Consider the following 141,257-nt stretch of genomic DNA (forward strand, 5'->3'; position numbering starts at 1 on the left):
AATTCATGCATATATAACACCACTATGTATTGAATGAGAACAATCCTGCACCAGTTGTGCCACTGTGTAAATCCTAAACTGAAAAATAAGATTAACTAAAAGGACAAACAGTGGAGGGTAATATGGATATCTTCAATCAACAATGAATAAGCAAACTTCGATAGTGCGAAGGAACAAAGGAACAGTAGTCTAGTGTGTGTGTGTGTGTGTGTGTGTGTGTGTGTGTGTGTGTGTTAAGTGCTTCTGACTCATGGCGACCCTATGAATCAACGTCCTCCAAAATGTCCTATCTTTGACAGCCTTGCTCAGGTCTTGCAAACTGAAAGATGTGGCTTCCTTTATAGAGTCGATCCATCTCTTGTTGGGTCTTCCTCTTTTCCTGCTGCCCTCAACTTTTCCTAGCATGACTGTCTTTTCTAGTGACTCCTGCCTTCTCATAATGTGACCAAAATACGATAGCCTCAGTTTAGTTATTTTAGCTTCTAGGGTCAATTCAGGCTTGATTTGATCTAGAACCCACTGATTTGTTTTTTTTTTTGGCAGGCCACGGTATCCGTAACACTCTCCTCCAACACCACATTTCAAAGGAGTCTACTTTCTTCCTGTCAGCTTTCTTCATTGTCCAGTAACATACACTAAATTGTCCAATAATAGATGCAAACAGTTGTCCAGTAATTTACTGTCCCGTAATTTAGTAGATTTAGCTTACAATCGTCTTCCCTTCCCCTCCCCACAACAGTCACCCTGTGAGGCAGGTGGGGCTGAGAGAGCTCTAAGAGAGCTGTGACCAGCCATCAGTGTAAATGCATCTAATCACGCAACAAGGTTGCACTTACGCGGGCAGTGAGGGCAGCTCCGCCAGTGCCCGAGTGCCACAGAGCTGCGCCTCGCACCTCCGCCGGCGCGGTCTCTCCATGGCGCAGGCCATGGTGGAGAGTTGTCGCGCTGGCGTGGGGGGCGTTCCCGGGCCGTTCTAGAGGGAGGAGCTGCCAGTCGGCAGCTTCCTATCCCCATTCGCCCCATTACGTCGGTGCCGGGAACAGCGTTGCTGCACCTGCTTTTTAGCAAGCGCAGCCTCGCTGTTTTCAATGGGGCGAAAGGCCCCGTTAAACAGAAAAAAGCCGCGAAACGGCTTTTTTTGCGTGTATCGACGTACGTATTGTATGAAAACAGCGGCCGCTTTCCTTGGGTGACAGGTAGCCAAAGCAACCTAACCCCAGCACATTATCAAACGCAGAATGCTGCAGGGCCGGTTTCCTGCGAACAAGGACGAGATTAACCTCTCGGGGTCATCTGGCTTGGAGTTACTAAATCTGTCTCCCCGGTTTCTCTCAAACTTCATTTATGGAGAAGAAGAAGAAGAGTTGGTTTTTATACCCTGATTTTCTCTACCTTTTAAGGAGTATCAAACCAGCTTACAATCACCTTCCCTTCCTCTCCCCACAACAGACACCTTGTGAGGTAGGTGGGGCTGAGAGAGTTCTTTGTGCCTATAGGGAGCTCCCATTCAGCTGTCCCTGGGGTTGCCAGCTGTGGGTTGGGAAATACCTGGAGATTTTGGGGGTGGAGCCTAGGGAGGACGGGGTTTGGGGAGGGGAGGGACCTCCGCAGGTTTTAACGCCACAGGGTCCACCCTCCAAAGCAACCATTTTCTCTAGGTGAACTGATCTTGATCGGTTGGAGATCAGTTGTAACAGCAGGAGATCTACAGGTGCCACCTGGAAGCTGGCCACCGTAGATGTCCCCTTTACAGAAGGATGCTTGGGATGGAACCTTCCAGCATCTTGTGGAACCTCCAGTTCCACCTCCAGCGTCCCGTCTCCCCACGACAGCCATGTTGAGTGGCACCTACTCTCCATTCACAAAATTTTAAAAGCGCCCACAGGCACAACAAGGTTGGGGACCCTTCAAGCAGAAACTTCCAGGGACTACAGCTGTAGGAAATATTTATGGTCTTTTACATGTGGCTGTTTCACTCGCCATCACACCTCCGACAACTTCAGGTCTTTGCTTGGATGATGCTTGCAATTTCCGACTGTCAGAGGTCGTCTCGCTCTCCCCTTACGTTTCCCCACATTTTGGCTACACTTTCAAATTCGAGATAAAACAGGTATCTGAAAACGTGGGCCAAACGCGGGGAAAGGCAGGGGGAGAGCGAGGCGACCTCTGATGGTCGCAGACGGCAGGCTTAAGAAACACAAAGACCGGAAGTAATTGGAGGGGTGACGGCGAGGGAAACAGCCTATGCATAAAAGACCTAAAAATAACTGTACATTTGTGAATGCTAATGCTTTGTAGAGGCGAAAGGTTCAATCCTGCCCTTACCTGGATGGCCGAGACAAAGCAGATCGCATCAGATCTCCGAAGCTAAGCTGGGTCAGCTCTAGTTAATACTTGGATGGGAAACCACCAAGGAAGCCCAAGGTTGGCAGGTGACGGCAAACCACCGCTGGTCGCCTATTACTTTGAAAACCCTATGGGATTGCCATAAACTGGCTGCGACTTGACAGTGCTTTCCACCACCAAATGTGCAATCCTATGCACTTACCAGGAAGTAAGCAGCATTGACAGGGGTTAGACTTTCTTTTGAGTAGATTGGGGTTCCGCTGCGTAACACATGGAGACTTGGGCTCAAGGGATAGCATTGCCAGGTCCCTCTTCACCACCAGCGGGAGGTTTTTTGGGTGGAGCCTGAGGAGGGAAGGATTTGGGGAGCATATAAAAGGCGTGGCAGAGATTTGCGCTGGTAGCTTCTTGGTTCCTGGCTCGGTCCCTTCTCTCTGGGTTTATATATTTTTTCTTCCATTTTGGCATCTGGTTTTATTCTGGTTCTCGTTGAGGAGTAGCTTCGTTACGCAGGGCAATTAAGCTCTGCTTCCTAATGCTGGCAATATTCATAGAATCAAAAAAGTGGGAAGGGGCCTAAAGACCACCCAGTCCAACCCCTCCACCCTGCACCAGGCAGGATGACCTAAAGCATCCCTGTCCCATCTCTGCTTAAATGCCTCCAAGGAGAACCCACAACATCTCTGGGATACCGATTTCACCAGTGAACGCCCCAACAGATAAACCGTTTTACCTAATATCCTGCCAATCTCTCCTCCCACCCGCCCTGAAATTTAAACCCAATGTCAGGAGCTGTCTTGGAGTTTGGCAGCCCACGGAACTGCTGGCTCTAGGGTTGCCAGGTCCCTCTTCGCCACTGGCGGGAGGTTTTTGGGGTGGAGCCTGAGAAGGGAAGGGTTTGGGGAGGGGAGGGACTTCAATGCCATAGAGTCCTATTGCCAAAGCAGCCATTTTTTCCAGGGGAACTGATCTCTATTGGCTGGAGATCAGTTGTAATAGTAGGAGATCTCCAGCTAGTACCTGGAGGTTTTCTTATATAAGAAATACCTATGTTGAATTAACAAAGTTGCTAGCAAAAAGCAGCGCGAAGGCTCAGTTGAAGTCATTAATACAATAGTTTACTAAATGCCTATAACATCCGTTATAATTCTCTGCATTGCAAAACATAAATTACATAACATGAACACAAATAAGGAACCATCAATTACTCAGAGAAACGAATTCCATGAAAGAATATGTCCTTTCAAGCACTACTGGAGCTGATGCATGTGAAGGTGTTCCAAAGTTGTGTCAAGGAAGTGGTAAGCCATGGCTGTTTCCACTGATTCCAAGACCGCGAATGTGCCCAGCCAGTGAACTCCGCGTCTCCAATGAGAATAAAGTAAGCAGAGTCCAATCAACAAGACGACACCTCTAGATCGGTGTACGTTTCGCAAAATAGCTTCAACAGTTGGTCTCCTAAATATTTATCATCACTGTGAATTGCTATAACATCTCAAACTTATAAGGGTATGCAATACCTCACACAATATGATCAATAGACCTCAAGGGTTCTTCTATCTTCCTGGTACCTGGAGGTTGGCAACCCTATCAATGGAAACACATACACATAGGGCGAAAACGCATGGTCGCTTTAGCCTCCTTTATTCTCTGTTTCAGCCAGGATTCAGCCAGGATCAAACACATGCATTTTCACCGAACGTGTGTTCGATCCTGGCTTAATCCTGGCTGAAACAGGGAATAAAGGAGGCTAAAGCGACCATGCATTTTCGCCCATTATGTGTGTAAAGTGCCATCAATTGGCAGCTGACTTACAGCAACTCCTGGTGGGGTTTTCAAGGCAAGTGATTGAGCAGAGGTGGGTTGCCATTGCCTTCCTCTGCAGAGTCTTCTTTGGAGGTCTCCCGTCCAAGTACCGACCCAGTTTAGCTTCCGAGATCTGACAAGATCGGGCTATACTATACCACCCCACACTCCAGATTCATTAAAGGGTGGAGAAAATCTACAGGGAAAAAGTGGCGTATTTCCTTTATCAGTACCTACTCAAAATGTCACAAAATACTAAGAAAGCTTTCAGTCCCACGGAACTACCATTCGGAAATTTGCTCAGGCCTTTGAGATGTTATGTTTGGCCCTAACAGTTATCCACTATCATTTGTGGATTTATTTCCTCAATGGACTGATGTGGCAACCATCCATTTCTGCCTGCTTAGACATGTCTCAGGGTTGTGAGGAAATCATTAATTATTTCATTCATGTCCTTGAAGCCTAAGGACACAGCCAACCTTCCTAGAAGGCAAACAATTTAATGTCTGCAATGACTTCTTTACAACCAACAGAGGTTTCTACAATCTTCTTGCCAAACCAGGGTACAAATCAATCTTTTAATGCCAGAAACATGATAGATGAATAAAAAGAAGGATTTTTCTGTTTGTTTTCAGACACTTAGCAACTTACGAAGAAGGCTCAGCAGCACACCTCCCAGACTCCTTTTTTGTTGCCTGCTGCCACTCTGCAGGGTGGCAGGGTGGAAAAATTGCCCCCAAAAGCAACATTGTGCTTCAACTGATAATCAGAAGTGACTCTCTAGGATCCGGGCAGCTCTGTCTGAATCCTAGAGGGTCACATCAGCACTTCCAGTTGTTCGCCAGAAGCAACATCATGCCATCGGCATATCATCATTCCCCCATCACCACCCCTTCCTCTCCTGATGTTTTCCAGCCAGTGCCTGGCAACCCTACAAGTCACAAAGGCTTCCACACTTATACTGGAGAAGAAGAGTTGGTTTTTATACCCCCCCCTTTTCTCTACCTTTAGGGAGTGTCAAAGCAGCTTACAATCACCTTCTCTTCCGCTCCCCACAACAGACACCTTGTGAGTTGATGGGGCTGAGAGTTCAGAGAGAACTGTGACGGTCCCAAGGTCACCCAGCCGGCTTCATGTGGAGGAGTGAGGAATCAAACCTGGTTCTCCAGATTAGAGTCCGCTGCTCTTAACCACTACACCACGCAGGCGGTCTGCTTCACAGAATGTGTAAAACAGACCTGTTCTGGAGGATATAAACTGTGTGTGTGTGTGTGTGTGTGCGTGTGTGTAAAGTGCTGCAGACTTTCCAGCTTTCTCCTCCACTGAGACCTGTTTTGTTTGTGGGGTCAGCGGGCCTTCATCATCAGGGACAAAGTGGGGAGTGCAGCGAGGAGGAGGAATCAGCGAGAAATCGTCCATCCTACATAAGATGCATAATATTCTGCATCTTCTATTGAGATCACAGCTATACTCGCCTTTTCTGCTATTGATAGAGACAGTTGCCTGTTTACCCATGACAGTATATATAAAGGTGGCTTTAGGTAGCATGTATAAAATGGCTTTTAAACAAAGTCTCCCGGCGAGACCTGGAGAGTTTCTAGCTCTGTGAAACACACAGGGCCTCTCAGAAGTTCCGCTTTTTCTGCGGCTAGGAACAGACTTCCTTTTTTTAATTATTTTTTTAGTATTATTTTTATTATTTTTCATTAATTGGAGGATATACAGGAAAAGAAATAGGGGAAGGGAAAATAATCTTATTTACATATCATTTTGTTAGAAACTAACAAACTCTACCCCTGTTTATAATACAGTCCTCCACATTCTCTTAACATAATAATAGCTTGATTTAACTAAGTCTTTTGTTTGATATTTTTAATAAATTCATTAAAGGATTTCCATCTCTCAAAACTCTGTTCTCGTAAATTCTCCTTCATATAATCTGTTAATTGCGCCATTGTGATATAATCTAGGGATTTATCTAACCATGTTTGAATTGTTGGAATCTTATTTGTTTTCCATAGTGCTGCCAAACTTACTCTTGCCGCTGTTGTAAGATATTTTAATACGATCTGTTGGTCCTTATTCATGGTATCTGGTACTTTATTCAGAAGAAAACGTTTGGGATCAAATTTTATGCTCTGCCCTACTATGTCTTCGATGTTCTTATGAATTTTTTTTCCAGTATTTCTGCACGACTTCACATGACCACCAACATTGGAAAAAAGTACCTCTGATTTTATGACATTTCCAGCAGAGTCCTGAAGCTTTACTGTTCATATTCTGAATATCACTTGGTGTTATATATCATCTGTGCAGCATCTTAAGGCAATTTTCCTGGATGCTTTGAGATAAAGTAAACTTAGAACTTTTCCTAAAGATCTGTTCCCATTCTTCTATCGTGATAGTTTCATTTAGGTTCTCCATCTATTTAATTTGGCACACTTTGACTTGTTCTTCCTCGGTAAGGAACCATAAGCTCCTGTTGAGCTTATGGTAGCAGACAGAGAGATTCTACAACAGCACAGGAAGGAGGGGGGTGTTAAGAGAAGAAAGTTTAAGATTTTTAGTCTGCTTTAACTAATAGGAATATTTCTCTCTCTCTCTCTCTCACACACACACACACACACATATACATATATACATATACACACACACACACACACACACACACACACATATATATATATATATATATATAGAGAGAGAGAGAGAGAGAGAGAGAGAGAGAGAGAGAGAGAGAGAGAGAGAGAGAGAGAGAGAGAGAGAGAGAGACGGGGGCTGGGAAAGGTTGGGGGATTAACATGGAAGCCATGAGAAAAGTGTCTGTCTCGCTGAAGCTAGAGAACCAACAGTGGAACTGGCAAGGAAGGGGTCAGAGAGAGATGACCTGGGTCCATCACTGGATGGGGGCATTTCATCTCAGGCTACCTGTCTTTATCCACAGGACTCTGGGCTATTGGAGAGACTTTGCAAGATCCCACCGACCTAGTCGAAGTGCATGAAGAGGGGGAGGCATTACAGCCCAACTCAGACATGAAGGAAAGAGGAACTGAATCTTACAGCACACTGAAATGATAAGCTTGGCAATTAAGCAAAAATAAAAATTATACTTAGGAAAATAGAATAGAAATGCAGGCTTGAACTTAATAGTTAATAGCAACAGTATATTAAAGCCACATATATTGAACTATAGGAGAACCAAGTTAACCATCTAAAGACTGAGAAAGCCAGTTGCTAGGTAGAATGGATACTTACGTTTCTTACAGACTCAGCACTGCAGACAGACAGCTAAAAATAGGAAATATAGTCAGACAGACACAGAATGATTTTAACTGAAAGGAGCTTTCCAATAGATAGATTATGCACAATCTATGAATACTATAGGTAAGGAGATCTGCAGATGAGAAAATTAGTACACCTTTAGCCAAGGTTACGGTAAATGGAAAAGCAAGGTAGAACTCTTTCAGGGGCTGGAAAGGTAAAGACATTAGGCAAGCTTGCTAAAGAGAAGCCTAGATTTCTATGGGAGATGTAATCTATAGCTTGCATAGTTTCTTTCTAAAGACAGAATACATCACAGTAAAACTACGGAAAGCAAACAGGCTCCAGCAACATACTGTTTAAGTAAAGAATGTTAATATAAAGACCTTGAGTCTGATAATTTGGAATATTAAGGAAGTAGTTCAACACACAGGTAGATTGCTTCATGACTAAGATAAGGGAACAATGCCAAGTGCCTTCAACTATTGATTTTTGGATTTAGCAATAAAGTATTGGAGGATTTTAGATTCCCATATAGAATTAAAGGAGAGGTTAAAAGTTCAGACAGAACTTAAGATAGATGGTCAGAGATGGGAGGGGGAGTCTAGGGAGTCTGGAAATCTACCCAAGAAAATCTAACAGATGGTCGTGGAAATAGGGGAAGTGAACAGTAGAAGCCAGACAGTCATGAGATCATAAAACATCAGAAATAACTTACACTGTCAGCAAGTATTTTGTAAGATAAGCACACATGACAAATAAACAACTCAAAGGACATGGGAACTGAAACTTCAATGATCAGCAAACTAACCATTTTTAGAGATGGGTGTTTCAATGATGTCAATGTATACCATGTATGGATTTTAGGGCGGTCAGGAAAGACTGTAATTTGGCTTTATCCAATCATGGGAAGCCAAAAGGGCCGGCATTTGGGCATCAGTAGGGGGCTGAGCCTCTGAAGGGCTATAAAAGAGTGAGCACTGGACCATTTGCTTTGAGCAGCGAGGGCACTTGCATGTGCTAAGCTGTCTCCCATTTATTATGGCCAAATAAATGCTTTCAATAGATCTCTCTGTGTCTGGACTTCTCTATCCCTAAATAAGATTGGGTAAAGGGGATAAGAGTATTGATTATTGATTGGCGTTTCTGACACTATAAAGTGCATCTTCAAGTGGCTCTGCACTTGAAAACTGAGCGCCAGTCGGGTGTTTCTCCGTTTCAGCAAGGGGCACGGATTTCATCTAGTCATCGCTGGCGGCGGGCTTAGTCCCAGAAAGTTCTTAATGACTCTTGTTATAGGTAAAGGTCCCCTGTGCAAGCACCGGGTCATTCTGGACCCATGGGGTGATGTCACATCCTGGCGTTTAACAGGCAGACTGTGTTTATGGGGTGGTTTGCCAGTGCCTTCCCCAGTTATCTTCCCTTCACCCCCAACAAGCTGGGTACTCATTTTCCCGACCTCAGAAGGATGGAAGGCTGAGTCAACCTCGAGCCGGCTACCTGAAACCGACTTCCGTCGGGATCGAACTCAGGTTGTGAGCAGAGCTTGGACTGCAGTACTGCACCTTACCACTCTGCGCCACGGGGCTCATATTATTATAGAGTGCTTATTATTAGTTATAGCACGACTAGTCTGGTGATTTATGATAAGATAGTTTTTGGTACATATATGGTCTATATTCTATAAAGGTATTTAGCATATCATTGTGGTCTGCGTTGCTGATATATTTTCCTTTTTGCTAGTACCTGGAAGTTGGCAACCCCAGCGAACGCTAAGCATTATTTGTGCTCCCTGTAATAAAATGTGTCAATCATATTTAAAACCTCTCTTGTTCTCACACAAATGTACTCCCTCTCTGGGAACGGACACCTCTTCACAAACCAAGGCCTTGTGTCTTCAATAGAGTTTTTATGAGATGAGGCTAAAGTTGGTAGCCGATTTGTCCACAGTTCCTTATTCACATTTCCTTGTTCCTGAATCCAACCAAAAACATTGAGGATAATTTAAAAGCTCTGCACCCCAAAATAAGGTTTGGAACATCACATATCATACACCCCCACATTCAGGGGACTCTGCCCTCCAAGGGGACATATGCTGGCTCCTGGTCCAAAGTCCAGTTCTTGTGCTAGTTGCTCCAAAGTGGAGTGCCCCCAGGACAAATGCACACACAGGCACTAGGGCTCAGCTGCACCCCAAAACAATCTTTGGACCACCCCAAATCACACATTTCTACACTCCAGAGACTGTCCCCTGCAAGAAGACATATGGTGGTGCCTGTTTGGTTGCCAACCTCCAGGTACTAACTGGAGATCTCCTGCTATTACAACTGATCTCCAGCCAACAGAGATCGGTTCACCTGGAGAAAATGGCCACTTTGGCCATTGGACTCTATGGCACTGAAGTCCCTCCCCAAACCCCGCCCTCCTCAGGCTCCGCCCCAAAAACCTCCCGCCGGTGGCGAAGAGGGACCTTGCAACCATAGATGAGCAGCACTCCTCAAAAACAGGGGTAGTTGCTGTCTCTGCACAAAGGAATGCAACAGTTTCCAGAGATCTGTTTTATCTCAAATTTGAAAACTGGGGGCAAAATTCAGGGGGAGAACAAGGCGACCCGAGGCGACCTCTGATGGCCGGAAACGGCATGCGTAATCAGCACAAAGTCCCAAAGTCATTGGAGGGGTGACGGTGAGGGAAACAGCCATGCATAAAAGACCATAGTCTTTACAAACACTTGCACCATTGTGGGGGGCGGGGGGCTGTAGCAGGTCTGATTCAGAGTTAAAACTTGGAAAGTGACTTTACAAACGAAGGGGGCCGAGTTGTTTTCTGTTGCCCCAGAAGGTCGGACCAGAAACAACAGGCTGAAATTAAATCAAAAGAGTTTCCATCTAAACATTAGGAAGAATTTTCTAACAGAGCGGTTCCTCAGTGGAACAGGCTTCCTCGGTGTCGTGAGAATTTTTAAACATATTAGCTTATATGAAAGGCGTTTGGGTTAACAAAATAATAACCACATGCATACCTTAATATTATATATAGTCACACAAGACCTGACGTTTAGCAGACATCAGCTCCAATTAGGCTTTTGACCCTAAAGGGCACAGGAGCTAGTCACCCAAAGCACGGTGCGCGCTCCAGATCAAGGCCGTTCAAGCAGGCGGCAAATTGTCTGCCCATTCTAGGAGGAGATTGTTTTGGGAACATTGATGGATGGACAAGACAATCAGATAGCAAAACTGACATTGAAAGAATTATTATGGAACAAGATATTTCTAAACATTTTAGTCATGATTTGCAGAAAACTCATTTCCTAAGAATGTGTCAGGGAGGGGTCATTTGGGACCCCCTCTCCTCCTCTATAAAGGAACAACCCCAAACCCCAGTTCTTTGTCCTTCCACTGAGAGACCACAGACCCTTTGAATGGTTGCCATCTCTGTCTCTCTCTCTGGAAGTGACCCAGGGGCCTCTGTATCTGTGGTCTGTCAATATGTTTATGTTTGCTAAGTACTGACATATATGTTAAATATTGCTTTCTCCTTTGCTTCATATTCTTTTGTAAGTTCAATAAACCTATTTGCTTTACTGCTATGACTGTGTGGTCTGAGACTGTCTTAAGAACATGGTTTGTGGTTTCCTATTACACTCTCTGGCTTTGCTTTGCTAAGTAGCAGGCAGAGGGGTCCAAACATTAAAGAGCTCATGGGAGAGAACTTGCAGGATTCTTTCCACACTCGGGAGGTGGTGAGCGCTCATTCCCTGGAGGTTTTTAAACAGAGGCTAGATGGCCACCTGTCAGCAATGCTGATTCTATAAGCTTAAGCAGATGATGAGAGGGAACATATCTTGGTCATCTTCTGGGCATGTAGTGGGGATCACTGGGTGTGTGGGGGGGGGAGGTAGTTGTAAATTTCCTGCATTGTGGAGGGGGTTGGTCTAGATGACCCTGGTGGTCCCTTCCAACTCTATGATTCTAAAAGGTAAAAGGTAAAGGTTCCCTGTGCAAGCACCGGGTCATTCCTGACCCATGGGGTGACGTCACATCCCGACATTTCCAAGGCAGACTTTTTTGTGGGGTGGTTTGCCAGTGCCTCCCCCAGTCATCTACACTTTACCCCCAGCAAGATGGGTCCTCATTTCACCGACCTCGGAAGGATGGAAGGCTGAGTCAACCTTGAGCCTGGCTACCTGAAACCGACTTCCGTCGAGATCGAACTCAGGTCGTGAGCAGAGCTTTTGACTGTAGCACTGCAGCTTAACACTCTGCGCCACGGGGCTCCTGATTCTATGAAGAGTTTATTCTGCCCACTGTAAGTATTAGAACTGTGGTAAAGACTTATCTGATGACTAAAATCATTCTGATGTACATGAAAACCCTTTCAGTATCCGTTTCAGAAGCACAGAACAAAGATGCAGAGGCACAATCCAACTGGGCTCCAGTTTATTTGTCAATGGATCACTGCTTATCACTGTTGCAGTTAGGGTTGCCAGGTCCCTCTTCGCCACTGGCGGGAGATTTTTGGGGCGGAGCCTGAGGAGGGTGGGGTTTGGGGAGGGGAGGGGCTTCAATGCCATAGAGTTCAATTGCCAAAGCGGCCATTTTTCTCCAGGTGATCTGATCTCTATCGGCTGGAGATCAGTTGTATTAGCAGGAGATCTCCAGCTAGTACCTGGCAGCTGGCAACCCTAGTTGCAGTCCAAAGTCCCTGTAGAAACACTGACCAATTTGACGCATGGAACTTCCCAGTGCATATCATTAAGTATGTTGCAAATCCAATCTCCATCTTTTAATATATTATTATCTTCTATTTCATTCAAATGTGAACGGAAGAAAAATCCTGATAATCTGGTAGTACTACCTTTACCTTTTATAGTCCCCTGTGCAAGCACCCGGTCATTCCTGACCCATGGTGTGACGTCACATCCTGACGTTTACTAGGCAGACTGTGTTTACGGGGTGGTTTGCCAGTGCCTTCCCCAATCATCTTCCCTTTACCCCCAGCAAGCTGGGTACTCATTTCGCCGACCTTGGAAGGATGGAAGGCTGTGAGCCGGCTACCTGAAACCAACTTTCTGTTTACTTGCTCATAAAGTCAAAATAAGCAAAACAAAATGCATCCCCCCCTTCCCCCCAGCCCAACAGCACAGCATGTGAACAACTACACATAAAAACCAATAATGTCTTCTTGTCTCCAGATACAAATTTGCTGGTGTAACTTGTAACACAGGGCAACATTTTGCTTTCTTCCACAGATTTGGAAAGAATGGCCAATGGCATCTCTATGATGGGGGGTGGGAGGAGGAAGAGAAGAACAGACACCTTGTGAGGTAGGTGAGGCTGAGAGAGCTCCAAGAGAACTGTGACTGCCCCAAGGTCACCCAGCTGGCTTCATGTGGAGGAGTGGGGAAACCAACCCGGTTCACCAGATTAGAGGGGAAGGGAAGGCGATTGTAAGCCGGTTTGATTCTTCCTTAAGTGGTAGAGAAAGTCGGCATATAAAAACCAACTCTTCTTCTTTCTGGGGACACCCCACTCTGGAGCAGCTGCCACAAGAACGGGGCTTTGGACCTGGAGCCAGTATGCATCCCCTTGGAGGGCAGAGTCCCCTGAATGTGGAGGTGTATGACGTGAGGTGGTCCAAACCTTATTTTAGGGTGCAGAGCTTTTAATGGCCTCAGGATTCAGGAACTAGGAAACGCAAATAAGGAACCAGGAACCAACTTCAGCCTTTTCCCAGAGATTCCTGTGATCACCCCAGAGGCAGGGGCTCAGCAGCCTTTATGCCCCATCCCGCCAGGCACCGTTGGACTCCCAGGCCTCATTCCTTGCCCTAGAAATAGTTCAGCAACGCTGGAGGCTAAGAAGCGGCAGAATTCACACTCAGAGGTTCTACGTGCATCACTTAACCCCAGCTCTTCTTCCGTCCTGCAATATATGGGGTTTTTTGTTTTTGCAAATGCCTCCCATGCCAACAAACAAAGTGAAAAGGACAGGAAAGAGAGTCCCACGGGAGGAAAGATGATATAAAACCCCATACGCATCTTTCACACAAAGGCCTCGCCAGGCATAAATCCGTCCTCATCAACAAATCCAATCTGCAATCCAAGGCCCCTTAAAAAACATATAGGACTGACTTTAAAAAGTCACAAAGCGTTAAGCAACCTTTGGAGTTCAACAGAACTCTTCTTCAGAACCTCGCCCGGTGTTAACAAAAGGGGATCTCCTACTAGTCCTTGTGGATTTCTGGCCAAGAGCAACCTGAAATTCCCTTAAAAGTTCTACGGTACGCTCGAAACGCACACTTACTGAGATGCAGAAGATCCTCCAGGCTTAATGTCTCCCTTTCTTCCTCCTTCAAGCAGCGCTCGCCATCTTCAGCCCTGTCTCACACACCTGAGCTTAACTCGCACCTGAGCAGCCGGAAGAAGGCCCAACCCAGCTGCGGAAGGTGGGGCTTGCTGATATCCAGATGAATTTTGCCCCCAGGCAACCTTCCTCACAAGGGAGGGTTGCTGCAGTTTTCCAGGCGGGATTTGAAGAAATGAAGGGGAGGCGGGGGAAATCAGCCATCTCCCCCCCCCCAACACACACACACACACACACACACAAGCGGAAATATTCACAGCTCTACTGTGTATGTTGACATCTCTCAGCATCACAAACACACTAATGATCCAGAACAGTTATTTTGTAAATTTTGCTGTCTACAGGGCAAGCCTAGGGTTGCCAATCTTCAGGTGGTGGCTGGAGATCTCCTGTTATTACATCTGATCTCCAGGTGACAGAGATCAGTTCACCTGGAGAAAATGGCCGCTTTGGCCATTGGACTCTATGGCATTGAAGTCCCTCCCCTCTCCAAACCCCACCCTCCTCAGGCTCCACCCCCCAAAACTCCAGGTATTTCCCATCCTGGAGCTGGCAACCCTCTCCCCCCTTCCTTGATTTCTGTTCAAAGCAAACAAGATAATCAGTTCAAGACATAACTCCCAACCAAAGTGAGCAACACAATCGTTTCCCATGCGCCATCTTGTTGCAGTCCTCCCAACAGCCCTGCAAGGTAGGAGTTCTGATCCCTGTATTGCACAGCGGGGAGGTGAGGCTGACAGCAGCTTGCAATAAGGCCGCCTGTCAGGTGTGTGGTTAGGGCTGCATTTCGAATCTGATTCTTATCGGCCTCTCGGAGCTGCTGAGACAGCAGCTCATCAACCACTGCTCGACAGAGAGAACGAAGGAGATTAGCCCATTTCTTGCAAAGGAAGGCTGTCTGAGGCCCCCTCGGAAGAGAATTTGGAGCCCTCTGAACCGTTGGTATTTCGCTGTCTCTCACCTGCATCCTCCGGAACTCACAGAAGCCCTGCTGGGGTGGACCAAAAGGTCATCTAGTCCAGCCCCCTCATCCTGCTGCTGCTGCAGCCAGTAGATGCTTCTGGAAAGCGCTCCAACGAAACAAGAAGGCACCAGTCTCTCCCTGCAGGGACCAGTTACAGTTGCCAACTTTTCCAGTGGTCCCTTTAACATCAGTTTGATCTGCATAAAAAATGGGATATTCTTGGGTTGCCAGTTCCGGGTTGGGAAATACTTGGAAATTTTGGGAGTGGAGCCTGGGGAGGGATAGGTTTGGGGTGGGGAGGGGAGGGACCTCAGTAGGGTTAGGATAAAATGCCATAAATTCCACCTAGGATTGCCAGGTCTCACCCAGGTGGAGTATAGGGGGGTACGGTTGCCAGCTCCAGGCTGAGAAACTCCAGGAAATTTGGAAATGGAGCCTGGGGAGGACAGGGACCTCAACGGGGTACAATGCCACAAACCAGCCATTTTCTCCAGGGGAACGGATCTTGGTCGTCTGGAGATCAATTGTAATAACTGGAGATCCCCAGGGGCCACCTGGAGGTTGGCAAGCCAATACCTCCATGACACAAAAATCTTCCACTGCTATTCCCATGCAGTACGCCACTACTAAAAGGACAGGGCCCTAACCCGGATGTAGGGTTGCCAGCTCCAGGTTGGGAAACACCTGGAGATTTGGCGGGGGGGGGTAGAATCTGAGGAGGGCAGGGTTTAGAGAGGGGAGGGACTTCAATGCCGTAGAATCCAATTGCCAAAGCAGCCGTTTTCTCCAGGGGAACTGATTTATATTGCTGGAGGTGTAATAGCAGGAGATCTCCAGCTAGTACCTGGAAGTTGGCAGCCCTACCCGGATGGCCCAGACTAGCCCGATCTCCTTAGATCACAGAAGCCAAACAGGGTCATCCTAAGTTTGTGTCCGGATTGGAGACCACCAAGGAATTCCAGGGTCACTATGCAGAGGCAGGCAATGGCAAACCCCCTCCGTTCGTAGTTTGCCTTGAAAACCCTACGGGGTCATCATAAGTCGGCTGCGACTAGACAGCACTTTCCACCAAGGGCATCTTTCTCCAGGCCTGATGGCAACCCTAGTAGGCAGAGGGGCTACTAGCCCCTCAGCTGTTGCTGTGCATGTTGGGTAGAGGGTGAACTTACCTGTTTGTAGCCAACGCCCAAGAAACCCTGGAAATTCCAACAGGTTTCCTGATCGCTTCCAGCTGGGAGAAAAACGACTGAACAAAACAGACAACGGTCAAAGGCGATGACTTCTCTATAAAAGTGAGGCCACTCATAGATAGGGTTGCCAGATCCCTCTTAACTACCGGCGGAAGGTTTTTGGGGACGGAGCCTGAGGAGGGTGGGGTTTGGGGTGGGGAAAGATTTCGATGCCCTAGAGTCCAATTGCCATTTTCTCCAGGTGAACTGATCTCTGTCGGCTAGGGATCAGTTGTAACAGCAAGAGATCTCCCGCTAGTACAGGGGTGGGGAACCTTTTTTCTGCCAAGGGCCATTTGGATATTTATAACATCATTCGCGAGCCATACAAAATTATCAACTTAAAATTAGCCTGCTATATTTGGTCAAACATTTAGCCTAAGGCACGACTGGAGATGGCTCTGAGTGTCTGCCATGTAGAGCGACTCGCTTTTGAGCTCTGCTCTCCCCAGCTGGGCCCAAAAGATTCAGGCAGGGCAGCAAACACAAGACGGAGCGAGCAACAAGCCACTTGGGGCTTTTAGGCAAAGGAGCTCTGTCCAGTAACGCCTCCCGAGAGGGGGCAGATCTCCAGTCTTAAATCCTTCTGAGCTAGAGATCTGCCAGGACCCACAAAGGGCCAGACCAAATGATTTTGCGGGCCTTATACGGCCCCCGGGCCTGACATTCCCCACCCCTGCGCTAGTACCTGGAGGTTGGCAGCCCTACAGCTTATGCTGTTCTTCTCTCCTCCGTTTTATCCTCACAACCTCCCTGTGAGGTAGGCTAGGCTGAGAGTGTGTGACTGGCCCAAGGTTACCCAACACACTTCCATGGGCATAAGTGGGGATTCGAACCCGGGTCTCCCAGATACCAGTCCAAGACTCCAGCCACTACTCACCATGCTAGTCCTCCATTTCTGCTCCGTGGTCTGCATCAGCGACATGCATATCTGACAACAAAAGAACCTTTCTGTGCCTCACTTTGACAGGAAACATTTAACAACCCAAAACGGGGCCAATGACCACAAAGAAGAAGCAAAAACCAAATTAGGGCTGAAACTGGAGGGAGGAGAAAGTTACTGATTTCAAACTTTTTGTTTACATGCTTCTCCCCTCCTCCATTTGTAACTCAAGACAATCCTGTGAGGTAGGTTAGGCTGAGACTAGGGTTGCCAGCCTCCAGGCAATTAGGAAATTAGTACAGGAGCGAAATCAAATTTAAGGTGCAAAAATATCTTTATATGCTACTGTGTCTAACCTTATACATCAATATTCTAAGTCACCTATAAACTGTGTACAACACACAAATACAACAGTAAAACAAACATACGATCAACCACCTCAAAGGTGAAGGAAGAAAGGGAACAGTTCATATATGACGTGTCTCGGAGAGTACAAACATCATTCTTCTGCGCTCTTCTCAATGCAGGTAGGTAGGAGAATATCAATATTCAATGAGGAAAAAATTCATGGAGGATACGGCCGTTTCAAATTCTTTGAATATGAATTCTTCATCAGTCCTTCCTATGATCATTTAAAAATTTACAGGGAAATGCAGCGTTCAACAAATAGCTTTCTTAGATACTATGGTGTATAAGAGCAGTGAGAATAAACTGGCTGTCACCCTGTATAAGAAAGCTACGGATAGAAATGCTCTTCTGCATTTCAATTCCTTTCATCCCAAGCATCTGAGGCAAAATTTGCCTTTATGGGCAATTTATAAGAATGAAACGGAATACCACCACTCAAAGAGATTATGAGAAAGCAGCCACATCTTTATCATCTGCATTGGAAAATAGAGGTTACCCTCCCAACATTATAAGTAAAGCTAGAAATAGAGCTAATAATCTAGATAGACAAGAACTAATATATAACACCAAATCTAAAAAACCTGTAGATCAATCTTTAACTTTTGCGTTACAATATACACATTTATCTACTCAAATTACTCATGTTATAAAAAAGCATTGGCATCTACTAGCGGACATCCAGGGGTGTAACCTTTCCCCCAGAATCAGAAAAACTGCTTCCATCAAAGATAGGCTTGTACATTCTGACATCTACAGGGACATAGGGACACAGTCCACCATAGGACATTTTAAATGTCATAGGCGTCTAGCGTGTAATTTCTCCTTAGAAGTTGAAGAATTTAAAAGGACCGACTGTAACTTCACCTTTCAATTGCGGTCCTTTACCAAACTGTAATACTAAATTCTGTGTTTATTGCTTATTGTGCCCGTGTGGAAAAATTTATATTGAATCCAGTATTAGAGCGATTAAAACTCGCATATTAGAACACAGATCAAGAATCAGATCATGCGTGACTTCGGCCCCCGTGGTCGAGCACTTCTTTCCACTTCGGCATAATGAAAATGACCTACATTTCTTTGTGATTTGGCGGCTAAATCCCAAAAGGTTTAACAGGGACGATAATGAAAGACTGTTGAGGCAAAAAGAAACATATTTTATCCATATGCTGAATACTGTAACACCATACGGATTGAATTTGGAAAATGACCTTTCCTGCTTCCTGTAAAAAATATGTGGTATCCCTTTAAGAATAGCCAATCTTGCAGCCGGGCTGGCACAGATGCATACAGTTAACTTTTGAGTCACTCACAGTGGCTAGTTATTTAGCAAAGATTACTTTCCATTGCATACATGGCTACATTTTTGAATCTTACTCCTTGTGGGAAGCAACATGTATCCAGCACTTTGAAATATTACTAAGATGTGCAATATAAGAGGAACTTTATTGTAAGTATGTATTTTATTATATAAATTAACTTTATAGGAGATTATGTGTGGAAAATGGTAAATTTATTTTAAAAATTTTAAATGATCATAGGAAGGACTGATGAAGAATTCATATTCAAAGAATTTGAAACGGCCATATCCTCCATGAATTTTTTCCTCATTGAATATTGCTATTCTCCTACCTACCTGCATTGAGAAGAGCGCAGAAGAATGATGTTTGTACTCTCCGAGACACGTCATATATGAACTGTTCCCTTTCTTCCTTCACCTGTGAGGTGGTTGATTGTATGTTTGTTTTACTGTTGTATTTGTGTGTTGTATACATTTTATAGGTGACTTAGAATATTGATGTATAAGGTTAGACACAGTAGCATATAAAGATATTTTTGCACCTTAAATTTGATTTCGCTCCTGTACTGATTTCCTAATTTCCCCAATACCAGTACAGTGGTGTCTATTTCTCCCCCAACCTCCAGGTAATAGCTTGAGATCTCCTGCTATTACAACTGATCTCCAGCCTGGAGAAAATGGCCTCTTTGGCGATTGGACTCTGGCATTGAAGTCCCTCCCCTCCCTAAACCCTGCCCTCCTCAGGCTCCACCCCCAAAATCTCCAGGTATCTCCAGGGACCTGGCAACCCCAGCTGAAACTGATGCTCTCACTGTGACCACACAGTAAACTGGATGGCTGAGTAGGGAGTAGGATTGCCAGCTCCGGGTTGGGAAATACCTGGACATATCTGGGGCGGAGCATGAGAAGGGTGGGTTTTGGAGAGGGAGGGACTTCAATGCCATAGAGTCCAATTGCCAAAGCAGCTATTTTCTCCAGGTGAACTGATCTCTATTGGTAGGGTTGCCAACCTCCAGGTACTAGCTGGAAATCTCCCGCTATTTACAACTGATTCTCCAACCGATACAGACCAGTTCCCCTGGAGAAAATGGCCGCTTTGGCAATTGGAAATTCATACTAGGTTGATACTTTGGTGTTCATACCATGCAGGTGTATTGTAGATATTTCTGTGTCTGTTTTGATTTTTGCACTCTTGTAATATAGCACTCATAGTTTACAATTTTTGGGGTACTGTTTTCCTTCTTTATAGTTGTTACCTGGAGGTTGGCAACCCTAACTACTGGTGAAAGTTAAAATCAGAAAGTGCCAAAGCAGAACTACAGCTCAACATCAAGAAAGACAAAAGTAATGGCCATTGGGAATATTCCCTGGTTATTATATCATCACACGGTGTCAAAACTGAGAGATTGTAACTCGAAAAGAAATTTAAATAGTAAGTTCCATACAAATTGTATGAATGTTTCTGTTTTATGCTTGTGTTTGTTTGTTTTGTGTATTGAAATAAAACTCTTTTTAAAAAAAATAAAATAAACCACACGCAGACCATCCAAGGCCTGGATGGATCCCGCACCATAATTGCAGCTCTCTAACTTTATGGCTTTGCAGGTTAAGTATGAATTTGGAAAACAACGAGATGACGAACGCTGCTCATATCAAGGTTTGTCTAACCTTTCAGAGTCTTCAAGGTGGAGGATGCCAGAGCAGATGACGCATCCTCGTTCAGCAAAATAGCTTACCCTTGAGCTGCGGTTTGACTTTCCAATAAAGTAAAGCATTGTGCCGGCCGAGGCTCTTTGCTGACGCCGGGAGACCCCGCCCCCAAAAGCATTTAGCTTGGAAACCAAGCAGTGTCTGGATGAAACCATTGTTGACAGTCCATCCAGGCAATGACCAGGAAGTTCTGGATGGAATCTTGCCCCAGGCTTGGTGGCTGTGGAAATTGACGTCAAGTTGCTGCTGACTTATGGTGACCCCCTTATGGAGTTTTCAAGGTAAGAGATGTTCATACGTGGCTGGGTATTGCCTGCCTCTGTGTAGCAACCCGGCCTGGACTTCCTTGACGGTCTCCCATCCAAGTACTAACCAGGGGTGACCCTGCTTAGTTTCCAAGATCTGACGAGATCGGGCTAGCCTGGGCCATCCAACTCTGGTCTGCCTTGCGGCATGCTTAAAATACCCCCCACCAAAGTCACCTGTTTCAAGCTGGGCGGGGGTTGCCAACTCCCCTCTAGGGTTGCCAACCTCCAGGAACTAGCTGGAGATCTGCTGTTTCAACTGATCTCCAGCCAATAGAGATCAGTTCACCTGGAGAAAATGGCTGATTTGGCAATGGGACTCTATGGCATTGAAGTCTCTCCCCTCCCCAAACCCCGCCCTCCTCAGGCTCCGTCCCAAAAACCTCCCGCCGGTGGCAAAGAGGGACCGGGTAACCCTATCTGAAACAATCAAATCTCTCTTGTGTACATATATTTAGCGTGAAGTGCCTACTATTTGTTTATGGCCAACCGACGGAAGTTGGTTTCAGGTAGCCGGCTCAAGGTCGACTCAGCCTTCCAAGGTCGGGAAAATGAGTACCCAGCTTGTTGGGGGTAAAGGGAAGGTGACTGGGGAAGGCACTGGCAAACCACCCCATAAACAAAGTCTGCCTAGTAAACGTCGGGATGTGATGTCACCCCATGAGTCCGGAATAACCCGGTGCTTGCACAAGGGACCTGAATTTGCTCGCTCTCTCATGCAAGATTAGAACCCGAGGGCCGCTACTGAAATTGATGAGCAGAAGAGTCGCGTTAGACCAAAAGGCAGTCCCTGTACGCAATGCCTAACTAACTTGCGGAACTCCCTACCACTGGCTGTAGTGGGATTTGAAAGGAATCAGGCAGATTCACGGAGGAGGAGGAAAGCAGTCAGGAGCTATTAGCTCTCATGGATAAATGGAACATATGCCACATTGGTTTGCCGCAATAGAAAACAGTCTTTGCAACTATGCGGAAAGCCATCTTTGGTGGCTGAGATTGGGAATTAACATTCAGAACCGCCTGGAGTTATTCCCAGGTATTTCCCTGCCTGGTCAATGTCACAGATGCCGAAGAGACGGTTCACCAGCTTCAACAGTCCTACCTTTTGAACAAGTTTAATGACAGTTCAATCCTTTGCTTTTCTGCTTCTTTGCTTTTCATGACGACATTTTGGGGGGAGGGCTGAACAATACTGCTGTACTCTTGACAGTTTTTGTGGGTGCTTAGTATCATGTTTTACAAAGATTGTGGGTTTTAGTTAAGTTAAAAAATGCTAAAATTACAAATATATAAATTTTAATAAGGTGCACATATAGATTAAAAGCATAAAACTCCTAATAAAGACAAAAACTAACACATTCAATATATACAAACATGAACAACTGTGATGTACAATCTTTCATTGACCAATATGAGATCCAAAAAGGACCAGATGCGTTTCGGCCTGGAAAGGCCTTCCTCAGTGGACAGTATAAAATTATAACTTATCACACATCCTAATAATAAAATATCATAATGGGCAGTAAGAAATAGCTAAAAGCCCTTCTAGTACAGTGAAGCTCCCTGTAAATTTCTTAACTTCCTATATGTCAAAACCTGGCTTCACTGTCTCCTTCTATTGTATGCTGGGCTCTTAAGGATGTGGATACATCAAGCAGTATATAAGGTCAAATCCTTAAGTGGCTCTCCCCTCTAAACAAACTGTCCCTCCTAGGGTTGCCAGGTGCCTCCTTTCCTCCGGTGAAAGGCTTTTCTTTGTAATTGTGTGCGCGTGCGCCGACGCATGCGCGGCACTTCCAGTTTAGAACCGGAAGTGCTGCCTCGCGAGGGGCCTTTACCTCTTAGTTTGAGTGGTAAAGGAAGTGCCGCATGCCTTATGCACGTGCATGTTTGCCCGCCGACCCTCAGGTGGTCAGAGGGCAGAGGGGTAAATGGGCAGGGAATTGCCCGCCACCAGCAGGCACCTGGCAACCCTAGTCCCTCCCCATGACAAGAGGCTCTTGGACATCAAAGCAATTGTGCATTTTAAAAAACCAATTGAAAAATTATTTGTTTGACAGGGAAAACTAAAACTGTCGATCAATTACAGTCTCTCTGGGGTATGATTGCATTTCTGGGTTGTTTCCTTCTGCTTACGTATGAAGAAGGAGAAGAGTTGGTTTTTATATGCTGACTTTCTCTACCACTTAAGGCAGAATCAAACTGGTTTACAATCTCCTTCCCCACAACAGAAACCCTGTGAGGTAGGTGGGGCTGAGAGAGCTGTAAGACAGTGGTGACTAACCCAAGGTCACCCAGCTGGCTTCATGTGGAGAACTGGGGGAATCAAACTCGGTTCTCCAGATCAGAGTCCGCCGATCCAAACCACCGCTCTTAACCACTACACCATGTGGCAGCTATCCAGAGTGTGGTGACACCAGAAAGTAAACGGATTTTACTTTCACGGTGTTGGTTGCACAATGCCATACCCTCTGCCACTTAGATGATAATGATTTCATTAGGGGTGTGATCTGGCCTGGTTTTGCCCAGATTCTGGGGCATGGCGCTGGTTGCTATTAATGGGCCTTTCCTAGCTTTCATTCAACAAGGAAAAGCGTCTAGCCTATTACGACTTCAGATATACAAAATAAAACACACTGGTCATGTTCAGTCAAAATGTTACATGAGAAGCAAGCCTGCTCTTCTATCGTTCTAGCCAAAAAAGGGACGTTATCGCGCCGACCAAAACACTCGCTACAAGTTTTGCATGAGTAAATCCACTTCTTCACATCCTCCCCCAACTTTGTGTGATTGTTGGCAGGAGCTGGGCAATGCAATAATAAATAAGAACAAACACCCCACTATTTGCATTGTTTGCAAATGAAGCCATCTGGGTTTGGGGAACTAGAAAATAGTAAGCTCGGACTTCCTGCATCTGATGATGGTTCCCCGGCCACTTCCGCCAAAATAAAATGGTTAATCTTCAGGGCAGCATGATGTAGAAGAAGAATTGTTGTTTATATGCTGACTTTCTCTACTTTTTTTTTTTAAGGAGAATCAAACCGGCTTACGATCTTCTTCCCTTCCTCTCCCCACAACAGGCACCTTGTGAGGCAGGTGGGGCTGAGAGAGTTGGGATAGAACTGTGACTGGCCCAAGGTCACCCAGCTGGCTTCATGCGGAGGAGTGGGGAAACCAACCCGGTTCTCTAGATTAGTGTCCACCACTCTTAACCACTACACCACACTGTCTCACAGTGTAGTGGTTAAGAGCGGCAGGCTCTACTCTGGAGAAGCAGGCTTGATTCCCCACTCCTCCGCATGAAGCCTGCTGGATGACCTTGGGCTAGTCACAGCTCTCTCTGCACTCTCTACCTCACAAAGTGTCTCTTGTGGGGAGGGGAAGGGAAAGCGATTGTGAGCCTCTTGGAGACTCCTTAAAGGTAGAGAAAATCAGGTTATAAAGACCAACTCTTCTTCTTCCTCCTCTTCCTCTTTTTTATAACATTTTATTATATTTTAACATAACACAACATACACTACATGTATTCCCATTCATATACAGCTTAGGCTTCTTTCAGGGTTAATATTTAACATTTCTTAAGGTCACAGTCATCTCAATAATTATATTCTGGTTAAACTGTATTGTTGTTTAATATTTCTACTATCCACTATGATTTCTTCAGTACTATTTAATTTCTTAACAAAGTTTCAGCTTTCCAGGATGACTGCGTCTACTCTCTATTCTCTATTCTAATACATACTAATATCTTATTTTATTTTATATCTTCAACTTTGCATATTCAAAATAACACATCCAGTTCTCTTGAAATTATTCATCGTTCTTCCTCTCAGCATGCTGGTTAGTTTGGCCATCACCGCATATTCTGACATTTTTTGTTGCCTCCTCTTCCTCTTCTTGAAGATGCCACAGGCTTTCTTCTCTGCTTTCACCTAACAGAAGAGATATTAATACTCGACCAAGTTGGGTACTTATGGATAGGGCTGGTGTTAAGAGCCGCAATCTTTTGCACACTTAACTGGGAGGAAGGTTTCTGGGGTACATCCAACCCGCTGCAGACTTTCCAGAGTGGGACTTTCCTGCTTTCTCCTCCACTGAGCCCAGTTTTGTTTGTGGGGGCCAGCGGGCCTTCATCGTCAGGGACAAATTGGGGAGCGCAGCGAGGAGGAGGAATCTGCGGGAAATCATCCAGCCTTCTTATGAAGTCTTAGGTGCCATTAAGTCTTTGGGACCATACGTTTGGATACATGGTGCTACCCTGTCCCAATGTTTACCACAGCCCTGTAATGTAGGACAGTATTGGTGGCGGAAAGTGCCGTCAAGTCGCAGCCGACTTATGCGACTGTGCTGGCTAGCTGCCACTGCTCAGGTCCCCACTTGCAGTGTCTCTGAGATACTGCTCCAGGTGGTTGGCAACACCAGGGAAAGGGTAAAGCAGAGTCCAAAGAACCAGTCCGTTTGTCAAAGCCAGAAATCAGAGTCCAGTACTTGCCAAATCAGAGTTACAGTTCGTAGTCCAGGTAGCCGGTTCAAGGTCGAGGGTCCCAGAGAGTCAAAGGTCCAAATAGCCAGTCCAAGGTCTAAAGGCACAGAGTTGTTCAGGCGTAGAAGGCAGCAGGTTACTCGGCCCTGGGATGTTCAGCTGCGACTTTTCTGGCATCTGGTTCCTCTGTCAGTCCTCCTGCTGCGAGGACTCACTGTTCTGCTGCTGTTCCAGCACACGCCGGTAGGCTTCCAGCCGGGCACTATGTCTTTTATCCATCAGTTCCTTTCTCTGCTGCTGCCTCCACCTGTCAGCCTTTGCTGCCTTAGTAGCTTGAGGGCTCACAGCTGGGCCATTGGGTTCAGGCTCTGAGCAGGATGGGGTTGGTTCTGCCATGACTTCTGACTGCAAGTCTTGTGCCTGTTCTGGAGAGTCACCAGCTTAAGGGCTGTCAGCCTCCTCGCCAGGCTGTACTGAACCAGGCCCCACTTCAGGCTGCAAGGTCAGAGGCAGCTCCATTGGGGCTGAATTCTCCTGGTAGAGTTCCTCCTCTGAGGAGGACCCATTCTCCAGGGACTGCCCCATGGCAACGATCCCCATAGGGTTTTCAAGATAAGATACAGACAGAGATGGCATGCCATGGCCTGCCTCTGTGTAGCGACCCTGGACTTCCTAGTTGGTCTCTCATCCAAGTGCTAACCAGGGCCGACCCTGCTTGGCTTCTGAGATCCGACAATGATCAGGCTAGCCTGAGCCCATCCAGGACAGTATTACATACCACTTTTGGCAGATGAGGCTGAGAGAAAACCACTGGCTTGAGGCCTCCTATTGGGGCAAGGTTTGTTTCAGGGATCTGCCTAAATAGGTGTGCTCCTCTGATCCTGGAGAGAACAGGCATGCATCATGACTAGTATTCATTTTGACTAGTAGCCATGGATAGCCCTCTCCTCCATGAATATATCCACTCCCCTCTTAAAGCCTTCCAAGTTGGCAGCTGTCACCACATCCTGGGGCAGAGAGTTCCACACTTTAACCCTTTAAGCACGTATCCGCACCACTAGCAAGTTAGTAGGAGAGCAGGATTCGCACTGTCTGCTTGGCTGTCTAATTTCCTAAGAAGAAAGTCATCGTTAGCTTTAAAGAAAACATGATGTCGAGAAGCCATCTGCATAAGCCGAGGCTGTTGCATGCTTTGCTATAGGCTTTTAAAAAATTTGGCACCCCCCACCACAATGGACAATGAAGAAAGCTGATAGGAAGAAAGTAGATTCCTTTGAAATGTGGTGTTGGAGGAGAGTGTTACGGATACCCCGGACTGCCAAAAAAAAAAAAAAATCAGTGGATTCTAGATCAAATCAGGCCTGAACTGACCCTAGGAGCTAAAATGACTAAACTGAGGCTGTTGTACTTTGGTCCCATTATGAGAAGACAAGAGTCATTGGAAAAAACAATAATGCTAAGAAAAATGGAAGGCAGCAGGAAAAGAGGAAGACCCAACAGGAGATGGATTGGCTCTAGAAAGGAAGCCACGGCCCTCAATTTGCAAGACCTGAGCAAGGTTGTTAAGAATCATAGAATCACAGAGTTGGAAGGGACCACCAGGGTCATCTAGTCCAACCCCTGCACAATGCAGGAAACTCACAACTACCTCCCCCCCCAACACCCCCAGTGACCAGAAGATGGCCAAGATGCCCTCCCTCTCATCATCTGCCAAAGATCACAGAATCAGCATTGCTGACAGATGGCCATGTAACCTTAAAAACCTCCATGGATAGGGCATTTTGGAGGACATGGATTCATAGGGTCCCCATGAGTCGGAAGCAACTTGACGGCACTCAACACACACACACACACACACCACAAAAGAAGAATACTCTGCGGAGTAACATTTTATTAGAAAACAAGTGTTTTTATTAAAAGAGCAATGGTCCCCCCCCCCTTGAGCACTTCAGCTAGCAGCTGGGGAAATGAGGCCGTCCCCTCTGTGGTTCTGGAAGGCAGCTCTGTGATGAGTTTGAGGGGGGGGGAAGGGGGGAGATGGAAACAAGCCATTTCGACAGGAGCATGGAAACAAAATGGGAGGAAGATTAAAAACCAGGGGACGTTCTCCCGAAGTGCGATTCAGAGCCTGCCCTCCCCTCCCTTTGCCTTGTGTGGGTTACCCAGCATTCAAAGTACCCGCCCCCCTCTTGTTTGGAGGGGGCGCGCCAGAGACTGCAGACGGCCACACTTGCTCTTGTTCCAGTGTTTAAAATCCAGGCAACATAATAATAATAATAATAATAATAATTTAAAACACAATATATTCTTTCTTCCCCGTCTTCCAGCATACATCTTTTAAAAGCGGCTACGGGCAGACAGGATGCTCAGGAGCCGGCGAGGTAAATTCCTGGAGAGAGAGGAAGGGAAAGGACAAAACAGAGAGACGGAATAACATCAGAGCGCTGACAGGATACTTGCTTTCGTTTTCTGCCTTCTGCGGCCATTGACGGTGTGGCTGGCAGGACAGAGGTATTTTAAATCAATAAAACAGAGATGGCCTTAGGGGACATGCAACTGTAGGCATTAAATGCTGATAAGCAAAAGAGAATAGATATATTGTAGTCTAGACAAGCATGCCAGTTATAAATGTCTAGAAGTCTGTATTTTGAGGCCGTCCAGACAAAAAGTTTATATTGCTAGTTTTAAAAATAATGTATATGCAGCATTACCTTTTAATTAATTATGCTAAGTGAGAGGATTAGTAGAAAGCACTAGTACTACGTAATAATAAACATTAAACGTAATTTAAATAGTGGGTGAAGGTGCCAGTATTGCTTCTGTATTGGACTTATTTTCTCTTAAAAGCTAAGGATGAGTTTCTAGAATGATGTAAGATGATATAAAATGATTACCCACTCTGATGGAGGAGGAGGAGGAGGAGAAGGAGAAGAAGAGTTGGTTTTTATATACTAACTTTCTCTACCACTTAAGGAAGAATCAAACCGGCTTACAATCACCTTCCCTTCCCTGCAACAGACACCCTGTGAGGTAGGACGGGTTGAGATAGCTCTAAAAGAGCTGTGACTAGCCCAAGATCCACCCAGCCGGCTTCATGTGTAGGAGTGAGGAAACCAACCCAGTTCACCAGATTAGCCTCCGCCGCTCATGTGGAGGAGTGGGGAATCAAAGCCAGTTCTCCAGATCAGAGTCCACCGCTCCAAACCACTGCTTTTAACCACGACACCTCACTGGCTCCCAAACTGTAACTGATGGAGATCTTGTTGAAAGTATTGTGTGTTGTATGTGTTGTTGTATGTTTTATAACGTTTTGGGGGGGATCTTTTTAATTAAAGGAATCTTAATATCATTTCTGTAAAACAAAACAAAACAAAACAAAACAGAGATGGGATTTTTGACTGCCTGGAATGAAAATTTGAGGCTGTGTGTGTCTGTTTAGAACAAAAGTGCTAAGTCCTGGAGAAGTCCTCAGAGCATGCAAGCCCTGTAAATTAAATTTAAAGTCAGCTCCGCCAGACCTCTCGGCACTGCAGACTCTACCCAGAGCCTCCAGCAGAATAAAAGGCCTCCCTCAATGCCTGCTTCCAGGAACCCCTCACCAGAGACTGAACCAGGGACTTTTTGCAAGCAAAGCAGGTGGTCGAACACAAAAAAGTTATTGTCTCTAATTCTGCTTCATACAGATCTTCCAGTCCCGGTTACTCAGCCTTAAAAGGCCTTCGACAGATCTTCCTTGGGCCTGATCCAACAATGCAATCTGAAAGCTTGTAAGAGGAGAGTGGCTGTTTTCATTTGGAGGGGGAGTAGATGGAGAATAAAAAACAGGCAGCTCCAGTTAAAGGATCTGGCAGAAGGTGAGGGGAAAGAACTCTACCTGAGACCCTGGAGAGCCACTGCCGGTCAGAGTAGACAAGACTGACCTAGATGGACTGATGGTCTGATTCAGCATAAGGCAGCTTCATGGGGAGGGGCTGTGGCTCAGTTTGTAGAGCATCTGCTTGGCATGCAGAAGGTCCCAGGTTCAATTGCTGGCATCTCCAATTAAAGGGACTAGGGAGGTAGGTGATGTGAAAGACCCCTGCCTGAGACTCTTGGAGAGCCACTGCCGGTCTGAGTAGACAATACTGACTTTGATGGACCAGGGGTCTGATTCAGTATAAGGCAGCTTCATGTGTTCATGTGGTTCTAAGAACATAAGAAAAACCATGCTGGATCAGACCAAGGCCCATCAAGTCCAGCAGTCTGTTCACACAGTGGCCAACCAGGTGCCTCTAGGAAGCCCACAAATAAGACGGCTGCAGCAGCACCATCCTGCCTGTGTTCCACTGCACCTAATTTAATAGGCATGCTATTGTGATCCTGGAGAGAACAGGTATGCATCGTGACTAGTATTCATTTTGACTAGTAGCCATGAATACCCCTCTCCTCCATGAATATGTCCACTCCCCTCTTAAAGCCTTCCAAGTTGGAAGCCATCACCACATCCTAGGGCAGGGAGTTCCACCATTTCACTATGCGTTGTGTGAAGAAATACTACTTCCTTTTATCTGTTTTGAATCTCTCACCCTCCAGCTTCAGCAGATGACCCCGCATTCTGGTATTATGAGAGAGGGAGAAAAGCTTCTCCCTGTCCACTGTCTCCATACCATGAATCATTTTATAGACCTCCATCACATCTCCCCTTAACCACCTTCTTTCTAAGCTAAACAGCCCTAAGCGTTTTAACCTCTCAGGGCAGTTGCTTCAGCCCACTGATCATTTTGGTTGCCCTTTTCTGCACCTTCTGTGCCGTGCCATGCTGGGTTTTGGAGGGCATGGCACAACGCCGCCTCGTCTGGTTGGAGAAGTAAGTTCGAATGCTGCAGGGCTGAACTGGGATGTCTGAGTTGGGATTCCTGAGATTTTTGCCCTTACCTGTGGCAAACCTCTTCTTGACGAGTGACATCCGGTAGCCGCTGCCGACCAGCTCCACGTCCGCGCCTGACACCGTGCTGCCCTCGCTGGTAAACTGAGCTGCCACCGGCCTCGGCTTGGTGGGGCCGTTCAAAGGCTCCCAGCTGGCTAAAAGGCGGCCGCAACCTGGATGGGACGTGGCAGCAAAACAGCATTTCACAAAGTGTCCAGATCAGGCCCAGGCCCCCGCCCAAACCAGCAAACAGGTACCTTCCCCCTCAACGCTCAGGAAGGGGAAGACAGAGAAGACCACCCAACCACACCGTCCTCCCCTCCCCCTGGAAGTGCAGCTAAAAAACACCGCACGGCTGGGATCTCACCTCCAAGGCCCTGGGCACGAGGAACATCCAGCAGCCGCCAAAGCAAGCGCTTCTCTTCCAGGTTCCTGCAGGGGGAGACAAAGTTCAGCTTGACAAACAAAAACACGGAGCCTGATCCTGTACCATAAAGAGGGGGCAGGAAATATAAAAGCGGCAGGTGCCTTAAGCCCATTAGAATTTTCCTGCTGTAGCAGACCAAGATGAGTCCATCTAGTCCTGTTTGCCACGATGGCTGGCCTAGCCCGTAATCTGGCATTCAGAGATAGGTTACTCCTGAACATGGCAGTTCCATTTAGCCATGATGGCTAATGGTTCTCAACAGACTGGTCTACAATTAATTTATATAACTCAGGAGGAAGAAGGAGGAGGAGGAGGAGGTTTTTTTTGCCAATTTTCTCTACCTTTTAAGAAGAATCATACCAGCTTACAATTACCTTTCCTTCCTCTCCCCTCAACAGACACCTTGTGAGTTAGGGGAGGCTGAGAGAGTCCAGAGAGAACAGTGACTGGCCCAAGGTCACCCAGCAGGCTTCCTGTGGAGGAGTGGGGAAACCAACCCGGTTCTCCAGATTAGAGTCCACTACCCTCAACCACTACACCATGCTGTTGGATCAGACCATCCTCATCTTGTTTTCCACAACGGTCAACAAACAGCTCGCCCAGGGGAAGAGGCATTCCCTCTTCTTTCCCACCTAGGAGAGAATGCCTCTTCCACGACTATCCATGACCAGAGACATGCATGAATCTTCTATTACATTTTTTATCCCATCCATCCTCCACGGAGCCCAAGGTGGCATACATTGTTCTCCTGACCCATTCTACCCTCACAACAACCCTACAAGGTAGGTTAGGCTGAGATAGCATGACTGGCCCATGGTTCCCCAAGTTAGCTTCATGGCAGGCTGGGGATCTGAATCTGGGCCTCCTAGATAGCCAGTCCCTCTAACCTCTTCACCACGCTGGCTGTAAACACAAGCCATTCTACTACAGGATTACCATTTAATTCACAATGTAAAGCCATGCCATGAACTAAGGCCTTTTATGCATGGCTGTTTCCCTCGCCATCACTCCTCCAATGACTTCAGGTCTCTGTGCCCATTATGCGTGCCGTTTCCGACTGTCACAGGTCGCCTCTCTCTCCCCCTGTGTCCCCTGCGTTTTGCCCGCGTTTTCAGAGACCTGTTTTATCTCAAATTTGAAAACGCGGGCAAAACGCAGGGGGAGAGCGAGGCAACCTCTGACTGTTAGAAATGGCATGCATAATCAACACAAAGACCTGAAGTTGTCAGAGGGGTGACGGTGAGGGAAACAGCCTAGGATAAAAGGCCTACGACTCGTACGATTAGTCATTCCCTGCCCCTGAGCTACAGCCCCTGAATTATGGCAAACATAATTTGGAGGATGGAGGGAGGAAGAAATCTACACAGGGGCAGGATAAACCTCTTTCTTCACCCACCCACCCCACCGCTGAAATCTTACCAACAGGCCATCGGCTGCAGCCGGACATTGGCGACCGGCTCTTCGATGGGCAGCAGGACTTGAACGTTGGTGAGCGCCACTGCCGAGGCGAGGGCGGAGGCGTTGTAGTTGTAGTCCACGCACACCCTGGTGGCATCCGAGGCACACTCCCAGTTCACGGTCAGCTGCAGGGGGGCCCACGCCAAGCCCTGCTTGGAATACTGAGGAGGGGGGCGGAGAACAGAAGGTGATGTTGCCAGCCAGAAAAGGTCACCTGTGCATGATTCCACGTTGCTTGCCCCTCAAAGAACTAGCATTCCCCAGGTAGACTTCCTCTGAACAAGGAGGTTTCATTTGGGCTATCCATGCTGACAGCTCTACCCTCCACTGGAAGCATGGAGGGATCTCGGCCCTCTCCCTTCCAGCTAGTTACTTAAATCTCGCACGCCTGGCCGTCGGTTTCTTTGCCTCTGGCCAGAAGCCTTCACCCTTTCTTTGCCTGATTCTCCACCCCCCCACCCTCCATTAGGTTTCCTACCTGGTATCTGAGCAGGGGCACGTTGAAGTAGGGGGCAGCTGCCCCTTGCTCCGCCTGCTTCTGGAGGTGGGCAGTGAGGGCCCCCATGTTGAGCCAGAAGTCCTTGCTGCTGGGGTCGCTTTGGGATGGGTCACTTAGGGGTCGGGGGGGGAGAAAGAGAGGCAGGAATGAGGTCAGTCAAGCAACGCCCACCATACAGGTGACTCGTTATGGTTTCCAAAAACTCCACTGCTGTGCCTCGTCCCCCCCGCCCAAGGTATTGTCAGTTTTACAGCCAAAAAGACGCAGAAGAGAAAAGGTATTTTAAAAACATCTGTCGTTGCATCCGCTGATCTCACTGAAAAGAAGAGCGATTGTGCTTCCTCCTTCAGTCCTGAGATTCTCCAGTTTCAGCATGCAGAGTACTAACCACTATACAATCATGGCCACGTTCTGAAGACGGTAGCACAATTTTTAAAGACTGCTATAGAACACCGCAAATCAGTTAAACAGATGGGTGTATTAACTCACAACACTATCTTATGCAAGTGTCTTTTCACCATTTTCATAGAATCATAGAATTGGAAGGGACCACCAGGGTCATCTAGTCCAACCCCCAGCACAATGCAGGACATTTCGAACTACCTCCCCTCCCACACACACCCAGTGACCCCCTACTCCATGCCCAGAAGATGGCCAAGGTGCCCTCCCTCTCATGATCTGCCTAAGGTCATAGAATCAGCATTGCTGACAGTTGTCCATCTAACTTCTTCTTAAAAACCTCCAGGGAAGGAGAGCTCACCGCCTCCCAAGGAAGCCTGTTCCACTGAGTAGCCGCTCTGTTAGAAAATTCTTCCTAATGTCTAGATGGAAACTCTTTTGATTTAATTTCAACCCACTGGTTCTGGTCCGACCTTCTGGGGCAACAGAAAACAACTCGGCACCATCCTCATGTATTTGAAGATGGTTATCATATCCCCTCTTTTGTAAGGTTGCATCTCAAATATTTATTTTTTACAGGCTACCGTATGTATAGTGGTTTTGTGCCAATAAAGGACGATGTTTCAGCAAACAACCCCTGCCCTAAACACTGGGCTGTGTCCTACCACTCCTTTCGGTGGTGCCACTTTGCAAAGCAAGAGCCAGACAGAGAGAAAGGGTAGTGCCATTATTTTCACCCACGAGAACAGATTAAGTTTTCTGGGCTGCAGTAAAGTCTGATGATTCATCCGTATGTTCGCTTATAAATCTGTCTCTCAGCACTTTCCGTCATGGGCAGTGGAGTATACCCATGCCTCGGCTCTCTTCTGTTGGCTCATAAATGTGTTCCTCCCATGGAGACATTCCTATATTACCCAATAAAAAAAAGAGCACGGCCGAGTTCAAAAATGTAATCTGGCGAAAGATGTACTCAGAGACAGAATGGGGTGACGGCAAGCGGGTGTGTTTTTCCCCCTTCTAATTTTGTTCCTCTCTTGTGGACCTACAGATTCATTCATACATTCCCCTTAAAATGCATTCTTAACACGATGTGAGCATTGACAAGTCAGCGTTAAACATTTGAGGCAGAACAAGTATCCAAACGTGTTACCGTACAAACTAATCTACAGAGCCAACAGAGGAAAGCAGAGAGGAGGAAGAGAAGGAGAAGAGTTGGCTTTTATATGCTGACTTTCTCTACCACTTAAGAGAGACTCAAACTGGCCTACAATCACCTTCCCCTCCCCTCCCCACAACAGACACCCTGTGAGGTAGGTGGGGTTGAGAGAGCTGTAACTAGCCCAAGGTCACCCAGCTGGCTTTGTGTGTAGGAGTGGGGAAACAAGTCCAGTTCACCAGATTAGCCCCCGCCGTTCATGTGGAGGAGTTGGGAATCAAACCCGGTTCTCCAGATCAGAGTCCACCGCTCCAAACCACTGCTCTTGACCACTACACCATGCTGACAAAACAGGACTGATCACCCCAATTTCTAATCTTTGCAAGTCTTTTGAATTTTTGCCAGAGGGTACCGGGCACTGCTATCAACAGCTGTGCTCAGCTCAGCAAAGCCTTCTGAAGATGCCACCCTGCAAATCGCTACGATTGGCACTGCCCATTCTCACATGTTCTCTGTTGTGGAACAGCCTCTCTGAGGACGTCAGGAAGGCCGCCAGACGGCTATCATTTTGCAGAATGTGCAAAACAGAACTGTTCCAGTGGGTGTTTTTATAAAGGGATTCAAACTGTAGTATAATGGAACAGCCCAGGTCGCTTTTATAAAGGAATAGGATTGTAGTCTATTGCAACGTTTATTGTACGTATCACTTGGATTTTACTGCATTGCCCTCTACCTTTGTTACCCGCTTTCTTCGTTGTGGTAAGAAGAAGAAGAGTTGGTTTTTATATGCCGACTTTCTCTACTACTTAAGGAAGAATCAAGACGGCTTACAATCACTTCCCTTCCCACAACAGACACCCTGTGAGGTAGGTGGGGCTCAGAGAGCTCTAAGAGAGGTGTGACTAGCCCAAGGTCACCCAGATGGCTTCGTGTGCAGGAGTGGGGAAACCAACCCGGTTCCCCAGATTACCCCCCGCTGCTCATGTGGAGGAGTGGGGAATCAAACCCGGTTCTCCAGATCAGAGTCCACCGCTCCAAACCAACGCTCTTAACCACCACACCACGCTGTATGGTATGTCATCCCTTAGAAAGGTTTTTTTTTTTTGCTTGCATTGTTTTCTAATACTGTGATCCTAGTCCTATCACACCATTGAATGGATGTAATATAATAAATTTTATTTGCAGCCAGTATGCCAGACAAAACAGGTAAAACAGAAACTGACCATACAGAGTAGACGTTTACAACCAAGGCCAACAAAATTAGGAATCACCCAATTTAACATTTTCACAGATTAAGGAAGTACATTAAGGCGACGTAGCTTCATTGCTACCGCACAATATTTTGTGACCTGGGTGGCGATTGGTGAGCTATCTTGCAGCAGAAACCTTTTGGTCTGTTCACCCTCATCACCTGAGCCCATTTCCCTAATTAAAGGGTCAATAATATTGAAGCGGGCTGACTTGTAGAGGGGGCATCTAAAAAATACATGCTCAATAGTTTCCTGCTCCCCTGTGTTATGCGGGCAAGTTGAATGGATGTCTTAATGCCATCTGATTGAATTGTATTCTCTGTTTTGTAATCCGCTTTGAGTCTCAGAGAGAAAGGCAGCCTTACCTACCGAGTCTAACAGACGCAGGGCAAAGTTACACGGCATACACGCAGACGGGCTTCTTCACATTGCGCATCACTCCGCTTACCTAAAGAGGAGATCGGCGTTGGGCAGGAACTGTTCAATGGAGGCAGTGTGGAGGATACGGAAACTCAGGACGGGGGGCGCTGAGGCACCGGTAAAGACCCGGACGATCCCCGCCGGAAAGGACATTGTGAGTTCACCGGTGACCTTGACAAGACAGCTAGGAGGATCACAGAGGAGGAGGAGGAAGATCACAGAGGAGGAAGAGGAGGAGGAAGAGAAAAAAAGGAGGAAAAAGAAGAGGAGGATCACAAAGGAGGAAGAGGAGGAGGAAGAGAAAAAGGAGGAAGAGGAGGAAGAGGAGGAGGAAGAAGAAGAAGAAGGAGGAGGAGGAGGAGGAGGAGTTGGCTTTTATATGCCAACTTTTTCTCCCACTTAAGGAACAATCAAACCAGCTTACAATCACCTTACCTTCCCCTCCCCACAACAGACACCCTGTGAGGTTGGTGGGGCTGAGAGAGCTGTGAATAGCCAGCTGGCGTCATGTGTAGGAGTGGGGAAACAAATCCAGTTCACCAGATTAGTGTCCGCCACGCATGTGGAGTAGTTAATACGACAAGAGCCCTGCCAGATCAAGCTGAAGATCCATCTAATCCAGCATTCCATTTTCCCAGAGCGGCCAGTGAGAGGCCCCAAGAGGTCCCCTGGCAGCGCCACCAAGGCAAATGGGTAGCCCTCTCCCATGTAACTTGAACATAGCAGGTACTCTGCCTCGAAGCATGGAGGTTCCATTTTAGCCTCACAGAAATAGCAACGTCTCTGTGACTCCGTCCCAGCCCCTGGGGTTTATCATCATGTCTCGTGGACCAAATCTCACAATTGGAGTTGTTAAATGAACAGGCTCAGGAATAAGGTTTAACCCCCCTCGGAAGCAACTTTTGTCCGGGTCAATGACACACAGTCTCCCCTCAGCTGCTTCTGTTCTCTCAGGAAGCTCCATCATCGTGGCCAGCCCTGGCATTGAAACTTAGTAAATATGGGGGGTGGGGGGGGATCTTCATTTGTGCCTTGAAAGCAAAGGTGTTGATTAGTCACAATGTAAGAGCGGTAATAGACCTATTAGAATATACGGAACAAAATACAACCCCGATGGCTATGATATTTTTAGATGCTGAGAAAGCGTTTGACAATGTGAATTGGCAGTTTATGATTAAAACATTAGAATTTATGGATTTTGGGGAGAATTTTAAGACTGCCATAAAAAATATATATACCCAACAAACAGCTAATTTATTGATTAATGGAAAGTTATCCTCACAGATTGATATCCAAAAGGGAACGAGGCAAGGTTGTCCTCTTTCCCCTTTGCTGTTTATTTTAGTTTTAGAATTGTTGTTGAAAAAGATTAGACAAACTGATGAAGTAAGTGGTATCCGAATTGGGAGAAATCAATATAAAGTTAAAGCGTATGCAGATGATTTGGTATGTTTTTTGACAGATCCTATTGAACATATTGATAAGTGGAATAAAATTTTGGAGGTTTATGGAAAGCTTTCAGGTTTTAAAATTAATAAAAACAAAACTAAGATATTGGCTAAAAATATGACTCTCTCACAGCAACAAATATTGAACAAAAAGACAGGATTTATGATTGAAAGCAAAATAAAATATTTAGGTAAATGGATATCGTCTAATAATCTTAATCTATTTCAAAATAATTATGCAAAACAATGGCAACAGATAATAAAAGATTTTAAAAGATGGGACAAAATACCATTATCATTATGGGGACGTATTGCAGTAATTAAAATGATGATATTACCTAAGATGCTTTTTTTGTTTCAAAACCTTCCAATACTGAAAGGAGTGCAGATATTTAAAAGATGGAAGAAAGATATATTAAATTTTTTATGGGGTAAAGAAAGACATAGGATAGCATACAATAATCTAGTGGAATTGAAAGAAACAGGAGGGATGGGATTACCAGATTTAAGAATGTATTATCAGGCTGCTTGTTTCACCTGGATAAAAAATTGGGTTCTATTAGAGAATCCGAAATTACTGGAATTCGAGGGATTTAATTTACGTTTCGGGTGGCACGCATATCTTTGGTATGAAAAGGAGAAAGTAAATAAAGAATTTAATTCCCATATTATTAGGGCTGCTTTATTACAAACATGGAAAAAGTACAAAAGATTTTTGGAAAATAAGACCCCTGGATGGATTAATCCAATAGAAGCTTTTATGAAGAGAGGGGTACATTTAAATTTGGATGGTAATATATATAGAGATATTATGGAATGTAAAGATGGGATTTGGATGTTGAAAAGTAGAGAAGAACTGAAAATTAAAGATTGGTTTATGGAATATAAATTGAGGGATTTAATAAGGATAAAATGTTGTGGTTTAACCAACGGAAATCAAAATTTGAAATTATATTAAATCAGGGGAATAAAGGGATGATAGGAAGGGTTTATAAACTATTGATAGAAATGAATTTAGAGCAGGAAAGAATTAAACCAGTGATGGTGAAATGGATGAGAGAGTTAGGGTATAATATAGATTTGGATATATGGGAAAATTTATGGAAGAAGGAATATAAATTTACCATCACTAATGAAATAAGAGAAAACCAATATAAAATGTTTAATGGTATATTACTCCAGTATTGTTGAGTAAAATGAAAAAAGATGGTAAGGATTTATGTTGGAAGTGCGGAATTGAAAAAGGTACATTTATGCATGCTTGGTGGTATTGTAAGAAAATTAGGAAATTCTGGAGATTAATTTTAAAGGAAACTAATCAGTTGATTAATATAAAAATTAAAAAAGATCCTGCTTTTTGTTTATTAGGTATTCCAAAAATGAAGTTAGATAAAGGTGACAGAGTCATATGCCAGTACAGTTTTGCGGCAGCCAGAATTGTAATTGCTAAAAACTGGAAGTAAATAAACCTTCAATCAAAGAATGGAGAGAAAAACTATGGGTCTATATGCGGATGGCTAAACTTACAGATTCTTTACATGCTAAAGATATGAGTGAATTTAAAAAAACATGGTCAAAGGCTGCGCATATTGGGATAAAGTAGCGAAAATGGATTTTACAAGTATTGTTAATGTATTGTAGATTATTGTGCTTTTTAATAATAGATTTTGAAACACTGTCAAAACACCTCTCCGGAAGTCTAAGTGTGATGGGTGCACAGTTAAGGGTGGGTGGTGGTTATCGGGGCACTATATATTTTATAAATGCTATTGTTTTATTGTAATGATAATGGATATAGAAGTGCCCTTTCTGAGACTTTGTATTTTAATGTTTTGGGTTTTTTCTGTATTATGATTTTAGTTTTTATAATTTTTCTTTTTGCGTGTTTCTTTTTTTAATTTTCTTTCACATATACATTGTTATTGTTTATTTTTTGTTATGTTTAAGAAAAAATCAATAAAAATATTTTTTTAAAAAGCAAAGGTGTTAACAAACAAAATCTCTATGTTGCAAACAACAAAGCTGTATATAGAAAAACAGCACGTAGGCTCACAATTACTAACTGTTCTACAAGCACGTCCACATCAACAAATAACCCCAAACAAGCAGCAAAAATAATATCAAGCTCTATATTCATCTATTAACAAATACAAAAGCAAGGAAATAAACTATATTCCACGTTATCGGAAGAAAAATGAGGAAAAGGCAATCCTAAAAAGCAACATTATTGAATATTACCGGCGATACGCTTATGGTTGGATTGTTGCTTTTTAGAATTTTCCTCGTTTTTCTTCCAATACCATGGAATATAGTTTATTTCCTTGCCTTTGTATTTGTTAATAGATGAATATAGAGCTTGATATTATTTTTGCTGCTTGTTTGGGGTTATTGTTGATGGGGACGTGCTCGTAGAACAGTTAGTAATTGTGAGCCTACGTGCTGTTTTGAAAGTAAAGGTGGGCAACTCTAGGAGAATTAAGGCTACCACCCTGCTCGTGTATGAAATTGTATTTTACTGTTTTTGTTTTTATTTATCGTATTTTGGTTTTCTGAATCACCCTGAGACCCAACCTTTGTGCTGTGGAGGGCAGGGTAAAAGTGTAATAAATAAATAAATAAATTACCTGTCCGGGTTTTGACCTTTGAAGTAAGCATGGATATATTCTGTGAAGGCCGTTGCCACGGGCAATGCATCCTGAGAGCCCAGGACCACGGGAGAGGGGCCCCGGGAGATGCCTGCACATGCAGAAAAGAAAGCGAGAAATTTGGGGTGAAGAAAAAAAGAAATAGGACAAAGTTAAATCTAGGCGGCATTTTATAGCATAAAGATCGAATGGGATATATAAAAAGCAGCTCGACTGAAAAAGTGAAAAGAAACTACCAATCTAGAGGCACCTTTGAGACAAACACGATTTATTGTGTCAAAGGTGTTTTGGGAGCCTGCATTGGCTGCATGAAGCGCTGCACCCAGTTGACAGACAGATACACACCCAAAGCTACAAATTTCAGGAAGGGAGTGGTATTGCAAAGAGAGACCAAAATGCCCACTTTCCCAAGGCACAGGTGTGTTATGTTACTTTGCAGAGCACAGATGAAAACAGGGACTTGGAACAGTGACCTTGCTGCAAGTAGGCATCATTCCTCTTTACAGGAATACGTACCTGTGAAGAAGGCAACAGAAACCAGGAAGCTGTAATTGCCTTCCTTGGCAGTTGATGGACAGCTAAAGAGAGTCCTAAGAGTGGCTAAGTGAAAGTGTCACAGCTACAGAGCTCAGCATGCTCCAGAGCGCCATGCTGCATACCCACCTCATAAGGTCGCTGGGAGGGCAAAACGGAAGAGGGGAGAGCAACCTCCGCTGCCCTGAACTCCTTGAAAGAACACATGAACACATGAAGCTGCCTTATACTGAATCAGACCCTTAGTGCATCAAAGTCAGTATTGTCTACTCTGACCGGCAGCTACTCTCCAGGGTCTCCGGCTGAGGTCTTTCCCATCACCTACTTGCCTAGTCCCTTTAACTGGAGATGCCGGGGATTGAACCTGGGACCTTCTGCATGCCAAGCAGAGGCTCTACCACTGAGCCATAGCTCCTCTTCTCTGCTTGAGGATAATGGACTCACATTCCAGCTGTATCTGAAGAAGTGAGCTGTGGCTCATGAAAGCTCATACCCTGCCAGAAATTTTGTTAGCTTCTCAAGGTGCTACTGGACTCTTGCTCTTTTCTACCTCCCCTTAGGTTTGGGCCGCCCACGAATGGCCTACAGCCATGTATTTTGTACTTTGTACACACTGATTAGAAAACCAAAGCGGGGGATCAAAAGAACCAGAGCATTGCCATTTCTAACTGCGTCGACTATTATTGATTTAGCACCCACCCTAGTTCCAGTACGAAAATACATTCGGAGCATCGGCTACTTGCCCTTTAACTGGAGATGCCAAGTACTGAACCTGGGACCTTCCGCATGCCAAGCAGATGCTCTACCACTGAGCCACGGCCCCTCCCCAAGAAGGGCAGGATAGAAATTTATGACAGTCTAGAACAGGAAGAAAGCTGATTCCTTTGAAATATGGTGTTGGGGGAGAGTATTACAGATACCTTGGACCGCAAAAAAGACAAATAAGTGGGTTTCTTTTACTTTATTTGATTTTTATCCCGCCTGTCCCTGCCGAGGGCTCTAGATCAAGTCAAGCCTGAACTGTCCCTAGTGGCCAATTAAATGCCCCAGGAAGCCCAGAAACACAGCGCACACACAGAATCATAGAGTTGGAAGGGACCACCAGGGTCACCTAGTCCAACCCCCTGCACAATGCAAGAATTTCACAACTACCTCCCCCCCCCCACACCCTCAGTGACCCCAACTCCATGCCCAGAAGATCCAAGATGCCCTCCCTCTCGTGATCTGCCTAAGGTCATAGAATCAGCATTGCTGACACATGGCCATCTAGCCTCTGCTTAAAAACCTCCAGGGAAGGAGACCTCACCACCTCCCAAGGAAGCCTGTTCCACTAAGGAACAGCTGTGTTAGAAAATTTTCCTAATGTCTAGACAGAAGCTTTTTTGATTTAATTTCAACCCGTTGGTTCTGGTCCGACCTTCTGGGGCAACAGTAAACAACTCCGAACCCTCCTCTATATGACACCCCTTCAAGTACTTGAAGATGGTTATCATACCCCCTCTCAGTCTTCTCCTCTTCAGGCTAAACATACCCAGCTCCTTCATCCTTTCCTCATAGGACTTGGTCTCCAGACCCCTCACCATCTTTGTTGCCCTCCTCTGGACACATTCCAGCTTGTCTACACCCTTCTTAAATTGTGGTGCCCAAAACTGAACACGATACTCTAGGTGAGGTCTAACCAGAGCAGAGTAAAGCAATACCATCACTTCGCGTGATCTGGACACTAGACCTCTGTTGATGCAACCCAAGATCGCATTTGCCTTTTTTGCTGCCACATCACACTGCTGACTCATGTCAACGCTCCATGTTGGGTACATACCAAGTCCCGGCTGGGTGGCCATGAAGAAGGCTCGTTCCGTCAGGCTGCCGGAGCTCGGGGGGGCTGACAAGGCCCAGAGGGGGGAGGGGCTCAAGGACCGAGGCTGAGGAAAGAGCAAAAGGGACATGGGAGCTTTGTGGGGGGCTTCAGAACACCCACCTCAAAGCAAAGGGGGGGGACACACACAATGAATCCATATGAACGCACACAAGCAGTGTTTAAATTTTTGGCTAGAATGAATGAAATGTCATTTCAAGCGGCTGCAAAGAATTCTTGGAAAACATGCCAGCCATGCCTAAACTACTAGAAGAAGTGTTGGTTTTTATAACCCACTTTTCTCTACTTTGAAGAGTCTCAAACCAGCTTACAATCGCCTTCCCTTCCCCTCCCCACAACAGACACCTTGTGAGGTAGAAGAAGAGTTGGTTTTTATATGCAGACTTTCTCTACCACTTAAGGGAGACTCAAACTGGCTTACAATCCCGTTCCCCTCCCCACAGCAGACACCCTGTGAGGGAGGTGGGACTGAGTGTGGCTAGCCCAAGGTCACCCAGCTGGCTTCGTGTGTAGGGGCGGGAAACAAATCCAGTTCACCAGATTAGCCGCTGCTCATGTGGAGACGTGGGGAATCAAACCCGGTTCTCCAGATCAGAGTCCACTGCTCTTAACCACTACACCACTCTGGCTCTCTAGATAGGTGGGACTGAGAGAGTTGGAAGAGAACTGTGACTAGCCCAAGGTCACCCAGCTGGCTTCACGTGGAGGAACGGGGAATCAAACTCGGTTCTCCAGATTAGACTCCGCTGGTCTTAACCACTACACCACGCTGGCTCTCTAGTGCAGTACAGTATCAGAACAGGCCTTGGGGGAGCTGGGTTCAAATCTCCACTCTGCCGTGAACCTTGCAGTGTAACTTTGGGCCAGTTACACTCTCTCAGCCTAACAGGGTTGTTGCGAGGATAAAACGGTGGGAGGGAGGCCCATGTATACCACCCCTCGATATCTTAGAGGAAGGGGGGGAATCAAAAAACATACCAGATGGATTAATTTAAAATGGACAGGTCGGGGTAATCAAGAGCTGAAGTAGTCAAAGGGATGAAGAAGAAAAAGAAGAAAAGCTGTTTTTTGTATGCCGACTTTTTCTACCACTTAAGGAAGAATCAAACCGGCTTACAATCACCTTCCCTTCCCCTCTCCACAACAGACACCCTGTGAGGTAGGTGGGGCTGAGAGAGTTCGAAGAGAGCTGTGACTAGCCCGAGGTCACCCACCTGGCTTCGTGTGGAGGAGTGGGGAAACCAACCCGGTTCACCAGATTAGAGCCCATTGCTCAAAACCACTGCTCTTAACCACTACACCACGCTGGTTCCTTGTCCTCTTCCCTGACCTGAATCTTCCCCACACCAAATGCCCCCCCCCCCAATCCCATTTGCTTCGTTTGGCTTTTCTCAGATCAGAAACGTCCACAGCCGCCCCAAAACCGTAACTCACCGTGTCGCTACCGACACACACGGCCGACACCGCCGAAGGCCTTTTTGCTCGGCATCGCCGGGGTGGGGCCACCACTGTGGCCAAACTAGGCACAGCTGATGAAGGAAGAGACACTGCGGGTCAAACAAGGGGCATGGCGTTACAACTGCAGCAACCGAAGCAGCTGAGGCTCGCTCAGAGGATTCAAAAACGGAATGACCAAAACACGAACGACCGATCGACGGTAAGGTAGCGAAGCCCAGTGGAGACCCCATGTCACTATCTTTCAGTTGTGGTTCATGCTGTCTTTCATGTGCACAGGAGGGATTTCTCATATACCGCTTTCATGAACAGAATAGAACTTTCTTAGAGATAGAATCACAGAATCATAGAGTTGGAAAGAACCACCAGGGTCATCTAGTCCAAACCCCTGCACAACGCAGGGAAGTCAAAACTAGCTCCCCCCCCACACACACCCAGTGACCCCTACTCCATGGCCAGAAGATGGCCAAGGTGCCCTCCCTCTCATGATCTGCCTAAGGTCATAGAATCAGCATTGCTGACAGATGGCCATCTAGCCTCTGCTTAAAAACGTCCAGGGAAGGAGCGCTTACCACCTCCCGAGGAAGCCCGTTCCACTGAGGAACCGCTCTGTTAGAAAATTTTCCTAATGTCTAGATAGAAACTCTTTTGATTTAATTTCAACCCGTCAGTTCTGGTCCGACCTTCTGGGGCAACAGAAAACAACTCGGCACCCTTCTCTATATGACAGCCCTTCAAGTACTTGAACATGCTTATCACATCCCCTCTCAGTCTTCTCCTCTTCAGGCTAAACATACCCATCTCCTTCATCCTTTCCTCATAGGACTTGGTCTCCAGACCCCCTCGCCATCTTTGTTGCCCTCCTATCTACCGTTTAGAGCCCCCAAACGCCAAAATCATTTAAAAACAGCCTGACCCGTTGTCCTTACTGGGTTCAGACGACACCTCGGGGATACCCGGTGTCCCGCTCTCCGAGTCTCGACACCGCGGGGCCCACGGGGAGGGGCTGGTGGAGTCGCCGCTGCTGGGGGGCGCCGGGGAGGAGGAGGAAGAGGACGCCGAATTGGACGACAGGCAGCTGTCGCGCTCGCAGACCCGCGGGGGGCAGTCCGAGGCCGGGCTGCGAGGCCTGACCCCCCAGGCCCGCCGGTTGCCGACGGCGCCCTCCAAGGAGAACAGGTCAGGAGAGGACGCTTGCGGGCGGCAGGTGGAATTCGTGTGAGTCGCCGCAGGCCAGGCAGAGACCGAATCCGCCCAGTCGGGCTCCGACGCGAAGCAGGGGAGATCCTGGGATGCGGGCTGGGGCAGCCAGGGGTTGGGCCCGTCCTCCACCAGCAGGCCCCTGCGATTGCCACGAAGACTCAAGGAGCTCTTCAAAGACCGCTTGCCGAGGGGGCTCTGGGGGGTGCAGGGCCGCGGGCTCCACAGGCGGGAATCGGGGGAGGGCCCGGTGGCCGGGTGCGACGGAGAGTCCAACCCGGAGTCTTCCACGTTCTCGGGAGACGAGGAGGAAAAGGGGGATGGGCTGGAAGCCAGGAGGTATGATCGGGTGGCTGCAGGGGGAGACGAAAGGAGAGGCGGAGAGTTCAGGACAGAACTGTGCAGATTCACAAGACTCTTGTATAAGGATATACATCTCGTGTAATAAAGCCACTACACTGTCAACAGTTCTTATCGTTTAAGCATTAACAAGTTCCCAATCTACCTAGCCAGCATGGTGTAGTGGTTAAGAGCGGTGGTTTGGAGTGGTAGACTCTGATCCGGAGAACCGGGTTTGATTCCCTACTCCTCCACATGAAGCCAGCTGGGTGACCTTGGGCTAGTCACAGCTCTCTTAGAGCTCTCTCAGCCCCACCTACCTCACAGGGTGTCTGTGGTGGGGAGGGGAAGGGAAGGTGATTGTAAGCCGGTTTGATTCTGCCTTAAGTGGTACAGAAAGTCGGCATATAAAAACCAACTCTTCTTCTTCTACTACTTAGATATTGATCAGCTTTGCTACAGAGTTTTAAGAAAATGTAACGTTTTAATGTACTCTGGTGTCAGTCTTGTGTGCTGAGGAGTACCACTAAGGCCAGAATTAGAAAGCTCATGTTCAAGAGGCACAAACAGCCCCAGAACACAGCAATATCTCTTTGCCAGTTTTCTAAGTGTTGAAAAATGTTTACTAGTGAAGGAATCCTCATTATTTATTTTTTAAAATATTTAATGGTTTTTATCCTTACTCTTTCCCTGACCTGGATAGCCACAGGCTAACCTGATCTCGTCAGATCTCAGAAGCTAAGCAGGGTCAACCCTGGCAAGTGTTTGGATGGGAGACCTCCAAGGAATAATGGGGCCATGACGCAGAGGCAGGCAATGGCAAACCACCTCTGAACGTTTCTTGCCTTGAAAACCCCACCAGGGCTCGCCATAAATAAGATTATTATTTTATTATTTATTAGATTTATATATCCCACCCTATCCCAGCCATGGCCAGGCTCAGGGGAAGGGGTGTCACGTCAATACATACCATAAAATATTCAACTTGAACAGTATTAATTAAAACCATCAATTTGGTTAAAATCCAATTAAAACAAAATCAAAAATCAGATGGCGCATATGTCTGATGTGCGGGGTCTTGGCTAGGGTTGCCAACCTCCAGGTAGTAGCTGGAGATCTCCTGCTATTACAACTGATCTCCAGCCGATAGAGATCAGTTCCCCTGGAGAAAACGGCCGCTTTGGCAATTGGGCTCTATGGCATTGAAGTCCCTCCCCTCCCCAAACCCCGCCCTCCTCAGGCTCCACCCCAAAAACCTCCCACCGGTGCCAAAGAGGGACTCGGCAACCCTAGTCTTGGCCGACTCAAGAGCAGCCAGGCTCCCAAAATTAAAAAGACGGAAAGCACAGAGAAGGGGGCGGTAGGGAGGCTAGGCCTGGTGGAACATCTCGGTTTTACAGGCCCTGCGGAATTGGAAAAGATCCCGCAGGGCCCTGGTCACATCAGAGAGAGAAAGATGTGACTTGAAGGCAAAAAAACCCACAATCCTTATTCTTGAATAGTTCCTTCCCTAAAAACATTGGGGGGGGGGGGGCGTGCAGGACAGATCCATAGCCAAGAGGGCAGCTAAGGAGGACAACATTCAAGAGGACAGACCAGAAGGGAACCTGAGAGATGAGAGGCATCACAGGCAGAAGGGGAAGCCATCAGGGCCAACACCTGTTGCTAACACCTGGAGCTGTGGCTCAGTGGTGCAGCCCCTGCTTTGCATGCAGAAGGTCCCAGGTTCATTCCCCGGCACCTCCACTTATAGGACCACGGGTGTTGGGAAAAGGCCTCCCTCTGCTAGAGACACAGCAGAACTGCTGCCAGTCCGAGGAGACAGTCCTGGAAGAGAAGAACTAGTGGCCTGAATAGGGTTGGCAGGTCCCTCTTTGCCAGCGGCGGGAGGTTTTTGGGGCACAGCCTGAGGAGGGCGGGTTTTAGGGAAAGGAGGGACTTCAATGCCATAGAGTCCAACTGCCAAAGCAGCCATTTTCTCCAGGTGAACTGACCTCTATCGACTGGAGATCAGTTGTAATAGCAGGAGAGTTCCAGCTAGTACCTGGAAGTTGGCAACCCTAGGTCGGACCCTGCAGCAATACAGCTTCCCGGGACTTCTGTTGGTTTCACTCCTGGCTCTACGACTGGAAAAAGCAGCTAAGATCACCACCCGCCACCCCTGGCTCTGATCTACAGCCCTGAGGGCCAAGAGATCCACCAGCCACTGTAGGCTGTGTATCTATTCCTCTTGCTCTTCTGTAAAGAAACAAAATGGCCACGTCACCCACACTTAGACTGGCTAATTTCCTGCCCACTTTACCTGAGAAATCTTCATTTTCAAAAGCAGATTCCAGCGGAGGTCCAAACAAAGCACTGATGGGCAGGGCGTCGGGCTCAGGAACCTGGTCATCACAACTTGAAAAGAGAAAAGGGGGGAAAAAAACTAAAAGATGCACACCTCGGTCCTTTCCAGGGCAGAATCTCCATCCACACTTAAATGTAAATATTCAGGTTCTAACTTTTGTCTATGCCAGACAAGAAGCATGGACTTCTTTGCGATGGCCCTGGAGATCTGGAACACTCCCCCAAGTTATTTTTCTTTTCCCGTTGTTCAAACAGCGGCTCATGTCAGCTTTGTGCCATTGAGCTTTGGGAAGCTGACCGTTTTTCTCTGCTCTTCTGCATACCTGTTATCATTGTGATAGTATTATGGTTTGGGTGTTCAGGTTTGTTTGTGGGGGGTTTTAAAGGGAAGATTTTGCATTTTAATTGATTTACAAAGTTGTTGCTGAAATGTTGGGAAAGGTTTTGCAAAGGCATACGTTAGGATAAATTTAGATAAGATTCAATTTTTTAAAAAAGCATAATTAATAATTGGGAAACAAATGTGTGTTTGCAGCTTTCACACAGAATACAGCGTCCAGAAAAGAATCCAGCTTTTGGGGGTGTGTGTGGGGGGGAATCTCAGCATTTTTAAAGCAAGTTCTTAGTCCTCATGACTAAAAAAATAGCAATACATGTGAACAGTGGCTGACACAATCTTCGAAAGCCACAGAGGGGTAAGGGGGGAGCTCTCTAGCAACTGGAGGGAGGGGAACCAGGAGATGGCCACCTGTTATTTCCTATCCTCTCCCCCACCAGTTACCCTTGTATGAGGCAGTCACCTCCCACCCTTAAACCACGCTCCCTCCAGTTCCAGCCCCACCTTCCTTTGCGCCTGCAGGCACACAACGTCCTCAAACTATCCTGGCCCTCTGAAGTGGTATACATTAAACCGAACGAGAACATAGATGCAGACAGGCAGCAAAAGCTCCTTGTATGAGCCCCCCAGCCAAGCTTCTTATCTCCATGACAACCGGAGCCGGCAGAGGCAGGGCCTTTACAGTGACTGCCCCACAAATGTGGAGCCATCACCTTCCAGAACTTTGGAGAGCGCAGGACTCCACAGAGCCCGCAGGTTTCAAATACTTTTGACTAGAAAGTGTTACATGCAGGGCTTTGGTTGTCCTTGAAAACAAAACAGAGGATCCGGGCCTCGCCGATTACCTGTTTGCCTGGATGGCAAGGCGGGGGGTCTGTGATTTTCCCAGTTTGTCACCTGCAGGGAAATGAGTTGAAATAAACCTCAGGGTGTAAAAGGTTGGCCAGTCCCCTCCTCCCAAGCCCATCTCCATTTGCCCTTCACAGTATCTGGAAAGAGGTCCAAAGTAGAAGCAGAAGCTTCTTCAAGATGCCAGAGGTTACCCAATATGGTGCCCATGGGTACCATGGTGCCTGTCAGTACATCCCTTGATGCCTGCCGAGCTTTTCAGAAAGTGGGTGGCACCACTAGACTCGTAAGTTGGAAGGGACCACCAAGGTCATTTAGTCCAACCCCCTGCACAATGCAGGAAACCCACAACCACCTTCCCCCTACACCCCCATTGACCCCTACTCCATGCCCAGAAGATGGCCAAGATGCCCTCCCTCTCATCATCTGCTTAAGGTCATAGAACCAGCATTGCTGACAGATGACCATCTAGCCTCTGCTTAAAAACCTCCGGGGAAGGAGAGCTTACCACCTCCTGAGGAAGCCTGTTCCACTGAGGAACCGCTCTAACTGTTAAAAAGTTCTTCCTAATGTCTAGACGGAAACTCTTTTGATTTAATTTCAACCTGTTGGTTCTGGGGCAACAGAAAACAACTCAGCACCATCCTCTATGTGACAGCCCTTCAGGTACTTGAACATGGTTATCATTAATGGCCACCCTCATTCAAATGAAAGATTATTCCACTGAAGGATCAGGAGGACTGGTAAACACCTGGCCTTTCCTCAGTCAGTGCATGGTTCAAGCTTTCCTTCAACCCAGGAGGTGTGAGGAGGGAGGTATTCCACTCAGCTCTGCCTCCTGTGGCAGCCATTTTGCTTTAGCTCCGCCTCCTGTGGCAGCCATTTTGTTTTAGCTCTGCCTTCTGTGGCAGCCATTTTGGGGTGGTACTCGGCACACCTTCTCAAGACTACAGATTTGCCCACAGGATCAAAAACCGGGGTGTCAAACATAAGGCCCATGGGCCAGATCCGGCCCCTTGAGAGCTATTATCCGGCCCGCGAGCCAGCTGAGGCAGCCACCCCCCCATTCTCGATCTGGGCTGGCGAGGCATGTCCCGGCCCACCCAAGTGACATTTATGTCATATCCGGCCCTTGTTACAATCGAGTTCAACACCCCTGCTCAAAAAGGTTGGGGACCCCTGGACGACAGAAACGCAAGCGTTCCTTGGCTGAGAGCTCAAAGCGCAGCCGGATGTAGAGGAAGATTGCTGCCTCTTGGGAAAAACCACTGGGGTTTTGCCCTCTCTTGGCTTCTTTTTGCCCCCTCCCTCCCTCCCTGAGCCCCCAATCCCTGCCCTCCCTCACCTGGAGCTGGGGCAGTGCCAGAATCCGTTTCCGCAGCTGCAGAGGTGAGAGTTTTCAAGTGCCCTAGAAGAGGAACAGACGGGAGACGTGCGTCGGGACCCTCCCAGAGGAGCCCAGAACTGATTCCTCATCTGAGGAGTAGCCGGAAGACCTCGGGAAAAGCTCTTCCTCTGAAGGTGACCAGGAGGGTCAGGAGACCCAGATCCTGAGCCCCAGATAACTACAGAGGATCTTCTAGATCAAGATGCCCCAGAAGGGGAACCCATTCTGATTGTGAGCTCTCACGGGGTTCGGAAGCCATCCCAGGTTGGCATTCCCTCTGCCCCACTGGCCCAGGCTCAACCCTGCCTGCCTCTTAGTCGCCGAGACTCTCGGAGACAACAGGAAATGACCCTGGTGTAGGAGCACCACAAGGAAATGACCCTGGTGTAGGAGCAGCACCAAGATTAGGGGAGGGGCTGTGGCTCAGCGGTAGAGCATGTGCTTGGCATGCAGAAGGTCCCAGGTTCAATCCCCAGCATCTCCAGTTAGAAGAAGAAGAGTTGGATTTTATATGCCGGCTTTCTCTACCACTTAAGGAAGACTCAAACCGGCTCACAATCACCTTCCCTTCCCCTCCCCACAACAGGCACATGTGAGGTAGGTGGGGCAGAGAGAGTTCTAACAGAGCTGTAACTTGCCCACGGTCACCCAGCTGGCTTCGTGTGAAGGAGTGGGGAAACAAATCCAGTTCACCAGATTAGCCTCCGCCGCTCATGTGGAGGAGTGGGGAATCAAACCCGGTTTTCCAGATCAGAGTCCACCACTCCAAACCACCACTCTTAACCACTACACCACGCTGGCTCTCCATGCATGCCTTTCCCAACTCTCAGAGGTCGCCTTGCTCTTCCCACACATTTCCATGCATTTTGCCTGCGTTTTCTGAAAGCTGTTTTAGAGAGGATCCAGAAAACGCGGGCGAAACTCACAGAAATGAGCAAGGAGAGCGAGGCGACCTCTGACGGTCAGGAAAGGCATAATCAAAATGAAGCACCGGAGCAGTTGGCGGGGGTGACCGTGGGGAAACAGCCCCGCATAAACGGCCTAACTCAGACCTGATTTCATCTAGCTCAGTCCTTTTTTATTCTGACTGGCAACAGGCTTCCAGGCTGTCGAGCCAAGAAAGGTCTTCCCCATCACCAGTTACTTGAGATCCTTTAGATGAAGCTGGCGAGAGCCGAACCCGGGATCTTTTGCACATGCAAAGCAGGGGCTCTGCTACTGAGCCAGGGCCTCTCTTGAAAAGAATCACTGGGAAAGATATCACATATGTGGCATCTTTCCCCAAGCAGAGTTCAAAAAATGTGTAACTTGGATAAAAATTCTAGTAAATGTTGGTATTGTGATTCGGCTGGCACAGATTTTCTACATATGTGGTGGAGCTGCAGTAGAGCCCAAACATATTGAATGAAAGTGATTGAAATCATATCAAGCGGCCTTGAAATTATTGTTCCAGTAAGACCGGAAACAATTTTATTAAATTATTTTCCAGCTAAATCACAGGATATTCGAGTTATGTTTTTCCATATTTGCTAGAACAAACTTTACGAGATATTGGAAAAGCAATAAATTCCCTGATTAAAATAATTGGCTTGATAAGGTTAAAGAAACTTATGCTTTAATTAAGTTGACGTGTTATAACAATGACAAAAATACGGAAGAACTGGACGCTCGCTGGAATTGAACAATTTCAAGGATGGAAAAACACTACAATGTGCAAACTGCAGAGAGGGAGTGATGTAATAATCATGTGGATTTTAGATAAAATAAGAGTATTGCTTGGTTCACTGTTATGGGTATTTTAGTTATATTAGCGACACGGTTTTAGTTTCTTTTCAATAATTTCTTTTATTGTTATACTCTCATTTTCTCTTAATAATTTTTTGTAAAGAATAACCATTTTCTATTTTTTTAAAAAGAATCACTGGGAGCGAGGACACGGGAACGGCTCTCCACCTTATTCTTGCTTCTGAAACATTCATCCCAAGAGGAACGCCAAAGCATTCGATGCAGCCCAACATTGCTGCCCCGATCCCATTTCACCCCCTCATCTGTGGGATGCCCATTTCCATCCTTCCCACACATATCTACAGTAATAAAATCTGGGGTGGGATGAGTCACTTACTAGATGAATGCCTTTTCATGGTGCACTGTGGAAGGGAAAAAGGAAAGGGAGTTAGAAAAAAGGGACAATCCCACACATGCATTCACCTGCCCAGAATGATCAAGCTTTTCTCTCCCTGTTCCTCCCTCCATCTCCAGGGCTGTCATAATGCATGGGCACGCCGGGTAGTTTCCTGGGGGCCCCACGAGCATAGGGCTCACATACTAATCTATGTATGTTGTGACTTGCTGTCAATGAATAAATAAATACTATACTAAACTATAAATATTTGCTATTGGAAAATGCATATTTAGCATGTGTTTTACTAAAGATAATGAACAATGTTAATGTTAATTTGGGTTTGTATTAAGAATAAATACTTTTTTATATAAATTTTTATAACACACAACTAAACAATACCATAATAAGAAAAAATTACAATAAAAAGAAAAACAAACTATATTAAAAAAATACACAAGTGTATCTTTATATACTAATTATTTCATATTTAACAAACCATTAAATTAAAAAAAGATACCCCTCCCTCCACCCACCTCAAAAAAGTGACCCTTCACCCGACTTCCGAAGAAGTGTCTAAACAGTTTTTATTGTAAACTTATCAACAATATAATATAAAATTATTAAAACTAATTTTATAACTCGCTAAATAATATTGTAAAATCCATTTTTGCCATTTTATTCCAATATGAGGCGGCCTTAAACCATATTTTTTTAAATTCTTCCATATCATTTCCATGTAGGAATTCTGTTAATTTGGCCATCTTCATATACATCCATAACTTCTCTCTCCAGACAGCAATTGAAGGTTTATGTACCTGCTTCCAAACTTTAGCTATTACAATTCTTGCAGCAGCAAAACTATATTGGCAAACAACCCTATCACTATTAGTCATATTTTTTGTGGAATTCCCAATAAACAAAAAGCCGGCTTCCTTTTAACTCTACCATTAATCAAATTATTAGTTTCCCTGAGTACTTTTTTCCAAAAAATTTTAATTTTTTAGCATACCCACCTTACATGCATATATGTACCTCTTTCCTTTCCACATTTCCAACATAAATCTATGCCTCCTCTATCCATTTTTGATATAGTCACAGGGGTTATATGCCATCTATAAAACATTTTATACAGGTTTTCTCTAATTTCATTGGTTATTGTAAATTTAAATTCTCTCTTCCATAAATTTCCCCATGTTTCCAGTTCAATATTAAACCCTAAATCCTTCATCCAATTTATCATAACTGGTTTAATTCTTTCTTGTTCTAAATTAATTTCAATTAATAATTTATACATTCTTCCTATCAATCCCTTATTTCCTTTTATTAATATTTTTCTAATTCAGACTTATTTTTATTAAATCCAAGCTGATTATCTTTATTAAATATATCTTTTAATCTATAATACAAAAACCAATCCTTTACATCAAGTTCTTCTCTACTTCTTAAAGCCCATTTTCCCTCTTCCCATTCAATAAGGTTTCTATATCTATCCATATTTAAATTTAAATGTATCCCTCTTCTCATATATGCTTCTACTGGAATTAACCCATCCTGGGGGGGGGGGTCTTATTTTCCAAAATCCTTCTGTATTTTTTCCAGATTTGAAATAATCCAGCCCTGACAATATGAATGTTAAATTCTTTATTTACCCTTTCCTTGTCATACCATAAGTATGCATGCCATCCAAAACATAAGTTATAACCCTCTAATTCTAGTATTTTGGCTTTTTCTAACATAATCCAAGTCTTTAACCAAACAAAACAAGATGCCTCATAGTACATTTTTAAATATGGTAACCCTAAACCTCCTGTTTCTCTTAGTTGGATCAAATGATTATATGCTATTCTATGTTTTTCTTTACCCCATAAAAAAATTAAAATATCTTTTTTCTAAATCTTAAATATTTTAGTTCCTTTTATAATTGGCAAGTTTTGAAATTAAAAAAGCATCTTGGGTAAGACCATCATTTTAATTAACGAAATTCTACCCCACAACAATAAAGGATTTCCCCCCCAATTTTTTAAATCTACGGTAATTTGCTGCCATAACTTAGTATAGTTATTTTTAAACAGATTAAGATTATTTGAAGTTATCCAGATACCCAAATATTTTATTTTATGTTCAATAGAGAAACCTATACATTTTGATAACTCTTGCTGCTGCAAAAATGTCATATTCTTAACCAATAATTTTGTTTTATTTTTGTTTATTTTAAAACCTGCAAGTTTCCCATAAACCTCAACCATTTTGTTCCAATGTAAAATTTGACTCATAGGGTTAGTTAAAAAACAAACTAAATCATCCGCATATGCTTTAACCTTAAAATGATTTCTCCAAATCTTACAACCTATAATATCTATATTATTTCTAATCTTTTTCAATAAAACTTCTAACACTATAATAAACAATAAAGGTGACAAAGGATAAAAAACTTACAATCCCAATATGAATTTTTAATAACCTCAGAATTAGAAAAAAAAAGTTTAATAGGCAAAAAAAATTTGAACATGCATTGAAACGCTCACAAGTCATAAAAGTCCATACATGGAACAGAAAGTCTTATCCAGCCGTCCGTACATACTAGGAAGGTACACTCCTTCAACTTCTGAATGAAGCTACAAGCACACGGAAGAATTTAAAGCTTGAAAAAATATCTATGAAATGGGAATTTACCGGAAGCCCATCGCGGGATATTCTTGCTCCGTTGCTTTCTGTTCCATGTATGGACTTTTATGACTTGTGAGCGTTTCAACCCCTTTGTACTTCTTAACGTTTTGCATTCTATATTTATTGTACATTTTGGACCTTTGTTCCCTTGTTCTTATCAACTGCGGTTGTCTCTTTTGAGGTCTTTTCCTCATAATATATTTTCTATCAGCATAATCCAGTTGTGATATTTAATTGCCTTCATATTGGCGTGTTTTTACTTGTGCTTGGTTTTTGAATCCACTCTCCCTGTTTAAGCACTAGTAGCCACTTTTTTGATTAACTACCTGGAGGCTGGCAACCCTACCCCTTTCCCAGTCTCTTACCCCCACGCTAGGCGGCAGGATGAGGTTGCCAACAGAGGCCTTGAGCTGTTCCACCGCGGCCGAGGCTGCCGCGCTGTTGGTTCTCTCGCGCGGCTGCACGGGCTTGATGCGGATGTAGAACTTGTGCGGCTCATCATCATCATAATCCGAATCGCTGGACGAGCAGAAGTGGTTTCCGTGCTCGCGTGATACGGAGAGTCAAGGGCAAACCTCCCCAGCTCCTGGATAGACCTGAGAGAGGACTGCGGGAAGCTGGGAAAAGCTGGCCGCCTTTGCAGACTCAACAGAGAGCTTTTCGTGCTCACCGCACGGCTCTCAAGCCGGACAGTGTGTTTTCAGTGACGTTGCAGCTGGCCTTCTGCTATCAGGGGCAAGATTCTCGTGAGATGGAGCCAGGCAACCCTTTCACTCCTTTACCATTTGGCCCAGGGGTTCCCAAAGTGGGCAGTACTTCCCCCTGGGGGCAGTGGGATTACCTAAGGGGGCACTAAGAGGCAAGGGGGCAGCAGGGGGGCCCTAGAGGTGGGCTCCTTCAACTGTGTTGTCCGCTAATTTACAATAGATCCAGCTATGGCACCATGCCGGGAAATTTGGTGGAAACCATCAGATTTCCCCCCCTAAAAAAAAAACGTTGAAGAGCTGGTGCCACTGGATCAAATTCATCAGTTTTGTTGAATAAATTTCAACTGAAACGTTTTAATTTTATTTTGAATAAATGTGCAATTAATCGTTACTGTTCTGAAATTTTATTGCTATTATCTTCTTCAGTGCATCATGCAAACCCCTATTTTGAACAATGCTTTTTATAGGATAGGGTAGGGGGCGCTGGGGTTGAGTCTGTGGAATCAAGGGTGGGTGGGTGGCCCAAAACGTTTGGGAACCACTGTTTTAGCCCAAGAGGTGTCTCCGTCCCATAGGGAAAGACCTCCAAAGCCCTGATCTTCAACCTTCTTGCTCCAAATTGCCCACATCCCTCCAAGAAACAGGGAAGCAGAGCAAGCGATCGTACTTCCAACCTCCTGTTCGAAACTGCTCAGCCCCCAAACTGCACTCCAGAATAATGGAGGGGGGGGACAAACTCTGAAAAGATTTCCTGTTCCCAGCCTGAATTACTTTGCCTCATTATTCACTTGAAGAAACAAAGGCAACCCCACCTCTCCCCAACGTCCCCGTTCTCAACCCATCTGGCTCCAGGAAAGAGGTCTGACCGTCACCATGAAAGGATATCGTTCTGGTTCATATCAGGACGGACTGTAAACCCTTCTTCGTCCACTTCTGGAGCCTGCTGGAGTTGGACAAGAAAACAGCAGTGAGTGAGAGAGACCCGCAGGTGACTGCCCCCCTTAAAAGACACCCCCACATTTTTTTTAAAGGAGACTTCAATCACTATCCTGTTAATATTACCTAAAAGGGGGCGGGGAGATCTCATGCATTCAAAATGAGAATCAATATGTTTTACCACTGTTGGCCATACAATATAGAAGGTTACTACGTTACAGCATACCTTTTATGTATTTCTGGGTGTATTTTTTGAAATATGTATAAATGTACATATGACCACTGAAGAAGGCCACAAAGGCCAAAACGCGTTTGGGCATTCATAGAATCATAGAGTTGGAAGGGACCACCAGGGACATCTAGTCCAACCCCCTGCACAATGCAGGACATTCACAACTATCTCCCCCACACACCCCCAGTGACCCATACTCCATGCCCAGATAGCCAAGATGCCCTCCCTTTCATGATCTGCCTAAGTTCATAGAATCAGCATTGCTGACAGATGGCCATCTAAGCCTCTTCTTAAAAACCTCCAGGGAAGGAGCACTTACCACCTCCCAAGGAAGCCTGCTCCACTGAGGAACTGCTCTGTTAGAAAAATTTTCCTAATGTCTAGATGGAAACACTTTTGATTTAATTTCAACCCGTTGGTTCTGGTCCGATCTTCTGGGTATTAGTCATTTACATTGATTCCTCATCGTCAACTATGTTGGAAATTTAGCAATTATTTTTATATTTTTTAAAAAGCTGATTAGCCTGTATATTTAAGGCCCAGTGTTTTTAATTAGTGTACACTCCATAATAAATTATATTTGTATTTTGTATAATTTTCAGCTCAACTTTTAGGTTCTATTTCAAAACGAGAACCACTGAATTATAAGCGGTGGGCTATATTCTGCCACCCTGCTCAGCTAACCACCTCTTTCCATTTGGGAAAGGCACTGCCATTTGCTGAGCAGAATGGCAGGACCAGCCCGACAGCCCAAACGAACAGGAAGAGATGAGAGAAGGAAACCAAAGTCGGGGCTAAATCATAGAATCATAGGGTTGGAAGGAGCCACCAGGGTCATCCAGTCCAACCCCCTGCACAATGCAGGAAATTCACTACCTCCCACACACACCCCGAGCGTGTTCCCGAGACAAGTGGGAGGTTGCCCCCTCAAGATAACATACCACAAACATAAAAAGGGGTGGGGGTAGGGAGGCCAGCAAGATGATATCCGCAGCTGCCCTCAACTGTAGGTCTGGTGGAATAACTCTGCCTTGCAGTCCCTGCGGAACTCTTTAAGGTCCTGTAGGGCTCTGATGTCCCTGGACAAGGCATTCCACCAGGCTGGAGCCAGGGGCAAAAAGGCCCTGGCTCTCATAGAATCACAGAGTTGGTACCACCAAAGTCATCTAGTCCAACCTCCTGCACAATGCAGGAAATTCACAACGACCTCCCGCCACACCCCCAGTCACCCACGCCCAGAAGACAGCCAGGATGCCCTCCCTCTCATCCTCTGCTTAAGGTCATAGAATCAGCCTTGCTGACAGATGGCCATCTAACCTCTGCTTAAAAACCTCCAGGGAAGGAGAGCTCACCACCTCCAGAGGAAGCCTGTTCCACTGAGGAACCGCTCTAACGGTTAGAAAATTGGTTCTTGTAGGTTATCCGGGCTGTGTGACTGTGGTCTTGATATTTTCTTTCCTGACGTTTTCGCCAACAGCTGTGGCACGGATAAAGGTGGGGGACTACATTTTACCTCTCATCACCCGGAACACCTCAGGAGGAACTTACCATATAGCCAGTATTTACGATTAATACACAATTCCACAACATCTGATGATTTCATCTCGGCTGCAAAAATTCTTACAGAAAACCTCCGAGCCCGTTCTTATCCTGACTCCATATTATCATCTGCCTATTCTAGAGCAACTGCACAAAATCGTACAGAACTTCTTAACCCCAAGTCCAAAGGGGAACCCCACAGATTGACGGCTTCCTTTACCTACAATCATCTTTCCTATGAGATAAAAAGGATCTTATTACGCCATTGGAACGTCATTGAACATATACCTGCTGCAACGTTCCACCACTCTTGGGCTTAAGGAAAACATCTGCCATAAGAGACAAACTCATAAAAACTGATTTTTTGCCGGACAAACCTTGAATTTCAGCCTTCGGGCATTATAGATGTAGTGGCTGTGCGGTCTGTGCTTTTAGCCTGCCAGTGAAACAGGTTACAGCAATGGACGGCAAATTTGTCTACACCCTCAAACAGTTTTCTAACTGTGCGTCCACATGCGTGGTCTACGCCCTTCTTTGTTCTTGTCCGGTGCCAAAAATGTACATTGGATGTACATTGCGCCAAATCCGACTACGTATTGGCAAGCACAGGACGTGCATTAGAATGAAAGTCATGGACACACCTGTTGTGAGTCACTTCATAAATTCAGGCCATACAGATAAAGACCTCAAATTCTTTGTTATCTGGCAATATCAACCACATGCCTATCAGGTCCAAGATGTGAAAAAGATCTTAAATCGTCAGGAAAGATGCTTCATTTTTCTATTCAAAACTATGGCCCCTAGTGGCCTGAATACGGAATTTGATTTGTCCTGTTTTCTTTAAGTAGAATATCACTTTAAAACTTTTCTCAGCATCAACTCCAGCCCACAGCTGTGGGTATTTCAACACAGAATTGTTTTATGCCATTACTCCAAAGAGACGTAAGCTGACAGCCCGTGGTGGTGCCTTACTTCTCATGAATTTCATTTTTGAATTCCTGTTTATATCACAATATGGGTAAGACCCTCCTTATCTTCCATAACAATTTCTTTAGGAATTTCTTTAGGATTTTCCTTATAACTTTTTGTCATTTTAACTTTCTAATTACTACACTTTAGGGTTGTTTCACCCTACTGAACTCCTGTGGTAACAACTACCCTTTCTTGGAAATACTGGGTAAGCCCATTTTCCTTTATAGACTCAAGACAAAGTTTAATCTGCTCTCATTCCAATATACTGTTTTATAAATAGGTGGTTTGAATTGTGTTCCCATCATTGTTATGGTTCCTTTAAATTTCACAGGGTCGGTAAGCTGAAGAAGACTTCGAAACGCGTCCTTGCGACAGACCCTACTGCGGACCTTTTTTGCTAATTGGTCTCGCTATTCTTTGTGATTGCTTTTCATTTCTTATGATTATGGAATTATGAGCTGTTGGCCTTCCTTGATATTGTAAATTCATTCGTGTATCTTTAGCTCTATGAGAATTTAGATTTTTAAAGCCGGAGTGGCTATATTTAAGTTGTTATAATCAGTGTAAGAATTGGTCTTAAGCCCTGCAAGGCTATTGTGTGAATTAACATTTTTTGGTTTGGTTTTGAACTTTCTTATATATGTATACACAATATATTTTTTGCACTTCGACTTTTGATTTTGATATCATTTATTTTTTAGCCACGTGCTGCCCTCTCATACAGTTACCACCTGGAGGTTGGCAACCCCAGGGAGGCCACACAGAGAAGGCCTGCTGGGTGCCCCCGCTCCCCCCCTCCCAGGCGGGAGGGCAGCCAGCGGTGGGCCCGAGCAAACGAGGTGCCTGGGGGGCGCAGCCCACAGTCGATCGGCAAGGGAGGAAGGGAGGAAGGAAAACAGAGAAAGAAGAAAAGGGAGAGAGAGAGAAAGAGAGAGAAAAGGAGAAAGAAAAGGACGAAGGGAAAGAAAGAAAAGGATGAAGGGAGACAAAGAAAGAGACAGAAAAAGAGGGAGAAAGAGAGGGAGAGAAAAGAGAAAGAGTAACAGAAAAAGAGGAAGAGAGAAAAGCCTTCCCCCCCACACACCCGCTGGCCCCGCGTGACCGGGCCCCAGCCTCCCCACCTCCCCCGCCCCCCCCACGGCGGCGCACGGAGCCCCGCATGACCAGGCCCCAGTCTCCATGCCCTCCCCCCCAGAGTCCACAAAAGCCCCCCCCCCGAAGCCCGATCGGCTCCCGTATGCATGCTCTGCTGCAGGGAGCCGTCAGCCTCTTCCCCCCTCCCTCTCGCTGCTCAACAGCTGGCAGTCGGCAAGAGGAGGTCCAAAGGGCACCGCAGCACTGCTGTAAGCCGTGGCCTCAGGAACCCCCTTGGGGAGGGCCACCCTGCGCCCCGCCTCCGCAGCAGGGCCCCGGAGCTCCCGAGGGCCACAAAAAATGTCCTCGGGGACCGCATATGCCCCCGGGCCTGAGGTTCCCCATCCCTGCTCTATATGATAGCCCTTCAAGTACTTGAAGATGGTTATCATATCCCCTCTCAGTCTTCTCCTCTTCAGGCTAAACATACCCAGCTCCTTCATCCTTTCCTCATAGCACTTGATCTCCAGACCCCTCACCATCTTTGTTGCTCTCCTCTGGACACGTTCCAGCTTGTCTACATCTTTCTTTAATTGCAGTGCCCAAAACTGAACACAATACTCTAGGTGAGGTCTAACCAGAGCAAAGTGATACCATCACTTCGCGTGATCTGGACACTATACTTCTGTTGATGCAGCCCAAGATTGCATTTGCCTTTTTAGCTGCCGCATCACACTGCTGTGTATGTGTGTGGAGAAGAAATGCTGGCAGAGGTCTGTCATTCTTTTAATGCATTTTTTAAAAATCAAACGCTTCCCTCCTTCCCTCCTGCCCCGACCCTCAATTCGTTAGGGAGCGAGGGAATGGATCCAACTCACCACTGATTCCGCATCTGGAGATTCCCTGGTGGGGAGGGGAGAAAGAGAGTGAGTGTTGGACCACACAGCTTTGGAAAGGCAAGGCGGGCACAGCTATCGGGGGGGGGGGACAGCAAAGAGAAGGCGAAAGGCCTTACTCACACAGAATCCCGTTCGCGGTCTTTGCGGCCCAAGCCGGGGATGCGGAAGGCTTTGCTGCGGGTTCGCTTTGGTCCTGGGGAAGGAGGGAGAGTCACCGCTTGATGAAGAACACACTGGGGGAAAAAGGTTTGCAAACTCCCACCCTTGTCAAATGTCATCGGAGATACCCATTCTGACTCAGCTGCATCCGAGTAACAGAGCGGTTTAGAGAGCGATTTGCTGTGACAGGGGAAGTCAAATCTGATCTCAGCTACAAATGCATGAGACAGCCCGAGGCTACACTCTCTCATAGCTCCCCCCCTCATGGGAATATTACCCCTGGCCTACTTTACAAGGCTGTTGTTAAGTACTCCCAAGAAGAGAAAGTGTGTGAAATACTTGATAGACTGAAGGCATCTTACCTGCTTTTAGAAGTCAGCCCAAAACATTCCTTGTTGCCAAGGATTTAACCAAAGGATTCCAATCTATAGCGCTTTCACACATGCCAAAATAATGCACTTTCAATCCACTTTGTAGTTGGATTTTACCATGTGAAACAGCAAAATCCACTTGCCAACAATCGTTAAAGTGCATTGAAAGTGATTGAAAGGGCATTATTCGGCATGTGTGAAAGCACCCATAGTGTCTGTATCGAGCCTGAGAACTGTTTTTATGGATATTCCTTTTTAGGCTGTTGGCTTATACTCTGACTTGTTTGTAAATAGCTACGATTGCTAATTTTTGTACTGTTTGGGGGACTTTGTATTTTAGATTGTGCGTCACCTCCAGCAGGTCTCGAGAGACGCAGCGTATACATTTTGGAAACAATGGTACCAATGCAACATGGTGGCTAGAAAGGAATGCCCTTCAATGGGACTTCTACGCAAACCCAAGTCAGACAGGGCGTCTCCCGCAGGCTCGTTGTGATGAACCTTTTATCCCCCCACCAAGTTATTCGCAAGATTAAATGCAGGCAGTGTAAAATGGGGGTGGCATAAATTCATAGAATCAGAGAGTTGGAAGTGACCACCAGGGTCATCCAGTCCAACCCCCCTGCAAAATGCAGGAAATTCACAACTACCTCCCCCACACACCCCCAGTGACCCCTATGCCATGCCCAGAAGATGCCAAGAAATTAACCTTTTGATTGTGTGGACAACTGCACAGACTGAGAGCAGGTACTTTTTCACTCATTCAGAATGGATGTTTTTTAAAAAAAACTATTAGGCTGCCAAGACTTTTCAGAGCCTTAACAGGAGCATTACATTTGATAGCATTGAGCGTTTTCAATTAGAGTTCAGTTGGCGTTTTTGCTGGCTTTAAAAGCTTGCTTTTAAAAAGAGAGAGAGAATTTTTATTTGCATTTTTAAATTAACATTGAATGTAGAACCGTCACTTTCTCAGCAACACACAGCAAAAAAGGCAAGTGGAAATCACTTTAGAAAAAATGGAAAGGGAGGCACATAAATATTTCAACATACCGAATATATAACTTGTAAGATCTACCAAAATCATGAAAATGCAAAAGAATTCAAAAGCATCGCAAATCAGAAACATAAACACAAGAACACAGACTAATTTTTAAAAATACAGAAAGTGGGTAGAGTCAGATTTGAAAGATGCCTCAGTTTTGCAGACTGCCTTAAGAACCCTGGCAAGGAGGTTGGTCTACAAATATTTTAAATACAAATAATTTCTACGGCTCCTCACATGCCCAGAACCTGAAGAGAAACCATCCTCCGTCGACCTTGCTTCTTACTCTCCATTACCGGTCTCCAGGTGGCGCCAGATCAACACCATCCCGCAAGAGCTATTAGCGGCAATAGTCATGATTGTAAACTCTAATATTAGCCCTGGATACTAAATGTACGACGGAATTAACACTGCAGAAGGCTGTTCCTTCCCACACCAAGCCAGCTAGCAATGACTTGTTTGTTCTCAATGTGTTGAGATCATTCCTTCCCCCCAAAAAAGGTGCCACCATAATGTCTGGAAACAAGGAAATCTAAGTTGGATGAGCTCATCAGTTCACGTGCTGAATGATTCACCTTTCAGAAAGTTATTTAATTCATGGAAACCAAGCTTGAACACTTTAACATTTCTTAATACTAACGGGGGGGGGGGTAGAGTTGCCAATGCCAGGTAGTAGCAGGAGATCTGCTAATTCAACTGATCTCCAGCCGATAGAGATTAGATCACCTGGAGAAAAATGGCCGCTTTGGCAATTGGACTCTATGGCATTGAAGTCCCTCCCCTCCCCAAACCCAGCCCTCCTCAGGCTCCGCCCCAAAAACCTCCCACCAGTGGCGAAGAGGGACCTGGCAACCCTGGGGTGGGGTCCTTTGGAAAAGAAGCATGCTGCAGCCAAATCATCCACCCCTTCCTCTTTTAACTTTTAACCAGCATGGTGTAGTGGTTAAGAGCGGTGGTTTGGAGCGGTGAAGTCTGATCTGGAGAACCGGGTTTGATTCCCCACTCCTCCACATGAGCAGCGGAGACTAATCTGGTGAACCGGGTTGGTTTTCCCACTCCAACACACAAAGCCAGCTGGGTGACCTTGGGCTAGTCACAGCTCTCTTAGAGCTCTCTCAGCCTCACCTACCTCACCGGCTGTGGTCTGTGGTGGGGAGGGGAAGGAAAAGGTGATTGTAAGCCAGTTTGATTCGGCCTTAAGTGGTAGAGAAAGTCGGCATATTTGGGAGGGCATCTTGGCCATCTTCTGGTCACTAGGGGTGTGGAGGGGGAAGGTAGTTGTGAATTTCCTGCATTGTGCAGGGGGTTGGACTTGATGGCCCTGGTGGTCCTTTCCAACTCTATGATTCTATGATTCTTCTATGATTCTGTATAAAAACCAACTCTCTTCTTTTCTTCTTTCGTTTAATTATACTCAACAGGAAACTATTCCACAACATAACAAATGTGCATTATTTCGGACTAGGGTTGCCAGGTCCCTCTTCGCCTCCAGCGGGAGGTTTTGGGCGGGGAGCCTGAGGAGGGCAGGGTTTGGGGAGGGGAGGGACTTCAATGCCATAGTCCAATTGCCAAAGCAGCCATTTTCTCCAGGGGGACTGATCTCTATTGGCTGGAGATCAGTTGTAATAGCAGGAGATCTCCAGCTATTGCCTGGAGGTTGTCAACCCTGATTCGGACCTAAATGCAAGACCTTTACAAAGATTGTTATTTAAAAATGATTATATTTATGTCCATTTGTGTATTAACAAACCCTCAACGTTGGCCTCATTTCAAGATACCGGAGAAAGTATTAAAAAGTTTAGAAGAAGAAAAGTTGGTTTTTATATGCCGATTTTCCCTACCTTTTAAGGAGAATCAAACCAGCTTACAATCACCTTTCCTTCCCTTCCCCACAACAGACATCTTGTGATGTAGGTGGGGCTGAGAGAGTTCGGAGAGAACTGTGACTAGCCCAGGGTCACCCAGCTGGCTTCATGTGGAGGAGTGGGGAAACCAACCTGGTTCACTAGATTGGTGTCCACCACTGATGTGGAGGAATGGGGAATCAAACCCGGTTCTTCAGATTAGAGTCCACCGCTCTTAACCACTACACCACACTGGCTTTATGATAGTCCAAATTTATAACTCTTTTCTATTTTTCAGTGCCTTGATCTGGATGGCCTGGGGTAGCCCATCTCGTCAGATCTCGGTAGCTCAGCAGGGTCAGCCCTGGCTAGGATGGGAGACCATCAAGGACGGCCTGGGTTGTTATGCAGAGGCAGGCAATGGCAAATCACCTCTGAACATCTCTTGCCTTGAAAACCCTACAGGTTTGCCGCAAGTCAGAAGCAACTTGACGGAGCTTTACTCATTTTTCATTCCCATAATAAGCGCAAAAATCTTGTGGATCAAAACTTGCCCTCACCCACTAAAATCAGCTCCCGACTAATCCCTTCTAAAGCTTCAGACCTGGTGCTCAACTGAACACTGCATCTTTGGTACCTTATTGTAAATTCATGAATGCAGCCCAAATTAATAGCCATGCCATCCTCCTGCCTACCCTGAGGCCAGTAACCAGGTGATTCCTCCACCCACCACCATGCCCCGCTTTTCATATCTTGGGTGTCTACTGCCCAAGCGCTGAGACGTACTTGCCTTCCTGTGCTGGGGTCACGCTTAGCTCCTCAAAATCCAGCGGCCCTGGGAAGAAAAAGAAAAAGAGTTGGTTTTTATATGCCGACTTTCTCTAGCACTTAAGGAACAATCAAACCGGCTTACAATCACCTTCACTTCCCCTCCCCACCACAGACACCCTGTGAGGTAGGTGGGGCTGAGAGAGCTCTAAGAGAGCTGTGACTGGCCCAAAGTCATCCAGCTGGCTTCATGTGCAGAAGTGGGGAAACCAACCCAGTTCTCCAGATTAGAGTCCACTACTCATGAGAAGAAGTGGGGTATCAAACCCAGTTCTCCAGATTAGAGTCCACCGCTCCTAACCACTGCTGTTAACCACTACACCAGGAAAAGACAAATAACTGATGTCCGCCACTCCAGGTTTATTTTGCCAACAGGTTCCCCCCAACTCCCTCGCCGTGCACAACGCCCCCTGACCTGGTGGATGACGGCCGGTTCCTTTGCTCTCTGCAAAGTTTCGTAGCAACGTCTCCACCCCGATGTTCTCCATGTTCTGATTGAATTCCTCATGGACCTATGGTGGGGGGAGGCAGAAGGTCATAACCAACTCCAGAGCCAGCCTCCACAGATAAGCAGCTTGGTCACTTGTGCCTAGAAGAAAATCGTCCCTTCCTGTCCGCCCCTGTTTATGTTCCCACCCCTAAGTCTGCAGATGAGATGAGTTCCATTTTTCTCTTGTGGCCATTTAACTTCCCTTCAAAACATGAAGAAGAGTTGGTTTTATACGTTGACTTTCTCTACCTTTTAAGGAGAATCAAACAGTTTACAATCTCCTTCCCTCCCTCTCCCTGCAACACACACACTGTGAGGTAGGTGGGGCTGAGAGAGTTCAAAGAGAACTGTGACTAGCCCAGATTACAGTCTGCCAGTCATGTGGAGGAGTGGGGAATCAAACTCGGTTCTCCAGATTAGAATCTGCTGCTCTTAACCACTACACCATGCTGGCTCATCGCAGTTCCTATAGAGCCTCCATCTTCACTGTCTTCTTTAGGAAGGGCTTGCAGCTAGTGTGCATGCGCAGAGAGGAAAGGATGCAGTGCCTCCAGCTTCTCTCACACGTATGTCAAGAAGAGCAGCAGGACAGCTCCTTCCCTTCCTCTCCCCACAACGGACCCTTTGTGAGATAGGTGGGGCTGAGAGACTTCGGAGAGAACTGTGACTAGCCCAGGGTGACCCAGGAGGCTTCACGTGTAGGAGTGGGGAATCAAACCCGGTTCTCCAGATTAGAGTCCACCGCTCCTGTGGAGGAGTGGGGAATCAAACCCAGATTAGAATCCACCACTCTTCATTGCTACACCATGCTGGCTCGCCACGCTGACGCAAGAAGGTGGGCAGAACATCTGAAACAGCTTTCTACAGATTCAGACCACTTGTCCATCTACCCCACTTTGGCCCTGCTAAACCACTCTGACCGTTGGGCCTACGTGACATTTCCTCCCACCCCTATTTCCTCCTTGGCCTATACTGCATCTTGGCTTCTCACTCGGCCACCCTCCTTTCCCTTACCTGTCCGATCTGGACGTGGGTGTCCTCCACGGAGTGCACGTAGGAGCCGATCAGGGCCTTCATATGGCACAAGTGCGAATCTTCCACTTCTTGGAAGCGCTGCCGGGGAGAGGGGGAGAAGAGCTGTGGGTGAAGGAGGTCAAGGTAACCAAGGTCGGGTTTCCTCCTAGGTCATGTTGGCCAGAGAACCACCCGGGGGTTTATTGAACTGAAACGCATCAACCACACTCTCCGTACAAAAGTTTGAGGCAGGGAAGAACAGTAACAACATCCAATCTTCTAAAAAGTCGAAAGCATCAAGAGATATAACTTTTCAGGGCAGCTGACCAAACAGGAAACAGCTGATCTTACACAGGCCCACCAAGAAACACCCACCCTAGTAAAACACTTAGGCTGGGCAGGACATTCCATAAACAAGGTACCACCACAGAAAAGGCCCTGTCATTGGGGGGGTGTTCTTGGTCACCCCACTATGGGGGCCTGCAATCCAGGGACCAGAGCCCACACAGGCTTACCTGCCCCTCATAACCTTATCTGTTGTGCCTCCGCCCCCTTTATGGAGGAAGCAGGAGGAGAAGGAGGAGGAGGAGTTGGTTTTTATATGCCGACTTTCTCTACCAACTTAAGGCAGAATCCAACCGGCTTACAATCACCTTCCCTCCCCCTCCCCACAACAGACACCCTGTGAGGTAGGTGGGGCTGAGAGAGCTCTAAGAGAGCTGTGATTAGCTCAAGGTCACCCAGCTGGCTTTATGTGTAGGAGCGGGGAAACCAACCTGGTTCACCAGATTAGTATCCGCCGCTCATGTGTAGGAGTGGGGAATCAAACCTGGTTCTCCAGATTAGAGCCCACCGCTCCAAACCACCGTTTTTAACCACTATACCATGCTGGCTCTCTCCAGAGCGAAAGACTCCTGCCACATCCCTTCTCATCTTTCAGGCCCAAGTTACAAGTGATGATGGAGTTCTAGATCTGCATCTCCAGATGCGTAATTTGTCAGGGATCAGATAAAGATCTGGGCCCATGCCACTGGAGAAAGGAAGGGTTAAGTCTCTTACCCATCCAGCCCCCGGCACTATTTCACTGATGGAAAATGCCCCCTGTGCTTCTGTAAGCCCCTATTAGTGAAACAAAACAGGTACAAACAAGATAAGTCTTTTGTTTCCTAGCGTGGCTTAAAGCAAGCAGAGGGGAGGCATTTCCAGTCAGGGGGGAGCATTGGAAACCTTCCCCCCGGACTACAGCCTGATCCAGATTCCTGCCCCCCCCCCCACACACACACACAACACACTGTGGCTGATTTTCAGGGTTCAAGTTACACATCTGGGATTCCAGCATTGCTCTTAGATTAGCCTTGAGACACCAATCAAAGCTGGTATTATTTTTTCCGGTACTTGGGAATCCTGAATTTCTACCTCTCTTTTTGTATATATAAATTTTATATTTCAAAACAACGTAACCAAACAGCATAAAACAAAACACATAACATACACACCTTTTACATAGCTATGACAAGACATCTATTCGTTATTGTTCGGAGCAATTCTATATTACATTAACCCTTTCTATTGTTCTAGCAGATTATTTGTATTTCTGAAATACAAAAGATGTGTGTGTGCGTGTTAAGTGCCGTCAAGTTGCTTCCGACTCATGGCGACCCTATGAATCAATGTCCTCCAAAATGTCCTATCTTTTCAGGTCTTGCAAACTGAGGGCTGTGGCTTCCTTTATTGAGTCCATCCATCTCTTGTTGGGTCTTCCTCTTTTCCTGCTGCCCTCAACTTTTCCTAGCATGACTGTCTTTTCCATTGACTCTTGCCTTCTCATAATGTGACCAAAATATGATAGCCTCAGTTTAGTCATTTTAACTTCTAGGGTCAGTTCAGGCTTGATTTGATCTATGACCAGCCCTTAAAAGGATAAGAGGGAATCTAGACATATTCTCATACCTTCTTGTAAAATACATTCAATTCTTATTGTTATATAATTCCACTTGTGTATACTAAGCCTTCCAGTCAACCCATATAAAAAATAGTTAAAGGTACATATTATAATTTTGAACAATTTAATGATGTATGCTTTAATCTAATATATACTTTAATCTATTCAACTAGTATAAATGTATTTTAATACCATGTAATACCCATAAAGTATAATTCTACACAGTTTAAACTAAAATTTTTGAATCAATTTATAGCTACTATAACATTTCATATTATTGTATACACCTTATGTTACAATGGTATATAATTACAATTTCCAATTCTTTACAAATTCTTCCCTGTACCTCTCTTTCTTGTGACGTTCAGGCAATTTTCCTCCAAGTGTTACTCACATTTACCCTGACGGTACAGCAATACAACAACAAAATCACGCACATCTTAAGGAGAATAATAGCTCCCATTCTCATTAGGGACAGATGCGTCAATTAATATGAAAAAAACCCCAACGTTGCTGGGTTAGCTCGATAAGAGTTTTTTTTAAAAACTGAAGAGTAAAAAAAAAATCTTTTGGTTATCTTTTAAATCTTGCAATGCAGCCCACAGCTGGGTGGGAACACAAGCCGCCACTCCCACCCCCGCCAGCTCCATCCCCATACCATAGCGGAGTCCAGCATCTTCTGCTCAAAATCATCGCGGGCCAGGTTGTACTTCTCCACGGCACGCCGGAGGGCTTCGACCGCTTTACGGGACTTCAATTCGGCCTTCACGTGGAAAAACAAAGCGGGAGGAGGGATCCACGTTAGGAAGATTCCCCCACTCAGACACACCAAACGCCCCACTCCCCTTTCCAGCATCCATGCCTCACCCTCAGCATTGACCGGCTCGAGACTCTACCGCGATCAAACCCCACAATGCCTGTCCTTCTCACAACCTTTTAACCATGTTTGGCCAGTGATATTTTTGTTGGCAGAGTAATTAAAACAGCAAAGGTGGCAGACGAGGAAAGAGACTTCATAGAATCATAGAGTTGGAAGGGGCCATACAGGCCATCTAGTCCAACCCCCTGCTCAATGCAGGATCAGCCTAGAGCATCCCTGACAAGTGCTTGTCCAGCCTCTGCTTAAAGACTGCCAGGGAGGGGGGAGCTCACCACCTCCCTAGGTAGCTGATTCCACTGTCGAACATCTCTTACTGGAAAAAAAATTCCTAATACCCAGCCGGTACCTTTCTGCCCACAATTTAAACCCATTATTGCGAGTCCTATCCTCTGCTGCCAACAGGAACAGCTCCCTGCCCTCCTCTAAGTGACAGCCCTTCAAATACTTAAAGAGAGCAATCCTGTCCCCCTCAACCTCCTCTTCTCCAGACTAAACATTCCCATCTCCCTCAGTCTTTCCTCATAGGACAGTGGTGGCGAACCTATGGCACGTGTGCCAGAGGGGGCATTCAGAGTTCATCTGAGTTCGTTACGGCATACGAGTGGAGCGCGCTGGCTCGACTGCTGCAGCCTGGCATTAGGCTGGCCTCTGGTCAGCAGAAGCGGCGCACCAGGGAGGGAGGGAGGCTCCGGCCCCAACAAAGGCCTTTGTGCGCTCCCCGACAGGTTGGGCCGGGCGGCTTAGCAGCCCCCGGAGGCACCCCAAATGGCAGACCCTGAATGGTGCCTTTGTGCTCCCTCGCATGCAGCCCCCCTGGCCATCACGTGAGGGACTAGGGCCCCCCCCCGGGTGGCGGGGGCCAAGGGGCGGACAATGGGTCCCTCAGGCAAGGGAACAGGGATGGCAGGTGGACAGCTGCGCGGGGTGGCACCGAGAGTTGCCAGCCTCCCGGGAGCTGCGCTGACCTGCAGTTGGATAGGCAGATCCAAGCCCGGGGTCCCCTTCCAGACCTGCAATGCTTTTGGGATCTGAGCACCTGAGAGTAGGGATGCTAGCCTCCAGGTGGGACCTTGTGACCACCACCACCCGGAATTACAGCTCATCTCCAGACTGCAGATGTAGTCAGGTTAAATTGCAGTATTGGCACTTTGCAATAAATAAGTGGGTTTTGGGTTGCAGTTTTGGGCGCTCGGTCTCTAAAATGTTCACAATCACTGTAGTAGGGCTTGGTTTCCAGGCCCCTGATCATCCTCGTCGCTCTCCCTTACACCCACTCGGTTCTGTCCACACCCTTTTTGAAGCGAGGCCTCCAGAACGGCACACAAGACTCCAGGTACAGCCTGACCAATGCAGTGTATAGAGGAACCAGGACATCTTAACAGGAGAGCAGGCACTGACCACACTTCCTCAGGGGTGTTGAACTCAATTGTTATGAGGGCCAGATATAACATAAATGATTGAGAATGGAGGGAGGGGTGGCTGCCTCGGCTGGCTCAAGGGCCAGATAAGAGCTCTCAGGGGGCTGGATCCGGCCCTCAGGCCTTTTGTTTGACACCTCTGCACTATCCTGTCTAACTGCCTGGCAGGGTCATCTTCTCTCTTCTTTCTACACATGACATTGCCTATGCCAATGATTTTCTCCCCTGCCATGACCTCGAGAAGAACCACCCACCGCTGGAACTTCTCCCTTTAACCCCAACCCCTCATCTATGGCCAGAACAATCCAGCCCCCTACAGGTTCTCCCCCCACCCCCATTACCTTGTCGATCTCTTTCTGGCTCGCCCCTTCCCTACGCAGACGTTCCAGATCCTGGCATCGGCTGTGGTAGTTCTCCTTGGCCTTCGGGAGATGCTGAGCAGCTCCCTGTAGGACTTGGACGGCTTCCAGGGTTCCTGCTACTTCATCCTTGGACTAATAGTGTGTGTTTTGGGGGGGGGGGGGAGTAAAAGGACATAAGATCTTAAGAAGAGCTGTATAAGACCCCGAAGCCCATTTAATTTGACATCCACCAAAGTAATGCAATTCTACCCAAATTCCTCCAAAACCCTATCAGGATAACAAGAAAGGAAAATGGCGCAGAGGAACAAGGACTTTTAAACCTTGCCAGGAAGAGCAAGGGAAATCGCACCCAAATTACCTACAGTCTCTCCCTCCAGTTGCCCGTAGCTGGCAAGCCAGTCAGGAAGATGGGAGCATCACGTAAAAGATTAGGGATTGGCAGGTGTCAGGCACAGACAGAGAGAGGCATCTCTTTCTCACTCCGATCCCAGAGACACATGAACACACATGAAGCTGCCTTATACTGAATCAGACCCTTGGTCCATCAAAGTCAGTATTATCTACTCAGACCGGCAGTGGCTCTCCGGGATCTCAGGCAAGGGCCTTTCACATCACCAACTTGCCTAGTTCTTTTAACTGGAGATGCCAGGGATTGAACCTGGAACCTTCTGCATGCAAAGCAGATGCTCTACCACTGAACCACAGCCCCTCCCCAATTAAGAATTGTCCAGTCTCAGGCACAGACGGAGAGAGAGAGATCTTTCCCAGTCCGGTCCCAGAGACCTTATCTATGGAGACTGAACCCACAGTAAGAGGTATTGGACCGGGACAGTATGGCTTCTGCTGTTAAAAGCCAATGAGCTGAGCTGGAGATGGTGAAGCACATGAAGCTGCCTTATACTGAACCAGACCCTTGGGTCCATCGAAGTCAGTATTGTCTCCTCAGACCTGCAGCAGCTCTCCAGGGCCTCAGGCAGAGGTCTATTCACATCCCCCGCTTGCCTAGTCCCTTTAAATGGAGATGCCGGGGATTGAACCTGGGACCTCATGCATGCCAAGCAGGTGCCCTGCCACTGAGCCACAGCCCCTCCCCATCTGCAACAGATCCAGCAGGGCTCTTCTAAGGTTCTTAAAATCAACAACTGGGTTCAAATCACAGCCATTTCTGCTGCCGAAAATTCCCTTCACTACCAAAAGGTCCACAGTTCCATCTCAGAGCCTCTGACGTCGTCAGACATCAACCATGCCAGAACAAAGCACCCCATTAACAGAATGGATCTATAGGTTTCGGTCCCATATGTCCCACCCCCTACCCCACTGCTTATGTGCTATCTTGTTATGGCTGACAGATTTTCTCATGCTCCATTAGTTTGCAAAGGCTGTCCTTGCAATCGCCGTGCTTTTCAGGCTAGCTTCGTCGCAGCTCTTCATATCCATTTTGTAACAAAAGCAATTAAACGGTTCAAATTCAATACATTTATTTAGGTGTCCCACTGGGTTTTTGATTGTGTTTTTCCATTTAGGGGGTCCTCACGTGGCTCTTTTTGGTTTCCATAAATCTATACACCTGCTTACCAGAGGCAAACACATTTCCCACCCGCTGCTGAAATAACCAGCAGATGCCATCAATAGGGAGGGGGGAAAGTCTCTCTTCTAAAGACAACTCGGAGGAGGAAGAAGAAGAGTTGGTTTTTATATGCTGACTTTATCTCTTAAGGAGAATCAAACCGGCTTACAATCTCTTTCCCTTCCTCCCCCCACAACAGACACCTTGTGAGGTAGTTGAGGCTAAGAGAGCTCTAACAGAACTGTGATTAGCCCACCACACAGCTGGCTTCCTGTGGAGGAGTGGGGAAACCAACCCGGTTCACCAGATTAGAGTCCACCACTCATGTGGAGGAGTGGGGAATCAAACCTGGTTCTCCATATTATAGAGTCCACCACTCACGTTTTTATACACTGACTTTCTCTACCACTTAAGGAAGAATCAAGCCAGTTTACAATCTTCCCTTCCCCTTCCCAAAACAGACACCCTGTGAGGTAAGTGGGGCTGAGAGAGCTCTAAGAGAGCTGTGACTAGCCCAAGGTCACCCAGCTGGCTTCATGTGGAGGAGTGGGGAAACAAATCCAGTCCACTAGATTAGCCTCCGCCACTCATGTGGAGGAGTGGGGAATCAAATCTGGTTCTCCAGATTAAAGCCCACTGCTTCTAACCACTGATCTTAACCACTACACCACGCTGGCTCTCCGGATGCTCAGCCTTCCTACTAAAACCTCCTACAGTTGATGCTGCGACAGCCAGTCTCTACAAAAGCCCAGAGTGAAAGAGAGGAGAGGTCAAGGGCGAACACAAATATTCATTTATTGACACCCTGCCATTCTCCCCAATGGGGATCCAAAGCGGCTGACATCATTCTCCTCTTCTCCATTTTATCCTCACAACGACCCAGTGAAGTAGGCTAGCCTAAGAGAGAGTGACTAACCTAAGGTCACCCAGCGAGCTTCCATGGCGGGGGGGGGGGGGATTTGAACCTGGGTCTACACTACACTACATAGTGACAGGCTGGTAAGCCAAGCCAAAATGTACAGACTCCTGGTTGCTTCCTGAACTATCCTTCCAAAGGGTCTCGAGAACTGCCATCACAACCCCTCCCTGAATCCAGCCGAGGAGGCAGAAGACCCCCTTGTTCCCAAGCAGCCAAAGCAGCCCGCTTCCTTCTTTTTTTAATTCAATTTTTTATTTTCAAAACAACATAAGACAAAACATACAGCATACACACCATGTACATAATCAAAGCTCCATATCTGCAACAAGACCTTTATCAACGGCTAACATTTGGAGCGGATCTCAATCATTTTACACCTTCTTGCATTATTCTATTAACTCTTCTGTAGTTCATAAGACCACATAAACCTCTTTTTAAAAAATAAATAAAAAAGAGGAAAGAAAAGAGGGAGATACCTGATCACATTCTCATACCTTTATACTAACTCGATGAATTACAAAGCTTGATTATTATTATATAATACTGATATTGCACTGAAACTATATGCTGAGCCTCACAATCAATATATTTAAGGAAAAGATTTGCACTACCTTATTATTATAAGAGCCCCGTGGCGCAGAGTGGTAAGCTGCAGTACTGCAGTCAAAAGCTCTGCTCACGACCTGAGTTCAATCTCAAGGGAAGCTGGTTTCAGGTCGCCGGCTCAAGGTTGACTCAGCCTTCCATCCTTCTGAGGACGGTAAAATGAGTCCCCAGCTTGCTGGGGGATAAAGGTAAGATGGCTGGGGAAGGCACTGGCAAACCACCCCGTAAACAAAGTCTGCCTAGTAAACGTCAGGATGTGACGTCACCCCATGGGTTAGGAATGACCCGGTGCTTGCACAGGGGACCTTTACCTTTTACCTTATTATTAGCATTAAATCTAATGATATGTACTTTTGCCTATTGAAATGACATCATACATATTGAGCATCGGCCCACCTTCTTGTGTACCCGTATCTGCTCATCTCCGTAGCGCCCGATTTCCTTGATCAAATCCTGCAGCTTCTTCACAAGCTCCGCGTGGCACAGGGCCAGCTTGTCAGAGGAGATGCGGAAGACCTCCCACAGGGGGGCGAAAGTCCTGGAAGGGGGGAAGGCGAAACAGAAAGATCTTCCTTAAGAAGGAAAAATGACCACAAGGTGAGAAATTTCCACAAATATTGCTCCTTTTCAGTTGTTTGAGACAGCTTGATACAAAAGGTGGGCCAAATAGCTCAGGTTTAGCCCCAGCATATCAGAGCTTGGGAGCTAAGAAGGGTCGGCTCCGGTTAGTACTTGGACAGGAGACTGTCAAGGAAGACTGGGGTTGCTATGCAGAGGAAGGCAATGGCAAACCGCCTCTGCTCCTCTCTTGAACACATGAAGCTGCCTTATACTGAATCAGACCCTTGGGCCATCAAAATCAGTACTGTCTACTCAGACCAGCAGTGGCTCTACAGAGTCTCAGGCAGAGGTATTTCACAGCACCTACTTGCCTAGTCCCTTTAACTGGAGATGCCAGGGATTGAACCTGGGACCTTCTGCATGACAAGCAGATGCTCTACCACTCAGCCAAAGCCCCTCTTGCCTGGAACACCCCATGGATAGGGTTGCCATGAGTTGGTTGTGACTCAGCAGCATGTTCTTTTTCTTTGTCTTGATACAGAAAAGCACACACAATATTCTACCTGTATACAGAAGTCTCTCTTTCTTTTACAGAAAGAAACAGCAAATAACACCCCATGTTCCACCATCCCCCCAAAAAATCTTTTCTTCTTTTTTCCTTTCTCCTTTTATGTATGACAGCAATCTGCTTGTTTGCTGCTCAATGCCGATTCTATGACCTTAGGCAAATCATGAGAGGGAGGGCATCTTGGCTATCTTCTGGGCATGGAGTAGGGGTCACTAGGGGTGTGGGGGGGAGGTAGTTGTGAATGTCCTGCATTGTGTAGGGGGTTGGACTAGATGGCCTTGGTGGTCCCTTCCAACTCTATGATTCTAACAGCAAAACCTTTTGCTGGAAGGCTTCCCCCCCCCCATTTCTTCCTCAGAGGATACACATATACATAAAAGAGAAACGGCGAATCAGCACTGGGAGCCTGTGAGGGTCTCTGTCTTTGTGTCTCTGCTTTCCATCACCTGCGGTGTTATCAGTGAACTCGTAAAAGCAGTTCACACCTTCTGGTCTCAGGCGCCAGGCCTGATGGCCCATGTATCTTCCCCCCCGCTGTTCTTCCTGCCAGTACTCCCTCAGGCCGGTGCGGCCTTGGAAGTGTGATAGCCGCACCAGACTTCCTGGGATCCGTCTGATGTTTTGTATTATGCCAAGCTTGTAACTTCCCATAACAATAAGTGTGAACCCCAGTGCCCCAGTGCCCTGGAGTCAATATATTCTGTAAACCCGTATAGCCCCTCACTTGCAACTTTCTACCTGTGCCTGTCTCATCTCCTGAAGGCTTCAATAAATCTATTGTTTCTGTATCAACGTCTGAGCAACTGATTTGGAGAAGCAAACTCAGTGAGGGGGATCTCTCACATTAAGTTGCAAGTCCTTGCCTCTCGGACTGCAGCTGTACCGCTTTGGACAGAATGTCAGCCGACGAGGACACCACCCCTAACCCCGATGCCCCCAAGGAACCGGACGAGCCGGAGAAGCCGGACCCGAAGGAGGAGGGAGCCAAGCCAAAGGAACCGAAGGGTCGCGCACCCGACCAAGATCGGGACGGACGTCCCCGGGGGCTTACTTATTGGCTGGACTCTCCCAAGGGCTGGTCGCTCTCGCGGACTGCGGCGAAGGATCGCCGGTTGGCCTTCCCCAGCACGGGACTCGAAGGGGACCCGGCCCGCAAAGAGGCCCTCATGGAGGAAGAACGAAAGCAGTGGCAGGAAGACCGCCGGGCTATGCAGGAGCAGATGGAGATCATGCAACGCGTAATGGGTGAGATGGCCACGACCCTAGATGCGCTGAAGTTGCAACCTCCAGCCGGTGCTCCCCCAGACGGGGCGCCGGTAGTTCCGCCCGCAACCCCTGCCCCCCCGGCCCGTCGGGACCTGAAAGTCACGTATGACGGGTCGGGAGACCAATTGACCTTTTTTATGGTCCAAGTAGACATTTTTATGCGGGAACAAGGCCGAACCTTCGTTTCTGAGGAGTCCCGGGTGCAGTACGTGGCTTCCTTACTGCAAGGGGAGGCGGCTGCCTGGATGGTGTTGCAGTATGAACTCCGCTCGCCGGTGCTGCGAACCCTGGACGAGTTCATGGTAGCACTCCGAAACCGTTTTGAGGACCCGACTCTGGGTGAGCGGGCTAAAGCCTCCCTGATGCAACTGCGCCAAGGGACTAAGTCGGTGGCGCAGTATGCAAGTGAGTTCCAGTCACTGGCTAGCCGAATTCTGGACTGGAGTGAAGCTACCTTGGTACAATGTTTCAGGGAGGGTCTCAACCCAGACCTCCAACATTGGGCCTTCATGCAAGGGAACCCCCCGGATGTGGAAGGTTGGGTTCGCCATGCTGCTGACATCGAGAATCGCAAACAACTCCTGAACTTGTCCAAGCAACGGCTTGGGCGAGACCCCAGGCCCCGAGGTGACCGTGGCCGGGAACTCCGGCAAGGGGGTGGCGGGGGTCTCTCGGCCGCGGAACGCCGCAAGCGGTTCGAGGCCGGCGTCTGCCTGATCTGCGGGGGAAAGGGTCACTTTGCATCGCAATGCCCCTCTCGCTCAGGCCGTCCGACCCCCCCCCGCCAAACCCAGGCCGAGCCGACGAAACCGGCCGCCGACAGCCAGCCTCGCCGCAGAAGTGGACCACTGAGCCGGCGCTCCGGCGTACCCTCCGCTCTCCACGCGCGCCCCCAGGATGGGGCATCCGACTCTACGGTCCCATCGGGGTCCCGGATTACAAATACCGTCTTTGATTCGGACGGCTCCCCGGAAGCCACCACCCCGTCCCCCTCTTCCAGCGAGGAGGAAGAGTGGGAACAGCCGGCAAAAAACGCCGTCGGTCTGCTGTAGAGGGGGCTCCGCAGCAGACCGTCCCTATCGTTGTGCAAGGAGCTCCACCGATGGTAAGCGCCCAAGAGGACAATGTATTTGTGCGTGTTCATCTGTCCCTACCCAAAGGGGGTCCCCCGTTAGAGGTCCCCGCGTTGGTCGACTCGGGGTGTGCCCGCACCATGATAAATGAGGAAACTGCCAAGAAGTTGGGTGTCCGGCGCAAGCGGCTTCCGGGACCCCTCCGTTTTTCCCAAATGGACGGGAGTGACTTTAAACGGGGCCCGGTGACCCACAGAACTGCAGCCGTGATTATGTCCGTGGGGGAACATTGGGAACGGTTGTATTTCACCATCGCCCCTATTGTAACCCCTGTGGTGTTAGGGATGAACTGGTTAAGGGGACACAATCCCTCCATTGATTGGGTTAAACGGGTGCTTTCCTTCCCCGAAAACCCCTGTGGGTTGCATGACAAGGAACGGGTACTCAGAACTCCAGCCGCCGCACTGGTAGGGTCCCCCGCCCCAGTCTCTCCTCAATTACCCTCTGAGTACTCGCAGTTTACTGATGTTTTCGATATTAGAGAGTGCGACGAACTGCCTCCCCACAGAGAAACGGACTGTGCCATCGAGATTGTAGGGGAAGGCAAACTGTCTAAGGGAAAGGTTTACCCCATGAGCCCTAGTGAAAAGACTGTATTGCGAGACTATCTGGATGTCAATCTGGCGAGGGGTTTCATACGCCCCTCCAAGGCTCCTTATTCAGCCCCAGCTTTCTTTGTAAAGAAAAAGACGGGAGATTTAAGACTGTGTATTGACTTTCGCAGACTGAACGCAGTCACCCAGTCTAATGCTTACCCCCTCCCTCTTATTCCTGACCTTCTAGCACAATTAAAGGAGGGCCGAATCTTCACCAAACTGGACTTGGTAGAAGCCTACCACCGCATTCGCATCAAAGAAGGAGACGAACCCAAAACGGCCTTTTCCAGTTGTTTTGGGATGTTTGAGTACCTGGTCATGCCGTTCGGACTTTCGGGGGCTCCGAGTGTCTTTATGCAATTAATTAATGAAGTTTTGCATGATTTACTGTTTCGGGGGGTGGTGGTATTTCTCGATGACATTCTTATTTACTCTGAGACCATGGAAGAACATGTGCGCCTAGTGCGAGAAGTGCTCCAGCGGCTGCGGGAGCACAAACTGTATGCTAAGGTGTCCAAGTGTGAATTCCACCAACCTTCTATTACATTTCTGGGGTATGTGATTTCCCACCAAGGGTTGGAAATGGACCCCGCCAAGGTCCAGGCGGTGCGGGACTGGGAAACCCCCACTACCCGCCGCCAACTTCAACAGTTTTTGGGGTTTGCCAACTTTTACCGGAATTTCATTCCCAACTTTGCCCAAGTTGCGCTTCCCCTCACTGCCCTGTTGCGTACCAAGGACAGGGGGGCTAGCGCCGCACTCCCCTCAGCCCGTCTGCAATGGTCTCCCCAGTGCCAGCAAGCTTTTGAACGTTTAAAGCTACTTTTTTCATCCGAACCCGTTTTGGCTCACCCGGATTGCACCAAGCCCTTCGTGGTGCAGGTGGATGCCTCGGATGTAGCCATGGGCGGGGCCCTATTGCAGAGGGATGAGGGGGGACGGTTGAGGCCATGCGCCTACTTCTCCAAGAAGTTTTCCCAGTCCGAAATCAACTGGGCCATTTGGGAGAAGGAGGCAGCAGCGGTCAAACATGCCCTTACCATATGGAGACACTTCTTAGAGGGGGCCGAGCTGCCGTTCGAAGTGTGCACAGATCACAAGAATCTTGAGGCTCTCAAGGGAGCTAGAAAACTCAATGCCAAACAAATTCGGTGGGCCCAATTTTTTGCAAAATTCCGGTTCACCCTCAAACATGTCCCTGGCAAAGAAAATGCCCTAGCTGATGCTCTGTCACGACTTCCCCAGTATCGCAACGATTTCGATCGCCCCGTCGACTCCCTGTTCACTCCCGAACAGCGAGGGGAAGTCCCTGGCTTGGCCGTCACCACCCGATCCCAAGCCCGCCAACCGGAGACCCCCCCTACGCTCAAAGGTATCCCGGAAGCATTCCAACAGCGACTCCGGGACGCCTCCTTACAGGAGGAGGAGCACCATCTCCTCCCCACTGGCTTGGAACGAACCAACACTTGGTGGGTGCAAGGGGGGAAACTATATGTCCCATCTTCCCTTCGCAAAGAAGTATTGGGACTTGTCCATGGGGCCAGGCTAGCGGGTCATTTTGGTTTCATAAAAACGCTTCACCTGGTTCGAAGGCAATTCTGGTGGCCCGGTATGAGATCTGATGTAGAGTTGTATGTGCGCAGCTGCCCCACCTGCGCCACAGCCAAGAAACGGATGGGAAAACCCCCGGGGCTTCTCAAACCGCTTGAGAACCCCTCCCGTCCCTGGGAAGTCATCGCCATGGATTTTATCACCGACCTACCTCCAAGTCGGGGGAAAACGGTTCTCTGGGTTATCACAGACCTCTTTTCCAAACAGGTTCATTTCGTTCCATGTGCAGGTCTTCCTTCAGCCCAGGGCTTAGCTAAACTGTTCGTCACGCACGTCCTCAGGCTACACTCGATCCCGAGGAAGGTCCTCTCCGACCGGGGGGTCCAGTTTGTTGCCAAATTCTGGCGGGCTTTCCTAAAGTTAATGGGAGTGGAGGAACAGGGCCTTTCTTCCGCCTATCACCCCCAAACGGATGGTCAAACGGAACGAGTAAATGCGGTAGTAGAATGTTATTTGCGTTGCTATGTAAATTTCCACCAGGACGACTGGGTCGACCTGCTGCCATTTGCCGAATATGCGTACAACAATGCGCCTCATTCCTCTACCGGCTTTAGTCCCTTCCAAGTTATATACGGGACGGATTTTGGCCCTTTCGGTTCTGCCCCCGTCTCGCCAGAGCTCCAGTCTACCCCTGATCTTCAGGAGTGGATTCAGGTGGTTAAATCCACCTGGCCATGGTTGCTCAAAAATCTGGAAAGGGCAAAAAGCAAGTACAAGGAACAAGCAGACAAACACCGGTCTCCGGGATGGGAACTCAAGGTGGGGGAGCAAGTCTATCTGTCCACCAAAAACCTCCGCTCTCTTCGCCCCTGCAAAAAACTGAGCGACCGTTATGTAGGACCTTTCCCCATTACCAGAGTAATCAACGAGGTTACCGTGGAACTGAGTCTCCCTAAGACTCTCAAGGGAGTTCATCCAGTCTTCCATATAAGCCTCCTCAAACCTTATGTAGCAGCTCCCCAGTTCCACCCCCCTCCCGCTCATGAGATTCCTACCGTAGTAGGAGGGGATACCCATTTGGAAATATCCAAGGTTTTAGATTCCAAATGGAAGAAAGGGAAACTGTTTTACTTTGTTCGCTGGAAAAACCTTGGCTCCGCTCATGACGAATGGGTGGCCGCACCCCACATGGCAGCTCCTCGCTTGGTCCGAGAATTCCACCTCGCTTATCCCGATAAGCCTCGTCCTCTCGGAGGGGGGCCTTAAGGGGGGCAGAATGTGAGGGTCTCTGTCTTTGTGTCTCTGCTTTCCATCACCTGCGGTGTTATCAGTGAACTCGTAAAAGCAGTTCACACCTTCTGGTCTCAGGCGCCAGGCCTGATGGCCCATGTATCTTCCCCCCCGCTGTTCTTCCTGCCAGTACTCCCTCAGGCCGGTGCGGCCTTGGAAGTGTGATAGCCGCACCAGACTTCCTGGGATCCGTCTGATGTTTTGTATTATGCCAAGCTTGTAACTTCCCATAACAATAAGTGTGAACCCCAGTGCCCCAGTGCCCTGGAGTCAATATATTCTGTAAACCCGTATAGCCCCTCACTTGCAACTTTCTACCTGTGCCTGTCTCATCTCCTGAAGGCTTCAATAAATCTATTGTTTCTGTATCAACGTCTGAGCAACTGATTTGGAGAAGCAAACTCAGTGAGGGGGATCTCTCACAGAGCCACACGATCCGCTGGCCCAGCAATCTACTAATCCTCAGAAAGCTGGGGACAGACCTAGTTCTTCATTTTTGGCAGTGATGCCTGTCAGCGTCTAGCTAATCTGCTGCAGTCTTTTGACTGCAGGATGAGTCTGGCATTCTCCACAGAAATGCACTCCATTGATGCAATACGACACCCGAACTACACCTCTTGTGCCATTAGAAGTCACTCTTGCCACTTTCGAGAAAACAAGACAGTAGGTACTCAAATGCAAGAGATAAAGATTCCACTCTTTTCTGTGAGACCCCCTTATAGGTAACCTCTGCAAAGGCACCTCTCTGTAGTGTTCTGAGGGGACAGGTGTGATGCAGCCTCCCTGCCTTCCTTATTTTCGCTGCCGCCGAAGGCCTTCGCCTTAGAATTCGTAGTTGGACCCAAATTAAGGATGGCTTAGTTATAGCTGGCAGAATGACAGAATTCATATGCCAATAAAGGTGTTGTTGACAGAATGGTCAGCGCATGGGGTAAAAGGGGATTGTTTATTCTGGCCAGTTTCACAGCGAGTATTTTCAGAGCTGGGATGGAACAGAGCTGGGCTGATCTTTCCCATGGTCCTCTTGGTCAGTTTCACAGGGAGTGTTTCAAGAACTTGGGGGTGCAACAGAGTCCTGGAGGGTACTAGAGGACACCTGTCAAAACAGGGTGGTGCATAGGGAGCGTGCCTCCTTCAGCCCCCAAAGGATCTAACTGCTTACTCACCCCACCTGGGTGCTGTTTCCAGCCATCTTGGACATCTTGACCATGGATTTGGCATAGGCCTCTTCCACAGTCACCCTTGGAGGAGCAAAGAGAAAAATAATCAATAGGGTGCTCTAACCTTTACCCCCCACCCAATATATACTGCTTTGGGGGACACTTTTAGCACAGAGACCTCCATGACAAGCACAGGCATGTATCATTTGTGCAAAAAAATCTGCCCCAAGGTGGAGGAAATTCTCCACCGAGGAACAGAGGTTTCCAGGGTATAGGTCTAAGGTTTTTCAGATTCAATTCCAGACTTTTAAAGTAGTTACTCGTTGGTATCTCACTCCATGTAGGCTCTCTAAGTTTAATCAGCAGTATAGCCCTCTTTGTTGGAAAAAATGTGGACAGCCTGGTACATATTTACATTGTTGGTAGTCATGTGGTGTAATTAGGAATTTTTGGTTGGAGGTATTTGGACATGTAGAAAAAATGATGAATTGTAAGATCCTAAATACCCCTGAGATTGCTTTACTCGGTTATTGGCCTAACTTAAATTGTCTAAGTCGAAATTAGCGATGGTTTTAACACTTCTGTCAGCAGCCCAAACAGTTATTCCAGCTAAATGGAAGGATGTTAAACCACCTTCAATACAGAATTGGTTTGATAAAATATGGCATTTATTTGTAATGGGAAAAATCCAAGATGGTTTGGACTCCTTAAATAAGGATAGCCCTTCCAGTTTTGTAGAAAATTGGTTTCCGATAGTTCAATATTTGACTGACCTTGATAAACTTCCTTCAAATTTAATATATCATAACTGGCTGTATTTTTGATCGGGAAATGTAAGGTTGAGTATAGTTGACCAGTTGTTGTAGTTAATAACGGCAGTATGTATTGAACTGTGTCAATAAAAAAAAAAGGAACACAGAGGTTCAGCAACCTGGATGCGGATGTAAATATAGGGTTGATGCACTTGCTCATTCAACACACTCTGTAAACAAGGGAGTTGAGGGGCTGTGCCTATTTTAATGACCCCCCGAGTCACCTGAAACCCTGACCCAGCTTTGGATTTCACTAAGGCTTGCCCCATTTTTCTCTTTGGGTTTTCTCTGGAACCATAAGGATTACACATTTGATCTCGGATTCTTGACCCCCATAAAATCCCATTTCCATGCACTGTGATATCAAAAGCACAAGAAGAGTTGGTTTTTATGCCCCGCTTTTTCTGTACCTTTAAGGAGCCTCAAAGCAGCTTACCATTGCATTCTCTTTAGACTAGCACCTAAGGTCTTGCAAAGCTCACCTTAATAGCTAATATCGCTTGGGGGGAAATCAATGAACCAACGCTCGGAAACCGCAGGGAATAAATTGGCAAGAGGAAACACAAACAATGAGGACATTAATGCATGAGGTATGATGAGAAGGTGGGGAGGTGACCCCCCCTCAGTGAGTCTGTACCTCTCTCGCACAAAGTCGGCCAGCTCCTTGGCGGAGATCTGTCCATGCTTCATGTTGTGATATAGAATGTCGAAACCATGGTTCTTCTCTCCCTGCAGGAGCAAAACAAGCAAACAACATGAGAAACGCCTAAATATGGTGACCATATCAATCTGCTTTATATAGACTCACCATAAGAAGAAGAAGAGTTGGTTTTTATATGCCGACTTTCTCTACCACTTAAGGGAGAATCAAACCGGCTTACAATCACCTTCCCTTCCCCTCCCCACAACAGACACCCTGTGAGGTAGATGGGGCTCAGAGAGCTCTAAGAGAGCTGTAACTTGCCCAAGCTCACCCAGCTGGCTTCGTGTGGAGGAGCGGGGAAACAAATCCAGTTCTCCAGATCAGAGTCCAAACCACCACTCTTCATCACTACACCACGCTGGCTCTCAGCCCTCACCTGGATGGCCCAGGCTAGCCTGATCTCATCAGATCTTGAAAGCTAAGCAGGGTCATTCCTGGTTAGCACTTTATTTATTTATTTTGCGACTTATAGCCCGCCCTCCCCAGCCAAGGCCAGGCTCAGGGTGGGTAACATCTTTTAAAATACATCAATAATGATACGCAATAAAATTAACAATAACTCTTAAGTTAGAACAATAAAATCCCAAAACGGTCCTCAACTCACAAACTCAAGATGGCGCCTAAATTACACTCATATTCACTTTTGCCTGAGACAAGCGGCAGGTTGCCCCCTCAAGATAACATACCACAAACATAAAAAGGGATAGTGGGGGGTAAGGGGGCCAGCAATATGATGTCCATGGCTGCTCTCACTGTAGGCCTGGCGGAATAACTCTGCCTTGCAGTCCCTGCGGAACTCTTTAAGGTCCTGCAGGGCCCTGATGTCCCCAGACAGAGCATTCCACCAGGCTGGAGCCAGGGCCGAAAAGGCCCTGGCTCTCATAGAATCATAGAGTTGGAAGGGACTACCAAGGTCATCTAGTCCAACCCCCTGTACAATGCAGGAAATTCACAACAACCTCCCCCCCACACACACCCAGTCACCCATGCCCAGAAGACAACCAAGATGACCTCCCTCTCATCATCTGCTTAAGGTCATAGAATCAGCCTTGCTGACAGATGGCCATCTAACCTCTTCTTAAAAACCTCCAGGGAAGGAGAGCTCACCACCTCCCGAGGAAGCCTGTTTTCCACTGAGGAACCGCTCTAACTGTTAGAAAATTCTTCCTAATGTCTACGCAGAAGCTCTTTTGATATAATTTCAACCCATTGGTTTTGGTCCGACCTTCTGGGGCAACATAAAACAACTCGGCACCATCCTCCATATGAAAGCCCTTCAAGTACTTGAAGATGGTTATCATATCCCCTCTCAGTCTTCTCCTCTTCAGGCTAAACATACCCAGCTCCTTCAATCTTTCCTCATAGCACTTAGTCTCCAGACCCCTTTGTTGCCCTGCTCTGGATACTTTCCAGCTTTTCTACATCTTCCTTAAATTGCGAAGCCCAAAACTGAACACAATACTCTAGGTGAGGGCTAACCAGAGCAGAATAAAGCGATACCATCACTTCACATGATCTGGACACTATACTTCTGTTGATGCAGCCCATTTGCCTTTTTAGCTACCACATCACACTGCTGACTCATGTTCAGTGTCTCGTCAAGGACAGCCGCACACTCTTAGGGCCAGGGACCACTAGTAGATTATGATCAGATGACTATAAAGAGCTTCAGGGGGTATACCAGGAGAAACCACAAAGGATGTCCAGGGTTGCCACGCAGGGGCAGGCAATGGCAAACCACCTCTGTTAGTCACTTGCCTTGAAAATCCTACTGGGTTGCCATAAGTCAGCTGAGACTTGACGGCATTTTACACATGCACATAGTCTCCTCTGACTGGCAGCAACCCTCCAGGAGAGAAAGATCTTCCCTAATGCCTGGTCCTTTACCTGGAGATGCTGGGGATTGAACCTATGACCTTTTGCAAAGATCCAAAGCAGAAGCAGGTTCTGAACACTGGAAATTGGCGTTTGTCAGCTTTAAACAACCAGCACATACATGCCATATGAGAGACACAGATAGATGGAAGGATGGGCCAATGTAGCAGCACAGGTCATGCAAAGCTTATTCTAATTGCCCAAACCTCAAGGGGCTGCCAAAACCTAATGACAAAGAGAAGAATCAGATAAGCACAAAATGGGAGGAGATATTGTTCACAAATTCTTTTTTTCTACCCTCTTCTCAAATAGCCCCTAGATCTAGAGACAGAGGGGTTAGATCTATTTAGCACAGTGGTTCTCAACCTTTTCCCCTCCATTCCCCCCCTTTCACCATTGTTCAGAATATAATTCCCCCCTTCATTGAATGCCGCAGATTAAATTAAAAACAAACTACAATTTTACAGATTGTACATAATCTAAAGGACATCACACTTTGCTGAATAGTGGTCCCAATTCCACCCCCCTGGAACCCTAACCCCACCCCCGAGGGGGGAATTCCCCCCTTGTTGAGAACCCATGATTTAGCATGAGAGCAATGCACTCTGCACAAGCTCAGAGGAACTCTCCTGTTGGGCTTAAGGAGGGGAGGGGCCGTGGCTCAGTGGCAGAGCATCTGCTTGGCACGCAGAAGGCCCCAGGTTCAATCCCCAGCATCTCCAGTTAAAGGGACTAGGCAAGTGGGTGATGTGAAAGACCTCTGCCTGAGACCCTGGAGAGCCGCTGCCAGTCTGAGTAGACAATACTGACTGTGATGGACCGAGAGTCTGATTCAGTATAAGGAAGCTTCACGTGTTCCTGTGTTCAATTCCCAGTCAGCTCTCGGATTCTGAAAAGCGCCCAGCAAAACCATTGGGAAACCATTGGCTGCTTTCCAGAATCTGAATGACTCCTATACTTTCAGCCAGTGTGGTACTCAGTGGGGGGGGGGGGGCACTTTGGCATATTCTTGCTGACCTTATTTGTAATGTGGCATTGCTCCAAATCCTATTTCCTGATTACCACTCCAGACTTTATGAATACTTTTTGACTCTGAGATAATTGTATTTATGGCTACAATATTACATCCCCTCATTTAAGAGGGATGCGTACACAAGGATTAGTTTTCCTTGTGGATGGAAGTCTAAAACAGAGGAAGAAGGGTTGCAGTTTTAGATTTCAAATGTCACTTTGCAATAACAACGCACACAAAATTCAAGTCATTTCAGGTTCTAAGTTGAAGAAAGATTCTAAGCCAAAGAGAGATTCAAAATGGATAAAAGGAAGTATTTCTTCACACACCGCATAGTTAAATTGTGGAACTCCCTGCCCCAGGATGTGGTGATGTTTGCCAACTTGGAAGGCTTGAAGAGGGGAGTGGACATGTTCATGGAGGACAGGGCTATTCATGGCTACTAGTCAAAATTAATACTAGTCATGATACATACCCATTCTCTCCAGGATCAGAGGAGCATGCCTATTAAATTAGGTGCTGTGGAACACAGGCAGGATAATGATACTGAGGTCGTCTTGTTTGTGGGCTTCCTGGAGGCACCTGGTTGGCCCCTGTGTGAACAGACTGCTGGACTGGACAGGCCTTGGTCTGATCCAGCATGGCCTCTCTTATGTTGTTATGTTCTGAACACAGGACATTTTGTCTGTGGCTCGAACTGAGAGCAAAATTATTTTGCATTGCAAGCAATCCCCCAAATGTCGCAGCATCCAGGAAAAAAAAGTCCTGAATACGAGCCCAGATCAAGTTGTGCCGGTTTCTGCTGGGTCTTTGCTTCTCCCTGCTTGGTGTAGCTCCACAGCTTCTCTTCACTGTCGCCCCCTCCTTCGCACACAACTGCTTTCTCCTGACCTCCTGACCCAAAAAGCTGGCTCGCTGGGCCGCAGCGGTGCCACCCGGGGCCGGGCACCGAGTAAACAAGCAAGAGTCATCGCAGTGCCACTCCAGGAGACACACACACAGAGAGAGAGAGAGAAGCTGGCAGCCACTCGTCCTATGCCACCCTTGGCAGCTGCTGAACGCAGCTGGGATGCTCCCAAATGGGCTGTGCGGATTGGTCAGTCCACACCTGGAGAACTGTGTGCCGTTCTGGAGGCCTCACTTCAAAAAGGATGTGGACAGAATCGAGCGGGTGCAGAGGAGAGCGACGGGGATGATCAGGGGCCTGGAGACAGAAGGCTGTTGCTCTCTTTAAATATTGGAAGGGCTTTCACCTAGAGAAGGGCAGGGAGCTGCTCCTGTTGGCAGCAGAGAACAGGACTCGCAATAATGGGTTTAAATTGTGGGCAGAAATGTACCGGCTGGATATTAGGAAAAAAATGTTTACAGTAAGAGTTGTTCGACCGTGGAATCGGCTACCTAGGGAGGTGGTGAGCTCCCCCTCCCTGGCAGTCTTTAAGCAGAGGCTGGACAAGCACTGGTCCGGGATGCTCTAGGCTCTAGGCTGAGCCTGCATTGAGCAGGGTCAATTCTTCCTTCCAACTCCCCCTTCCAACTCTGATTCTATGAGGGCATGGCAATGCCAGGGGGGAAAGGGAATGTCGATCCTTCTCAATGGAAACATTTCAAGAGCAAAAAATCAGATCTGGGAATTCTCCGGAATATCAATTCCAGTTTTGCATGCGCAACAGAAAGCAATTTTAGTATCGATGCAAGAATTCACAATGGAGAAAAACTTCAGCCATCACATCTTCAGCAGCCAACTTCCTCTACCACTTAAGGAAGAATCAAACCGGCTTACAACCACCTTCCCTTCCCCTCCCCCACAACAGACACCCTGTGAGGTAGGTGGGGTGAGAGAGCTGTGACTAGCCCAAGGTTACCCAGCTGGCTTAATGTGGAGGAGTGGGGAAACCAACCAATTTCCACCATGATAGCACAAGACCTTATCCTCCATTTTTCTCTACAAGAGAGGAACAGAGCCTGCCGAAAGAAATTCTTAGGTGAAAGCAAACCACCACCCCTAGCCTTCTTGCAACGATCAGCACACTCTTTCCAAAAATTTCTTTTCCTCTCCACAGACTCAACCTGGCTCACCAAGAGAGGACTGCAGGTTCTTTCGTTGTTCTTCATTAACAGAAAGCTACCCTTTCCCTCCAAAAAGTCAAAGGGTTAGGGCACAGATGTTTCAAATACGTAGCTTAACTGTGGTGGGTTGTGCCCTCCCTCCAGCTTTGAAGGAACCAAAACCACCAAGAGGGAGAAATTCCTTCACTGCATAATTCTCAAACTGGCTACCACAAACAGAGGCAATGGCTACCAGCTCAGATGGCTTTTAAAATAGGACTAGACGAGGAATCATAGAATCATAGAGTTGGGACCACCAGGGTCATCCAGTCCAACCCCCTGCACAATGCAGGAAATTCACAATGACCTCCCCACCACACCCCCAGTGACCAGAAGATGCCCAAGATGCCCTCCCTCTCATCATCTGCCCAAGGTCACAGAATCAGCATTGCTGACAGGTGGCCATCTAACCTCTTCTTAAAAACCTCTAGGGAAGGAGAGCTTACCAACTCCCGAGGAGGAGGAGATCCTAGCCATGGTTATTACATATGACAAGGAAACAAAACCTCATTATCCAAAGGCACTCTACCTGCTGCAGGAAGAGCTCAAAGGGAACGACTCTTGCCTTCCTGCCCTGCTTCTGGGTATTCCCATCAGGGCCTTTGGACAGAAGAAGAAGAGCTGGTTTTTATATGCCAACTTTCTGTACCACTTAAGGAAGAATCAAACTTGCTTACAATCACCTTCCCTTCCCCATAACAGGCACACTGCGAGGTAGGTGGGGCTGAGAGTACTGTGACCAGCCCAAGGTTGCCCAGCTGACTTCATGTGTAGGAATGGGGAAACAAATCCAGTCCACCAGGTTAGCCTCCGCCGCTCACGTGGTTACTATGTCTTTTATCATTCAGTCTGGGCTACAATTAAGTTTGTGTAGTAAAAAAGAAAGAAGAAATGAAGATAAGAAGTCAAGAAGAGAAAGAAAAAAGACAGGATAAGAAATGTGGAAAATATTGGATATTATTTTTGTGTGGCTAGTTTGTAATGTATTAGAGAGTTTTCTGTAACATAATCTGGATGCCAAGGAAGAAATGCATGTAATTTTGTATTACCCTCTTCGGTTTTCCCCTTCCCCCTTGTTACTTAAAAAAAAAAACATTACAAAAAGAATGGGCGGTGTTGCTTTAAGAAAAGAGGGGCGGTATGTAATTGATTGGGAAGGGGGGGCGAAGGAGCCAAAAAAAAAGTCATAAGAGCGAGGGGGGGGAACTTTTGTCGCTTGGCAATCAAGGCCATATTTTCAGTTGCCAGGGGCGACAGGTCGCCTAGCAACCGTCCCTGGGCCTTCTTGCAGAGAAAGACGAGCGGCCACAATGAAGGAATCGTGATGGGGGGGGCGGAGGCGGGAGGGGGCTTGTGCATGCCCATGTGCACACCACGGACCCACACTGGACTGAAAAAGAAACCAGGTGTAATCAGGCTCTGAAATATATACGGCAGCCAGGGCTGCCAAGACGGGGGAAGTTGGTTGCTGGGATGAGACGTGGTTTTGGGGTTCTGATCCTACACAGATTAGGTTTTTTATCCTGGTTTTCCTCCCAGAACCTCAGGGGTGAGCATGGGGTATTGGTTAGAGCAGCGGTTCCCATACTGTGCTCCGCGAAACATAGAATCATAGAGTTGGAAGGGACCACCAGGGTCATCTAGTCCAACCCCCTGCACAATGCAGGAAATTCACAACTGCCTCCCCCCTCACACCCCCAGTGACCCCTGCTCCATGCCCAGAAGATGGCCAAGATGCCCTCCCTCTCATCAGCTGCCTAAGGTCATAGAATCAGCATAGCTGACAGATGGCCATCTAGCCTCTGCTTAAAAACCTCCAGGGAAGGAGAGCTCACCACCTCCCGAGGAAGCCTGTTCCACTGAGGAATCGCTCTAACTGTTAGAAAATTCTTCCTAATGTTAGACGGAAACTCATTTGATCAAATTTCAACCCGTTGGTTCTGGTCCGACCTCCTGGGGCAACAGAAAACAACTCGGCACCATCCTCTATATGAGAGCCCTTCAAGTACTTGAAGATGGTTATCTTCAGCTTGCTGGGTGACCTTGGGCCGATCATACGCTTTCAGCCTAACCTACCTCGCAAGGTTGTTGTGAGGATGAAACGGAGGAGTTGTATGGGGCTTTGGTCACCACAAGGGGGATAGGTGGAATATAAATTACGTACATTAATTATTCTCCCCTCCTACCCTTTTATTCTCACAACAACCATGTGAGGTAGGTCAGGCTGAGAGGGCGGGTGTTCCCAGGCCAGCCAGTGAGCTCAGCTAAGTCGGCATTTGAACCTGGGTCCCCAAGCGCCCAGGGTCAGGCGACTGAAGCGCTACCTTCAATCAGTACAAACCAAATTCGCCCTCACACACCCAAATAAAAACTACCTCAAGCAGTGGCCAAACATTTTCCAAGCAAGCAAAAGTTTAAGAATCGCCTTTGGGGAGTATATTTCACAGACAAGATTTTTGGTACTGACATGTGGATCTCACAATCTCCAACAACTCTGATGCAATTTCTCGGCACACCTTACACAAAAGATCTGGTGGTGGGGGAGAGGCGAATAACTGAGCTTTAAACCAACAGAATCTCCCCTCTTTGCTAGACAACTGATTGAAGATGGAAAGTTCCATGCAAGGAGGCATGAGTGGAAAACCTTAGAGAAGATGGCTGGAAATGTACTCCAGGGCTGGGTGCAATATGCCCTAGATATCCTTGATATGTAAATTCCATAACGTTTCTACTTCCAGCTGACAATCTAAGGGAATGATAATGATGGTGAAATTCTCTAGACCAGGGGTGTCGAACATACAGTCCGTGGGCCAGATCTGGCCCCTTGAGAGCTATTATCCGGCCCGTGAGACAGTCGAGGCAGCCACACACACACACACCCCAAACACACACACACTCAATCTGGGCTGGCGAGGCATGGCCCGGCACGACCAAGTGATATTCATGTCATATCCAGCCCTCGAAGCAAATGAGTTCAACACCTCTGCGTGGGGCTGAGAGAGCTCTTAATAGAACTGTGACTTGCCCAAGGTCCCCCAGCTGGCTTCGTGTGTAGGAGTGGGGAAACAAATCCAGTTCACCAGATTAGCCTCCGCCGCTCATGTGGAGGAGTGGGGAATCAAACCCGGTTCTCCAGATCAGAGTCCACCACTCCAAACCACCGCTCTTAACCCCTACACCACGCTGGCTCTCACCATGTAGATGGGCTACATCATGGGTGGGGAACGTCAGGCCCGGGGGCCATTTAAGGCCCGCTAAGTCATTTGGTCTGGCCCTTCATGGGTCCTGGCAGATCTCAGAAGGATCTAAGACTGGGTGATCTGCCCCCTCCCACGGACAGGAATAGCCTCTATTCACGGCAGATATGAGTTTGTTTTGCAGAGAAAAGGAACCCTTTTTCCCCCTTGCAGAAGAGTTTTTAGCTATGGAGTTGCTAGGACTGCCCAAGTAACTGTGTTAACCCTTTCCCACCCAGGTAGGGTTGCCAACTACCAGGTAGTAGCAGGAGATCTCCTGCTAATTCAACTGATCTCCAGCCAATAGAGATCACCTGGAGAAAAATGGCCGCTGTGGCAATTGAACTCTATGGCATTGAAGCCCCTCCCTCTTCAGGCTCCGCCCCCAAAATATCCCACTAGTGGCAAAGAGGAACCTGGCAACCCTACACCCAGGCCATGGAAAAACGTATTCCCTTTGTACTACAAGAGGGCTGGGGGCAGAAGTGGTGACAATGGAGGGGTTAAAGGAGGCAGGGCCAGAATGTGGTGTGGGGGGAGTTCTTAGTCAGTGTGTCCTCCTTTCACCCCTGCAGATGGAGGTAGCAGGAGCTGGCTGTAGAATCTGGCCCAGACCATGCGGAGCAGGAGCAACTCCAGCGTGTGGCTTGATGGCTACGCCCGGCTGGTGCAACAGGCCATCCTGTGCCACCAGGTGGGCGAGTGCGCCACTGGTTGGATGCCTGCCTGCTTGCCCACGTGAGGGGGGTGTCATCTGGCGCAGCTGCCTGCTTGGGGCTTGGTCGGCTAATTTTTAAGTTGATAATTTTGTATGGTCCACGAATGATGTTATAAATATCCAAATGGCCCTTGGAGGAAAAAAGGTTCCCCACCCCTGGGCTACATGGTACAAGAATGGTCACACTGAGCCCGTGATCAGCCATGTACACAGCTACAGGGCAACAGTTAAGGTTCTTGCCTTTCACATGCCAACTGAGTGACACCCTTTGATGGCAGATCCATTTACAAAGGAGGAAGGGCCCCCGCCCAGCTCACTTCTCACACAAACAACTATCCCCTCTCACAAACATGCAACAACAAGGAGCGCACCCAATTCTCCAATTTGTGAGAGGCCGTGGCTAAACGGCAGAGCATCTGCTTGGCCTGCAGAAGGTCCCAGGTTCAACCCCCCGCACCTTCAGTTACGAGGGATAACATAGTAGGTGGTGTAAAAGACCTATAGACCCTGGAGAGCGGCTGCCAGTATGAGTAGACAATACTGACCTTAGAAGTCCAAGGGTCTGATTCAGTATAAGGCAGCTTCATATGTGTACCTCTCTTTAACCAAGCTGATTGCTATACATGAGAATGGGTAAGGTATGATGCTTAGGAGTGATACAACCACACTCTCATATAATGAGAATGCCTCTTACTTTCTTTCCCATCCTTTGGTTAGGAGCTGGCTCCCAGAGAAGTAACAAAATCATTTAAAAAACAACCATGGTACCAATTATAATCACACTTAAAAACCCCAACCTCCCCCAAAAAAGAGAAGCAAAAGTAACTCCGAACATCACGAAAGATTTAAAAAATAGTGAGTCACCCATGACAAGATTCTCTGCTGGCAGAAAACCTTTTACTAGAAAAGCAATTGTTCCGCTCCAGAGGAACAGAAGATGGAAAAGAAACAAGACAGATGCACACACAGAGTCTCACCCAGAAGTGGTCACCAAAATACGACATCTTGACAACGTCGGCTGGGGATCTGCCGCGGCTCACCTCTTGGAAACCTGCAGCACGCAAAAATTCAGAATGGGATTAGCCTGTTTGCCCATGAAGGATCCTCCGTTCAGTTTAAAACGCATATACATCCATACTTTCCATATATACACCAAGCTGCTCTGTGTCTGAGAGATTCCTGTGATGAAAAGGCTATGGGAACAACAGGCAGGGGGACATGTGAAGGAGACCGTTCATAGGCAAGGAGATCATTCCATCCTCTTCTTAAATTTTGTTTAAACTGCTTGTGAAAACTGCAGAGAGCAAGAAGAGGCATTCCGCCCTGTGAGAGAAGAAGGGATGCCTCTTCCATAGACAGTAAGCCCCCGCCCCCGTTTTTCTCACCTGAAAAACGAGAGAAGGAAGAATGCCTCGTCCACAGGCGGCAGGCACCTTCCTGGAAAAGAAAGCCCCTTCTACGAGAGAGAAGGGAGAATGCCTCTTCTGAGACAATCCCCGCTGGGACACATGGGCGGATCGTTTAAAAAGGAAGTCTGCTTTCCTGAAAAAACTGTTTCTGATGTGCAGAATTTGTACAGTTGTAATCATTTCATCAATTCAATTAAACTCAAATACTCAGTAAACTAAAATGTCTTTGACAGGGGTTTCCTTAATGGGTATATGGATGGGGTCCCTGGAGCAGAATCCAGGCATCCTTGGAGTTCACTTGTAAATTGATTAGAGGAACTACTGTATGCTTGTACATATTTGATATTTTTAGTCCCTTCATTCCCCCTAGGGTCTATTGTTTACTTCCTCCAGGGGGACTGATCTCTATAGACTGGAAATGTGCTGTAATTCCAAGAGAACTCCAGGTCCCACCTGGAGGTTGGTAACCCTAGCCAGGACACTCCAAGAGAGCAACCCGCTCTAGGTAGCTCATGCGAGCAAGCCAAGCCAGCCCAACATTCAGGCAAAAGTCCTTCTAACCAGAAGGGGCTCCAGCTCAGAACAGCCAGGGGAGGAGAGATATTAACAGCTGTATGGGGGAAAACTCCTTTGCTAATAATGTGGGGCAGAGCAGAGGTGGTAGATTGTGCCAGGAGACTTGGCCAGAGCCTAGGCCGTGGAACCAGATAGGGCACTGAATAATGAATAACCCACTGGCTGGCGGAGGGCGGGTATGAGGAGGCAGACGAGAACAGAACTGTCCTCCATGTCACTGGGGGGGTATCCTTCTCCCTGCTCTAAACTCACAAAATGTCATGCCCCTGCAAGGGCCAGGAGATCTGGAGCCTCCCCACTGGCAAAGAGGGGCTCTGCTTACCCCCCTACTTCATTAAAAAAAAAAACCTCCTATTTCAGTGATCAGGAAAGGACCACAGTGTCCGTAGCTTTTGTACTATCCCAACCCTGCATATTTCAGAGCTGGGGAACAGAACCCAGGAATCCGTATCTCCTCTCACCACCCCAATCCAGGGATGGTGCAAAGCTAAAAACAAAAAAATCAATCACTCTAAAGGCCAGTTCTTAACTCCAAGGAACCACTCTGTTGCACTAACTGCACAAAAAAGGGCTTTTTCCGTTGCATCCTTTTCCTCTGCAGTGCCTTCCCCGCTAACCCCCTTTCTCTGCCAGCACCCCATAGCACTCGCTTTCTCTCTCTGTCCCATCACTTAATACCCCATATTTCCCCACACACGACTTGCCACCCCCATCTGTGGCCCCACCCCGTCCTCACTCTGCTTTCTTTGCCCCGATTCCTCTTTACTTCTCTTTGCCCGCATCAACAGCAAGACCACCAAAGCAAGGCCCTCTACTCTCCGGGTGGTTTTAGGCCTGATCTGTATAACCTAGGATTTCAGAGCAGTAAAGCCCTGTGGAGGGGGGGGGGGAACATTAGAACTGGAAGGAGAAGGAGAAGACCTTTTCTTTAAAATCTGAAGCAATGCTAACTAATATGTAAGTAGAAGAAGAAGAATAGTTGATTCTTATATGCCAACTTTCTCAACCACTTAAGGAAGAATCAAAACGGCTTACAATCACCGTCTCTTCCCTTCTCCGCAACAGACACCCTGTGAGATAGGTGGGACTGAGAGAGCTGTGACTAGCCCAAGGTCACCCAGACGAGAACAGAACTGTCTTCCTCCATGTCACTGGGGGGGGGGGTATCTTTGCTCCCAACTCTAAACTCACAAAATGTCATGTGTAGGAGTGGGGGGAACCAATCCGGTTCACCAGATCAGCCTCCGCCGCTCAACTGGAGGAGTGGGGAAATCAAACCCGGTTCTCCAGATCAGACTCCACCGCTCCAAACCACCACCTTTAACCACTACACCACGTTGGCTCCCAAGGCAATAAGCAAAATAGAAGAAGATATGCCACCCAGCCTGCTTCTTGCTGTGGCTGGCTTTCTACTTGCAGGGAGATTATACGTGATGGGAAACTTCATCACACACACACACACCAATGGCCTGCAGTGATGCATTCCTCTCCCACCTCAGGGTTCTACCATCTTGATCCAGTCCTCAAAATGCCAGTCAGCGGAGCAGTTTCTTGCTGGCTGTGCAGAACGGGAGGGGAAAATATCAGCACTGGTCCAGCACAGATCTCCAGATACAGAGATCTGAGGAGAGCACGCCACAAAACGGGCCGTGCGCTAGAATTACTCGGGCCACAAACAAGCAAGCGCGAGAGCGCAACCGGGGGCCTAGCTTGCCGCTGTGCCAGAGAGCACCGGACACATACGAATGCCATACAACTTCCCCAGGTGTCCTGAATCCAAGCCTACCTCCCCATCCTGCAAATCCCAGGCGTCCCGCCGCCGATCCCTTCCTTTCCGTACCTCGCATGGCCTCCCTCCTAGATCCGAGAGCAAAGACAGAAGCAACCCTCTCAAACACGAGACATCCTGCGTGCGCTCTGGCAATGCGTGCTTCGCCACCCCTTTCCTCCCCACAAACAAGTACTGGCCAAAAACAGGAAGTGAAAGACTATGAAGAGATGTCGGTGCATGTTTGGTCTTGAAGCATGGGGTATGGTGGGGGGGAGGAGGACGAGGAGGAGAAGAAGGAGAAGGAGAAGGAGGAGAAGGAGGAGGAGAAGGAGAAGGAGAAGGAGGAGAAGACGATGACGAAGAAGACGAAGAAGAAGAGTTGGTTTTTATATGCCGACTTTCTCTACCACTTAAGGAAAAATCAAACCAGCTTACAATCACCTTCCCTTCCCCCTCCCCACAACATACACCCTGGCAGGTAGGTGGGGCTGAGAGAGCTCTAAGAGACCTGTGACTAGCCCAAGGTCACCCAGCTGGCTTCATGTGCAGGAGCGGGTAAACAAATTCAGTTCACCTGATTAGCCTCCACCGCTCATGTGGAGGAGTGGGGGGAATCAAACCCGGTTCTCCAGATCAGAGTCCACCACTCCAAACCACTGCTCTTAACCACTACACCATGCAGACTCGCACAACGCAGACCAGCTGCCGCCTCCACCCACCCCTCTCCCCAGAGACGAAAACAGAACTGAGAACTGCACTACTGAGTTTGACTTTGTTCCCCTTGGAGAGTCGCAAAGAGGACCCAGGCACATCCTGGGCCCAGAGCCTCTGATTCTAACCACTATTTCCCTTCGCGGCCAAACACTAGAAGGCAGGGGAGTCTCTTGGGGGGGGGGGGTCTCACTTACCCAATGGAGACAGGTCCGCAGTCCTCGCCTGCTCATTCTCTCAGCTCGTACACGAAAGGAAGGGCCGGGGCATCACCCTGGGGACGACAGGGAGAAAACACAGCTGAGCAAAGGGCACGCCAGCAGGGCGGGGAGTCCTTGTGGATAAACCCACCAGGTGATCGGAACTCGGCTCCCACAATCAGGTCGTCCCAAAATGCAGATAAGGGAACCTACAAAAACAGCCACGGGTGTGTTATCGTTTGTTTAACCCAAGTGTAAAACCTCAGATGGCCCCACTGGCAACTTACTGCATAACTCCAGCAGCAAATCGCAGGTGTCCTTTCGAAAAAATAGGATTAGTTTAGCAGAAGGCAGGCAAATAGGTAACCTAGTGGTTGCAGGATTGGACCAAGGAGTTCTGCTCTCTGAGAACCAGAAAAAATGAGTTTCTGTCTTGGGCACTCAGGGAAAGGACAACAAATAGGGTTGCCAACCTCAAGGTACTAGCTGGAGATCTCCTGCTATTTCAACTGATCTCCATCCGATCAGTTGAAAATGGCCTCTTTGGCAATTGTATGCCATTGAAGTCCCACCAGTGAGAGGTTTTTTTTGGGGGGTGGGGCTGAGGAGGGCAGGGTTTGGAGAGGGGAGGGACTTCAATGCCATAGAGTCCCATTGCCCAAAGCAGCCATTTTCTCCAGGGGGATTGATCTCTATCGGCTGGAGATCAGTTGTAATAGCAGGAGATCGCCAGCTAGTACCTGGAGGTCGGCAACCCTATGGAAAGGGCAGGACAGGAGATGGTATGATCACTTGGGATGGGGGGGGGGGGCGTGAAGAAACAGAAATCCTTGACAAAATCAGAAACAACCTTACTTTTAAACCTGGATGCACAAGTTCTCTGAACACATATATCAGAATTGCTGTGAAAATATTTGTTGGGGGGGCAGGGGAGTCATCAGTCTGTTGACTGTAGATGCAAACCTAGATATATGGTGGTGGTGGTGGTGGTGGTGGTAGAAGAGTGCAGGCTTTGACCCTGGCATATACCTAGCCAGTAGGGTTGCCAACCTCCAGGTAGTAACTGGAGATCTCCTGACATTACAGCTGATCTCCAGCTGATAGCGATCAGTTCCCCTGGAGAAAATGGCTGCTTTGGCAATTGGACTCTATGGCATTGAGATCCCTCCCCTCCCCAAACCCTGCCCTCCTCAGGCTCCGCCCCAAAAACCTCCCGCCGGTGGTGAAGAGGAACCTGGCAACCCTAGCCAGGGCTGCAACACACACCCCCAACACACACAATTGATCCCAAACAGAGAGAGAGGTGGTTCTTCAAACAAAACTACCTTGCCTCCCGGGAATGCCTGGCATTCTTTCCGATTTACAGCAACTGAGCAACTTGAGATCCAAGAGAGGGGAGACTTATCGGGATCAAGGGTGACAACTGCAAACAACAGTGATGGGGAGAGATTTGGGGGGGGGGACAAGCAGCTGTGACTAACCCGACCCCTTTCCCAACATTTTAAATTATTCTTCATGCAGATGCTTCTGAGAATTGCAGGCAGCAAGAGCAACCTCAGAAGAGGCATGCCGCAGGAGCCTGGGGAAAGCCTCTTCCAGGAATGACCAAATACGTACAGCCATTCAAGAAATGGGGACAGAACCCAGAAGATAATTCTTCCCCCCACAACCTAAAAAAAAAAAAAAAATCAGCCTCGCTTTCTTTTTCAGTCACATGGTAATACAACTCCAGCAAATGCTTTCGATTCAGAGCAATCAGACCGACAGGTACTATCTCAGAAGAGGCAACATTTCCTGTTGTGGGAGACACGGTGGGGATTCTGACAAACAGAATGGCAGCTGAGTTGGTTTATGTTAAACACTGGGGATGTTAAAAGACAGGATCACAGAATCATAATGTTGGAAGGGACCACCAGGGTCATCTAGTCCAATCCCCGGCACAATGCAGGAAATTCGCACACCCCACACCCTCAGTGACCCCTACTCTATGCCCAGAAGATGGCCAAGATGCCCTCCCTCTCATCATCTGCTTAAGGTCATAGAACCAGCATTGCTGACAGATGGCCATCTAACCTCTTCTTAAAAACCTCCAGGGAAGGAGCGCTCACCACCTCCCGAGGAAGCCTGTTCCACTGAGGAACCGCTCTAACTGGTAGAAAATTCTTCCTAATGTCTAGGCGGAAACTCTTTTGATTTAATTAAGGGAATGGGGGGATACTTTACAGAACAGCAGGTTTTAGCCCTTCCAAATACAATTTCCCGTGGCAAAAGCACAACCAACGCCCACCAAATGTATTTGGCGAAAGCTGGAAACCATTGCGATATTCATGAGGAAACACTTGTTGTGCAGTATCACCAATACATTTGTCTCATGTTTGGAAACTGTTCTGTTTGGTTGGTTTCTTGCAACGTAATGCATTTCAGCAGGTTTTGCTTATGAGCGATCATTCCCAAGCAAGCAGGTGTATGGTGGCACCTTGAAGATTAACAAGCCGTGGCTCCGTGGTAGAGCCTCTGCTCGACGTGCAGAAGGTCCCAGGTTCAGCCCCCGGCATCTCCAGTTAAAGGGACTAGGCAAGTAGGTGATGCGAAAGTCCCCTGCCTGAGACCCTGGAGAGCCGCTGCCGGTCTGAGCAGACTTTACTGACTTTGATGGACGAAGGGTCTGATTCAGTAGAAGGCAGCTTCATGTCTATGTGCTACTAGCAAAGCATTAATACACTCCCACACAATCCAGAATACGGTCAATTTCAGAAATAAATCTGCAGTCCAATCAATTCACACACACCCCGCTCCGACCAAACACACCCACAAAAACCCTCTTTGTAAATTATGTTGACCCCTTAGAATCATAGTTGGAAGGGACCACCAGGGTCACCTAGTCCAGCCCCCTGCACAATGCAGGAAATTCACAACGATTTCCCCCCCCCACACCCCCAGTGACCCCTACACTCCATGCCCAGAAGATGGCCAAGTTGCCCTCCCTCTTATCATCTGCTTAAGGTCATAGAAGCAGCATTGCTGACAGATGGCCATCTAGCCTCAGCTTAAAAACCTCCAGGGAAGAAGAGCTTACCACCTCCCGAGGAAGCCTGTTCCACGGAGGAACCACTCTAACCATTAGAAAATTCTTCCTAATGTCTAGACAGAAACTCTTTTGATTTAATTTCAACCCAATGGTTCTGGCTCAAAGCACGAGGAACCATGCCAATAACTCGAGACTGCAGATTGTCCCTACCAATAGTTTTCACAAGGAGGGTGAGAGTGACATCAGGAGGAGGCAGGAATGTCCTCTGGTAGCCCCTCCCGGAAAAGCTCCAGCATCCAGATGTCAACAGTGCCACCTGACAGATCAAAGGTCGCTGGATAGTCAAGGGATCAGGACTCAGAGAACAAGCAATGAACGATGGGGGTGGCGCAGAATGGGGGGGGGTCAGAGCAACCCCTTGGTAATGTCCCCAGGCAAGAGGTCGAGTCCAGCTTAGAATCAACAGAGAATGAGCCTTCCCCACCCCTCTGCGCAGCAGCTAGGGTTGCCAATCTCTAGGTGCTGCCTGGAGATGTCGCAGTAATACAACTGATTCCCAAGACGACACAGGTCAGTTCCCCTGGAGAAAATGGCTGCTTTGGAGGGTGGACTCTGTGGCATCATATACCAATGTGGTCCCTCCCCTCCCTAAACCTGGCCTTCCCCAGGCTTAGGGTTGCCAACTTCCAGGTACTAGCTGGAGATCTCCTGCTATTACAACCGATCTCCAGCCGACAGAGATCAGTTCCCCCGGAGAAAATGGCCACTTTGGCAATTGGACTCTATGGCATTGAAGTCCCTCCCCAAACCCCACCCTCCTCAAGCTCCGCCCCAAAAACCTCCCACCAGTGGCAAAGAGGAACCTGGAAACCCTACCCAGGCTCCACCCCCCAAAAAAATCTCCAGGTATTTCCCAACCCAGAGCTGCCAACCCTAGCAGTATCCATGGCCTCACATGATCACTGGCGTTTATGCCAGTTAGACCTCCAGTTGGAAGGGCAAAAAACTCCACTCCCAGTTCAGAGATGCCAGCCTGCTGCTCCTCCCTACCGCCTGGCACCAAAAGGATTTGCATGCCGAGGAGGAAAAATACCCCCTTCAAAAATGCAGTTGCCCTCAAAAATGCTTTAGCCTCATGGTCTACCGAGGTCTGTCTTCTCTACTCTGACCAGCAGCCATTCGCCAGGGTCTCGGACTTTCACATCTCCTACCAGCAGAGGCGCTGGGGATTGATCCTGGGACCTTCTCCATTCTAAGCAGATGCTCCACCTCTAAGCCACGGCCTCTCTGGTGACAGCATCACTGCTGCCACATGCCCGACATTTTACAGAAGACTGAGAGGTGGTACAATTTATCTGCAAAGCAGGATGCTCCCCTGTTTACATCCAGCCTATTTAGGACTTAGGCAAGCAATTCTAGAACATACGAACATAAGAACATAAGAAAAACCATGTTGGATCAGACCAAGGCCCATCAAGTCCTGCAGTCTGTTCACACAGGGGCCAACCAGGTGCCTCCAGGAAGTCCACAAACAAGGCGACTGCAGTAGCATTACCCTGCCTGTGTTCCACAGCACCTAATATATCAGGCATGCTCCTCTGACCCTGGAGAGAATAGGTATGCATCATGACTAGTATCCATTTTAACTAGTAGCCATGAATATCCCTCTCCTCCATGAACATGTCAACTCCCCTCATAAAGCCTTCCAAAGTTGGCAGCCATCACATCCTGGGGCAGGGAATTCCACAATTGAACTATGCGTTGTGGATGTGAGGGCGATCTGGCTGCGACATCTGTCAACCCATTGATCGCCAGGGTTGATTCGGCTGATCTGGCTGGCTAGCCGGGTCTCCCCTCCCTCCCTCACCGCTCCATGTGCGAAGTTGAAGCTGCGTGCTCCGTGGAAGAGGACGACCATCCCAGATAGAAGGAGTGTACCATTCTTCGGTCAAAGGAATATGATAGCTGCGCTCCACTGCTAGAACCTCCAAACAACTATGCGTAGTGTGAAGAAATACTTCCTTTTGTCTGTTTTGAATCTCTCACCCTCCGGCGTCAGCAGACGACCCCGCGATCTAGTATTTTGAGAGAGGAAGAAAAGCTTCTCCCTTTCCACTCTCTCCATACCATGCATAATTTTATAGACATTTATCATGTCTCCCCTTAACCGCCTTCTTTCCAAGCTAAACAGCCCTAAGCGTTTTAACCGCTCCTCATAGGGCTGTTGCTCTAGAGCCCTGATCATTTTGGTTGCTCTTTTCTGCACCTTCTCAAGCTCTGTAATATTCTTTTTTAGGTGTGGTGACCAGACCTGTATACAATATTCCAAGCATGGTCTCAACACAGATTTGTACAAAGGCAGTATGATAGCAGCAGTTTTATTCTCTTTCTCCACCATGTAACATTGGCCCACCTTGCAGACTGTAACCGGACAACGTGCGTGAAACACTTCTACTTCAAAACACAATTATTATTAAGCCAGCATGGTGTAGTGGTTAAGAGTGGTGGTTTGGAGCGGTGGACTCTGATCTGGAGAACCGGGTTTGATTCCCCACTCCTCTACATGAGTGGCGGAGGCTAAACTGGTGAACTGGATTTGTTTCCCCACTCCTACACACGAAGCCAGCTGGGTGACCTTGGGCTAGTCACAGTTCTCTTAGAGCTCTCTCAGCTCCACCTACTTCACAGGGTGTCTGTTGTGGGGAGGGGAAGGGAAATGTAAGCCGGTTTGATTCTTCCTTAAGTGGTAGAGGAAAAAAAATCTCTTCTTCTTGTTATTATGCTGTATTCAAAATTCTGGCCTGCTTCAGCCCCAAGATGCACAGCAGATAAACAACCAACCAGAAAAAAGAAGAGAAAATGCACAGATGCCTTCTTCTTCTTCTTCTTCTTCTTCTTCAAGGCATCCCTCAAAGCAACTTCGCAGCAACTACCACTGCTCAAAGCAGCACAGACTGAAAATGCTCCTGGAAGATGCTCGCCCATTTCGGCAAATCTCCGCAGGAAAACAGAGTTGCACTTACCTGTAACTGCTGTTCATTGAAGTCTTTGGTGCAGACACATATGTGGGACTGCGCCTGCACGCAGGCCTGCCACCAGAAACTTTTATTAGCCTCAGACCTCTAACTGGGGATGCCCCTCCCCTTGGACGCGGCCGGCTTCCCGCCGGCTCCACTGCGTGCTCCTGGGCGGGACATCCCCTCCCTCCTCAGTTCCTCGCCCGCCGCCAACCTGTAGCATCGGGGCCTTAGCCCTCATAGCACCCTGGCCATTGCCAAACCCTGGCTGTAGCCAGTAAGATACATCATCTCAGACAGTTACTAACTATCTCTATTTTCTCTCCTTTTCCTCTTTTTTTTTTTTAGGTCAACAGCAGGGTCGGAGGGAGGGATGTGTGTCTGCACCGAAGACTTCAATGAACAGCAGTTACAGGTAAGTGCAACTCTGTTTTCATTTTCAGTCTTCGGTGCAGCCCCACATGTGGGATTTTAGCAAGATTACCGTGAAAGGAGGTGGGTGTCAATCTATGAGAACAACGTCTGAAGGACCGGTTGCCCCACTGCAGCGTCACGTCTTGCCTGATACAGCGCGTAGTGTCTGACGAAGGTGTCCTCACTGGCCCATGTCGCCGCTTTGCAGATCTCCTGAATGGGAACCTGTCTATGAAGAGCAGCAGAAGAGCCCTGGGCCCTGGTAGAATGGGCACGGACCTCCAGGGGGCACGTCTTTCTCGCCTCCTTATAGGATAATCTATGGACTGGGGGGAAGCGGACTGACCTTTCTTGGGACCTTGGAAACAAATAAAGAGTGCCTTTGATCTCCTAAAATGTTTGGTCCTACCAATATAGTATAGGAGTGCCCTTTTGATGTCTAAAGTATGAAGGGTTTTCTCAGCCGGCGAAGTTGGCCTAGGGAAAAAAACTGGCAGGACCAGGTCCTGGTTCATATGGAAGCTAGAAACCACTTTAGGTTTAACTTAAGACTGGGGTGTAATACCACCCTTTCATTAAATATCCTGAGAAAGGGGTTATCAACTCTTAGCGCTGCTAATTCCCCAACCCTCCTGGTGGAGGTGACTAAGGCTACCTTAGCTGACAGTAGAGACAAGTGAGTGCTGGCTAGTGGTTCAAATGGAGGCAACATAAGTTTAGCCAGTACCAGCGACAGGGACCGCTGGGGAACCAACCTGGGCGCTGGTGGAAATAGGTTAATGAGTCCTTTTAAGAAACGTTTGGAAAGGGGATGAGAAAAGGCTGTGTACCCTTCTATTTTATCGTGAAAAGCCGAAATTGCGGCTAAGTGTACTCTCACTGAGGCCACAGAGAGCCCTGTCTTAGTCAATTCCAGTAAATAATCAAGTATACGGGGAAGCGGGCACAGAAAAGGTGAGATCCCCTTAGAGTCGGACCACCTGTCAAATCTCTGCCACTTTCTGTCGTATGAGTAGCGTGTGGAGGGTTTCCTTGCTTGGAGGATAACCTCCTTTACAGGGGATGAGAGACCCTCTCCTGCCAGGGGTCTATCTTCCACGCTGCCAAATGCAGCCTGTCCACATCATGGTGATATAGGTGGCCCCACCTGAGCAGTCCCGGGTTCCTTGGGAATGGTCTGCACAACCCTCCCGCCAGTGTCATAAGTTCTGTGAACCATATCTGGCCGGGCCATTGCGGGGCTACCAGAATACACGCAGTGTTGTCCGCTCTGATCTTTCCCAGGACCCTCTGCAGTAGGGGGAAGGCATAAAACAGGGTGCCCAACCAGGTTAGCTGGAAGGCGTCCCCTAGTGACCCCCGTTCGCTCCCTGCCAGAGAACAAAACTGCTCTGCCTTTCTGTTCTCCCTGGTGGCAAATAGGTCGACCTGTGGCACCCCCCACTCCTGGAAGATGGGGCGCAGGAAGACCTCTGGAAGTTCCCATTCGCAGTTTGTAGAGAACCATCTGCTGAGGGAGTCGGCCCAGGTGTTGTGTACTCCTGTTATGTGTATGGCCTTCAGATGGATGTTGTTCTCTAAGGCCACTTGCCAGACTTTCTGTGCTTCCCAACATAAGGGTATGGAGCCGGTGCCCCGCTGTTTGTTCACATAGTACACCGTAGTGGTATTGTCTGACTGATGGAGAGTTCGGGAACCTCGTAGGATATCTGAAAATGAGGTAAGTGCATAACGTACAGCCCTCAATTCCAGCATATTGATATGTAGGGAGGCTTCTTTGTCCTCCCATTGGCCCTGTATGGACATGCCCTTGCAATGGCCACCCCAACCCTCCAAGGAAGCATCCATGGTAAGGGTGAACTCAGGGTTCCAGTAACCAAAGGGCATTCCCTTGAGAAGGTTGGACTCCAAGAGCCACCAACACAATGATCTCAATAGTCTCCTAGGAATGGACAGACTATAGAACTGGGAGTGACGGTACTGATCAAACTTTCTGAGAAACCAATTCTGGAGCTCCCTCATTTGTAACCTAGCAAATGGGGTGACGGCCATAGTGGAGGCCATAAGGCCTAGTAGTCTCTGAATGGAAAGAACTGGTTGGTGTCTACATCTCGTGAAATATTGTACTAGGCGCTTGATCGCTAGCACTCTCTCCTCATGGAGAAAGGCTCTGCCTCTATTGGAATCCAGAACTGCTCCTATGAACGGGGCTTCAGGGGATGGCACGAGCTTGGACTTCTTAAAGTTCACCATGAAACCAAGCTTCCTACAAGTGGTTAGGATCAGGTCCAAATGGGAAGAGAGTCTAGCAGGACTGTCGGCAGCAACCAGCCAGTTGTCTAGGTACGGGTAGATCCAGCAGCCCCGTTTCCTAAGGAAAGACATGATTACTGCCATGCATTTTGTAAAGACTCGCGGAGCCGTGGCGAGTCCAAAGGGAAGAACAGTGTACTGGAAGATTTCCTTCCCATAGCGAAACATAAGGAATTTTCGATAGTCAGGGTGTATAGATACGTGAAAGTACGTGTCTTTAAGGTCCAACACTGTGAACCACGTATCTGGGGTAATTAGTTCCATCACAGAGGGCAAGGAGACCATGCGGAACTTTGAAATACGTAAACATTTATTAAGGAGTCTCAGATCAATAATGGGTCTGGATCCCCCATCCTTCTTCCCCACCATAAAAATGCGGGAGAAAAAACCGGAACAAGGTAATGAAACTCTTTAAACAGCACCCTTTAGTAAGAGCTCCTCTAGCTGGGGGGCAAAATCCAGGTTATCCCGGGCCAAACTTGCCGAAAAACATTTGGGCTGTGCCTTCAACTCCAGGCGGTAGCCCTCTAAAACAACTCTAAGGACCCAAGCATCTGAACAAATGGAACGCCAAGCATCAGTGAAGTGGGTCAGCCTCTCAAGGAATGGAAACTCTCCTTGAGGGGTTTGCCCCAATAGTCAGAATCGCTGTGCCTGCTGACGTTGATCCTTTTGATGTGGACTAGAAGTAGGCCTTTGCTTAAAGCCTTGCTTATGCTGCCCTGGTTGGTTATGTTGCTGGTGAAATTTTCCTTGGGGAGGATACGGCTGAAAGCATTGGTATTGCTGGCCTCTGTAGGAAGATGATCCAAAGCTCTGCTGGCGTGGTTGGAATATCTCTCTTTGGGTTTGAAAGGTAGGAGTGATACCTACAATCTCACTGTCTGTCGGTCCTTTTTAATATTTGCTAGAAATTCCGTTGTGCCCAAAGCAAAGAGGGTATCACCCTCGAAGGGTAAGTCCTCTATCTGTACTCTGGTGTCTAGAGGGAGAGCCGTGGTACGTAGCCAGGAATGGCGCCTTAAGGTAATCGATGTGGCCATTGACCTGGCCGCTATCTCATCGGCGTGCTTACCCACACTAATTTCTTGCTTTGATAGGCGGGTCGCCTCTGCTTGGATTAACTTTAGGGCGGATTTAGACTCCTCGGGTAAGAGTTCCAAATGTGGTGCGGCCTTTTCCCAGAGGAAGAGTTGGTACCCACCCATTATAGTCTGGTAGTTCGCGATACGGAAATTTAGGGCAGCAGAGGTAGATGCCTTCCGGCCAAGGTGATCCATCCTCCTGCTCTCCTTATCCGAGGGGGAGGAGTGCTGCCCTTGTCTTTGTCTGGTCTGCATCTCCCCAGTGACTATAGAGGAGGGGGGTGGGTGGACCATTAGGAACTCTGCAGAGTCCTGTTTGACCCTGTAGAGGTTCTCTATCTTCTTTGTTGACGGGGTGACAGAAGCTGGTTTCTTCCACACCGACTTGGTGACCTCTGAGAGGCCCTCGACGATGGGAAAAGCCGCAATGCCTGATGAGTCGGGGTACAGACGGCTCAATATCTTATCCTTAGGTTTATTATCTGATGTAGTAATGTTAATGTCCAAGGCCTCGACCATGCAGATCATCTGCTCTGTCCTCAATCTCAGATCCTCAGATGGAGAGACGGCTTCTGTGTCACTGACCAATTCGTCTGGGGACGGCTCTGAAACCCCTTCTGAGCTGTCAACTGATGCTCTAGTCTCTGGATCCTCGGGTTCAGACTCAGTCCTGGGGCTCCACTGTGTGAGAGGATAAAAGGTCGAAGGCTGTTGTGAAACATTGGGGGCCAAAGGTTTGCCCTGTAGGTTAATTTGTCTGAATCTGCAGAATTCAATCCACTCTTGCAGCAGTGCTGGGGAGATGGATAGTTGAGCAGTAGGTGTCAGATAAGGTTGAACAACCCTCCTCGGATCTGAGGGATTCGGATCCGGGGGTAGTAGAGGTTCTTCCAATGGATCCATATCCACATCAGAGAAGCAATGGAGTGGCGATCCTGAGTGGAAGGACGGGGTCCTCGGTACCGGGATCGGATCCGGCTGCGGGATCATCGGATCTGAGGCTGTCGGTGCAGGCTTAGCCAGTCGAGAGGGTGGGCGGCTAGAACTGCCGGTCTTCTCTCTGTGCTTAGTCTTATGCTTATGTTTCTTTGCAGTGTGCGTCGGATCCGAGCTGGGTGACGGATCAGAGCGTCTTGGATCCGAGTCGGATCCGGGGCTCTGGGAGGTTGGAGCCGAGTGCATGGAGCGCACATCTCGCGGAGTGCCGGGATCAGCAGAAGGAGAGGGCGCCGTCAGGGTTTTCCTCCATATCTCTGCGTTGAGGCGATTGGCGCGGACATTGCGAGCGCGGATGGAAAATTTTTGGCAGATCTTGCACGTAGAGACATTATGTCCCTCGCCCAGACAGAGTAAGCATAAGTCATGTTGGTCTGTGTGCAGTATTTTAGTTGCGCACCTAGGACATAGTTTAAAAGGCATCTTGGGGGCCATGCCAGCCCTCGGCATGCGGCCAGGGGGATCAAGGCAAAGGTCAGCCTCCAAACGATTTGCAGGGTCGCTGAGGGGTTTGGTCGGAGAACCCAAGCGATATCCCACGAATACACACTCACGAAATCGAAAGTAGCTCCGAAAAGTAATCAACGCTGAGGTCTAGAAAAAGCTCTGTACTCGGCGGCGGCAAAGAAGGAACTGAGGAGGGAGGGGATGCCCCGCCCAGGAGCATGCAGTGGAGCCGGCGGGAAGCCGGCCGCGTCCAAGGGGAGGGGCATCCCCAATTAAAGGTCTGAGGCTAATAAAAGTTTCCGGCGGCAGGCCCGCACACATCTGCAAGCACTCTGGAAGTCTGGATTTGACAGACAGTGTCGGCCTGATAGAGAAATGCCTCGGGCTCCTTTCCCCACCTGATCTGGGATGCTTCTTGCGAGTAAGACGCTTCCATAAGGAAAGGCCACATGGATCAAACAGCTGTACCCTTGAACATACGATGCTGACTTTAAACTGAGATGGAATCTGTGTAATACCTTCCATAGGAAAGACATTTCATGGATTTTGTTCTTGTTTTTGGATTGCACGAGGCCCGATATGGCTATTTATTTTAAAAGACAGACCCTTATTTAGAGCATTTTGGGGAGGGGCTGTGGCTCAGTGATAGCGCATCTGTTTGACATGCAGAAGGTCCCAGGTTTGATCCCCGGCATCTCCAGTTAAAGGGACCAGGCAAGTAAGTGATGGGAAAGACCTCTGCCTGAGACCCCAGAGTGCCGTTGCCCGACTGAGTAGACAATACTTACTTTGATGGGCCAAGGGTCTGATCTGTATAAGGCAGTTTCATGTGTTCATGTGAACCTGGCCTTCTCCAAAACAGGCCCCAACCCTCAGCTAATCAAGGTCACTGTTCTGACCGGCGGCAGTTCTCCAGGGTCTCAGGCAAATAAAAGGGTCTCTGGGCCTTGTCCAGCCTCAGAGATCCTTTTGCTGGAGATTGAACCGGGACCTTCTGTGCACAAAGCAGGTGCCCCAGCCACTGAGCTGCGGTTCTGTGAGCAGAACAGCATAACTATAGTTCACGCTCAAGAACATCTGAAGGCGCTGTATGCCGAGTCACACCACTGAACCATGTAATCTCAATTCTCTTCCTCCAACCAGTAGCAGCTCAGGGGGAGAAAGGTCTTCCCCCCAAGCCAGCTGCCTGAGATCCTTTAACAGGAGATGCCAGGAATTGAACCTGGGACCTTCTGCCTACAAAGAAAGGGTTCTCCCGTTAAGATATCACTCCCCACCAGCTAAAAGCAGAAGAGCTAGATTTGTTCATGAAGACATGAAGCTACCTTATTCAGACCTAGCCCTGATCCTCCTCGCCTCGTCTCATCTCCCCTGACACTAAGGTCGTTTATGCATGGGTACTTTCACTCACGTTCGCCCCCGTTCTGAACTGGTTGTTCCTTATGCATGAGTTTTCCATCCATTAGAGGTGAACTCCCCATGCAGAAGGCAAAGTGCGGGACACACATGCTTGGTTTTGCTCACAGCCAATTACAAAGCAGCATGTCCAAAGGTGGGGATTCAAATACTTCCTGATTACTCGGAGCTCTTTCTGAGCAGAAGAAAATCTTTTTAAAACCATGGCTTGGATTCCTCCCCCCCCTTTCAGATTGCTCCGGGGGGGGGGTTGTTGTTGTTCTTTAAAAGCTTTTTTATGTGGCAATTGAGTTTGGAGGGGGATTTTCTCTCACAGTAAGAACTACAAGTGAGCCAATTGCAAAGCAGCATTTAAAGGGGCAGGGACTTGATTTGAGCTTGGAGACTGCTGGTGCAGAGATTCCCAACAGGGAAGTGTGGGTCCAGCGAGCAACGAACCTCAGGTAAAACTCCCATGCATAAATGACCTCTTCAGAATCTCAGAGAGAGCTGTTTGCTTGTTTGCTAGCCCTCTTACCTTGAGATGGGGGGGGGGTTAAACCTGGAATCTTCTGTGTGCAAAGGAACTACTCTACCACTGAACTAGAACTCCAAATTCAGGAGTCCTGAATCCAAATCCATCCCCAGAAATGTTGCAGTGGCGTCTCTGAGGACACTGGAAGTCCCCTACCGTACCGTAAGTCAACACGAGACAGACAATACTGAAAAAAAAACAAGCAACGTATTTGAAACCGTTCCTTAAAAGGCAGGGGAAGGTGAAGGGCCCAATCTTTTTTAAGTACACGAGATTTCAGATAGCTATGCACTGTTATATCATGCGGTGCTGTGTAGTGTTTTAAAACCGCTGTGCATCCAAAAACAGAAGGAAAGACAGCATCCCACTGACGAGGGGGGTGCAGGCAATACCAGGAGTTTGAAAAACCAATAAAACCAACAGATCATACCAACACAAACCACCCTGCGTTTCTTGCTATCAAAATTTTAACCCCATTCGCACACAAAAAGTATTAAACGACATTTATGCTTAAAATGGAACCAAGTTCAAGCCCAGCAGTGCCTTAAAGGCCGTCTCTGAAATGAGCTTTGAGTCACGGAAACGTATACCCTGGAAAATATTGTTGGCCTTTACCGTACTACTGGACTTGATTTTTGCTCTAATACCACAGACTAACACGGCTAACCACCTCCAATGATCCTTAAAATAGAAGCCTAGAATGTCTCTGAGTGGGAAAGTCCCCATAGCACAAACACCTCTCTGCCTGAGTATGCTGCCCCCATATCCTCAGTAAAGACATCACCCACAGGGGTCGGCTACCCACATGCTGAACATTTCTCTCCCTTCCCCACGGGGAACCAGAAAATGCAACTCCCAAGGCACATCTGCACTACATTCTTATGTTGGTTTCATACTAGCGTAGCTCTCTTGGCTTCCCCAAATAATCCTGGGAGATTTCAATTGGCACTGGAGACTGCCCCCCTGCAGAATTACAGGAAGTCAAGGGCGGGGTCAGAATTGAAAACGGTTAGATATAATTTTGTACTGGAGAAGTTAACAACATAAATTAATGTATAAAAATAAGTTTGCACTGCTGCAAAAATCAGAGGAGCATTTAGTGAGACAAGCTTTATTGTGTAACTGTAAAAGTATTAACAGGAGCCCCGTGGCGCAGAGTGGTAAGCTGCAGTACTGCAGTCCAAGCTCTGCTCATGACCTGAGTTCGATCCCGACGCAAGTTGGTTTCAGGTAGCCGGCTCAAGGTTGACTCAGCCTCCCATCCTTCCGGTAAAATGAGGACCCGGCTTGCCGGGGGTAAAGGGAAGATGACTGGGGAAGGCACTGGCAAACCTCCCCATAAACAAAGTCTGCCTAGTTAACGTCGGGATGTGACGTCACCCTATGGGTCAGGAATGACCTGGTGCTTGCACAGGGGACCTTTACCTTTACAGTATATCTGTTATTAAGAAGTTAGAATAGTGCATAATAAAGGGAAACTGTTGAAATGGTATCAAAATTCTGTATGTTCACCCAGAAATTGCTTATTTTTTCTATTTCTCTTTCATGTTCATATTGTATAACATTGTTTTTTTAATTTGTTATGTATTCTATTTTCTGTTTGTATTCTTTTGGGGGGGAAATTAAAATCTTGTTTTTTTAAAGGAAGTAAAGGGTGGGGTGTGGCTATTAAGTCCAGTTTGAATTTGTGGTATGGATGCGCCTTGTTAATTAGTCAAACCCTTTTCCCTTTGGAGGAGCTGGGGAAAGGACCCAGGAGTCCAAGATTTGGGCAAACTCACTAAGCTGGCTAGGGATGAGACCCACGACCCCAATTGTTCCTGCCTAAATGCCTTTCAGGGGGGCCCGTGGCACAGAATAGAAAGCTGCAGTACTGCAGTCAAAAGCTCTGCTCACTACCTGAGTTTGATCCCGAGGGAAGTTGGCTTCAGGTAGTCGGCTCAAGGTTGACTCAGCCTTCCATCCTTCCGAGGTCGGTAAAAGGAGTACCCAGCTTGCTGGGGGTAAAGTGTAGACGACTAGGGAAGGCAATGGCAAACCACCCCATAAACACAGCCTGCCTAGTAAATGTCAGGATGTGACATCACCCCAGGGGTCAGTAATGACCCGGTGCTTGCACAGGGGACTACCTTTACCTTTTAAAATGCCTTTCTCCATTTCACAGGCCTGGAGAAGAGAATCCAGAATGTGGTGATGTCACTTAGCTACTCTGGCTTTAAAAGGGGACCAGATAGTTTTGTGGAGGAAAGGTACAGCAACAGCTATTAGCCGCAGTGACCAAATGCAAACCTCCAAGTTCAGAAGAACTCTCTCTGAATGCTGATGCTTGGGGTGGGGCAACAGCACAGGGAAGATCTGGCCTCTGTGTCCTCCTTGTAGACTTTCTTGGAGCATCTTGTCAGCCACAGTGGGGGAAAGGATGCTGAAGTAGATAGACCCACCTGGTCTGATCCAACACGGCTACGCTTCTGTTTTTAATGTCCCCACCACATCCCTGTCTATCAAAGAAGAAAACACAACACGCTGGCCAAGTTGATTAAATGCACTATGCTAACATAGAGTCATATACATGCGTAAGAATAACCAAGGTATGAGCAGCAACATACAAATGCAGCTGTTGTATAAATGCAAATCCCACAAAATAACAAGAAGCCAAATGTAATGATGTTAAGGGGACAAATATTAAATAGAAACACTGCAGCACGTAGAAAAAGGTGTGCAATTCCAGCTGTCATATAAGTCCCACAAAATTAACAAGGCACCAAATATAATGGCGCTTAAAGGGACAGATACAAATTAGAACAATACAGAACATTGAAAATAACATGGGCAATTAACCGAGGGCGCAAAAGGATTACAGTCCATTAAAGACTCAAAAAGGGTAAGGCCGGCTTCTAGGTCTCTTTCGAGCCACCAAGCTCCCTTCTTCAGTTGCTGGAGAAATAAGACTGTCATACGTGCCTTGTGCGTGTTCTTATTCATAAGAATGATGTTCATAAATTTTACAATTGTAAAATTACATTTGGCTTCTTGTTATTTTGTGGGATTTGCATTTATACAACAGCTGCATTTGTATGTTGCTGCTCATACCTTTGTTATTCTTACGCATGTGTACGACTCTATATTAGCATAGTACATTTAATCGACTTGGCCACCGTGCGGTGTTTTCTTCTTTGACAGGCTTAATTCAGCACAAAAATATCTTTTCCCCCACCACATCCCTAGCAAAAGGCCCTCGAGCCCAATACCACGAAGATGCAAAACCATCCAACGGCTCTTGCCACATCAGAGGGCACCTGCCCCATATAAGGACAGGGAATCCCTTCAGGTGTCCCAGGTGAACCTCTGCACAGCCCCCTGTCAGGTGAACAAGGACTGTGGGGTTGCAGGAAGCATCCAGCAAGAGTCTCCACCCCCACCCCTGCCTTTGTCTTGTCTTAGGCGGCAACCAGGAAAGAACAGGAGAAGCAAACCAGCCCTCCAAAGAGAACATAAACACCAGTGTTTTTAATTCTCTGCCTTTTTTAATGGCGTGATTTGAATTACATGTGTTTTGTAATAGCTTGCATTTTTTTGATCTGTGCCATTTTCTTCTGTGCTATTTACATAGCCAAAATATTGCACTTTCAATCCACTTTCAATGCACTTTGAAGGTGGATTTTACTGTGTGAACTGGCAAAATCCACTTGCAAACGATCGTTAAGGTGCACTGAAAGTGGACTGAAAGTGCATTATTGGGGCTGTGTGAAATTTGGCCATTTATGCATGGGAGGTTTTGCCTTTGCTTTGCCGCTCTCTAGATGCACATTTTCGACATCCAAATTCTCAAAACTCTGCATGGGGCTTATTGGCCATTTCTGCACAGGAGGTTTTGCCTTCCAGATGCACATTTTCCCCATCCTTCGTCTTGTTAATTGGACTGTTCGACTTTTGTGTCTTTGCAACCCGTTATTGCATGGCTGGCCATGTCAGAGAACAGAAGGAGGGGTACAAATGTTTTAAACAAACATTTTAAATCACCTTTGCAGGTGCCAAGGATCCAGTATCACAACCGATCCCCTTTCCGGTTTCATTCCGTTACGGCAGTTGTTAATCCATTGGTGGCTTCCATGTTGTGCGTTTTTAATTTTGAATGCCTTTTTGTGTGTGTCTTTTAATCTGTGTTTTAATCTGGTCACTGGCCTGTTCATGATTTGTGTCTTTGCTACCCGATCGCTGCCTTGTTAGCCACCTTGAGGAAATAAGGCGGGGCGGAACTGTTTTAAGTAAATACATAAATAAATGGCGGAATTGAGTTTCTTGGTAGCCTGATCCTCCGCTCCACAACACAAGACAGAAAGCACAGAGGATCGAGTGTAAGAATCTTTACAATCAAACCACAACATCCTGTTATTTGAGGAAGAGCCGAATGGGACAGCTCTCTCTTGGCACGCAAAAGGCATCCCATTGAGTCTCCACTTAAAGGATCTCAGGTATTGGGAAAGACCTTTTCTGCTTGAAACCTTGGAGAGCAGCTACTTATCAGAGGAGACTTAGAATCATAGAGTTGGAAGGGACCACCAGGGTCATCTAGTCCAACCCCCTGCACAATGCAGGAAATTCACAATGACCTCCCCACACACACACACACCAGTGACCCCTACTCCAAGCCCAGAAGATGGCGAAGATGCCCTCCCTCTCATCATCTGCTTAAGATCATAGAATCAGCATTGCTGACAGATGGCCATCTAGCCTCTGCTTTAAAACCTCCAGGGAAGGAGAGCTTACCACCTCCCGAGGAAGCCTGTTCCACTCAGGAACCGCTCTGACTGTTAGAAAATTCTTCCTAATGTCTAGATAGAAACTCTTTTGATTTAATTTCAACCCGTTGGTTCTGGCGCACCAGAAAACAGCTCGGCACCCTCCTCTATATGACAGCCCTGCAAGTACTTGAACATGGTTATCATATCCCCTCTCAGTCTTCTCCTCTTCAGGCTAAACATACAATACAGTACTGATAGACCAAAGGCCTGAATCAGTATAAGGTAGCACCGTATGGTGGTTCAGAAAGTGCCACAGAGTGCCCATTGTGAATTCTTAGGTTCAGACTGCGGCATCTCCAGTTAGACTCCCAGCAAGCAGGTGCCTTTCTGTACCCGTCCCTGTCAATCAGAGGGTGATGAAAGACAGTGTGGTATAGTGGTTAGGGTGCCAACCAAAATTGTGGAGACCCAGGTTCAAATCCTTACTTTGTTATGAAGCTCACTGGGAGGCCTAGAGTTAGCCTCTCTACCACCAGCATAACCTCCCTCACAGGGCTGTTGTGTAATTACAAGGGAAGAGAGGAGAAGGGCACACATGCACCCTTGGAAAGAAATACGGGATAAAAATGTGATCAATTAGATCAGAAGGAAACGGTCCGGAGAAGGAAGAAGAGGAGGAGGAAGAGGAGGAGGAAGAAGAGTTGGTTTTTATACGCCAACTTTCTCCACCACTCAAGGAAGACTCAAACCGGCTTACAATCACCTTCCCTTCCCCTCCCCACAACAGACACCTTGTGAGGTAGGTGAGGCTGAGAGAGCTGTGACTAGCCCAAGGTCACCCAGCTGGCTTCATGGGGAGGAGTGGGGAAACAAATCCAGTTCACCAGATTAGCGTCCCCGCTCATGTGGAGGAGCAGGGAATCAAACCCGGTTCTCCAGATCAGACTCCACCGCTCTAAACTACCGCTCTTAATCACTACACCACACTGGCCCAAAGGCAGTATGGGATATTCAGGAGGGGAAATCAACATCTACAGATATCCAGGTTTAACTGCAGGACTCCACAGCTCAGTGGTAAATGTTCTTTAAAAATTGTATCCCACTAATAACTCTGTCCAAAGAAGGATGATCCGATTTCACGAGCAGGCCCATATAGGGAGAGGAAGTCTCAGGTATGGGGGCCCCAAACCACAGAGATCGTTAAAGATTAAAACCAACACCATGACCTGGGCCCGAAATCAACATCAGCGACCGGTTCAGCCACTGTAAAACAGAAGCTGTAAGCAAATACAACTTAGTACAATTCAAGGGCTGGGCTGCCATTTTCGGCATCAGTTTCAGTTCCTTAATTACCTTCTAGGTTAACCCCGCATAAAGTACATTCTACAGATGTCCAACTTGGAAGGCCATTTATGCGTGGGAGGTTTTGCCTTGGGTTTGCCGCTCTCTAGTTTCACATTTTCCCCATCTGAATCCTCAAAACTCAAAAATAAGCCCCCAGATGAGGAAAATGTGCATCTAGAGAGCAGCAACTCCAAGGCAAAACCTCCCATGCATAAATGGCCTTCCAAGTTGGACATCTGTAGCATGTACTATATACGGGGTTAACCTAGAAGGTAACTAAGGAACTTCAACTGATGCAGAAAATTCGGATGGGGGAAATGTGCACCTAGAGAGCAGCAAATCCAAGGCAAAACCTCCCATGCATAAATGGCCAAGGTTTACAGGACCAGGGGTCAGCAAAGGCAGCTCGGTAGAATCCAGAAGAGATAACAAGGTTACGAATGTGATGCCCATGTTCAACCCCCAGCAGCATATCCAATATAAAAGATCTCAGATACTGAGAAATGTTTTCCTCTACCTAAGAAACTCCAAAGCAAATTTGAGTTGGGGGGGGTCGGAGGAAATAAAAAGCTAAGTGCATCAACAGTTGTGCGACAGGAGGTGGTTTCATGCGTACAAAGCATGTGGGGGACACGCAAGCCAAATGAAGGGAAGAAGAAGAGTTGCTTTTTATATGCCGACTTTCTCTACCAATGAGGAAAAATCAAACTGGCTTACAATCACCTTCCCTTCCCCTCCCTACAATAGACACCCTGTGAGGTAGGTGGGGCTGAGAGAACTGTGACTAGCCGAAGGTCACCCAGCTGGCTTCATCTGTAGGAGTGGGGAAACAAATCCAGTTCACCAGATTAGTCTCCACCGCTCATGTGGAAGAGTGGGGAATCGAGCCCGGTTCTCCAGATCAGAGTCCACCGTTCCAAACCACCGCTCTTAACCACTACACCACACTGGTTCCCTAGAGTGGGCACAGATCCCGACAGAGTAGGAGAACAATGCTGGATGCAATCTAGTTCCCAAGAAGAGGTCCAGAGATCTACACTCGGCAAAGGGTCTGGTATAGCCACCATAAATTATAAGGTTTGCGGCTCTACTGTGACCCTTGGAGAGGGGATGTCTGGGACTGGCCCCCCTTGGACCAATATCGACTCGCTTCAAAATAATTTCTTGAATAGCTTGATACAGACATGCTCAAGTGCACCACCAACTCCCGGGATGGCACCCCAAAGAGACTCGGCGCACGGCTGCAGCGACAAGCCAAGATCTGAAGAGGCAAAGAGCTAGATAGGCAAACGCGATCTTGGGCTGCATCAACAGAAGTCTAGTGTCCAGATCAGGCGAAGTGATGGTATCACTCTGCTCTGGTTAGACCTCACCTAGAGTACTGCTTTCAGTTTTGGGCACCGCAATTTAAGAAGGATGAAGACTCGCTGGAACATGTCCAGAGGAGGGCAACAAAGATGGTGAGGGGTCTGGAGACCAAGTCCTATGAGGAAAGGTTGAAGGAGCTGGGTATGTTTAGCCTGAAGAGGAGAAGACTGAGAGGGGATATGATAACCATCTTCAAGTACTTGAGGGGCTGTCATATAGAAGATGGTGCCGAGCTGTTTTCTGGTGCGCCAGAAGGTCGGACCAGAACCAAAGGGTTGGAATTATATCAAAAGAGCTTCTGCCTAGACATTAGGAAGAATTTTCTAACAGTGAGATCGGTTCCTCAGTGGAACAGGCTTCCTCAGGAGGTGGTGAGCTCTCCTTCCCTGGAGGTTTTTAAGCAGAGGCTAGATGGTCAACTGTCAGCAATGCTGATTCTATGACCTTAAGCAAATGCTGAGAAAGAGGGCATCTTGGCCATCATCTGGGCATGGAGTATGTATGTGACCTATGGAGTCACTGGGGGTGTGGGGGGGCGTAGTTTTGACTTCCCTGCATTGTGCATAGGGTTGGACTAGATGACCCTGGTGGTCCCTTCCAACTCTACGATTCTATGAATTCTCTGCAGGTTCCTCCCGTCTACACGGGCCGAGAAATCGATGCGTGTCGTAAAAGCAACCCGGCAAGTCATCACTCGGACCAAGTCGAAAGGAAAAAAAAAACACCTGTATTTACTCTGGCCTGCAATTTTGCAGAAGCGAAACCAGACCTTTGACCCCCCCCTCCCCAGCTGGCAGCAGTCTGGGATGGGCCCAGGCCAAGCCGCCAACCCCCGGGCACTGCCACACGCCAATCCTGGCAACAAACGATCTTCCGCTCAGCTATGACACCCCCTCCTCCCCCCCCCACCTGAAAACTGCAGGTCTGGAAAATTTCTCACAGGTGGCTCCGCTCAGGCGGGGAGGAGAAAAAGGGAGCAGCCGTAAAAAACCCTGGGAGGATTCTGGAAAAATTACCTGCCCGGCAAAGCACAGGGAGGGGGGGGGTCACAATACAGGCACACCTGCTCCCATCTTGTAACCCCCCCTCCCATTTCCAGCAATGGCTACTGGCGCTCAGCTTCTCCTGGGTGACGGCATCTGTCACCATCTACCTTCCTTCCATACGAGGGCCCAATTCTTTGCCAGGTGCATTAACAGCACGACAGATCGGTGGGCACGAATCCACCCCCCTCCCCAAAAAAAAAGATCCCAGCCTGGCAGCAAAAGCCGGCCCTGCAGAACGCATCTCCCCCCCTTAACCCCCCCGCACGCTGTAATATTCCATTAATATTAATAGCATTAATTTATTAATCTCTACAGCGAGAGATGGGACTACAAGGCTGCCACACCAGATCTTATTGCGATTTTCTTCTTCTTCCATCCAAGACCCCCACCCGCACTTAAAACGGTGGCGGGATATGAAATTGGGGGGGGGGGGTTTACAAAGCCATCCAACAAGTTAATTGGGATCACACCGCCATATGACAAAAAATTATAACAGGAGAGGAATGTAATGTCATTGGTGGGGGGGGGGAGATCTGCCTTCCCCCTCCCAAACTGGCCAGGAAAGGCAATCTGGGAGGTGGGGTGGGCTGGATGGGGGGAGCCCCCTCCCTCCCACCTATTGACAGAGCTAACTGGATTCGTCCTCTCTTCCCCCCCCCCCATGAAAATGAGGAGCTGTGGGCGTGCCTCTTTCAGAAAGGGGCCCCAAAATTTAGCACGGCAGTTTTGCACCGAGGAGGAGGACCCCCCCCCCTTGGGGGGGTGCAAAGAGGGGAGACGATCGGGACGGGGGGGCTACGCACTGACCTCTGGGCGCCGCCCGGCATCGCACACCTGCTCCGCTCGCTTCCTTTTGCAAGGAAAAAAGCAGCGCCCGCTCCTCTTCCTCCCCCCCTCCCCCCCCCTCCCCCCCCCCCGCGCAAAGGGCGGGGCTTCTGCAGGGTCTCGGTTACAAAACGGAAAGCAGGCTCGCTCCCCATTGGCTCGCCCCGCCAGAAAATGTGGCTCCCGGCTTCCTTTTTTCTCTCCCCCGCGCCAGAGGGCTCATTTGCATTTTTAAAGCGGAAGCAGCGCCTAGGTCTCCCCCCCCCACCACCACCACCGCACTTTTAGTATTATTTTTTTTTAAAAAAAAAAGGGGTGGGAAGGTCAAAGATTTAGGAGATCAGAACAGCCCACCATCTAGATCAGTGGTTCCCAACCTTTTCTTGACCAGGAGCCACTAGGACTTTTTGGTTCGGTGCAGGGACCCCAAGGTTCAAAATAAAAATGCCGAGAATTTGAAAATAAACTTTAATCATCACTGTTAGTTAAACATTAAACTTAGAATAATATTTGAATATATATATATTTTTATAATAGAGAACTTTAAATTGAAAATATTAATTTATTATGGGTTTATAACTTTGTTTCGCGGACCTTAATTTAGTTCTCGCGGACCCCCGGGGGTCCGCGGACTCCAGGTTGGGAACCAGTGATCTAGATCAAAGCTTCTCGAACTGCGGGTGGCGACCCCATATGGGATCGCAACTGAATGTGGAAACCCTGGACTGCCAAAAAAACAAAACAAAAAACAAAAAAAATCAGTGGGTTGTAGATCAAATCAAGCCTGAACTGACCCTAGAAGCTAAAATGACTAAACTGAGGCTGTCATATTTTGGTCACATCATGAGACGACAAGAGTCACTGGAAAAGACAGTCGTGCTAGGAAAAGTTGAAGGCAGCAGGAAAAGAGGAAGACCCAACAAGAGATGGATTCACTCCATAAAGGAAGTCACGGCCTTCAATTTGCAAGCCCTGAGCAAGGCTGTCAAATTAGGACATTTTGGAGGACATTGATTCATAGGGTCACCATGAGTCGGAAGCGACTTGACAGCATTTAACACACACACAACTGAATGTGGGGGTCGCGAAAAATTTGGCAATAGTCAATGGAAAATTTATATGTATACGAAAGAACTGTTTTAAAATAAATTTATGATTTATTATCGGTACGTTTGATTTGTATACCTATTTTATATTCCTATATACCCAGGGTCACGTAAACATTTCTCTGGTGAAATGGGGTTGTGAGTGGAAAAAGTTTAAGAAGCCCTGATCTAGATCACTGGTTCCCAAAGTGGGCAGTACCACCCCCTGGGGGTCGGTGGGATTACCTAGGGGGGCACTAAGAGGCAAAAGACCAGCAGGGAGGTGCTAGAGGCGGGCCCCTTCAACTGTGTTGTTCACTAATTTACAATAGATCAAGCTGTGGCACCATGCTGGCAAATTGGGTGGAAACTATCAGAATTTTTTCCAGACTTTGAAGAGCTGGTACCGCTAGATCAAGTTCATCAGTTTTGTTGAAGAAATTTCAACTAAAAAGTTTTAATTTGGTTTTGAATAGATGTTCAATTAATTGTTACCATTTTGAAATTTTATTATTATCTTCTTTGGTGTGTCATGCAAACCCCTCTTTTGAATAATGCTTTTTATAGGATAGGGTAGGGGGCACTGGGGTTGAGTTTGTGGAACCAAGGGGGCAGTGGCCCAAAAAGTTTGGGAACCACTGATCTAGATAATACTAGCAGGCTCCAACAAGCATAGACGCCAAGCTGCAAGCCCGATGGAACCTCCACAGTCAGAGGAAATCTATCTCTGAGCAACACTTGCTAGGAGAGAAGAGAGGGAGAATCAGGTGAACACGTGAAGCTGCCTTATACTGAATCAGACCCTTGGTCCATCAAATTCAGTATTGTCTACTCAGACCGGCAGCGGCTCTCCAGGGTCTCAGGCAGAGGTCTTTCACATCACCTACTTGCTTAGTCCCTTTAACTGGAGATGCCGGGGATCAAACCTGGGACCTTCTGCATGCAAAGCAGAGGCTCTTCCACTGAGCCACAGCCCCTCCTTGCTGCTTCTCAGAGGGTCCTTCAACCGTCCAATTATTGGAAACAGGACTCAGAACCAGATGGACTTGCCTTGGTATGATCCTGAAAATGTAATTCTTAGCTTTTTGTTCTCAAGGGGAGACCAAACTCATGAGCAACAGATCTATTGACAGAGCTTGGCTGTGATGGGATAAATGAAGCTTCTGTGGTTGGTCGCAGTGTAAAATGCAGGGAGATATTCAATAAGGGATGTGTTTTTTTTGCCTTCATGACAGCCTGCTTAAGGGTGTCCTGGAGGCATCTAGCAGCCCACTGTTGGAAACAGGGTGCAGGGCCAACCTAGATCTCATCCATCTGGCGTCTTCTGATCTTCAGCTCCTCAGTACACTGTTGGAGCCTGTTGATAGAAGCCCCCCCACCACACACACACACACACACACACAGTTCCCCCAGTGATGGCAAAACGCACAGCATATTTTGACTTAAGCACACAAACCTATTTACATGTCGATCTTACAGGGCTGTCATAACAAGAGCAATGGGGACTATAACCAGAGATAGGGAGGCTTACCTTGAACAGGAAAATAATATCGAAACCACCCACTCAGCACAAAAAGCAAAAAGGTTTAAGCTAAGCTGAAATCTTCGCAGGGTTACTCAAAAACGTCAAACGCCTCTTTGGATGACTTTATGGGCAGGTCAGTGTGTTGAAATGGCTGGAGGGAGACCCAGGTTTTAATCCCATACAGTGTGAACTTGGACCCGTCTCAGAGGGTTGTTGTGGGGATAAAATGAGAAAGGGCAAGATAAAAATATGCTAGTGAGATGACAAATCCTGATCAGTGCTAGGAACAGGTCCAAATTACGAGCAGTGTTTAGGTCTTTAGGGGAAGAGTGGCTCTTTTTCTGCTTCTACCCAGTATCCATAGAACCATCCTGACACCCATTTTGCATCCAGCACCCATCCTATTACATCCATAACCTTACTTGTGTTTCATTTTAAGACTTTAAACTGCAGCGTCTGGGCTTCTTCCTCCATTTAACATCCAGCCTCCATTTAACATCCAGCCTCCATTTAACATCCAGCACTCTAAATCTTGCTTTGTGCCACATTGGCTAATGCCAATACAGGTGAATTACAATCTGTATTGTTTACTGATTTATATCCTGCTTTTCTTCCCAGTGGACCTAAGGCAGCTTACATCATCACTCTCTTCTCCATTTTATCGTCACAACCATCTCCCTGCGAGGTAGGTTTGGTTGAGAAGTGTGGGGCTGGCCCGAGGTCCCCCATGAAGCATCCATGGCAGAGTAGGGTTAACATAAGAAAAGCCAGGCTGGATGAGACCAAGGCCCATCGAGTCCAGCAGTCTGTTCACACAGTAGCCAACCAGGTGCCTCCAGGAAGCCCACAGACAAGACAACTGCAGCAGCAGCATCCTGCCTGTGTTCAAACCTGGGTCTCCCAAACCCTAGTCAGACAGTCAGAAGAAGAAGAAGAAGAGTTGGTTTTTATATGTCGACTTTCTCTACCACTTAAGGGAGACTCAAACCGGCTTACAATCACCTTCCCTTCCCCTCCCCACAACAGACACCCTGTGAGGTGGGTGAGGCTGAGAGAGCTCTTAATAGAGCTGTGACTAGCCCAAGGTCACCCAGCTGGCTTCGTGTGTAGGAGTGGGGAAACAAATCCAGTTCACCAGATTAACCTCCGCCGCTCATGTGGAGGAGTGGGGGAATCAAACTCGGTTCTCCAGATCAGAATCCACTGCTCCAAACCACTGCTCTTAACCACTACACCACGCTGGCCACAGTGGTCAGGTTTAATTGGAATGTTTTATATTTTCTTTATTGGTCTTCACAAAACCTTACAAAGAAATATAATATCCAAATAAGCTGCAAATGCTGGGGAGGAGAAATGTATTCCACAAGTCGTGCTTTTAATATGTAGTGCCAGCATGGAGAAGTGGTTAAGAGCGGCGGACTCTAATCTGGAGAACCGGGTTTGACTCCCCACTCCTCTACATGAGCGGTGGACTGTAATCTGGTGAACCAGGTTTGATTCCTGACTCCTCCACATGAAGCCTGCTAAGTCTGAGATGCTGACCTTGGGCCAGTCATAGTTCTCTCTGAACTCTGTCAGCCCCACCTACCTCACAAGGTTGCTGTTGTGGGGAGGGGGAGGGAATGTGATTACTAGCCACTGTGAGACTCCTTAAAGGTAGAGAAAAGCGGGGTATAAAAACCAACTCTTCTTTTTTTATGCGCCAGCACTGCTACCTATACGTTTTGTTGATTTTGGGAGACTGGGATGTGTCCTAGGTGGGGCGCGGGTAGGAGCTTTCTAGAGTTATGTTTCTTGTATTGTATATTCTCATCCCACTTAGGTTAAACAAGAACAGCAGGTTTCTGTGCTCTCTCAAAACCTGCATAACCTATTAAGGCACCCAAAGATTTGCCCACTGGCTGCTCAGCTCTTCCTCCAGCTGCGAAGGGCATGCAGATCCCTGCAACCTCAGCTCCTCCTTGGCAGCAGGAGACAACGGGTGTTCTGATATTGGCATGCCAAGCCTCCAGTCAGCAACAGCAGACAATGACCAGCGATTGACGAGTCGGTGGCACCTGGTCAGGGCATATGCCCAGCTAGAGCAGAAGTACAAACAGTAGCAAATTGTTCTGCATTCAAACAGAAACACGGAACACAAGCAGGACTCAGAAATCTGAGATTTATGGAAAGTCCCCAAACTCGATTCTGGTTGAGCTGGAATACGAAGTAGGTCATGTTGAAAGAAGAAGAAGAGTTGTTGTTTTTATATGCTGACTTTCTCTACCACTTAAGGGAGAATCCAACCGGCTTACAATCACCTTCCTTTCCCCCTCCCACAACAGACACCCTGTGAGGTGGGTGGGGCTGAGAGAATGTGACTTGCCCAAGGTCACCCAGCTGGTTTCATGTGTAGGAGTAGGGAAACCAATCCAGTTCACTAGATTAGCCTCCTCTGCCGCTCATGCGGAGGAGTGGGGGAATCAAACCTGGTCTTCCAGATCAGAGTCCACCGCTCCAAACCACTGCTCTTCACCACTACAACACACTGGCTCCCCAGTAATTTCCCATAGTTTGGATCCTATCAAAAAGGGGAAAGGGCGATGGACAGGAGAAGATTTTGCTCTCTTTTCTTCCTTATTCAGTTCAGACCAATCAGATCTGGTAATGGGAATGGTGGCGTAAGGGGGGGACGACAAAACCTGAGGCACTTTAATAGCCAAAAAAAGAGAAGTTGGTCGCTGGAGGGAGAAGGGACATGAAGCATCATGAACAGGCAGAGAATCCAACAGGGATAGCTGGGGAGCTGTTCCTATATTTAAAGAGTGAAATTGTTCTGCACTGCTGGTGGACTTTCCCAAAAGTTAGTTTATATTGGGACAAGATCTTGCGAGAGAATTAATCACGCAATACAAAGAACCTCATGATACCTTAATTGTCCTACTGGAAAAATGTGATATTCAACAATTCTCTACCCAAAAAAGGGAACTGATTTCAATACTGTCACTGGCAGCAACTGGGAAGGCACTGGCAAACCACCCCGTAAACAAAGTCTGCCTCGTAAACGTCGGGATGTGAGGTCACCCCATGGGTCAGGAATGACCCTGTGCTTGCACAGGGGACCTTTACCTTTTTACTGGCAGCAACATTTCTGATTGTCTCGTACTGGAAAAAAAGCAGATGCCTTCTGCTGGGCAGTGGTAATGAGAAGGTGGGGAATCTTTTAATTTCAGATAAGGTATCTTCACAACTCAAAGTAATAAATAACTTATCTTACTCGACAAACTTTTTAGATACCGTATATACCCATGTATAAGCCTACCCGTGTATAAGCCGAGGTGCCTAATTTCACCCCAAAAATGGGGAAAAATTAGGCACCCGTGTATAAGCCGAGGGTCGGCTTATAACCCCTCCCCCCAGCAGGCTTACCTGGTGCGCAGGCAGGTGGCGGCGGGGGGCCCCCCCGCGGCCCAGGAGGCCCCGCAGGCCGCTCCTAGGCCGCTCCAGGCTCGGCGGAGGCCCCCCCCCCGGGCGCTCCTGGCCGGGGGGAGCCGCACGCAAAACATTGTGCTCATACATCTGCCAGCTCTGGTATACTGTGTCGTCTATCAAGCTAGAGTGGGAAGGCATTAAATTATCATGCTTAACAAGTAAATAAACATGTTTTTGTTAATTTGACTCACAGGTTCTCACCAATCCATATATAACCCATGGAACACTATATAGGATGCAGGGGGAAATGGGTCCTGATTTATGCGTTCAGGATTAAGAAATCCTGGGTGTAAAACAGGGGTGGGGAATGTCAGGCCCAGGGGCCGTTTAAGACCCGCAAAATAATTTGGTCTGGCCCTTTGTGGGTCCTGGCAGATCTCTAGCTCAAAAGGATCTAAGGCTGGTGATCCGCCCCCTCCCGTAGACAGGAATAGCCTCTATTCAAGGCAGATGTGAGTTTGTTTTGCAAGGAACCTTTTTCCCCCTTGCAGAAGAGTCCTTAGCTATGGAGCTGCTAGGACCGCCCAAGAAACTGTGTTAACCCTTTCCCACCTGGGCCATGGAGAAACGTATTCCCTCTGTACCACAAGAGGGCTGGGGGCAGAAGTGGCGACAATGGAGGGGTTAAAGGGGGCAGAGGCAGAATGCGCTGGGTGGGGGGCGAGTTCTTAGCCAGTATGTCCTCATTTCATCCCTGCAGGCGAAGGTAGCAGGAGCAGGCTGTATAATCCAGCCCCGACCATGCGGAACAGGAGCAACTCTGGTGTGTAGCTGGATGGCTATGCCAGGCTGGTGCAACAGACTATCCTGTGCCACCAGGTGGGCGAGTGCGCCACCGGTTGGATGCCTGCCTGATTGCCCATGTGTGTGTGTGGGGGGGGGGTCAGCTAAGGCAGCTGCCTGCTTGGGGCTTGGTCGGCTAACATTTAAGTTGATAATTTTGTATGGCCCGCGAATGATGTTATAAGTATCCAAATGGCCCTTGGCGGAAAAAAAGGTTCCCCACCCCTGGTGTAAAAGAAGAAACACGAAAAGAAATGCACTTTGGCTTACACACCTGAAGTTGACGGTAGACTTTTAAAGTAAATAAAGAAAAGGAGGGTGCAGGTGCTGAGGTTGTTCACAACTCTCCAGCCTGAGGGACTTATTGTAAAGTGGTGTAAAATAAAATAACAAGAAAAAAGTCTGGATGGGGGGTTGTGACGTACGTCGGCGTGGTGGGATCAGTTTGAGAGAAACATTTTGATAAGAGTGACATAGCTGGAATCAGAGACAGAGCAGATTCAAAACAGCTTTTCAAACAACAAAACAGTAATTCCCAAGGTTAAAAATGTGGGGATCTATGGACAATAAATAGTCTACCGGTGAAAATAAATCATTGTGAATAAGATTGTGGGTCAAGTAGGGAATTACTGAGGGAGGGGAAGTGTGTAAACAGCACGGAAATCAGTTGTGTTAAGCGGAGAGAGATATAAAGGAGGCAGTTAAAGAAAAATAAAATTTTATTTCCTAAGAAAGGAAATCCAGTTGAGGGAAAATAAAGTGGAAATAGCAGGCATAGAGGAAAAGAGCTCTGGAGCAGAGAGAGATCCTAACCTGGCAGTGAACTGGAAATTGCAACTGGAAATGGCTAAACTGGAAAAGGAAAGAGAATATGAACTGACAAACATAGAGAGAATTTGAAAAGGGGGGGAAACTTGAAAAAGAAACGCAACTGGTAATTACCGTACTAGATCATAAATGTAATTATTAAAACATTTATATCCTGCCTTTCCTTGCGGTTCAAGGGGGCTAACAAGAGTTGGTTTTTATATGATGACTTTCTCTACCACTTAAGGAAGAATCAAACCAGCTTACAGTCCCCTTCCCCTCCCCACAACAGACACCCTGTGAGGTAGGTGGGGCTGAGAGAGCTGTGACTAGCCCAAGGTCACTCAGCTGGCTTCATGTGCAGAAGTGGGGTTCACCAGATTAGCCTCCCCCGCTCATGTGGAGGAGAGGGGAAATCGAACCCGGTTCTCCAGATCAGACACCACCGCTGTTAACCACTACACCACGCTGGCTAATTTACTTAATTAAATAAATTAAAGGAGGGTGTGAGTGGTGAGGTGGATGACAACTCTCCAGCCCGAAGGGCTTGTTAATCTAAAGTGGTATAAAATAAGACAGAGACCTGGATCAGTTATATGATGGGGTGTGCCCTCAGTAGAATACACTCCTTTGTAAAATGATATTTTAATGATTGACTGCTCTACCTGATCTAGGCTGGCCCAGTGTAACAGCAGAGCCATGAAAGCTAGCAAAAGCAACTCAAGAAATAATCACTCTGCCAAAGGACTCAGAGAACCGCTGCCAGCCTGAGCGGACAATACCAAGAGAGGAGGGAAGGTCGACTCAGTTCTGCAAAAGACAACTTTATATGTTTTCTCCCCCCACTTCTCCCCACAGGGTGTAAATGCAGAAACACGCGCATACGAAATCACGACCGATGCATTTTAAACCCTTTGCTTGAGAAGCGTAATTCCTCCCCTCCCCCTTAAAATTTCCCTTTTGGGGATGACAAAAGAAAGGGGAAGGTGATTAAAATGTGGAAATCACTGCTAGAGGATGAAGTGACGGCCACATTTATTATTTATTTTGCTGTCAAGTCACAACTGACATGTAAGGCAAGAGATGTCCAGAGGGAGTTTGCAATTGCTGGCCTCCGCGACACAACCCTATTATTCCTTAGAGCATGTGTGGGGAACGTCAGGCCCGGGGGCAGTTTAAGGCCCGCAGAATCATTTGATCTGGCCCTTCGTGGGTCCTGGCATATCTCTAGCTCAGAAGGATCTAAGACTGGCAATCCACCCCCTCCCGCGGACAGGTATAGCCTCTATTCAAGGCAGAAGTGAGTTTGTTTTGCCGAGAAAAGGAACCTTTTCCCCCTTGCAGAAGAGTTGTTAGCTATGGAGCTGCTAGGACCGCCCAAGAAACTGTGTTAACCCTTTCCCACCCGGGCCATGGAGAAATGTATTCCCTCTGTACCACAAGTGGGCTGGGGGCGGAAGTAGAGACAATGGAGGGGTTAAAAGGGGCAGGGCCAGAATGCGCTGGGTGGGGGGCGAGTTCTTAGCCAGTGTGTCCTCATTTCATCCCAGCAGGCGGAGGTAGCAGAAGCCAGCTTTAGAATCCGGCCCTGACCATGCAGAGCAGGAGCAACTCCGGCTTGCGGCTGGACGGCTATGCCCAGCTGGTGCAACAGACCATCCTGTGCCACCAGGTAGGCGAGTGAGCCACTAGTTGGATGCCTGCCTGCTTGCCGCACTGGGGGGGTGTCATCTGGGGCAGCTGCCTGCTTGGGGCTTGGTCGGCTAACTTTTAAGTTGATAATTTTGTATGGCCAGCGAATGATGTTATAAATATCCAAATGGCCCTTGCCAGAAAAAAGGTTCCCCACCCCTGCCTTAGAGGTTTCCCATCCAAATACTAGCCAGGGCTGACCCTGCTTAGTAAGTAAGTAAAGTCCCCTGTGCAAGCACCGGGTCATTCCTGACCCATGGGGTGGCATCACATCCCAACGTTTACTAGGCAGACTTTGTTTATGGGGTAGTTTGCCAGTGCCTTCCCCAGTCGCCTACCCTTTACCTGAATCAAGCTGGGTACTCATTTCACCAACCTCGGAAGGAAGCAAGGCTGAGTCAACCTTGAGCCAGCTACCTGAAACCGACTTCCATCAGGATTGAACTCAGGTCGTGAGCAGAGCTTTTGACTGCAGTACTGCAGCTTACCACTCTGCGCCACAGGGCTCCTCACCCTCCGCGTCACAACTCTATTATTACTTCGAGGTCTGCCATCCAAATACTAGCCAGGGCTGACTGCTTAGCTTCTGAGATCTGGAGATCAGGCTAGCCTGGGGCTATCCAGTTATGCAGGCCAGGCTTAGGGCAAAAACGCAGGGTCTCTTTGTGTGTGTGTGTGTGTGTGTGTGTGTGTGTGTGTAAAGTGCCGTCAAGTCGCACCCAACTCATGGCGACCCCTTTTGGGGTTTTCATGGCAAGAGACTATCAGAGGTGGTTTGCCAGTGCCTTCCTCTGCACAGCAACCCTGGTATTCCTTGATGGTTTCCCATCCAAATACTAACCAGGGCCGACCCTGCTTAGCTTCTGAGATCTGATGAGATCAGGCTAGCCTGGGCCATCCAGGTCAGGGTCTCTTTAGACTCCTTTATTCTGTTTCAGCCAGGATCGAACACATGTGTTTTTGCCTAACGTGCATTCGATCCTGGCTGAATCCTGGTTGAAACAGGGAATAAAGGAGGATAAAGAGCCCCGTGGGGCAGAGAGTTAAGATGCAGTACTGCAGTCCAATCTCTGCTCACGACCTGAGTTCGATCCCGACGGAAGTTGGTTTCAGGTAGCCGGCTCAAGGTTGACTCAGCCTTCCATCCTTCTGAGGTTGGTCAAATGAGTACCCAGCTTGCTGGGGGTAAAGGGAAGATGACTGGGGAAGGCAGTGGCAAACCACCCTGTAAAACAAAGTCTGCCTTGGAAACATTGGGATGTGACATCACCCCATGGGTCAGGAATGACTCGGTGCTTGCACAGGAGTCCTTTACCTACCTTTAAAGCGACCGAGCATTTTCGCCCTATAGACAGTTTTAAAGGGGGATTAGACTGATAAATGCTAGAACAGGTCTATCAGTGACTACTAGCCACGGGGACTAAAGGGAACCTCCACGTTCAGAGGCAGTACACCTCTGAAAACCAGTGCCAGGAGGCAACATTAGGGAAACACCGCTATGCCATTTAAGAGCCCCGTGGCGCAGAGTGGTGAGCTGCAGTACTGCAGTCCAAGCTCTGCTCACGACCTGAGTTCGATCCTAACGGAAGTTGGTTCCAGGTAGCTGGCTCAAGGTTGACTCAGCCTTCCATCCTTCCGAGGTTGGTAAAATGAGTACCCAGCTTGCTGGGGGTAAAGGGAAGATGACTGGGGAAGGCACTGGCAAGCCACTCCATAAGCAAAGTCTGCCTAGTAAACGTCGGGATGTGACGTCACCCCATGGGTCAGGAATGACCCGGTGCTTGCACAGGGGACCTTTACCTTTTTTTTTTTATTATTCTATGTCATTATTGGACCTCTGGAGGAACTGGTCGGCCACCGTGTGAGACAGGATGCTGGACAAATGGACCACTGGTCTGATCCAGCAGGGCTCTCTTTTTTTTTGCTCTTATATCTGCCGAATCCTCCTTTGGCTGGTCAGACAAGAGGAGATTTAGGCACACCGATGGTGAAATAGCTTGCAGGGGGAGCCAATAGCAGAAAGAAGTCATTCACCACGCACAGAGTACCATGCAAACGTGAGCTGGCGTTGGTAACTTTTATGGACTGCCCACATTTAAGGACCTTGGGATACCTAAAACATTTACCAGGGCAGACCTTACCTGTAGTGTTAGCAAAAGCCAAATCATGTCCCTGAGCATGTCTGTGAACAGAAGCACCGGCTTCAGCTTAAAAGCAGCTGGCAAAAAAAAAAAAAAAACCAACCCGCAGGCTCCTGGAGACACCACCGAGAATCAGCAGGAGAACGTTTTAGAAACCAAAAAGGGGAACTCAAGTCAGGGCTGCTGTTTACAGAAAAATATGTTTCTTTCTCCATTCCTGCTCTCAACCGTTGCCTGGGGAGGGCCATCTCTAGCTTGAGCAATTTTGTTTCCCAATTCTGTATCTGACAATTAAATATAAAGACAGATTCAATGTCCCTATATAGAGATAAATCAGTGGGGGGCAGCACATTCCAAGAAGAGTTGTTTTTTATACCCCAATTTTCTCTACCTAAAAGGAGTCTCAAACTGCCTTACAATCACCTTCCCTTCCTCTCCCCACAACAGAAACATTGTGAGGTAGGTGGGGCTGAGAGAGCTCTAAGAGCTGTGACTAGCCCAAGGTCACCCAGCTGGCTTCATATGTAGGAGTGGCAAGACCAACCCAGTTCACCCGAATAGCATCTGCCGCTCATGTGGAGGAGTGGGAAAACCAACCTGGTTCTCCAGATTCAAGTCCACTGCTCTTAAACACAACACCACACTGGCTCTCATGTGTATGCTGGTTGCACATGTGTGAACTGCAAGGAGAAGGAGAAGAGTTGGTTTTTCTATGCCGACTTTCTCTACCACTTAAGGAAGAATCAAACCGGCTTACAATCACCTTCCCCTCCCCTCCCCTCCCCACAACAGACACCCTGTGAGGTAGGTGGGGCTGAGAGAGCTCTAAGAGAGCTGTGACTAGCCCAAGGTCACCCACTCCTTCGTGTGTAGGAGTGGGGAAACCAACCTAATTCATCAGATTAGCGTCCGCTGCTCATGTGGAGTGGGGAATCAAACCCGGTTCTCCAGATCAGAGTCCACTGCTCCATACCACCGCTCTTAATCACTACACCATGCTGGCTCTAGGGCAGAACAGTTGGTAAGGCAGCCCTAGAAAAAAAGTGTTTGCCTGTGGAGAGTCCCAGGATTAAAGGCCCTGCTCTTCCACAGATCTTGAAAAGATACTGCCAGACAGAGGAGACACTCCCGAGCTAGACGGACCACTGGTCTGACTCAGCAGCTTTGGGTGTTCTCGAGCAAAAACCTAATTACCTTCTCCTGCTTTTAGAATCACACCGATGGAGCGCATGCTTTTGAGTGCCGAAAGTCTCCAAGTCAGTCTCCGGTTAAAAGGATCTCAGGTAGCAGCTATTAAGGAAACAGCTTTCTCGGACGGGGAGCCGCGACAGCCGCCGCCAGATGGAGGCAGCTCTACCAGGCCAGAGGGACCAACAGCCAAATTCTGCATAATGCGTCTTCCTATGGTCGTGGCAGGGGAGCCTCTTACATGCTGCTTTGCCAGAGTTTAGAAGAACTTGTAACATAAGTTTTCTTCTTGCAGCTCAGTTAATTGGGCGGGTGAGGGGAAAGGAGCCGTAACCTTTTAAATCATTTGATTTGGTCAGTTTTTAATGGGGAGGGGTTGCGGCTCAGTGACAGAGCATCTGCTTGGCATGCAGAAGATTCCAGCAGGGCCAGTGCCAGTCATTTTTGCACCCTAGGCAAGGCTAACTACTTGTGCCCCCCCATTGCTAACCAATTTTCAAAAACAGATGTCTTGTACAAAAAATAAAAGCCTGATGCATTCCTACCAAACTTTTTATAAGGCGTTATAATTAATTAGTTTCCATAGCACTGTTGTGGTAATTATCTTGAAATAAAAATGGTCCATTGGATTTTTTTCCCAAGAAACTGATCTGTTTAAAACGGTGCCCCTCAGGCCAGTTCTGCGCCCCCTGAGGTCTGCACCCTAGGCGACCGCCTAGTTCGCCTTAATGGTAGCACCAGCCCAGGGTCCCAGGTTCAATCCCCGGCATCTCCAGTTAAAGGGACTAGGCAGGTAGATGATGTGAAACACCTCAGCCTGAGACCCTGGAGAGCCGCTGCCGGTCTGAATAGACAATACTGACTTGGATGGACCAAGCATCTGGTTTAGTATAAGGCAGCTTCATGTGTTCAACTAATCGGGTCACATGTTAAGACCACAGCTAACACCACCCCAAAATGTAGAACTCCCTCCCCATCATTATTCAAGAGGTGTCACATGTTGGAAATCTTTCAACACCAGTTGCTCACCTAGGTTTTGGGTACACACCAAGATTTATTCCCTCACCAAAAACAGCTTGCTCTATTGCTGGGTTAAAAATTAAACTGATTTTGTCACGATAGCTTGACGGGTAGCGTACTGCCTCTGCAACTGAGATCTACGTGGATGGAAAAAAACAAAAGAGGGTTTAAAAATGCGTCGACTAACCTTCACAAACACGCAGCAGAATATCTGGGCATTCTGCAGCATCCACGCTGCAACGGAGAGACACAAGCAGCTTCACCGGAGGCAGAGGTTGGAGCCTCTGCTTCTGCTGCCCGCAAGCGCTTGGGTAGGGATGGATTTCCCCCCAGGAGCAGATGAGAATCTCCTCCTCCCCGAAAGCCCCACCCGTGATGCCGAATCTAAAGACATTTACTGAGAAGGAAGCCCTGGAGAGTTCAACAGGCATTACTTCCTGGCAAGCCTGCCTAGGAATACAGACCCCAAGGGAGGGCAGACAAAAGCTGCCTCCTCCTCCACCACCCCATCCAGGCTCACGGGGCTCTGTGGTCCCTCTTTCTGTGGCAAGGGATGCTCTCAGCCGGCATGTTTGACCAGGCAGTTGCCATGACAACGCCTTCACTCCATCCCTGCCTGCTTTCAGTCGTGAAGCCAAAAGCAACAGAGCTCAGCGAGCAAGTGGGGAGGGGGCAGAGCGAATCATAGCTGCGGTGGGGGGGTGGGAATCACTCCCAAACCACCGTATTCCGCCACTGCAGAAGCAACTCCCCACAGAACCCCCCATATCCACTGCCATGTCAAGAATCTGTTGCCCCAGAAGGTCGGACCAGAACCAACGGGTTGAAATTAAATCAAGAGTTTCCATCTAGACATTAGGAAGAATTTTCTAACAGAGCGATTCCTCAGTGGAACAGGCTTCCTCGGGAGGTGGTGAGCGCTCCTTCCCTGGAGGTTTTTAAGAAGAGGCTAGATGGCCATCTGTCAGCAATGCTGATTCTATAACCTCAGGCAGATCATGAGAGGGAGGGCACCTTGGTTACTGGGTGTGTGTGTGGGGGGGGTAGTTGTGAATTTCCTGCACTGTGGACGGGTTGGAGGACTAGATGACCCTGGTGGTCCCTTCCAACTCTATGAAAAGCATTAAATGGCTGGGGAGAGGGAGTAGGAATGTCACAGCCTACCCCCTTTTAAAAAGCAAAGCACTATTTAATAAATTTCCACACACTTCATGTGGAGGAGGGGGAAAACAAATCCAGTTCACCGGATTAGCCTCTGCCGCTCATGTGGAGGAGTGGGGTATCAAACCTGGTTCTCCATATCAGAATCCACTGCTCCAAACCACTGCTCTTAACCACTCCACCATGCTGGCTCTGAAGTTGACTTCAGAGGGCTGCCGTTAGAAGAGGAGCTCCTAGTCCAACACACACTCTTCCCTCCAAAACAAAAAAGCACAAATTCCTGCAAACCCACTTAAAGAAAGCTTTGTGTAAAAGCCTGAGTCTCAGCAAGTAAACTTTCATAAAATTTTCATATGAGAAAAAACACATTCCTGGAGGAAGGCAAGGAACCTGGTCCTTTTTTTGGACTAGGAGCTCCTCTTCTAACGGCAGCCCTCTGAAGTCAACTTCAGAGCCAGCATGGTGGAGTGGTTAAGAGCAGTGGTTTGGAGCAGTGGATTCTGATATGGAGAACCAGGTTTGATACCCCACTCCTCCACATGAGCGGCAGAGGCTAATCCGGTGAACTGGATTTGTTTTCCCCCTCCTCCACATGAAGTCAGTTGGGTGACCTTTGGCTAGTCACACTCCCTCAGCCCCACCTACCTCACAGGGTGTCTGTGGTGGGGAGGGGGAGGGGAAGGCGATTGTAAGCCGGTTTGATTCTTCCTTAAGTGGCAGAGAAAGTCGGCATATTAAAACCAACTCTTCTTCTGTCAAAAACTTTTAATTCTCTCTGGGTCGTTCTTGGTACAGGTAGAGTATCCTCTATCTGGACATCTGATATCCAGTGTGTGTTTGTTAAGTGCCGTCAAGTCGCTTCCGACTCATGGCGACCCTATGAATGAAAGTCCTCCAAAGTCTGATGTCCAGACTGATCCGAAAACCGGACGTTTTGAGCCAGCATGCAGGCATTACTCACAGGCCGTCAGCAGTGCCGTTGATGGTTCAATGTACACCCAAATACTAAGCATTTTGTTTAAAATTACATTCAGGCTATGTGTATAAAGTATATATAATATATATATAAAACATAAAGGAATTTTGTGTTTAGATTTGGGTCCCATCCCCAAGATATCTCATTACGTATATGCAAAAATTCCAAAATATTGCAAAATACAGAAAGAATAAGAGTTGGTTTTTATATGCCGACTTTCACTACCACTTAAGGAAGAATCAAAACAGCTTACAATCGTCTTCCCTTCCCCTCCCCACAACAGACACCCTGTGAGGTAGGTGAAGCTGAGAGAGCTCTAAAAGAGCTGTGACTTGCCCGAGGTCACCCAGCTGGCTTCGTATATAGGAGTGGGGAAAGACGTGGAGGAGTGGGGAATCAAACCCGGTTCTCCAGATCAGAGTCCACCGCTCCAAGAAATATCCGAAATACAGGCCACTTCTGGTCCCAAGCAGTCCGGATAAGGGATATTCAACCTGTACTCATTTTATATATATAAATCTTTTAAAATAAATCTTTGTGTGTGTGTATGTGTGTGTGTATACACACACACGCACATACACACACACACAAAGATTTATTAAAAAACCAGTAAGGCACTACATCATGACACATCACTACATCATGACACTACATCATGACACACGGGGCTTTTTAAACACAAGACGTGCTCTACAATACTGGGGAACAAAATGGGCCAGGGGGTAAGTCAAATTTATTCTTAAGCATAGCAATTAAAAAAAAAATACAGTGAAAGCAATTCTGAAGTTTGAGGGACCAACTTGCTACTCCCAATTCAGGGGCTGTACAATTTTTTTTTAGTGTGAACTGCTATTAGCAGGCAGCCTGAGCAGCCTCAAAATGAATCTTTGAATGAGAATACGGCCTGCCCTCCTCTCTGGAGAGAGGCAGCAAAATGGAATGATGACCACCTCACCGTGGTACTTTCCCATAGCTGCTCTGCTGATTGCTACAGTCTCCACATCTATAATAGTTGTTGTGGCCAATATAGTCATAGCCTCCATAGCCACCAGAGCCCCGACTGTCGTGTCCATAGTAGCCACAGCCTTGATTCCAGTAGTTACTGTACCCCTGGTTCCAGCATTGACCTGTACTGATTCTGTGGCAAACGATCACTTACTTACAGACTGCAGATGTAATCCCCACAGAGAAGAGGGAGGTCCAGGCTTCTGGGAGGATTGTGGCGTGAGTCACCCGGGGACCAGCGTGGGAGGATGAGTCATCAGAGGATGCCCTGTCCCTGAGACCCACATTGGAAGACACTCCCTGTAAGGTAGGCCCCAGCGAAGCAGAACCTCCTCCCAGAAGGGGCCTTTCGCCAGTACCACCTCTACCCCCTTGGGCCAGTAGGGCCCTCAAGACAGAAGGCATCATAAGAACATAAGAAAGGCCATGCTAGATCAGACCAAGGCCCATCAAGTCCAGCAGTCTGTTCACGAAGTGGTCAACCAAGTACCTCCAGGAAGCCCTCAAAAAAGACGGCTGCAGCAGCATTATCCTGCCTGTGTTCCACAGCATCTAATATAATGGGCGTGCTCATCTGATTCTGGAGAGAACAGATATGCATCATGACTAGTAATCATTTTGACTAGGAGCCATGGATAGTCCTCTCCTCCATGAACATGTCCACTCCCCTCTTAAAGCCTTCCAAGTTGGCAGCCATCACCACATCCTAGGGCAAGGAGTTCCGTAATTTAACTATGTCTTGTGTGAAGAAATACTTCCTTTCATGTTTTGAATCTCTTACCCTCCAGCTTCAGCAGATGACCCCGCGTTCCAGTATTATGAGGGAGAAAAGCTTCTCCCTGTCCACTCTCTCCATACCACACGTAATTTTATAGACCTCTATCGTGTCTCCCCTTAACCGCCTTCTTTCCAAGCTAAACAGCCCTAAACGTTTTAACCACTCCTCACAGGCAGTTGTTCTAGTCCCCTGATCATTTCGGTTGCTCTTTTCTGCACCTTCTTAAGCTCTGCAATATCCTTTTTTAGGTGTGGTGGCCAGAACTGTACACAGTATTCCAAGTGTGGTCTCATCATAGAGTTGTACAAGGGCAGTATAATTGCAGCAGTATGAGCAGACACCCCCCCTTCCAGACCCACCCCACCGCACCAAGGAAGGAGAAGGCAACAAGCCAGGGTGGTGGCCTTGAGCAGGCGTACGCCTGACAGCTGGGAGCAGCTCTTCCCTTATAGAGGCAGAGGACTACAGGAATGAGTCAGTACAGGATCCGGGTCCTGCTGCTCCTCAGGTGGAAGGGTGACTCAGCTAAGAACACTGATCCTAATGAAGGGACCCAGCTGCATCTGGAACGGAAACAGGCTACTTAAGCTTGCTGTGAGACCAAGGTCAGTGTGGAATCAACATGGCTGCAACTGCGCCCCTGAACATAAGAACATAAGAAAGGCCATGGTGGATCAGACCAAGGCCCATCAAGTCCAGCAGTCTGTTCACACAGTGGCCAACCAGGTGCCTCTGGAAAGCCCACAAACAAGACGACGGCAGCAGCATAGTCCTGCCTGTGTTCCACAGCACCCAAGATAATAGGCATGCTCCTCTCATCCTGGAGAGAATAAGTTTGCATCATGACCAGTATTCATTTTAACTAGTAGCCATGAATACTCCTGTCTTCCATGAACATGTCCACTCCCCTCATAAAGCCTTTCAAGTTGGCAGCCATCACCACATCCTGGGGCAGGGAGTTCCACAATTCAACTACACATTGTGTAAATAAATATTTCCTTTTATCAGTTTAGAATCTCTCACCCTTCAAGCTTCAGCAGACGACCCCGCATTCTAGCATTATGAGGGAGAAAAGCTTCTCCCTGTCCACTCTCTCCAAACCATGCATAATTTTATAGACCTCTATCATGTCTCCCCTTAACCACCTTCTTTCCAGGCTGAACAGCCCTAAGCGTTTTAACAGCTCCTCGTAGGACACTTGCTCTAGTCCCCTGATCATTTTGGTTTCTCTTATTAGATTCATCCCTGACTATACCTGCCTGCTTCTGAGCGGAAACATTTGGCCTACCTTGGTCTGTGTCTTGGACTTTGTATTCTTGGCCAGACCACATAAACTGTCAGTGGTCAGGGCTGTGGGTCAAAGCGGTCAGTGGCCAGGGCTTTGGGTCAAAGCAGTAGACCTAGGCCTGCCTGGTAAAAGGGACAGATCAAGACATTCGAGAAAGGGGGGGGGGACGCAGCAGTTCGTATCCTATGGAACAGTCCTGCTGGGGTTGGTACGTTCCTTCGGTGCGAGGGCCTTTACCCTAATAAAGGAGCGCCAGGTAACGTCTCCTTGCCTCAGAGGAAAGTGCCGCTGCTGGACAGACGCACAAAACACCACCGGACAGACAAGCAAAACATTACACAACACAAGGGCCTTCTTGAGCTATTTAACTCTTTAATGAGAGGGGGGTGACTCCCCCCATCCCGGAACACGGTTCAACACAGTGAAGAGCTTACGAGAATGTGCAGTGTGCGTGTGAACATACTGGCAACAGCCTGGGCATCTTTCTTCAGTGCACTGACGGATACAACAATCGCAACCTTCTTTCCTATGTTTTGGGGGAGGGAGAACTGAGGAAGGGGCTTCTGAACGGCCCCCTCGACGGGGAAGCCCGCTCTTCTGACCCCGCTTGGCCACTTTTCCAAACTCGGGTTACAGGTCTGCAGACACAGAAAGCACTAGCGATGGGAAGGGGGAGGGAGAATCGTCTCCCGCGGCCCTGCCTGGCCCCTAAACTGGTTGGGTTTTTTTAAAACACACAACACACAAATATTGAAACATGGTGCTGATCCCAAATTTAAGTTATGTGAGAGAAGAGCAGGGGGGAAAGGGGAGAGCAGCCCGTTCCCCTCTCGCCCCACCCAAGGAGGAATGCAGACACCTCTCGTGGTGCTGAGCCGATAAATAAAACCTTCGCTAAATTAACGGTTTTGGTTTCTTTTCTTTTTAGAAAAAATACAAAATAGACATTTAAGAAAGAGAGAGAGAGAAAAAAAAACACAATCCTTTTTTTCTGTCCTTAGAAAATGAGGTTTAGTGTCACATTGCAGGGCGGGGGGACATAGCTGGCCCTAAAACTTTCCTTCAAACGTTGAAGTGAAGAAGAGGAATTTTTTAAAAAAGAAAACAGGGGGAAAGAGAAACAGGCTGCTGAGAGAGGAGAAGACAAGAGGGGCAGGCGGGGCTAGCTCAACGTTTTACGGAGTCATCTTCAAGGATGAGACACCGAGATAAGCACACTTCCACGAACGGGGAGTTTTCGAACAGGAGAGGTAGAGAAGTCTGGAGTGTGTTTCAAAACTGGGTGGGCGGGTGGTGAAAACCATACCATGGATCCCTTCGCGAAGTGCTTCAAAAGTTGCCCCACGCTGTCCCCACAGCTGCTTTTGCTCCCTCCCTGGGCAGGACACTAAATCAGGCAGACACACAGTGACTCTCCCTTAGGTGCCCCCCCCCCAAAGCGGGGAGATTGCTTGGCCTAACGAAGGACAAGACTGCATGTATGGGCCGCTTTGTATGGGCCATAAAGGTCTTGCGCTGAAGTTGAAAAGGCGGGGAAAGGGGTCCATGCCATCCAAACGCATCCATTGGAGAAAACGTACTTCTTCCATGGTGGGGGGGAGGTGTCGAGAAGACAAGTAACAGCAAAGGTGCTTCTGGCCTATCATTAAAGGACCAGGCCTTGGAGGGAGGGAGGGAGGGAGGGAGGGAGGGAGGGAGGGGCAGGTTTCGCTGGGTATGCCAGAAAAAGAGGAAACCATCGAAAGAAAAGCCTCTAGAAATGGTACTCCTCTTGCCTCAGCAGTAGAATAATTCATGGTACAGCAACCCACACCCCAGACATGTCTGGGGAAACAGCTCCATCCCAGCATTGAATAGTGCTGGGGGGTGGGGGACTTAGCTAGGGAGAGAGCAGCTACAGGTGGCACTCAAGATCTTCGAAACCCTGTTTCCATACAGCCTTCCAAGCAG

The 141,257-nt window shown here is 47.7% G+C and overlaps 1 protein-coding gene across 1 annotated transcript; it reads right to left on the reverse strand.

Annotated features, from left to right (window-relative positions):
* Window positions 1–27,393: 27,393 nt before the first annotated feature.
* FCHO1 (FCH and mu domain containing endocytic adaptor 1) lies at window positions 27,394–97,868 on the reverse strand. The gene is given in 27 exon segments (XM_056844677.1): window positions 27,394–27,446; window positions 29,972–30,136; window positions 30,331–30,395; window positions 31,810–32,009; window positions 32,327–32,459; window positions 35,601–35,756; window positions 39,645–39,756; window positions 42,019–42,121; window positions 43,510–43,622; window positions 44,460–45,083; window positions 47,372–47,466; window positions 48,598–48,649; window positions 49,947–50,009; window positions 52,111–52,135; window positions 55,143–55,331; window positions 56,371–56,424; window positions 61,205–61,329; window positions 65,343–65,387; window positions 65,796–65,892; window positions 66,885–66,983; window positions 69,485–69,589; window positions 71,466–71,618; window positions 74,975–75,116; window positions 82,710–82,784; window positions 84,153–84,244; window positions 94,143–94,216; window positions 97,830–97,868. Coding segments are annotated over 26 exon segments (3,132 nt in total). The 5' UTR covers window positions 94,170–94,216; window positions 97,830–97,868; the 3' UTR covers window positions 27,394–27,423.
* Between the last annotated feature and the right edge of the window lie 43,389 nt (window positions 97,869–141,257).

The sequence above is a fragment of the Euleptes europaea genome, chromosome 2 (genome assembly GCF_029931775.1).
Source record: "Euleptes europaea isolate rEulEur1 chromosome 2, rEulEur1.hap1, whole genome shotgun sequence".
Lineage (NCBI taxonomy): Eukaryota > Metazoa > Chordata > Lepidosauria > Squamata > Sphaerodactylidae > Euleptes > Euleptes europaea.